This window comes from Dermochelys coriacea, chromosome 4 (assembly GCF_009764565.3).
Source record: "Dermochelys coriacea isolate rDerCor1 chromosome 4, rDerCor1.pri.v4, whole genome shotgun sequence".
Classification (NCBI taxonomy): domain Eukaryota; kingdom Metazoa; phylum Chordata; order Testudines; family Dermochelyidae; genus Dermochelys; species Dermochelys coriacea.
The window spans coordinates 39,293,715-39,437,893 of record NC_050071.1 but is presented as its reverse complement, the minus strand read 5'-3'; the positions used below and the strand labels follow the sequence as shown (position 1 = coordinate 39,437,893).

The following is a 144,179-nucleotide window of genomic DNA, read 5'->3' as shown; positions in this document are numbered from 1 at the left end:
CATTTGACCAGCTTGTATGTGTCTAAAGATGAACAACTCATACAAAATATCAAATCAGTTAAAGGATGGTGTTTTACAAGGTCATTGTAATCTGGTTGTCTAAAAAGCATGCCTCATAAAAGAGCTTTTCTGTGTGCTTCCATCTTGTTATACAAAAATGTTCAGATTACAGCAAAAAATAGGCCTTGCTAATGATAAAAGATTCAAATTAGTACCATGACTGAATGTTTTTTATTATTTCTGTTAATGATAAAAGGATAATTCCCAAATATTCTTCAAAACTTTTAACATTTTTTCCTCATTGCTCTTGAGAATAACGCCTTTGGAACTATGTTGCTGTGGTGTCTTTTGGTCTTTACAAGAGACCACACTGACATAGCTGGGTTCCACACAACTAAACTATTTAAAAGGATAGTACCCACTTCCAGTACACTACAGTTATCTTAGCAAAGTATACCCCCACACCTACACTTTCTACAAGAGTGCATGTTTTATTATGGGCCTAGTTTTGCAGCCTAATCCTGCGTGAATTGGGTGTTTAAAGAATGAAGAATCAGACGCGTATAGTGTCTAATTTTTTTTAACTGGGCTTAAAATTGATCTCTCCTTCAATCTGCCACCTGAATTGTGCATCTCTGAAAATTTGGTTTGGGAGTGTATTATCTTTGCATGAATCTTAAGTGGATATGAATCCTCCATGGTGCAGCACAGGCAGGGCACTATCAGGTCAAATCTGTTCACTAATTTTAGGGTTCTATTATACCTTCTAACTACAAAGAAATATTGGAGGCAGTATAAAGTCACAATGCCCAGGAGAGAGTTCGGGGGAGCTTGGAGCTCCCCAGAACATAGGGGGAACATATCCGCTGCTCAGTTCTTTGAGAAGGTGAAGCATGTGCCCTGCTTCCTTCCGGCCCTTTTGGGGTGGCTAGTGCTGATTTCCTCACAGACTCTTTGTATTCTGATGATCTCTAGAACTATAATGATTGCTAGGGCCTATATGGGGGGATGGCACCTCTCTAACTTCCCTCTGGCTCCTCACTCATGAAGAGGACAGCTGGCCCTTAAATTCTGTAGAAACAAACAAGTCTTTACATAATCTATCAATAAACATGTTTCCGAAACCTTTGTTGTTAAAAACATGTTTTTAAAGAGGAAAACCCCAGCAACAACAAATAAATGTACCCCCTACAATGTTTGCGACCTAGTATCTGCCTGCCTCCTTATCGACAAATTTATTTATATTGTACTCGACATTAGGGTATTTGAGTGCCTCAGGTTTATGCAAGAGAATCTGAAAATGTAATTGTGTAAAGCCCCTGAACTTACTAGTCTAATATTCTTTCCAATCACATCTCCATGCCATTATCATAAGCAGCCAATGTGTGACACCATGTGGAGAAAATACCAATAATTACACCACTTCTTTAATATTCATAAAAGGCTAGCGTGCCTATAGCGCTAATACAACCAAACATGGAGGCAGGGGGGAAATACGCTACCCCCAAACCTGGATCTTTATTCCGAGTCCTGTGTATACTGTGCAGACTGTGCTCCAGCTGGTGCCCACCAGGGCACAAATGGGCAAGTACGAAGCATCTCCTATCATGCGCTCCTGTGCCCATGCAAAAATCCACAGACTTCATCTGATATTAGCTGGCACTATTATGTTTTTGTTTGTTGTTTTTAAAGAGCATGTTCAATAGCACTTTTCCTGAATTGCACTTAGCAACCTTGGCCATAATCCTGCACCTGTCCTATTGACATAAGCAACTCCGACACAAAACTTAATTCCCCATTCATGCACACGTGACCCAAACCACGTCAACTCTGCCCTTAAATTTGTGTTACTGTTTTAGAGCACATTTAAGTCAATAGCAATTTTTCCTTTGACTTAAATGGCATTCGGATTTGGCATTTTTATAAATTTGGGGACAGGAATGTGTGTGTATATTGCTTATTTTGTAGTATTAAATTTGATTGCCATGATTCCCTCCCCCCAACTTTTGGTAGCTCTGGAATATAGGTAAGCATTTGACAATTAAAATTTTAAGTCTTTATTACTTATTAATTAATAATGTTGATTGCCAGATGAGTAGAACTTTAACCCGTTAGCTGGTGGTAATCCTTTTGTGAAGATTGTTCATAACTTTTGTTTCAAAGCCAAAATTCTAATAAACCCTACTGTATACAAGAGTGTGCAAAATCTACTGATGTCTGACTATTGGAGCTTAGAGAGTACTCTGTTTTAAAGTTCGAGGTTGCGAAAATTCATAAGGACATATTCCTACTTTTCAAAAAAGCTCCTTTTTGAGTACTTTGAATTGAAATGTTATTTTAAACTTCTGAAAATCTACCATATAGATACCGTAAGGGCATAAACCTATACCAATTATAGTTGTGTCTTAGCAACTTTTACCCCATGCTTCCCCAGAAAAGTTAAGATCAGCTGAGGTGCCTGAGCTGGAAATTCCCTGCTACAATCCGGAAGATGATCTGTGAGGGGCCCTCAGCTTCGAAATGTATTCTTGCCTTGGGCTGCTACAGCCTGGAGTTGTTAACTTTGGTCACAGGGAAAGACCATCTTCTTTCTCTACTTTTTGAGGGAGAGGACAGAGACTTAAACTTGCTGGTGAAATCAGGCTGATAGAGACAGTCCAGAATACAGTGTAATTATGTGTATTGATTACATACATTCTAGTTAACGCATTTATCCATCTCTGAATACCAGCTGGTGCATATGTATATCTTTACATGGCAGCACTCAGGATCGGTTTAATAATAGTAATTATTTGCTATTTCTCTTTGTCCCTTAAAAATTTCCTGTGACTTCAGTATGGCCATGATTTCACCCACTGGTTTTACAAATGTATCCTATACTTAAGCGTGCAGACCAAATCGTATACATGACAATTTGAAGGCGTACCCTGTAATGGGAAAACACATTTAAAAATCATGTGACTAACAAACATTTTTAAAGTGGTAATTTTTATTTAATTGGGATGGGCCAGATTTGATAACCTTGCACTGAGTAGAACCTTGCAGTTCCCTTACTTTGAATGCAAATACTTGAGGAATAAAGTAATAAGCATGAATAAGGATTTCAGAATCTGGCCTGAAATAACTGCTTTAGTTATGAAATCTTACTGAAAACAAAACCAACCTCCCAGATCCTTCTCCTAATCTATAATACACACAAAAATGTTCAGTGTAGAGTTAAGAATATTCAGATGTTCCAGAGTGAATCTTTTCACAAAATTCACTCAAGTTTGAAACAGAGGATAAATGCTGCAAATCCTCAAACCTGTACAATCAGCTCCAATGTGTTCCACCTTATGTACTAATTAGTTGTGCCATTGTGCTCCGCACAATGCCATCCACTTCACATAGTTTGTTCTTGAGGATATACAAAGCTAGTACAAAAAGTAAAATGAAGAACTGTGAATATTAAGAGAAAATCATGCTGTGAAATTAGTTGACTAAAACACCTATAACAGCCTAAAAAGAAAATGCCTTTGTGAAAAGCTTAAAAATTACAATAGGATCTTCTGAGACTGTTACATCCTTTTCTATATTATTATTTATCAGACTTGTTAGAGCTTTTTTAAAATTAGCTGTTAAAACTAACCCTGACACTGGGATTGCAATGAAAGGCATAGCAAAAACTTCAAATCAGTTTTGTTCAGTAATTGCTTGGGCAGGATACCGCGGTGACCAGAAGAATACTTTTATGATTGAGATGATTCATCTTGGAGTGCAGATCTAGTGTAAAAAATTAAAAACATAAATTAGTTGGATAGGAAAAAAGCAAACTGCATTTCCAATTATCTCGGTCAAGGCCAGTTATTGCAGAGAAGGCTCTGTTTATAGAAAGCATGTGGGAAGTAGAAAAGTGAAGGGTTTTAGTAAACCTTAAGGTTGCATAAATGAATTTGATAAAAATCGACATTTTCCTAGGAAGTTGTAATGTTTCAAAAAGCTACATTTTAAAAAAAACCCCAAACATGCAAAGTTCAATTTAAAGCAGTTTTTACATTTCAAATGTTACTAGATGTCCTATTTTGATCATGATAAAACAAATCAATTTCTCCTGGTATTTAGAACACACTGTTTAGCTCCCACCACACTTTAAAAAGCTGAAGAATAAAATGACTGCAGGGGAACATTAGAGTAAAGGAAAACATTCCTTCATATAACTTATGGTTCAGCTAATTAATATATACCAAGAAAGCAGGATTTTTGGAGACTATGCTTTACGAGTGTGAAGAGCAGAATGCACAGTGTAATCAGGTAAAGATGAGCAATGAATTCAAGGACAAAATAAAATACATTTTGAAATATTTGGATAATTTTGCAATGATCTCTCATTTTTAATTGCCTCTTTCTAAACAAAGCCCAGCCACAATAATGTCTAATACTGAACGAGAGGGAGGTTCTAATAATGCTTGCTTCCATCTAGAGTGGATTGTTTTAGAAACATTACACATAATTCCCAGTCATAAGTCTGCTTATTGTGTTAATACGAGGGCTGGTAAACTTTTTTCCCATTTAAACTCTTTAGTTGATGGTTTTTGACTTATTTATTTTTCCACAGAACATCTGCTGTCCACAGAAAAATTTAACTTTTTGTTGAAAAAATGAACACCTAATGAAAATGTTTGATTTGGAAATGCCACTGCGGTGCCCAATGGGAGTTGTAGTTTGTGTGTCTCATGACCATATATCATCTATGGACCAGGCTTCCCAGCCAGACTATATCTCTCATGATGCACTGTGGTGGCTCAGCAAGAGGTGAGATTGTAATGTTTCATCAAAGATGTTACCTGGCTAGGAAGCCTGGTCCATAGAGGAGAAAGGGGTAGGGTGGGGTGTGGCGGGGCCTTGAAGCACACAAACTACAGCTTGCCCAATGCTTTTCACTTTTTAAGGAGGTGGAAAGAATCCACCCCCAAACCAAAACAGATAGGGGAGAACAAAATGGATAGAAAGAGAAATTGTAAGAACTGCAATGCAAATCACATTAATTTGTATGACTCTACTGGGGCTAAGTGCTGTTACTGATAGGTAATAAATAATGGAGAGTGGCAGTACCATTAATTTCTTTTGCACTAACCTACCATTATCACCCAAACCTCCACCAGAAGTATATGAGTGTATTTCGGTCTTTTCTGCTTAGGCTACCAATAAGATAGTGATTCTGTGTTGTTGACTTCTGCCTCAGCTAAGAACTGGGCAAAGATTACCAACTGCACATTGGGCCAGGGCAGAAAGGTTTAAATGGTAGCACAAGCCTGGAAGAAGGACACTCTAGTTGGGAGGAAAATACAGGAAGGAAGCAAGCTTCAGCGCTGCACTTCCGAGAGAGATCAATCCTGGTTTTGAAGTAGAGAGGACCTCTGGGTAAGTTGACTTCCTCAGGTAGATATCCAACAAACAGCCAAGCCTATGAAGCAGTGTGTGTGCGCGCGCACACACGCGCATGTGTGCGTGTACATGTACGTACATGTACACCACTCTCTCACACACACTTTTCATTTCAGAAATGCTACAGGACTCTTAAATTAGCAACAGAAGTTTAAAACACCAAAGCTGAGATTTCCAAAGGACCCCATTGAATTTGGATATTAATCCCTTAGGGACCTTTGACAAATCCCATCTTAAAAGCTCTCTCTCTTCCTCTCCTCAAGCCACAAAAACTTATAAAAATATCCAGATTGAATTATTAGTGGCAGCTATGGAACTCAGAACTGTATTGAAAATGGAGATTGGCTTTGTCAGTAAACAGAACTTCCTTTGTCTCCTCAGCTGGCTTTCTGTCATGGTAATTAGATATGGTCCTTCTAGATCATAGCTAAGGCAGTAGGATATTTGGAAAAGTTTACACTGCTATTGCTGGTGCTTCAATTTTATAACTATTCTGTTAATCAATAGTGATCCAGAGCTGTCAACATACATTCATTTATATATATATAAGCTACGAGTTAGCTTTATAAATTAAAAAGGCAAAACAGGTACCTCCATAGACTTGAGCTTTCATAGCCAGCTCATAAATTATTTCCATTAAGGAATGAAAGACACTAGAGAAATAAATTCAAATACTTTACAACAATAAATGATAATTTATGGAGAGAATGACTCCACAAAATCATGATATGTGGGTTGTATTAAGTACTACATAGGTAATTAGGGTCCGTACTTAGCAGCTAGCTAAACAGGACAGGTGCTCAAAGTTTGGGGAAAAGGACAAAGAGTTTGACAATTTGCTAAGTCACCCTCACAGCTAACCAGAGGAAACCATCACACACACACAAAAGATCATGACAGTGACAGAAGAGACTTGACATTGGCAGTACTAGAAAGAAGTAAAATTATTATTATTGGAATATTAAATGAAATAAGTGTCATTTAAACAGTTATATTACAGCAGCTCCTAGTGGCCTCAACTCCCTTTAAATCAATTGTGTTGGGTCTCAGGCACTTTACAAACATATAATAAATAAACTATCACTGACCAAAAGAGCTTACTTGCTAAAATACATACGGATGAAGTGCCAGGTACATTCATTAACAATAAGCCAATAAGTATAGTGGCTATATATTATAATAAAATAATATAATAAATAAATAAAAATAAAATAATAAAATAATAATAATAATAGTGTTTTGCACTAAGATGCAAAATAAGGAGAATATGATTCACTTAACTGCATATTGTTAGTTATTATTTGTTTTGTGGTAGCACCCAGTAGCCGCAGTCATGGACTAGGGCCACTTAGTGCTAGGGACCATACAAACAATAGAACAAAAAGATGGTCCTTGTCCCACAGAACTTACAATCTAAATGCAGCCTTAGAATGTTTCTCTGAGGAAGGGAAGTATTTTTATACCTGTTTTACAGAGGGACACATCATGGCAAAAAGAATTTAAGTGAATTGCCCTATGTCACTGAGGACATTCTCACAAAGACTCCCATTGACTTCAATGGGCTTTGGATCAGACCCATAGCTATCCATTGGTGGAGCTGGGAACAGAAACATTGATTTCTGACTCACAATCACCTACTCTACCCTCTAGAAGAAAAGCATCCTTTAAAAAATTAAATTTACTACATCAAATTGTTGCATATTTAGGCCTGGATTTGTAAGGGAACGTAGGTGTTGCAACACCTAACTTTCAGGCACCCAGAAAATCACTGGAATCTACAAACTCCAGGTTAGGTGCCTAAGGCTCCAATGCTTAATTTGTGCCAGGGCTTGCCAGTGGTGAGTATGTTCTAAGCCCGACACTTGAGTGGGGCTGGAATGCTTCAGAACAGAGTTCCAGCATTTTTTATGAGCAACACAATAGCATACTGGTACTATTCACAGGGGCTCAATGAAGAGGGGGTGGGAGGAGAGCACAGGCAGAACAAGTGTAGTACTAGTGCTACACTAGTGTATAGTGACCTCCTTACCCTGTCTTTTGCTGCCAGTGATCAAGCTGACCCAGATCAGTATCAGCAGGGCTCTAATGGAGAAGTGAGATCCAGCAACCTTTTTAGAACTCAAAGCACCATCTAAGCCCCACCCCACTCAGTAAGTTAGGCACCTAAGTCTAGGCTGGAAGGAGGCACGTGACTCCACTTGTCTGCTTATGATCCGTAGTCAGAAACCCTCTCCTGGAGTCCAGTGGCTAAGACATTTCTTGTGATAATGATGGCAGCACGTACCCTATGCCACATAAAACAGCTAGGGAGGAGGACGACTCCCACTCTCTTATAACCTTTAGCTCAGTGGTTAGAGCACTCACACAGGATGTGGAGACTCCAGGTCAATTTCCCCTTCTGCCTGATGTGTAGAAGGGATTTGAAGAAGTTTTCCCCACCTCTCAGGTGAGTGCCCAAGCCTCTTCACTATAGAGTCAGTCTCACTCTTTCTCTGGCCCACTTAATATTTAATTTTTTAATACAAAGTGGAATGGCTTCAACAAGAGAGCCCACATCAGAATATCCCATAGTTCAGTGGTTAGGGCACTCACCTGAGAGGCGGGAAACTCTTGTTGAAATACCTTCTCCTCATCAGGCAGAGAAGTACCCAAACCACTGCACTAAAGGTTATGAAGGATGCCTCCTCCCTCCTCCTGGCCACACTCTGTGGAGTGAGACATGCTCTGAGCAAACCTACTGGAACGAGTCCTGCAGGATAGAGAGGCGGGGCAACTTCTATCTTCACCTGGTTTGATTATTGTGCTGGGGCTTAGGTGTAAGACAGTTGGCCTGAGGCACAAACATAGGTACCCAGAGGACTTTTACAGCAAAAAAAAATGTAGGTGCCAAGTGAATTTAGGCACCTATGTAGCTAGGCAGTAGCTAAGCAGGGTTTTTTTTGGGATAGCAATAGCCCTAAATCCCCTTTGTGGATCTGTGCCAGAATCACTCTCAATGTGCCCACTTAAATTTTCTCAAGAAAGGCTTAATTTTTATTTAAGCAAAAGAAAACAGATTTGATGGAGTTTAGCAAGCACTAAGCCAGTCTAACCACTTAGCAGCCAGCATTATTCTGTAATGCTTCCCTGCTCTATCTCCAGACAAAGCCATACTGAGACTAATAAAATAAAATGGATATGGCCGCAGACTATCAAAAGCTGCAATATATCATCTTACAGAGAAGTCATCCTTGGGATGATGATGAAAGACTCTTGCAGGTTAGGTTCATTGGACCCAAACTTCTTTGGTTATTTTCCCAACTGCTCTGTTCTTACCTGGAGGTTTTACTTTATAAACCAAATAAAAAGCAAACTTTACGGACACAGGCCTAAAGCCAGATTTTAGTCTTGGCTACACTGGTGTAAATTCAGAGTAAATCCACTGGTGTAAATACAAAGTAAATCCACACAGATATTCCAGATTTACAACAGAATAAATGAGATCAGAATCTAAACCTCTAATATTTCATCTGAAACTTACATTATTTAAAATGGATTATAACTGCAGTAGGGAAATCCACATCTGTCAGTATTTTAATGATTATGATTGACTATTTAGCATGTTTTATTCAGACAAACCCCAGAGCACTATACACAGTTCACAAACTGATTTATAAATTAAATGTATATACATAATGTATAACAATCATTTCACCTGTCACTCAAAAGCAGCTACCACTGAGATGAAACAAAACGGGACCAAGAACATTTCATAACCATTTATTATAGGAAGTGAAGGAGAAATACCAAATCCAGTTGAAACTGCATTAGGAATCTTAGGTAGGTAGAAGAATTACCCAAATGGAAACGTATCTAGGACATTAGTAGTAGCTTGTCATTCTAATCACTTAGCTCAAGGGACAGTCAAAGTGTAACCTAAAAAGCTTATGCCATGCATACTGATTTTCTTTTTCATGTATGTGAGATGATTATGAGTAGAACTGGTGAGGAAATTATATTTTTTCCCATAAAAATATCAACTGAAAGCATTTTGTTTTTTGTTGAAAATTTGCTTCAATTTTTGTTTTTGTTTTTTGTCAATCCACCCAAACATTGAAAAAAAGATTGTTCTTTTGGCATTTTAAGCCCCCCCATTTCAGTTTTCATGGTTTTATTCAAAACAACCCTTTTTGATGAAAATGGTAATTTTATGAAAATTTCCATTTAAACAAAAAACCTATATTCTATTGAAAAAATTATTCAGTGAGAAATTTTTGACCAGCTCTCAATAGGAGTCTCTTTTTAAGTACACTTTGAGGAACACTCAATCAGCTCTGAAAACATCCCTTTTCATGAAAAGGGAATGAAGTCTAAAATTCCTTTTTAGGAACACAAGCATAAGTGACTTGTTAGTTCTGTTATTTTCTATGTAACACCAATGTTCGTATTTTTTATAACTGGGTTTGTTCATATTTTGTTTTGTTATAAAAGAGAAAAGATACAGTATACCGTGTAATTATGATTCTTTTGATTAGTAAATAGATAAGTGCTGAATCAGAAAATAGGATAAAACTATAGATTTACGAGAAACAACAGATTCAGAGAAAAAAATTAGAGAATTATCCAGAAAATCTTCTGTATAAAGCAGGACTTCTCACTACACCATTCTCAGTAACATCTGACTTAACTTGTCCTGGAACAGCTGCAGATTACAATCTTCCAGGTTGTCCTCATGGCCTTGTCCCCTCTCTTCATGGGGAAGCAAGTCAATACATTTCCTTCATCCAATATCTCTGGATAAAATGGTCCAGTCCCCATAAATCTCTTTCATGGCATTTCCTAGTTCTACCAGCTCTCATTCTTCTAACAATGGCACTAAAGAGACTTCAACGAATCCCACCTTTTCCTTTAAAATGTAAAGCATACCGGAGCTGAGATGCCCCTGAGTATAAATTGCTCACTACATTCTGGGAAGTCTCAGCTCTAAGGAGCTTTACATTTTAAAGGAGGAGTTCATCAGGACTATCACAACATTTCCAGGTCTCTCTGCTGGAGACTGTGAAGTGGTGGCTGGCAGTATAGCTACCCAATACACTGCTTTTTAAGGGATTTTGGGGCTATTTGCTGCTCCCTTAATGAAGCAAGAAGTTGGAGTGAGTTAGTCTGATGCCTCCTGAGGAGTCTGAATGGATACTCCTGGATGACTCCAGAAGTTTCCCCATAGGAAGAACTTCCACAACTAATGAAAGTTGAGCTGGGGAATGGGGGTTGGGGCAGATTTTGGACCTCCCGATTTCCATCTGTACTGGAGGGAGATATTGCTGGGGAAGAGAGGGTTTCTTTTCTGAATTTTCCCAATCCTCTTTCTCTAATCTATTCTATCCTATTTGATGATCACTGCAGTATCACTGCAATCTAAATCATCTTAGAGTAGGTTTGCTTCTAGGAAGGGTTAAGATTCTGGGATTCTTGTTTTTTTCTGAATCAATTCACACACCTCCATCGCACCACATAATTACTCTTAGTGCTAACAGTTTTCTCAATCCCTTCTTTCTTTGCTTCAGGCTATTATTTCTTGTCTTCCGAGACTGACTTATTTCCTGCCTTCGTTTATTTATTATCTAGAATGCATTTATCTGTCACCACAGAGTCATCTCTTTTCTATGCCACAATATATAAGTATAATTCCCGCACACTCTCCTATGTCTTAAAAAGTAATTTGGGTGGATTTTCACAGGGATCCCTGACACAATGGCCACTCTTCCCAGCAAATTTCAAGTCCCTGCTTCAATACATGGGGACCTTAGAGCATCTTAAAATAAATGTCAGAATTTCTGTAAAAGGGCAAAACAACATTCCCCACCCCAGTTTCATTCCTGGATATGGTTGAGCTGTTTTGCTGAAATTTTCCAAAATAAAAAAATTCAACATGAGGCAGACATCCAACGTGGAAAATTTCAGATCAAATATTTGAAGTTGCAACTGAAAACAGGGGCTTATCATGGGAACTCTTAGGAAATCTTAATAATAGACCATGCTAGCAGGTTTCATCAACTTTAATATTTTCCTATTTTCAACCTAGCTTTCCCCAGTAAATAGTATCAATGAGTCACAATTTACCACTGTGTGGCTTGAAAGTCTATTCTGAGGCCTGGATGTCTATTCTGAGGCTGGTCTTAAGCAACCATCAAAACAGAGAATATGAGTGATGCAACATGACACTTTGAGATAGTTGGAGAACTCTGCCAGGAGAGTGTAAGGGTAGTCTTCAAGGACATTGATTCAATAGCATGCTGCACCATCCCCCGAGTCAATGGATTGGAAATACATTTCAAATGTTGCAGACCTAACTACAATGAATTCTTCATAGGGAAGCAGAACATATAAAATGAAAATACCTAGGTGGTTTTGTAATAAACTCTTGTGGAGATATGAAGCAGAAAGAACATTTTCTCTTATTTTAAGAGCAGATGATCTATTTTTAACATCCATGAATATGAAATGAGGACTTGAATGGCCTTTGCCCCCACTTTTGCTATTGGCAAAATACCAAAACCAAATAAACTTCAGGGCATGTTGCATTTGAACAGCAGGAACACTGTAGAGCTACTTCTTAGCTGCCACGTTTAAAGGACATATTGCTCCTTGATAATATTGAGCAGAGCACAGCAATTCAATGAGAAATTCCTGCTGTAAACATGTTGTGAAAACCCATCTAGATTATAAATTTCTTATGATTAATTGCAATCCAAGGGAGATAAAGCATTGTAGATTTAACAGTGGAATTATTTACTTAACAAAATTTCCTGTGTGTGTTTTGTGCATTTCACACTTAACTTTATATTTTATAGCAGGATACAGCAGTCAAATCAACACAAAAATCAGCAAAAGGGGCCAAGTTCTGTAGTCTTCAAATCAAACAAACCCCAAACCTTGCCAAGTTCATCATCTGAAGCAAGCTCACTACAGACCAGGAAACCCTAAGTCAAAATGGCACCAGACCCCGCCATAACAGATGGAAAACCTGCAGCCATATTTCCAGTGCTCTAATGATCAATACCCCCGACAACAAATTTTTCAAGACCAGTGAGTCTGACTCAGGCCTGTCACAACACATGGTATATCTCATCAAATGCCCCAACTAGACAGGGTAAAACTAGATAATCATTACGTTCTCAAATGAACTCACAGAGAAAAATGTTAAAAGACAAAACCACCACATCATCCATGGGCAAACACATTTCACAAAATGATCAGTCCATATTTGACCTCTTAGTCCTCATCCTCAAAGGAAACATGGAGAACACTTTCAAAAGACAAGCCTGAGAGCTTAAATTCATAACTGCTAGACACTAAAAAAAAATAAAATAAAAAAAAAACCAGAATCAATGGAGACAATGGTTTTCTGTCTCACTGTAACCCACTAACTCTCCTTTAATCCTATGACTGCTGAGATGTTTATTGTGCACTTCAGTTTGAATGGTTTCTTGCAACATTTGTTAACTCCTTATTCTTAACAATCTGTTCCAGCTTGTATCTACCTGTGACACTCTGATTACCTTTCCCAGCACAAGAAAGAGCTCTCTGGAGCATGAAAGCTTGTCTCTTTCACCAACAGAAGATGGCCCAATATCCACCTTGTCTCTCTCAAATCAATGGGAGTTTGGCTAGAGTAAAGATGGATTTGGCCCTATATGCCATTTAAGAACACCACATGGTATGTTAATTTTTTTTTTGGCAAGCTCGAAGTCCTTACTCAGGCCTAATGGATAAATAAAAATGAAAGAGGATTTCAGGACTGGCCTATTAAACCATGTTTGATTTTATCAGTAGTCGCCAGTAAAGGATCATCATCTATTGTGTCCTTTATATACATTCACAGGGATGTAGTCTACACTGCAAAACAAAACAATTCCTTGAGTCCATCCTTCTAGTCAAAAGAAGTGAAGAAGCAACTCCCAGTCTCCAGGGAAATCAAGGACTTGGGTATATATTTACATTGCAAATGGAGGTGTGTAGAGCTCATGTAGGTATACCCACTCTAGCTTTAATCTAGCTAGTGCGGCTAAAAATAGCAGTGAAGATGTGGTGGCACAGGCCTGCCCCGAACCCTGGGGTTTTGCTAAGCTGGGCTGGGGTCTGTGCTGCTGCATCACTACTACTATTTTTAGCTATGGTAGCTACAGAAAAGCAAGTGTGAGTATACCTACCCAAGATACACGCATGCTTCCAACTGAAGTGTAGACATACGCTTAGTCTTTGATTTCTCCTGGAGACAGAATTCTTCATACACGCTAGCTCACAACACTAGACTTCACTGACATTTGTTGGGAGAGGATGAATTTGCTGCTTCATTGCTGTTCATCTGGTTAGAAGGATGGACTCAAGAAATGTCTTTTGTCCACATGCAGGGCTTTATTTCCTCCTCTGCCTGGGGAAGCGAAACTCTCCTGATCTGGATCCATTCCTGGCTCTGCCGGAAAGAGAAACCAGGGATCCTTGCATATACCATGCTTTTGGAGGAAGAGACAAGACAACAAGCAGGGAGTTTTCTCCTCTTCAAATGTTTTGTGGATAAACTACTCAAGAGTTCGAAAGCTATTTGAAAAAGTTTATAAATCTTACAACGATTTTGAACTTTGTGAAGTTTACCCTCTTTATTGAGAGAAATTCACAAGGTAAAGCTACTAGCCTAGAGGATGATCAATATCCTGCCTCTGTCACCTGTGGGTGATATTACAAAAGAACTGTGATCTTTCTCTTTCTGATCTTTCTTGTAAAACTCTAATAATGTGAGGCACAGAAGTCTCAAATACTGTACAATTTATAAAGCAGTTCCAAGAAAGTAATAACTGAGGAAGTTCCAGACAGTAGGACTACAAGCCTAGGGGGATGTATAACCCTGATCACAGACATACATACACCCACTCTTTAGAGGCTAAATTCTGGAAATGGTGGTTTATAAGAAGTTTTACATTTCTGTAGGGGGTGCAACTTACATGTGAAGGGGTGGAAAGGAAAAAAAGTAGGAACAGTATCAAACAGGAAGGTGAAAGAAGAGAGAAGATAAAAGTGATTGGGGAGGAGGAAAAGGGTTGTTTGTTTTTATTTTACCTTTCTGCTAGCTGCTTTTCCTGTTACACTCACCCCTTCTGTACTCTTGCCATATGGTCATGCACGCACACACTTTACATGTAGAATTTACATCTCTGTTACCTCTGAATTTTGCTCCATGCCTCTGATTTCCCTTGTAAACCTAAAGTAGGATGCCATGTGAGAAGAAATATTAATAGGGTTACCACATAGCAACTGTGAAAAAAGCGAGATGGGGTGGGGATGGGGGGGCATAATAGGAGCCTATATAAGAAAAAGTCCACAAAAACGGGACTGTCCCTTTAAAAACGGGATGGATGGTCACCCAAAAATTAACAACAAACAATAGTTATTAACATTAAAAAACAGCACAGTTCTCACTATGTAGTTCTCATAGGGGAACTACAAAGATGTAAAAAGGATCCAGGGAAAATGTCAGACAAAGTCTGACTTTTGCATATTAATTGGGAGTATTTTTTTTTGACCATTTTGAGATTGTTGAAAGAAAGGAAGAAAAAAAAAACTGAACACAGTTGCTTTTCTGAAAGCCAAGTATCACCGGCTTTTCTAGCTCAATGAGATAGAAACAAGAAATACCTTGTGACTTAATGGTTAGACTGCCACTAAGAAACCAGCCAAATTCCAAAAGCAACATGAACCATAAGAACTTAACACTTTTCGCACAGATACTGCAATAGCTTTTGGGATAAATAATTCTTTCACTTATACAATGTTCACAGCTTTAGTACAAACATTAGTTAAGGGATCTTATGAAAGTTAGAATCTCTCTCTTGGTGTTAATTTCTTTGTCTTCCATATAATTTCAAGAGTGCAGGAATAAGTCAGGCATGCCAACAATCTAAGTTTATTGTGGACTTTAGTAAAATTTGTATTTTCATTTTTTTAGCATTGGTTAATAGAGAGCTGCTACTCACTGCTGCCATCTACTGGTTGAGAGAATTCTTCCTGGAGTCCTACATGAACAAAAATTCATAAGGAGATAAAGTTACTTCTACAGCTCCTTATTTTTAAAGGCACTCATCAGCTCAGAAAGGCTGCATTTTCGACTGAGTGCAGCTTTCCATTGTCTGTTGATCAGCAGAAGAGCAAATGAAGTTTAAAGACAGATGATAGTAAAGAAAATGATGACTTGCTGGTCACAGCAACAGTTTGGACAAAAGAAAAAGATTTGGTTGAATCTTCAGTTCACCATATAGTTGGGGCTTTACTTGTTCTAGCCCAGCAGTCTTCAAAACTTTGCTATACAAAGAATTACCATTGCTATCAATCAAAGAGAATACAGATTTGCAATTCCACAGTCAATGTTATGCTTTAGAAAAAAGAGATTATGTCCTTAAGGCTGTGTTCACCACAAAATGCTTGTGCCCTTTTATTCCACATAAAGCCAATGGTGTGTTTCAGCACTGGAACTTAACTGGAAAACAGAAATACTTCTCTGGAGCCCATTAGACCATGGGGAGTTAATTAAGATGAGCCTGTTAATGAGTCTCTCCTCTGCCTTTCACATTATTCAGGTGGGTTAAGAATGAGCTCTTCACTGCGGTAGAATTAAGATTATAATAATGGGCCAAACTCTGAAGTGGTTACCCTGGCAGTTTTCATGTACTGTCTCCTGGAGCTCAATTTTTATTGTTGTTGCTTGTTTCCAATATTTCGTTGACATATGAAATATAAAAGCAGTCAATAAGTCAGTCACTGTAGACTAAAGCTAGTCAGAAAATGTTTTTCCCCTCCCCCATGGAAAAATTGACTTTTTCGCAATATATCAAGAACTGAAACATTTTGATTTTAAAATGCTTCTGTGGTACCTCATGAGTATTGTAGCTTGGATGCCTTATGCTCCCATTTTCTTCTATAAAGGCCAGGCTCCCTCTTTGGACTATATTTCCCATGATGCTCCATGGGCCCCCACTCTTAAAGGGCTTGTCTTCACTATGGGGGTAAGTCGATCTAAGTTATGCTACTCCAGCTATGTGAATAACGTAGCTAGAGTCGATGTAGCTTAGGTTGACTTATCTGATTGTCTTCACAGTGCTGAGTTGATGGGTCAACTTCCCTTACTCTTCTTGGAGAGCTGGAGTACTGGGGCTGACCGGAGAGTGCTCTGCCATCGATTTAGCACAGTGGTTCTCAAACTAGGACTGCCACTTGTTCAGAGAAAACCCCCAGCAGGCCAGGCTGGTTTATTTACCTGCCGCGTCTGCAGGTTTGGCCAATCGTGGCCAGTGGGAGTCTCAGTTTGTCGCTCCAGGCCAATGGGGGCTGCAGGAAGGACAGCCAGCACATCCGTTGGCCCGCGCCATTTCTGCAGCCCCCATTTGCCTGGAGTGGCAAACCGTGGCCAGTGGGAGCTGCAGGACGAACCTGCGGACGCAGCAGGTAAACAAATCAGCCCGGCCCACAAGGGGCTTTCCCTGAACAAGCGGTGGCCCTAGTTTGAGAACCACTGGGTCAAGTGAAGACCCGCTAAATCAATCCCTGCTGCATTGATTGCAGCAGCGTCAATCTCCCGTAGTGGAGACCAGCCCAGGGAGTCAGTCCCTCATGGGATGGAGGTTGGCTGGGGAGCCTAGGCAATAGAGGAAAATTGGGATATCAGGCAACTGAACAACTACCTCTATTAGGCACCATGATGGGATTTCAGAATATTTGGGTTTTTGGCAAAAACATTTGGGTTTTTGGTTTTAGATTGTTATTTTAACCAAAAAAAAAATGAACATTTTGTAAGGAAAGCAAACTTTTTTTGTGAAACATTTCATTTAGTTAAAACCTCAGTTTTCTGTTGAAAAACAGTATAGATGTAATTTTTTTGACCAGTTCTAGTGTAGCCCAAGACACAGAAGTTTAAGATGAACTAGTGGCATCGGTTGGTTGAATTACATGACATGCATAGTCTCTTTCATACATATGAGTAAACAGCATAGCATAATATATAAAAAAAGCACTATGCTGTTTATTTATATGTATGAAAGAGTATACATTACACACACACACACACACACACACACACACACTTCAAGTCTCCATCCAGCAAACTTGTTTGTGACACTTTGTAACATTTACCATAATTAAACAAATCATAAAAACAAAGTGATCATTCAACTCATATTATATATAAAAAAAATGATGGATTCCAATGAGGAGGGGTAGTGAAGAGAGGGACGGGGAGAGAAAGCTAGTAAACATGTGGCCGAGAAGTGTGATAATCCCTTCAATTCCCCAAAAAAATCAAAAAGGTTTTGTGGTTTTCCTATAAAGTGCAAAGATTGATGAGAAAGGGGTGGGACAGCAAAGGTCTGATCTTTGGTAACCTAAGATGCACTTGTGAGATCCTTAAAAATGTAGATGGTTTACGAGCATAGACACCTATCAAGGTGAGGCACAAGGTGGTCTTGAATGTAGTACATGATTAAGAGTTTTTAAAAAGCAACAGTGCCAACGTGAAATCAATCTGCCACTTTGTAAATGGCCAGTATGAAGAACACCAGGCATGCATAATAAAATCATGGTTTCAAACCAATGAGCAAATGGGCTGGGGGTGACGGAGATGCCCAGATGAATGCCTTGCTAAGAATGAATTATAATATTTGAGCCTTGTTATCATGAGCGGCTGTATTGTTGTTCTGAAGATGCCACAGTTTAAAGAAGGGTATAGCTTCTGCAAACTGCACAACAGTAAAAATCTTTTCATACCATATTCTTCATGTGGTTTCCAATGGCATGGGTGGAGCCACAGGCAATGCCAAGATTGTTTCCTATTCACCACCTCAACTGTCTTAGCCTATTATTAAGACATTACAGAGAGATGTAGAGCATTCACAGTTGCTATTGAAATCATAACAATGATCTGTAACCATCAGCAAGACTTTTGATTTTTCACAGTTGAGGACTGAGGAGGTCTGACTTGAGCATTTCTCTACAGCAGGGATTATCCTCTCTCCATAGTGTGGACCACATATTAAGCAAAAGATTGTCTCCTGAAGCACTTGCCCTCCCATTTGCAGTTGTGAACTTATTAGCATCAGGATAGTATAACTTATGTATTTTTGGTGTCTTAAATGTGAAGAATATTTTCTCCTTTTTGAAATAAGTTAATTGCACTGTCTCTCCTTTTTTCTCTTCATTTCACTTCCGGGGATAACCGTTTGAGAATCTTGCTCTGAAGCAGAGATCAAACTTGCATGATCCCTGGACAATGGGATACATTACCATGCCGCTGATGTTTATGTCATGCAAATATTAAAGCATAACCAGGAGGGTAAGCCACACTTAGCTAAAGAAAATTGGCTGGTGGAACTTGCTATTCATTTTCTAGCCATTTTAGCAATAGTGGCATGCTGGCAGATTCAGTGTCCTCCTTTTTATGATACTCAAGATGCAATCCCACAACTGCAGACTTCCCCTTTAATGGGATTAGCATCTATTTACCACAATGAGCACATTACACTAGCCTTTTAGCCTTTGCAGAGATTAATATGTCATATTATGCAACCTGCCTGCACCTTCACTAGGTGAGCATTCCTGGGAGGAACATGCTGAGGTGCTAATAAAATTCTGACCACAGCATTTGAATATTCTTCCTCACCTTCACAAAGGATTACACTATTGCTGGGGACCTGACCGTCATTTGATTTGTTTTGTGGTAGTGTAGGCTTTCAATGCAGCTTTTCTAGCTGCTACTCAGCATGTTTTCAGAATGAAGATAGGGACCCTGAATTTGATACGTTTAATTCTTTTTCAGTGTGTGTAGAGACAGAGATTTTTTTTAGGAGAGTCCCAATTTTATTTATGGCTCCAATATTGCTTCCCATTTTTACTCACAGGGATCATGACTCACCAGCCTTGTTATGCATTCTCAAGGTCCTTTGTGAACTCTTCTCCTGTTATGATCTTTTAGATATAAATATATCCTAATAAATTATGTAAAAAGCTCCAGCTGAAAATCTTATTCATCCTTGGTTTAAAGGACGAAAAATCAAGGAACTCAAACATTTTCACCAGGTCAGGTGATGCAAAGCTGTGTTTTTGTGACAATAGAAACTGCCATCTCAGATGATATAGATTGGACAATTGCCCATCTAGTCCAGTGACCTGTTTTGGGCATTTGCCTGAAGTAGGAGAATGAGAGGAATGTAAAAACCTTCAGACAGTACCTAAAAAATTGGGAGAAAATTCCTCCTAATCCCAGCTAGCAATGCAGCAATAGTTTTGTATGTAAAATAATTGATGATCACATTAAATTTCAGAAACAGTGCACTCACCTCACATTGTTTTAAGTTCTTGGAGTGGAGGTGTTTGGCACAACTCTCAGTTCTAGAACCTCAGACTGGTCAAGTGCATTATTTCCGCCAGTCCTCACAAAGTGAAAATTTGGAGCCAGTATCCTACTCATGTATGAACAAAATTGGGATTACATACAAACTTGCATTTGTACTTTGCAGATATGAGTACCTGCTAAAAATTCTAACAAATACCTGTACCATTCAATTAAGCTAAGAGTTGCACCTGCACAACTGTTGGCATTTCACCCACAAAATCCATTGGCCTCAATGGGTTTTGCTGGTGCAACAGCAAACATTAGCACAAGCGCAGAAGGTAGAGCATTTAGAAAGGACTCAGGTGTTTGCACCTGTGAAATGCAGATGCACATTTATCTGGGACAATTTTGCATGACAAAGGAGAGGCAGAGGGTAAAAAACTGGTACAAAATAGCAAATAAAACAATATATTGCTGACTTGTCAAAGTGCTTGATGCCCCTTATCGTATTTCCAGATTTATCTTTTATGAAAGCCACAAGAAAATTCACCACCATCCAATATGCCTTTGCCGATTTTTAATTAGGAATTAGACACATCCAGAGTATTTGTTTTTCCAAAAGTAGAAGCTGGAGGTTTTTTCCTTGTTCTTTTATCTAGATTTCAAATGACAGAGCTGAATATAGACAAACTGACATCTTGAGTCACACAAACAAATGGGGCTATGTTCATGGACAATGACCCTTCAAAATGCTTAAAGTCTGTGCTCTGAAGTTACATTTTAGCTGGAAACTGTTTAGATTTGTAATACATTTCCATATTTATGCAACACTTAGTTCTATTCTCTCTCTATAATGAGAAAAGAATACTTTCCTATCCCAGACTTTAGTAATGTAGAGGTGCTTTTTAATGACTAGCATCAATGTAATTCCCTGCTGCCACAGTAGGAGATATCACTGAGCATCGCCAAACTTGGACTAATTTATAGGAAGGAATTTTGTTTGCAGTCAGATTGCTAAAATGAATTCTGGATTCAGAGATACTCCGTTTAAAAAAAATTCTTGACAATGTTAGAAGTTTTAAATTACATTTAAGGTATTTACCAGAAAAATCCAGTCATTCAAGAACAATGGAAAACAGCCTCATTTGTTTGTGTTGCAGTGAAATCAATGGCACTATATAGTTTTAGTATGCAATACTCCTCATAGCCTAGAAAATGACAATTGGCTATTATAGGGGAAAAGGTCAGTTTAGATAGATTTGTACAACTTCTATCTAGGATCATATATGACAATTTCTATAGAACCCACCATAACAAACCAACAAATGCAGAAAAGCATATAAACTCATATTATATAGTATAGGTCTAATTTTTAAGAAGAAAGGTTGAGGTTATTGTGCAAAATATGCATGGAGCTGTTACCACAATTGTGCAGGCAAGCCCACCTCCATAATTTGTTGTTTTCCTCATGTAACTGTGGTAATTTCTTTTAGCATGTGTGTGTGACAACTTTGTGAATAAATGATGGTTTAACTTTTTTAAATTTATCCATAAAAATACTCATAGTTTAGAAAATTATACCACACTTAAAAATTGCTATTTTTACTAGCATATGTTATTTTGGCTGATTTTCATAAAAGACTTTTTAATTAAAACTAAGAGTCAGTACACTATACATATGTTAGACCAATGGTTCTCAACCAGCGGCCCGGAGCCTCCTGGGGCAGCCATGAACAGGTTTCAGGGAGTCTACCAAGCCTGGGCTCATTAAGGTCCAGAACAGAAAGCCAAAGGCCCACCATGCGGGACTACACCCGGGGACCTGAGTCCCATCGTCCGGAACTGAAGCTGAAGCCTGAGGAACGTAGCTTCCTCATTCCCCCTGTGGTGTGGAGCCCAGAGCAACTGCCCTGCTTGCTACCCCCTAACACTGCCCCTGGATTTTATATGTAGAAAAGCAGTTATTGTGGCAGAGGTGGGCCATGGAATTTTTATTGCATGTGTGTGTGGGGGCGGGGCTCAGAAAGAAAAAGGTTGAGAACCTATGTGTTAGACAACCCATTTTGTTCCTGTTTTTCAAAGAGAATCCTTTCGTATAGTAATTTAGGGTTGATAAAATTCAATAAATAGATTAAGTTCATTCACTTCTACAGTAAATAGACATCTACAATATCACCTTGGCTTATGCGAAGATGAAAATAAATAGTTTTAGAACTCCCTTTTACCAAGCTGACAACCATCAAGCCTAAAGTCCTCTGTTTATTCAGAAAACAATTTGCTTAAAGAATAAGATATAGAACATAGGCTAAGTTTTCAAAAGCACCTAAGTGACATGAATCGAAGTTCCATTTTCAAGAGTCACTTTGGTACTTAGGCTTCTAAATTCCATTAGCTTCCAGTGAGACAAGCTCCTACTGGCCAAATTTTGAAGATATTTAGGCACTTAAAGATGTAGATCGGTATCTGGTGGGATTTTCAAAAGGGTCTATACAGGTTAGGTGTATAACTCCTATTGAAATCAATGAATCTTTAACTACCCAAATACCTTTGAGGTATTTGAAAATGTGGTCCTGAATGCATAAGTCACTCTTGAAAATAGAACTTAGGCCGCTAAGTCACTTTGGTGCTCCTGAAAATTTTAACCCGAATTATAGTGTCACATTTTACCAGACTCAAAAGTGGAGTACTTTGTATTTGTCCATATTGAATTTCATCCTATTTACTTCAGACCATTTCTCCAGTTTGTCCAGATCATTTTGAATTATAATCCTATCCTCCAAAGCACTTACAACCCCTCCCAGCTTGGGATCATCTGCAAACTTTATAAATGTACTCTCTATGACATTATCTAAATCACTGATGAAGATATTTAACAGAACAGGATCCAGAACTGATCCCTGTGGGACCCCCACTCATTATGCCTTTCCAGCATGACAGTGAACCACCGATAACTTCTCTCTGGGAATGATTTTCCAACGAGTTTTACACCCACCTTATAGTAGCTCCATCTAGGTTGCATTTCCCTAGTTTGTTTATGAGAAGGTCATACAAGACAGTATCAAAAACTTTACTAAAATCAAGATGTACCACATCTACAGCTTCCTCCCATCCACAAGGGTTGTAACTATGTCAAAGAAAGCTATCAGGTTAGTTTGACATGATTTGTTCTTGACAAATCCATGATGACTGTTACTTATCACTTTATCATCTTCTAGATGTTTGCAAATTGATTGTTTAATTATTTACTCCATTATCTTTCTGGGTACAGAAGTTAAGCTGATTGGTCTGCAATTCCCTGGGTTGTCCTTATTTCCCTTTTTATAAACGGGCACTATATTTGCCCTTTTCGTCTTCTGGAATCTCTCCCATCTTCCATGACTTTTCAAAGATAATTGCTAATGGCTCAGATATCTCCTCAGTCAGCTCCTTGAGTATTCTAGGATGCATTTCATCCTGGTGATTTGAAGACATCTTAATTGTCTAAGTAATTTTTGACTTGATTTTTTCCCTATTTTAGGCTCTGATCCTACCTCATTTTCACTATGATGTCTAATCGCCACCAATCTTCTTGGTGAAAACCAAAACAAAGAAGTTATTAAGCACCTCTGTCATTTCCACCTTTTCTGTTATTATTTCCCACCCGGCATTGAGTAATGGGCCTACCCTGTCTTTGGTCTTCCTCTTGCTTCTAATGTATTTGTAGAATGTTTTCTTGTTACCCTTTATGTCTCTAGCTAGTTTGATCTCATTGTGTGACTTGGCTTTTCTAATTTTCTCCCTACATTATTACTTGTTTATATTCATCTTTTTCAATTTGACCTTATTTTTTGACCTAGTTTCCATTTTTTGTAGGACTCTTGATTTTTAGATCATTGAAGATCTCCTGGTTAAGCCAGGATGGTCTCTTGCCATACTTCTTATCTTTCCTATGCAGTGTGATAGTTTGCTCTTGTGCCCTTAATAATGTCTCCTAAAAATGCCAACTGTCTTCAATTGTTTTTCCCTTTAGACTTGCTTCCCATGGGATCTTACCTACCAACTCCCTGACTTTGCTAAAGTCTGCCTTCTTGAAAACCATTGTCTTTATTTTGCTGTTCTCCCTCCTACCATTCCACTTTCAAAGTCTCAACCAATTCCTCCCTATTTGTCTAAATCAAATCTAAAACAGCCTCACCCCAGTAGCTTTCTCCACCTTCTGAAATAAAAAACCTGTCTCCAATACATTCCAAGAACTTGTTGGATAATCTGTGCCTTGCTGTGTTATCTTCCAGACAGATGTCTGGGTAGCTGAAGTCCCCCATCACCACCAAGTCCTGTGCTTTGGATGATTTTGTTAGTTTTAAAAAAGCCTCATCCACCTCTTTTTCCTGGTTAGGTGGTCTGTAGTAGACCCCTACCATGACATCACTCTTGTTTTTTACCCCTTTTATCCTTACCCAGAGACTTTCAACAGGTCTGTCTTCTATTTTCACCTCAACCTCAGTACAAGTGTTACATTTTTAATATATAAGGCAACCCTTCTCCCTGCCTGTCTTTCCTGAGCAAGCTGTACCCTTCCATACCAATATTCCAGTCATGCATATTATCCCACCAAGTCTCTGTGATGCACAGTTTTGTTTATTTACTAGCATTTTGAGGTCTTCCTGCTTATACAGGCATCTAAGATACTGATTTGATTCCCTGCCCCCAGTACTGTCTTGTCTCTCCCTTATCCCTGCTATAACAATCCATGCTCCCCCCAGACTCTGACCCCTAGCCCAGGTCTCTATGTTTTTGACTTAACTATGGTCTTTGGTCACCTGCCCCCTTCAAACTTAGTTTAAAGCCCTCCTCACTAGGTTAGCCAGTTTGTATCCAAATATGCTTTTCCCCTTCCTCAATAGGTGGACCCCATCTCTGATTAGTCGTCCTTCTTCTTGGAATAGCATCCAATGGTCAAGGAAACCGAAGCCCTCCTGGCGATACAATCCTCGCAAGCAGGCAGTCACCTCCAGGATGCATCTGTCTCTGCCTGATCTGCATCTGATATGCGTGGATGTTGGGAATCAGCAGGGTTTTGCAGTATATCCCCTTGCCATTCCATGTGGGTGAAGAAATTAGGGGAAGGGAAGGAAAGAAAAGGAGAATAAAGAAGAGAGCTATCCAATCGAAGCTATCTAATGTAAATCAACCTATCCTGAAAAATGATCCCTCACTCTCACAGATCTTGGGAGACAGACCAGTCTTTGCTTACAGACAGCTCCCCAATCTGAAGCAAATACTCTCCAGCAACCACACAACAAAAACACTAACCCAGGAACCTATCCTTGCAACAAAGCCCGATGCCAACTCTATCCACATATTTATTCAAGTGACACCATCATAGGACCTAATCACATTAGCCATGGCATCAGGGGCTCATTCACCTGCATATCTACCAATGTGATATATGCCATCATGTGCCAGCAATGCCACTCTGCCATGTACATTGGCCAAACCGGACAGTCTCTACGCAAAAGAATAAATGGACACAAATCTGACATCAGGAATCATAACATTCAAAAACTGGTAGGAGAACACTTCAACCTCTCTGGCCAAATCAGTAAAAGATTTAAAGGTAGCAATTCTGCAACAGAAAAGCTTCAAAAACAAAAAGAAAAGGAGTACTTGTGGCACCTTAGAGACTAACAAATTTATTAGAGCATAAGCTTTCGTGAGCTACAGCTCACTTCATAGGAAGCCGTAGCTCACGAAAGCTTATGCTCTAATAAATTTGTTAGTCTCTAAGGTGCCACAAGTACTCCTTTTCTTTTTGCGAATACAGACTAACGCGGCTGCTACTCTGAAACGCTTCAAAAACAGACTCCAAGGAGAAACTGCTGAGCTTGAATTAATATGCAAACTAGATACCATTAACTTGGGTTTGAATAGAGACTGGGAGTGGCTGGGTCGTCATTACACATATTGAATCTATTTCCCCAAGTTAAGTATCCTCACATCTTCTTGTCAACTGTCTGTAAATGGGCCGTCTTGATTATCACTACAAAAAAGTCCCCCCCCCCCCCGCTTATAATAGCTCTTCTTAACTAATTAGCCTCTTACAGTTGTATGGCAAATTCCACCTTCTCTGTATGTGTGTGTATATACACATCTTCTTACTATATGTTCTATTCTATGCATCCGATGAAGTGGGCTGTAGCCCATGAAAGCTTATGCTTTAATAAATTTGTTAGTCTCTAAGGAGCCTCAAGTACTCCTGGTTTTTGTTTTTTTTTGTTTTTTTCAGATACAGACTAATCTGGTTGCTACTCTGAAACTTTTTCTGCTTAGGCATTGGCATTTTGTGTTTCAATAATATTTATGACATAGCTACAGTATACTGTATAGTTACTGTATTTTAGCCTAATAGAATAAAGGGCTAACCATATTTTTTGTTAATTATAGTAGCTAGGGCTTTGTATTTTTAGCAATTCATTTCGCTTATTGAACAGCACTAATTTTCTGTACCCCAAAGACAAGTGCCGTAGCTAGAAGAGTCAAAATGCATTTTTAATGCAGCCAGTATTCCCCAGGGTACAGTTGTGATACTTTTTTATTTTTTTATATACAAAGAGATGTGCCTTCTGGGCATCAAGGTTTCAGGTTTAAATAAGACCAAACTGATTTTGTGGCTGCATCAAATGTATTTTTTTTTGTATGAGGTCTATGTTAAGTATTACTTTAATTAAATGTCAAACCCAGCTTGGCTCTGGAAACACACTATATCCTTGGTGTATGAGGAAAATCCGTCAACTCAGCTCTCCTCTTGTCAAATTGCCATCTGTCTTACAGTGATTAGATTAGGCTAAAGGTTCACTCTTTGGCAGGGTACCATATGAAATGAAATGACTCAGTACTATACAATTTGGGGTATCAAAATGTGACACTACAAATTTGTCTTCATAAGGCTGAGATTTATTTATTTAAGGATATTTTGGGAACTTTTCTTGCCAATTAATTAGAAACTTGAACTCCTGCTCAGAATTAGGACACAGGAGCTGGGGGTGAAATCATTCACAGCTGCAATTTCTCTGCACCCTACTTTTAGTGGCCCCATGATTTTGGTTGACTCAAATGATGTTTTGATTTAATCCAAATATACGTCACCACTTTCCGCTCTAGTGGATGGAGCAGGTTTCTGGAATAGACGTCTGAGTTCTGTCTAAAATACTGTTGATTTATTGTGTGGATTTGGGCAAGTCACTTAAAGAGAGGCACAGAATGGGTTACATTAATACCCCACATTTACATTAATACTCCACAGACCCCCATTCAGCAAGTACTTAAGCCCATGCCTAACTTTAAGTATATGAAGTACTCCTATTGAAGTTAATGGGGGAATTGGAGCCTTAATAATTAACACTGATAGCACGATTAGATGAAAGGCTCTGTATAATAAGTAATCATTAGGCCAAATCCTGTGAGAGATTTTCAATAAGGAATACAGCATTTGGTCAAATGTTATTAATTATAGTAATAGTATTAAATTTATCATTAGTAATATAACATCACAAATAAAGTAAAAGGAAAATCTATTTATACTTTTGTATCTTAAAAAAAAATCCAAATAGAAAACAAAGATTCGAATCAACCTCCACCAAGCCTTCTAGCAAGAAGCATCCCAATTTATAGAACCATTCTCAGTTGTTCAACCAGTTTCCTTTATACAAAGGAGTCATTCTTTGTATATAATATATTCTGGATGCTTTCAGTGGAAAAAGTAACTGATTCCTGTTGAAAATGCAAAGGAAACTTGCTAGACAACTAAGAAAATGGCACAAGTCCTTTAAACTGAGTATTACACACAGTTGGTAGGTATATATATTGTACACTCATAGACTAAATCTAATTAAGCTCCAAGCAGGGTTTTTCTTTGAAAGCTGAAAGTACACAGGATGAATATTTTACCTTTTGACCCAAATGTGGAAGAAACAAGGTACTAATAGGTCTCATTCTAAATATATTGGAAAATCCAAGATGTGAGGGGGGAGAGGGGGAGAGGAAGGAGAAAGAAAGAGCAGCAACTTTCATTTCCAGCTATATGGGAAGTCTGCATTGAAATGTTAATTTATTATAGAAATAGTTGATTATTAAAATTTAGAACTATATTTTTGAAGCTCCATCATGCAATAATCACTGCATATATTTTGCATGTGCAATTAACCAAGCCGTGCACAAAATCACACTAATAAAGGCATATGTACATAACAAGCAAACTATTTAACTGGTCCTCTGTGTAAAAATTTGCTGTGATTTTAAGCACAAATTCAGAAGATGCAAGCAAAATTACATTTATATACATCTAACTGATAACATTGTTTAAGCCATCACTAATCACTTTTTTTTTTGATTACCTGGAATCCATGATAAAGTGTGTAACTTTGTCAATTCTTTCAGATGAAAACAACCAAGAAGGAAAGTAATCACGTCTGTTAAAAAAAAAAAAAGCTTAATGACATTAATTATGATTTTTATGTCTAAGTACATAAAAGGAAAAGTGTGGAAAAATTCTTAGTGCTTTTCAGCCAGGAAAAGCTTTCTGGAAGAAGACATAGAGGATGTTGTTCCAAGTTACAGTTATTATAACTATTTTGAAGACTTTAAATCTCAGTTTCCATATTTATTTGTCTCCAGTCTACTCTGCATGGATTAACCATTAAGTAAAGCCTCATCTTTTATCTTTGTTGCTTTTCTGCATCACGTATAGCACACAACAAAATAATCAGAAAGCTAGTGATGGAGGAATTGCAAGATGTTCAAAATTTCAGTCTGGTTAAGAACCCAGAAGTAGGATGCTCAAGAACTGACAAATTTGGTTCTGCAATGTTGGGTTGGGAAATTCACAAGAACAGGCTTTCTAGTGAAGTTTTCAAGACTTTTGGTCAGGGTGAGCCCAGGAAATGCAGAAGTGTGCTGAAAAAGAATATAGATTATTATTGAGGGGGTAGGATAGAGTAGGAACAGTCAAAGCTTTTTAAAAATGTCCTTTTTGTGTGTGGAAAACAATAAATTCAGCCAAAACCAAAAAAAAAAAAACCTTTAATTTTCAATATTTAGTAGAAAGTCTACATTTTCCATTAAAATATTTATGAAATAGAAAAACCCATTTTCTCACCAGCTCTAATTATAAATTATTACTTTATTATTATTATTAGTGTGTGTGGGGGGGTGTATGTCTTTTTGGTTATTATTACCATTTTTTGCAATCACCACTTTGTAGATTTTTTTTAAAATGTACAGCAGAAGCAGGAAGCCTGTTAAACAACCAGTGGGGCCATTAGACAATCGAGGTGCTAAAGGAGCACTCAAGGATGATAAGGCCATTGTGGAGAAACTAAATGAATTCTTTGCATCAGTCTTCATGGCTGAGGATGTGAGGGCGATTCCCAAACCTGAACCATTCTTTTTAGGTGACATATCTGAGAAACTGTCTCTGAGTGAGGTATTATTAGAGGAGGTTTTGGAACAAATTGATAAATTAAATAGCAATAAATCATCAGGACCAGATGGTATTCACCCAAGAGTTCTGAAGGAACTCAAGTGTGAAATTGCAGAACTACTAACTGTAGTATGTAACCTTTAAATCATTTAAATCAGCTTCTGTACCAGATGACTGGAGGATAGCTAATGTGATGCCAATTTTTAAGAAGGGCTCCAGAGGTGATCCTGGCAATTACAGGCCTGTAAGCCTGACTGCAGTACCAGGCAAACTGGTTGAAACTATAATAAAGAACAATATTGTCAGACATATAGATGAACATAATCTGTTGAGGAAGAGTCAACAGGGTTTTTGTAAAGAGAACTCATGCCTTACAAATCTACTAGAATTATTTGAGGGGGTCAACAAGCATGTGGACCAAGGGGATCCAGTAGATATGGTATATACTTAGATTTTCAGAAAGCCTTTGACAAGGTCCCTCACGAAAGGCTCTTAAGCAAAGTAAGCTGCCACGGGATAAGCGGGAAGGTGCTCTCATGGATTGGTATCTGGTTAAAAGACAGGAAACAAAGGGTATGTATAAATGGTCAGTTTTCAGAACGGAGAGAGGTAAATAGTGGTGTCCCCTAGGGATCTGTTCTGGGACCAGTCCTAGTCAACATATTCATAAGTGATCTGGAAAAAGGGTAAACAGTGAGGTGGCAAAATTTGCAGATGATGCAAAATTACTAAAGATAGTTAAGACCCAGGCAGACTGCGAAGAGCTACAACGGGATCTCTCAAAACTGGGTGACTGGGCAACAAAATGGCAGATATAATTTAATGTTGATAAATGCAAAGTAGTGCACATTAGGAAACAGTGTGAACTATACATATAAAATGATGGGGTCTAAATTAGCTGTTACCACTCAAGAAAAAGATCTTGGAGTGTGGATAGTTCTCTGAAAACATCCACTCAATGTCAGCAGTAGTCAAAAAAGCGAAGAGAATGCTGGGAATAATTAAGAAAGGGATAGATAATAGAACAGAAAATCTCATGTTGCCTCTATATAAATCCATGGTACGTCCACATCTTGAATACTGTGTGCAGATGTGGTCACCCCATTTCAAAAAAAATGTATTGGAATTGGAAAAGGTTCAGAAAAGGGAAACAAAAATTATTAGGGATATGGAATGGCTTCCGTATGAGGAGAGATTAATAAGACTGACTTTTCAGCTTGGAAAAGAGATGGCTAAGGAGAGATATGATTGAGGTCTATACAATCATGACTGGTGTATATAAGGAAGTGTTGTTTACCACTTCTCATAACATAAGAACTAGGGGTCACCAAATGAAATTAATAGGCAGCAGGTTTAAAACAAATAAAAGGAAGTATTTCATCACACAACGCACAGTCAACCTGTGGAACTCCTTGCCAGAGGATGTTGTGAAGGCCAAGACCATAAGAGGGTTCAAAAAAGAACTAGATAAATTCATGGAGGATAGGTCCATCAATGGCTATTAGCCAGGATGGGCAGGAATGGTGTCCCTATCCTCTGTTTGCCAGAAGCTAGGAATGAGCAACAGGGGATGAATCACTTGGTAATTACCTGTTCTTTTCATTCCCTCTGGGCCTCCTGGCACTGGCCACTGTCGGAAGACGGGATACTGGGCTAGATGGACCTTTGGTTTGACCCAGTAGGATTGTTCTTATGTTCTTCTTCAAGAAGGAGCCTGAGGACCACAAAATCTAAGGACAGACAAATAGATAAAGTTGGGAAGGGGGACAACAAAAGGGACTCTCTATAAACAAAAAGAAAAGAAAATCCAATGAAGTGAGCTGTAGCTCACGAAGGCTTATGCTCAAATAAATTTGTTAGTCTCTAAGGTGCCACAAGTACTCCTTTTCTTTTTGTGAATACAGACTAACACGGCTGCTACTCTGAAACCTGTCTCTATAAACAAGTCAACAAGATTCACTATAGAAAGAAAAGGATAACTGGGGTTTTAAGAGGGACTTAATAGAAAAGAAGTCCTTTTAGATGAGTTCAGGGAGGTTGAACCGTGCCTAAAAGGCTTTCTGGAAGAAGGCATGGAGGATGTTGTTCCAAGGCTATTGTATGTATACGTGTTATCTGAATGTTATCTAACATCTAACAAAGTTATCTAACTTTAAAAAAGGGGTCCGTTTTGGTTCAGTTTGATTTTTTGGCAAAGACTCAGGGTGTTCTTTATTTTTTAATCTAGTTTGATCATCCTTACTGATCAGTCCACCTCTTGTGGGAAAGTGCTGTACGCTTTAGGTAAATAATTCTCATTTTAGAAATTAATTGGATTATGTAGGATACAGCAATACATTCCTTGAATGGGCGCTACCCTTAATAGATTCTTGAAATAACTGGATGTCATATAAATACACTTGAGTCAAGCTCTTTTGCACTTCGCTATAGATCTTTCTGCCACAGCCTATTAGATTTAACACATCTCTTTGATTCAACAGCTGTTTCTTCTTCCTATAAACAAGAAAGTAGGATGAAGGGGAGCTTCCTTTAATAATCTCATATCACAGATTGTGGCTCAGAGAAGGAAACTTTGAAGGGTTTAACATGAATAAGAGACACAGTGTCTCACTATTATGTGATGGGAGAATATGATAGAATCCATTGTTAGTCTCCTTCATATGTCCTCAGCTAATTAAGACCACTATAATTACTATGCATTCATTGTAATGAGAGGATTCATACATTTTATTACGTGTGGTATTAATATGTCATAGTAGCTTTTCATTTTTACATGCTATAGCATGGAGGATGAGCATGAACCTTCTTTGAAATCTTATTCTAAATACTTCATCCTAATTTGTACTTCTTACACATATAAACTCTGGTTAAGCTCTCAGTTGCACATGGCAGATCATGATTTATAATGATATAACATCAAAATATTTCCATAATTAGTTGCAGTTGATAAGACATCACCGGCTTTTTTGAGACCCTGATGCACTGTGTATAGCCCATCACCCAATTATAATAACATGTGTGAGGCTTTAAATTGAAAAAAAGTTTTGTACTAGTGATGTTACTGAAAAAATTTCAGGCTAGCTTAACTGGAAAAAGAAGGAGTTGTTTAAATGTAAATAACAGTCACAAATTATTTTCCCTGCAACAGATTCTGAAAAGAGGTTCAAATATATGCTGTCCTATATATACTGACTCATAGTCTATCCCTATGTCAATGTGGTACAAAAACAAGCATAAAAAGAAACGTGAAATAAAAAAAAAACAGGCTGTACAAGCCTTCTATGCTGCTGCTTGACAATGTTAATGCTAGTGCTCACAGGGGAATTGTAGAGCTAGTGGATATTGAGCATCTTGAATTAGGATAGAGTTAGATCACATTGGCATACCATATACCTTCTGCTTGTTGGAGGTGTACTTGTTTGATTTTCAATGGACCCCATACATCATGCTGTCCTGGAAGGTGGAGAGCTGTGCCACTGGTGCCAGAGGTGGATTTACGAAGAGGGCACAATGGACTAATGATCTGTATAGGACCCAATACTAGTTCATCTGAAGGTCTCTTCCAAAACAGCTGTGTTCTACACCACCTTTGCCTCCTATTTTCAAGTTAGCATCTTCTACTCCAATTCTCAGTTTCTCTTTCTTTCCCCTCACTCATTATCTCTCTCTCTGTCCCTTTATCCCTTTCACATACTGCAGCTGATGGGGGGGGGGGTGAGGTGCTGTTGTCTGACACATGATGGTAGCAACAGAGGAGCCCTCTTCTGTTCTAAACTGTATAAACCAGGGAGAGAGAGAGAGAGAGAGAGAGAGAGAGAGAGAGGTCAGCAACACTAAGCAGAGACTCCCCCTCACCCCAAGTGCAGCACAAGCTCGGAGGAGATTGGTTGCTGAAGACAGAGTCATGGCAACTGGAAGTAGGGTTTAATGGCATTCTACACCCAATAGTTACAATAAGTTCCAGCAGAGACTATTAACACAAACTTCCTCTTTGCACATATTCAGAACGTTCCCAGATATCACCTTTTAGGATGAAATTCCCCAGGAATTTCCATGAAAATCTCCCCCACTTGCTTGTGAATTCATTTGGAATAGTACTACTATAGGGATGAATTTCAGCCATTGTGTTACATCACTCATTTTAATGAAATGAATATTAATAAATTTAACTAGATATGATGTGATATGATGACAGTTATTACACACAACATGGGCATGGAGGAAAAGACATTTCTATATGTGTATTACAGTTAATTTGAGGTTTCAGAGTAGCAGCCATTAGTCTGTATTCTCAAAAAAGAAAAGGAGTACTTGTGGCACCTTAGAGATTAACAAATTTATTAGAGCATAAGCTTTCGTGAGCTACAGCTCACTTTATCGGATGGTTGATGATGGTTAATTTGAGTATGCTCTAACAAATTATATTTGCAAAGTATTTTGGTACCTGTTTTGATGCTGGTATCAGTGGTTGATGCATAGCACCTATTCTCCTTGGGAAACAGTTGACAGGTTCTGCTTAATTGGCTGCTTGAGACACACATCTCTTTCCCATGCCCTTCTGGAGGGGATGGGGGGTAGTTTCTGCCAGTAAAGTGACCAAGAAAAGAGAGAAGCTGACTACAGCTGCACAGTTCAATGTGCTTGGATGTCCTGCCAAGTTGATGAATGGATTGTCAGAAGTGATATTTGGGGAAAAATTGTTTTTGATTAATGTTATAAAAATATGAAAAGTACAGTGATGTAGCCGAATCGAAACCATTGTTATACAACAAAAGCAAGGGAGGAAAAGGGGATAAGCCTGCATTATACAAGTTGAAGAATATATGTAAATGACTAAGATTCAGGCCAGTAAATATGCCTTATTAACAGGCATTTCAAATTAACCTTGGACTTTGTTGACATACTAACTTCTTTTCTGGAAATACCAGGCCCAATAATGTACATCAGTCTGACAATCTGTCTTATTTCAGACAGTTTAAAATGTCGTTTTCTTGCATATTTATTTCAACTTGATTTGCTCAGCAGATCATGACCCAGTTGTATCTTTTCTTATATGTTTTTATTTACTCATACATAAACTTGCTTCTCCACTCCAAATTTAATTGGACAGCAATTGCGAACAAGTAAATATACCAGACCAGCTGTTTGTTCTTCTGGATGGGATAATGTATACTTTTATGATCATTACAGTAATAAATTCCCGATATCCGTCTATCTGAAGTGCAAACACTTATTTTAATGCTATTTTAAGGTTGAAAATTCCAAAGTTCAAGTTTCACTGTAATATTGAATCAGTTAAACAGCACAGCCTGGAAATGTTAGGATATATTAACATACATACAATAGAGACGTATAGAGAGTGTATAATTCTCAAATAATTTTCATGTTAAATATAGCCTCTTTGCAAATGTATTTGTTTTACAAATTAACAAAAAACTTTCAAAAAGTTGAGTTATCATCAAGTAATTGCAAACAAACAATCTGTTATTAATATTTGATACTTAATATTTGAAATTCAAGCTATTATTGTTAACTAAGTCTGGTCACAAAATCAGATGGTGACATACCTGTTTCTTGATTGGATTAATATAACTTGAACTACAACTTTTGCATCTCTGGCAGTTTAAGGAGAAGAAGTAGAAACAAACAAGATGAGGGATCTTTTTTTTTTTTTTTTTTTTTTTTAAAAAAGGGAACATTTTTAAGGCAGCATTTTTAGAAAAATTAAAATGCATCCGATGAAGTGAGCTGTAGCTCACGAAAGCTTATGCTCTAATAAATTTGTTAGTCTCAAAGGTGCCACAAGTACTCCTTTTCTTTTTGCGAATACAGACTAACACGGCTGCTACTATGAAACCTAGAAAAATTAAATCACTGTTGTCTGAATCCAGAGTTTAAAATTAAATGTTGTGTTATATCACTCACACAAAGTAATTTAGTGAGCAATTGTAGCTGTAAGGGGTATATGCAGATCCTCATCTGGCCAGTTTGATTGCTGCTTTCTCAAAATTCTGGTGATGAGTTGAGGAAATACGGTGCCCTGTTGAATTAATAAGCAGTGTCCCATTCCATATAAAATATAACAAGTGCATTTTTCATTTACTGGTCTGTAATTTTCAGTCACCAGCATAAGAGTTATTGATAGGATACTGTCAGCTCTGTGTATGACTGCTATAATGATCTCTGATCCAAAGTTCTGGCAAGGGGTTTTGAGAATCATGTTCCATCTTGTGACAAGAGAACGTCAACACTTGAGCATGTAAGCTTAACATATTTGCTTTCTGCAACCAGTTCAGTAAGTACAACTTGATCACTTTAATGTTTATGTTCACTTTCTGACAAGTAGTGAACACATCCAAAATAAGTTTATTTTTAAAACTTAAAGTAGGAAACCTATTAGTTTTAATTAGAACTTGGTGAAAATTCTCAGGGCGAAATCTTGGAAGCATAGAGTAGCCAGAATGGTCAGGCTGTGCACTGGGAATTAATCAATATTCTATGTTTTTCAAAAAAATTTGCTATAGGAGTTATTTTGGGGGAAGTTCTGTGGTCTGTGTTATACAGGGTGTCAGACTAGAGGATCACAGAGGTTCCTTCTGGCCTTGGAATCTATTAATTATACAGTTGCTATTACTGCTCACTCCCATGCAAACTGATAATGTTTGGCACATGTGGGTTATCATCCATTTGCAAGGGAACTATACATTGTATTATAATAGTGGGACTGTATTACTATAGTCACATTAGAGGGAATATAAATAGATTATTAAAGAGTTAATGGGAAGGAATTCCTCCAGTTGCTGCATCTAAAAATGCCATTTTTTCCATATTTGTTTTAATTAGGTCTGTTGTGTACCTATAACCTGACTGAATTCTCACTAAATATTTCTTATATCTTATTGGAACTGAAATTTGTATTATGTTAGGGCTACATTTTTTTTTAAAAATGCGGGACTAAATATAGTCCCCTAAAATTCATACTTATGGGTTTAAAAAGTAAGGAATAAAATGCATAAGCATGATCTAATAATACTGATGCCAGTATGATGCCAAGGTGAACTGTTCCACAGTTTTGAAAAATCAGGTAATGGATTTAGATGTATAACTATGTTTTTAGGAGCCTAACTTTAGGCAGCTATTTTTAATAATATTAGCCTGGTTCCTTTTCAACCTCCTAACAAGCTGCCCTGGACTCTTTCAGCCTTCATGAGGAAATGCAGCTATATTTAGCTTTCCTAGCATCCCAAATGACCTGATGAGGCTGATTTCGCTTTCTCCGGCTTCCAAAGGTCCCCAAGATACTGAAATCGCAACTAGAGGGTATCAGTACAGTGTAGCACATTATATCTATGCTCCCTTTCCTCCAACCAGGCCCTTTCAGCAGAGATAGCAAAGGAGCTGCTATGTGCCACTGAGTGATTCTCCTAGGGCAAGATAGGCTGTCTCTCTACAGCCAGTATCTTCCAGGGGCAAAGCAACTCCATCAGAAAGGACAACCTGGTCAATAGGCTTGAGAAACATTTGGCCAGTCATCTAATCAGTGGAAAACCTGTGTAACAGGAAGCTAGATGTACCAGCAGAATGTGCCATGCAATTATGATAATTTTTTTAAAAAAAGAAAAATTCAGCAAATTAATGTCAAATAGGAAGAACTGTTTCTAAACAGAGTGGTTTTCAAAATGTCCCATGAGGCACGAACAGTTCTTTAACAATAAAAGTGAAGAAATAAGGGAAATCCACAAACTTTGTGGATAACAGAATACAATTATTGGTTGATTTGCTCTGGTGGACTCCAGTCTTCTAAATCTTTTGTGATGTTATTAACTATAGTTCAAATTCTCTGAAAAGAACATTCTATGAATTATCTGGAAAGTCATCTGAGTCATAAAAAAATAAGATAATAATCCTTTTTCCTGTGGACCAATCTGTTTGCTGTGTGTTGCATAAAAAAGGATTCTATATGCATTTTATTTATTTTTTGTATTGGGGAAGAGGGGGATAAACCAGTTTTTTTTTCCTATTGAAAAGTCTTTCTTCCAGTCATAACTATATTCAAAATCTAGAGCAAGTAAGTAAATATTGAAGACTGAAATAAAATCCACAGGGAAAATGTAATACGGTTTCTATCACAAACAAGTTAAGATAGAAACCTTGATAATGAACTATTGTACTTACATTTTTACTTACTAAAAAAAACCCAACAACAACAATATTCATCATGAATCCAAGTCAAACTCGTTGATTCCCCTTATGGCTTGCATACGCATATGCATCTTCATTATAGAGATGTATAGATTCTTACAAGGTTGCAGTTGTAAAATTGAAGGTCCAATCTCAGATATCAGAGTGATGGGAATGTTTTAAATACTTTGACAAATTGTCTAGATGCAACATGCACATACATACGTGCACAATTCTGTATCTACATTTGTAAATGTAATCATAATTTTTTGTAAAAATGTGTACATGGAAGTACATCTCTGCTTTAGCAAAATATGGCTTCCATTTGCTTCAATAACTTCCATTTCCTTAAAATCTTACCTTTGTCAACCAATGACGACTTTTTTTTTGCTTGTATGTCAGTCATTTATCCTTTATCTCTTAAGCATAGTATCCGAGTACATCAATGAATTGATCCTCACAATAGCTCTCCGAGTAGAGAAGTATTTTACAGATGAAAAACTGGAGGTACTGAAAGATTATGCAACTTGCCCAGCTTCACACAGGAGCTTCAGTGGCAGAACTAGGAAGAGAATCCAAATCTCTTGGGTTCCAATTTGATAGCTTACCCACAAAACCATCTTTCTTTCATTGCTCTAAAATGTTGAAATGCCATTTTTATCCACTGCCATTAAATAAATATTTTCCTTTAACACTTCTACCAGATCGGGAGTCTCTCATCATAAAGTATAAGATGGGGCAGTTCTACAATTATACCCAGAAGAGCTTCTTTCTTGTTCAATGTTTAGACTAGTTTAGAGGCACACTGGAAAGTGTGTTCACGTGACCCACTTTAGTTACAACCTTTCAAGCAATGGACTGAGGATTAGATGCAAATCAAACAGTTTTCCATCGAATACGAGGTGCAAAAATAATAGGAAATCTTCCATTAGAATTAGCAACGTGATAAAGAGAGATTGTAATGGAATATGTACAGTCTAAACATTCTTACCCCAGTCCTCGTTATAGGTAAAGCTATAGCTTAACAGACATCATGTAAACTTGATATGTGATGTTTCATGGAATTTCTTTAGCTAGTTCTTTGTATAAAATTGTGCAAAATGATTTTCCGAGAAACACAGTTTTCTTGAATGACTGATAAAAATACAGAGTCTTGATTTCCTATTCTGCTGCAATCACATCTTAAGTAATTTCTAATTCACAAATATTTGAAAAATAAAAAAGTACTAAGAGAAAAATCAATTGTAGCTTTGCATATATTACAAAATAGTGACTAATATAATGACACCAATTTATACCAACTGAGGATCAGATCCAATACCTGCAAAGTGAGTAAAATATTAAAAAAAGAGTATTCCTTCACATTGCCGTTGTCCAACAAACCTATTTATTTTGTGACTATCTGTCCAGCTAATTCCTGCATGAAACACTGGGTAATGTAACATTTTGTTTTGCAAGTAATACTATGCAACGTAATAATGAGCTGAATATTTTTTATTTAGATACACTTATTGTATGTGGAGCTTATTACTACAAGTGTGCCGCACGATGATGTAACAAAAAACCTTGTTGAAGGTGGAAAGAGGCAGAGTTGAGGTCACTGTAGGCATAACTCTGAAATTCATGAGTGCAATTGAAATATTAATTTTGAAATTTCAATAAAAATGGTGGATTTTTGTTTATTCATGTTATTTGCATAACAGCCAGTACAAAGTGCCCTCTTTTGTAAATGATGTTGTCCGCTAGAGAAGACCTATATACAACTAAACCTAAAATTGTAACTTGCTGTAAGAAAGAAACTTCTTTTGACAGTATTACAGCTCAATTTTTCACCCACATTTTAGTATTAGAATGATGTTCAAAGTTGAACTGATGATTACCAAAATATAAAGTTATAGTGTCTATGTGCAAAAGAGAGACAGTTACCCATTTTTTAAATAAAGAAAATTGCCCTCTATGGTAGTTGAATGAATGTAAAGTTGGGTGTCTGGAGTGAATGATTTATGTTTCAATTTTTATACTAATGTTGCATTTCTAGATTTTTGAAAATTTTAAATTAGTTTAAGATGACATGTCCAATTGGTGCATGTAGCAATACCAGCTATCTGAAGCTGAACAAAACAAAGCAATTATATTGCATGAGTACCACTTTGAGGCTATTTTTTTTGCTTTCATTGACAGGAGGATGCTCTTGAACTGTTTTTTTCTAGTCACCAAATGTGGAGGAACTTTGTCAATTTGTATGTGTAGCTGTGGGTGTATGCATGACTGAGTAACTGTATGCCCATCTAGAGACCACATTTGAAACTGGTCCCAGAATCAGCCGTAAGTTAAATAATTTTTCTGTTTACAAGATCACACACGCATAACTATGTGTTGTTTAAATCCTGAGAAGTCATGTTAGTTTTACCTAAAAAAATTGTTTCATGTAATTATATCGTGAAGTCGGCTACTGCCGAACCACCTACAATTTTGGAATGCAGCCTCATAAATGTCATGAGAACTGCAGTATAAATATTAGCTTTGGTTTGAAAGTGAATTGATCCTCCCTGTACAAGCCATATGGCTGGAAAACAACTTACTATTTATTGGCATTGAGATTGGCAATCACCTGTTATTTTGAGACTGATAGTTAAAGTGGGAACATAACAGTCTAGCTGTATTTGTGAAGTTGAAGGAGAGAAGTTATATAGTGTGGTATATGGGGATTTAGGAGTAAATTAAGTTAAGAATAGGAATTAAATTAAGAATAGGAACATTTAGTCTGAAACCAGGAGAAACATCTTGGCAGTCATCTATATTCGGCTGTGGAATCACTTTAAGGATTGGTAAAAACACCTGTTTGCTCTTAAATTGTGCCTGGTCAAAGCACTAGGGTGCTGCAAGGGACAGTCCTGCCTCAGCAAGCTGGTAGACTGGATGATCTAATAGGGTTTTTTCCATCACTAATTTATATGATAATCTACCTCTGACCCAGCAGGAACACCTCCGTAAAAGATTTGTACTTTTAAATTTTTGTGACAGATGAGGTGACACATAGTAGTAGATAAACACTATATGGGAAGATTGTGATCCCACACACCTGAAAACAGCTACCCTTTTGGTCTTTTAACATATTCTCAAGCAATGTTGAAAATGGTGAAACACTGAAATAAGGATAAGAAGAGTGTAAAATAGCAAAACTTCATCTTAAATATTTTCTGTCAAAAATATGCATTTATGAAAATGAGATGCATTAGTGGAATTTTTATTCCAATTTTATCCCACAGTAGATAAATATAAAATCGTCTTGAGATATCAAATTTCTTCCTGGTAAAATTTCCACTAGCACCATGAGATCCTTGAGCATTTTGCTTAAGTAAATGTCCTCTTCACCTAGTTAAAACCCCAAATAATTACTCTTCCTCACTGGTCACTATTACTTTATTCAATTTCAGTTTTGATTTCACTATATTATATAATGGAAGATACAGAGGGAGATGAACAGTAAGGTTCAATTCCATTTTTTTCATACTCTATATACCAAAATACAAAATTCACCCACAAAAATAAATTTTATATGGAAAAAGAACTCTTTACTTCTATTTTCCCCAGGAAGAGTCTTGCTAGCAAAAGGAAGACGTGTCATCATCATCATCATCAATGATCAGAGAAAAAGGTCTCCACAAGACACACAGTCATGAAGCAGGGTAAGTAGCAGGAAGCACTCTCTCAAAATGTTTATATCTTAGATAAAAGAAGGATAAGCATATGGTTTTTTGGATGTTTTTCTGATGCTTTTGATATGGGCCCATAAATTAGTCTTAAAACAAAACCTCAGGCTTACTCTCATGAGCAAACCCACTGAGTTTAATAGGACTATTCAAATGAGTACAAGTACCTATGCACAATATGCATATGTGTTTTCAGCATCAAATTTTTAGAGAGCATCCACTTTTCATATTATTTTGAAAATATTACCTTCCCAACCTAAATGATTTAATCTGCAGGGTAAATTAAAGCTGTGATTGGCATAATTCTAACTATTTTAGGGTTGATTTTTTCATGCTGTGGAACAAAGAAGATGGGTACCTTTTGAAAATCTCAGCCTAAGGCAGGTACCCATCGAAAACCATCAATATTTGAGTGACATTTGGGGCTAGCTCCTGGACCTGCAGAAATCAACAGGAGTTTTAATGAGAACAAGATTAGACTCCTAATATTTTGAAAAATAAATACATTTTGCAATTACCTCAAAATTTGTAATTTTAAAATCCCAGCCTCTCTTTGATTTTTATATGCATTACAAAATATCAGACATAATATATACTCCAATAAAACATGTTCAGTGTATAGTTCATTTGAGTAATACCATTAGTATAATAAAAACACTATTATAGGGAGTATCTGTTGTTCCTTTAAAGCTATAACTTTTCCTATAAGTTTTAAGTCCACAGAGATAATGGTATGATAAGTTTATAAGCTACCAGAAACAAATTCCCAAGTACCTTTTATCTCTTTCAGAAGAGCAGAGATTAGAACAAGATTACACCAGTTTAGAAAATTTTATGGGGATAGTAAATGGTTAAATCTTCTGTTATAATGGGAGTAAAATCCAGTCCTAAAACAAAAGTTAGCAGAAAGTCTGTTGGGGCCAGATACTTTCCTTGCCCACAGTGATGGAATAGCTAGCATAATCTTTTGAGAAATATTCTCTAATGAAGTAGCTTCCTTTTTTGAAATCATACATCACTAGGAATCAGCAAGGCACAATGGTCATAGGATTTGCTTTCTTCACTACCATGCATATGGTTTCATATAAAATTTGGGAAATTTGTTAATGGTTTGATGGTCCACTGATACAAAAGGTTTTAATGTGTGGTTGTGTTTTTTTTAAAAATGCCCTACACTGTTCTGCTTTTCAACTGCCATAGAAGGATTTTGTTGGTTTTCTCCTCCTTTTGACATATCTTGTTTTTAGCTGAAGGATATGGCTTTTTTGAAGCTCTTCTGAGACTTGTGTATTTTGTAAAGAATTAACAGTACCTCAAGCATTTTAGAATTTCTGTATATGGAATCTCTGTGCTGATCAAACATCACAGTGTGATATTTAATGGACAAATAAGCAGTTGTCTTCTTTCAAGGCATTTGCACCATTGCCTGATGCTGGTTGAAAAGCTATTTTACTGAATGACTTCAGCTTGCATTACAAAAACCACATATCTGATGCTTAATAAATTCTTCTAAAGTGGTACCTTGTAAATAAGCCATTGCTTTAGTCTAATGAATTGGAGTGGACAACAATGAAGAGAGAGTAGGGAAGATAATTTCCAGCACAGAGAACAGCATGGTAGAACTGAGGAGATAACGGTGAAAGAAGTGGGCAAATGGGCAGAGAGGCTAGCACTGCTGGCAGAGCAGAAGGGCAGTTGAGGAGTTTAATACAGAAAAAGAGTCAAGGATAAGTAGGGCAGAGCAGAATTATGAAAGATCTTGAGGGAGAAAACAAGAAGCTTCTATCTGATGCAAAGAGGAACCAGTGAAGGGAATCAAAGACATATCCAGAACAGGAGGTCAGGAAGATGAGCTCAGCCCATGTGTTGTGTGGAATGGAGAGGCCACCGAGAAGGAAATTGCACTAATAAGAATGTAATCTTGGATGAGAGTTTTAGTTGTGTAGAACTAGAGAAAAAGGGGGTTTGAAATTTTGGGCTTGATTCTGCACTCCTTTGCCTTTTTCAATAAGCTCCTGTTTTTTTTTCCTGTGAAATGAAAAGGGTCTTCAAAATTATGGAAGGTACAGTGAAAACTGATCAGTCATTCCTTTTTACCTTGCCATATAATACATGAACAAAGAGGCATTAAATGAAATTAAAAGGCAATAAACTTATAAAAAGTAAAATGAAATATTTTTTCCACATAGCGAAAGTCAATGAGTAGTTTGCTGCTGAAGGAGGTCATTGACATAATTCTGTGGATGGATTTGAAAGTGGGCTAATCATTTTATGACTATTAATAATGCTTCGAGCTGTGTAAGTTAAAAAATGATAACAGCTTTCACATCTCATGCTTTATAATCTAAATCATTGACTATGGGAGTCAGGAAGGAATTTCCTTATCTCTGCCCATATTCAATGTTGTACGGTTGGTTAGGTATATTAAGTTCTTATTTTTCCTGCCTTCTTCTTCCGAAGTATCAGGTAATGGCCACTACTAAAGAAAGAACACAAGACTACATCGAAGGCTGGTATAAATGCATTACGACAATTTATATGTGCTCTAAGAAGAAAATAGAGGATAGTGTTGCCTAGGGAATGGGAAGTCTGCACTTCCTGTTATGGGGCTTAATCAGGGGACCTTATCTTCTTTATGCCATCAAGTCAACAATAAGCCTCAGCTGTTTCCACATAGACTTAATATACTTAATTTTAAGACAAGATAGGAATTACTTAAATACACAGATACTGAGTACCTCCAGAGTATTTAAAATATAGAAATAAAATTAGTGCGCAAAAATATTTGATTATAATTTTCCACTGGCAGTCTAGCCATGAGGGTAAAGTTGTTTTGCTCATAGTCTCTTGAGCCATATCTTTCTATTGTGCAGTAAAGATTTGCTGATTCATTTCCTTTTCCAACCCTAAATTCACATTGCCAATATAGCCTTGTAGAGAGAAGGAGGAAAGTGTACTTATGTTTATTTACAAAAGAACAGATTATCTTGTAATTTTCCTATATAGTTCTTTACTGAGGACAAATCTAGTTTAAACTATCCTATTCTTACGATTTTTATATAGTATTATATAATATGGGATATAGTATGGGATTTGATAGGGTCCCAGGGCTTTTGCAAACAAACATCATGAGAGTTTCTTCTTGCCTTTTGACAGGGACAGCTCTCATTTCCACCTGGAAGAGGAAGAGGTCTGACCAGAATAGGAAAATAATTGTTGCGTTTCTTATGCCCGCACCCAGACTGAGGATATTTCTGGCTGCATGTGCGGGTCTGGAGATTATCTGTAACAAACTTAAATCAAATAGGAGGTTTTGGGCTGTTTTAGCAAAGGCATTGTCTGTGTGAATTTTGAAGTCTGCTTAGACAGTGAGCTTTGTGAACTTTCATCTGCACAACAGATGGTGTCAAGAACAGCACCTCTTCAAGGAAGACTTTGGTGTCTGGAGGTTTATAGGTTAGCAGAATGCCCAAGTTAGTCATTCTCAGGACACATATTTGTGATTTTTTTCTCCCTGGAGAACCTTTTCCCACATTTAATCTCAGATGGGAGTAGAATGGCTATTCCATGTGCACAAAGCAGCCCTAAAGTCAATTGATCCAACAAATGGAACAGGATCCTGGGGTGCCCTAGGGTCACAATAACAGCATCTATATACCCCATCACTACTGTCAGCATAGTAGAGTGTCCCTTTGCCTCAGCATTCACTGGTTTCTGCAAAACTGTCTGGTGGCAGCCAGTGTTAATCATTGGACCTTTCAAGCTATTTTAATTTATCCCTGAGACCAGCCCAGTAGCTAAACAGGCTAGGAATGATAAGAGGTGCAAAAGCCACTCTTCCTTTGACTAGTGTCAAGCACTTTTCAGCTGATCACGATGATCTGGAGTTCAGATTTTATGAACTGCTGCCATTATGACTGCCTTAACTCTGGGACTGGTGGTTGTGTGCAAACCTCCTGAATGGATGCAATGAGAAAAACGGTAGGAGGTGATGAACTACTAGTTCATCTAGCAGAGTTTGTACTCCAGGGAAATAGGCTTGGCACCTAAGATTCCCCCCCTCCATTTTGCATAAATTCCTACTTTTATTAACCAAATATTGTGTGCACATTGTCCACAAACAGGACTGCTGTCAAGCAGACAAACTCTAAACTTTGAGATAAATGGTTAACAGTGCCCAAGGCTGGATTTGATGAATGGCCTTCATGCTTATTTCCCCCTCCCTCCCCAATCCTCTTATGGCAAGTCAGCCCATAAAGCTTTGCAGTCAGTCATTCTCAAGCTCAGGTTTCAGATAGCCATGCACATGTGATGGAGACCTCCTTGTTGTGCTACTAAAGGCACAAATAAATGTATCAGCTGAACCATAGCTTGACAAATTAATAGAATTGTGAAAAATATTCTCTTTGTTCTTGTGACTTGACAGATTTACATTTATGCACAGAGTAGTCTCTTCATACCTAGAGATGTCAGGGTTGTTTTCAGCCAATAGGCCTGATTACCTGAAGATAGCACCTCCCAGCCCTCACCTACAATGGGGCAAGAGAATCTAGAGATTACAATCAGAGATTCATAGAAGTCCTGCCAGGCACCAAAGAAAGCTGATGAGAGGATATGCTAAATTAATGCATTGTTCTTCAACTACAGTGGCCATACCCCTTTCCTGACACCCTCACCCACTCTTTCAGAGTGCATTGGCCACCCAGCAGACAGAGAGTTACATCTATTTCCCTGGCTGCAGTTTGTCCACTGGCTGACATTCAGTCTTGGATACTTCCACCAGGGTCTCTGATAGCTTCCTCCTTAGACCCTCTAAGCTTGCATGTAGCCCTCTAAGTTTTAAGTGCTCAGAGCTAAGACTCTCAATAGAAATTCCTTGCAGGTGAATAATTGGACTTTTAAGTACATCACAAGCAGGAAGCCTTCCAAATGGTCAGTCAGGCCATGGGATGATCAAGGTGGTAAAGGAGTATTCAAGGAAGACAAGGCCATTGTAGAGAAACTAAATGAATTTTTGCATCAGTCTTCACTCCTGAGGTATAGGGGAGGTCCCCATACCTGAGCCATTCTTTTTAGATGACAAATCTGATCAACTGTCCCAGACTGAGGTGACAGTAGGAGGTGGTTTTGGAACAAACTGATAAACAGTATAGTAATAAGTCACCAGAACCCGATGCTATTCACCCAAGAGTTCTGAAGGAACTCAAATATGAGATTGCAGAATTACTAACGGTGGTATACAACCTATCATTTAAATCAGCCTCTGTTACCAGATGACAGGAGAGTTGCTAATGAAACTACAATGATCAGACACACAGGTGAACACGATATATAGAGGAAGAGTCACCACAGCTTTTATAAAGAGAAATCATACCTTACCAATCAATTATAATTCTTTAAGGGAGTCAACAGGCATGTGGACAAGGGTGATCCAGTTGATAAAGAGTACTTGGATTTTCAGAAAGCCTTTGACAATGTCCCTCACTAAAGGCTTTTAAGCAAAATAAGCAGTCATTGGGTAATAGGGAAGGTCCTCTCATGGATCAGTGACTGGTTAAAAGATTGGAAACAAAGGAATAAATGGTCAGTTTTCAGAATGGAGAGAAGTACTGGAACCTGTGCTGTCCAACATATTCATAAGTAATCTTGAAAGGGACTGAACAGAGAGGTGACAACATTTGCAGACCATACAAAATTACTCAGGATACATCCAAAGCAGACTTGCATCCAAAGTAGGCTGTGAAGACTTATAAATGGATCTCTCAGAACTGGTGACTGGGCAACAAAATGGCAGATGAAATTCAACACTGATAACTGCAATGTAATGCATATTAGAAAAAATAATCCCAGTACTACATGCAAAATGACGTGGTATAAATTAGCTGGAGAAGGAGATCTTAGAGTCATTGTGGATAGTTCTCTGAAAACATCTGCCTAATGTGTGGCAGCAGTCAGAAAAGCTAATAGAACATTAGGAAGCATTAGGAAAGGGAAAGATAGATAATAAAACAGGAAATATAAGAATGCCACTATATACATCCATGATATGCTCACACTTTGAATACTGCTTGCCTCATCTTAAAAACACAAACAAAACAAACACCATTAGAATTGGAAAAAGATGCAGAAAGGGGCAACAAAATGATTAGGCTTACAGAACATACAGCTGCCATAGGAGGGAAGATTAAAAAGACTGGGACTGTTCAGTTTAGGAAAAAAAGAGACAAGTAAGGGGGGATATGATAGAGGTCACTAAAATCATGAATAGTTTTAAAGAAAGTGAATTGGGAAGTATTATTTACCCCTTTACATAACACAAGAACCAGGGGTCACCCAATGAAATTAATAGGCAGCAGGTTTAAAATAAACACAAGGAAGTATTTCTTCATGGAACATTGTCAACCTGGGGAAACTCATTCACTGCTGAACTCCACCTCAGTTTGCCCAGCAGCATTTGGCGGGGTTCTCTGAAGTATTGGCTTTACTTTGGAACTTGACAGGTTTCAGAGTAGCAGCCATGTTAGTCTGTATTCGCAAAAAGAAAAGGAGTACCCGTGGCACCTTAGAGACTAACAAATTTATTAGAGCATAAGCTTTCGTGAGCTACAGCTCACTTCATCGGATGCATTTGGTGGAAAAAGCAGAGGAGAGATTTATATACACACACACAGAGAACATGAAACAATGGGTTTATCATACACACTGTAAGGAGAGTGATCACTTAAGATAAGCCATCACCAACAGCAGGGGGGGGGGAAAGGAGGAAAACCTTTCATGGTGACAAGCAGGTAGGCTAATTCCAGCAGTTAACAAGAATATCAGAGGAACAGTGGGGGGTGGGGTGGGAGGGAGAAATACCATGGGGAAATAGTTTTACTTTGTGTAATGACTCATCCATTCCCAGTCTCTATTCAAGCCTAAGTTAATTGTATCCAGTTTGCAAATTAATTCCAATTCAGCAGTCTCTCCTTGGAGTCTGTTTTTGAAGCTTTTTTGTTGAAGGATAGCCACTCTTAGGTCTGTGATCGAGTGACCAGAGAGATTGAAGTGTTCTCCAACTGGTTTTTGAATGTTATAATTCTTGACGTCTGATTTGTGTCCATTCATTCTTTTACGTAGAGACTGTCCAGTTTGGCCAATGTACATGGCAGAGGGGCATTGCTGGCACATGATGGCATATATCACATTGGTAGATGCGCAGGTGAACGAGCCTCTGATAGTGTGGCTGATGTGATTAGGCCCTATGATGGTATCCCCTGAATAGATATGTGGACAGAGTTGGCAACAGGCTTTGTTGCAAGGATAGGTTCCTGGGTTAGTGGTTCTGTTGTGTGGTGTGTGGTTGCTGGGGAGTATTTGCTTCAGATTGGGGGGCTGTCTGTAAGCAAGGACTGGTCTGTCTCCCAAGATCTGCGAGAGCGATGGCTCGTCCTTCAGGATAGGTTGTAGATCCTTGATGATGCGTTGGAGAGGTTTTAGTTGGGGGCTGAAGGGGATGGCTAGTGGCGTTCTGTTGTTTTCTTTGTTGGGCCTGTCCTGTAGTAGGTGACTTCTGGGTACTCTTCTGGCTCTGTCAATCTGTTTCTTCACTTCAGCAGGTGGGTATTGTAGTTGTAGGAATGCATGATAGAGATCTTGTAGGTGTTTGTCTCTGTCTGAGGGGTTGGAGCAAATGCGGTTATATCGTAGCGCTTGGCTGTAGACAATGGATCGAGTGGTATGATCTGGATGAAAGCTAGAGGCATATAGGTAGGAATAGCGGTCAGTAGGTTTCCGATATAGGGTGGTGTTTATGTGACCATCGCTTATTAGCACCGTAGTGTCCAGGAAGTGGATCTCTTGTGTGGACTGGTCCAGGCTGAGGTTGATGGTGGGATGGAAATTGTTGAAATCATGGTGGAATTCCTCAAGAGCTTCTTTTCCATGGGTCCAGATGATGAAGATGTCATCAATGTAGCGCAAGTAGAGTAGGGGCATTAGGGGACGAGAGCTGAGGAAGCGTTGTTCTAAGTCAGCCATAAAAATGTTGGCATACTGTGGGGCCATGCGGGTACCCATCGCAGTGCCGCTGATTTGAAGGTATACATTGTCACCAAATGTGAAATAGTTATGGGTCAGGACAAAGTCACAAAGTTCTGCCACCAGGTTAGCCGTGACAGTATCGGGGATACTGTTCCTGACGGCTTGTAGTCCATCTTTGTGTGGAATGTTGGTGTAGAGGGCTTCTACATCCATAGTGGCTAGGATGGTGTTTTTAGGAAGATCACCAATGGACTGTAGTTTCCTCAGGAAATCGGTGGTGTCTCGAAGATAGCTGGGAGTGCTGGTAACGAAGGGCCTGAGGAGGGAGTCTACATAGCCAGACAATCCTGCTGTCAGGGTGCCAATGCCTGAGATGATGGGGCGTCCAGGATTTCCAGGTTTATGGATCTTGGGTAGCAGATAGAATACCCCAGGTCGGGGCTCCACGGTTGTGTGTGTGCGGATTTGTTCTTTTTGTTCTAACAAAAGCAGTATGTCCGTTGGTTTTTGTAGAATTGGCCAAACTCTGCTTTCACTGATGACAAAACTCGTAGTGACTTCAGTGTAGACAGAGTTAGGCCAATGCTAAATACTTTTGTAAATCCCTCCCCATACATACAAGTACCTCATATGAAGACACAATTATGTACTTTGGGTGCCTAAGAAACATCAGTTGTGCCTGTGTTTATTTGAATGAAGAAATTTCAATGCCCAGAAAGAGAGATTGATGTGAGGCTCAGTTCAAAATCAGGCTCACTGCTTCTCATTCAGTAACTGTGAGGTGTTCATGGACAGCATGTAATACATGCACACAATGTGAAATTAGTGTTTTCATGCAGGTTCCAGATTAAAAAAAGTAAGAGGTATAATGGCCCACAATACTTCCAAACCCCTCTGCAGTTATTACCTGATGAAAATCTCAGTTTTATCAAACGAACAAACCACATACACACACACACACGATAAATGAATATGCAAGTGAAACCATTGGCAATTGCCCACAAAATACAGGGTTGGACAGTCCAAATAAAATCTGGTGTTTGTCATCATTTTTCTTTGTATTTCATTAATTACACAAGAACAACAATCAACTACTGTGTTTTTTTAACTACCAGTAAAGTGATGATCTTTACATATGACAATAAGTGAATATATATTATTGTGTGAAAATAAACACTTGAATGACCCAAGGTATTTTTTCAAATGGATCCTTTGAAATAGCTAAATATTACCTCACATGTTAAAATAATATATGCATCACTGTCCCTCAGATGGCTTCTGGGCCTAATATTGCTATTCTGCTTGTGTCATTCTGCATGTTAATAGGATCTCATAAAATGATAATCACCCTTAAGGGATTAAACTCAAAAAGCTACCCTTTTCATGACAAGTCTAGTTCATAGACTAGGTTAAGCTAGTTTTGCCAGACTGTTAAAATCAGATGATACTTGCAAAGATATTACTTGAATTTAATGCCCTTTCAGTTTTCATCACTGGTAGTTCTTCAGGCTTCAGTAGTAAAAAAGAAAAAATTAAAATTAGAATTGGAAGTAGCTAAAACTGATGTTTTTAAAATTATAATATTAAAAAAAATCCAATTATGAACTAATCAAAGATAGACTAAACTGCCAAGCATTCTTAGGCAAATCCAGATAAATCTGAACATCAGGGAGATGAACTCAGGTTCTGTGAATTTATTCAGGTACCACTAGAAAGACACCTAAAAAGACAGGATTTAAATCCTACAGAATAGGAGCTGATTGAACTATACATTACAAATACTGGGCAAAATTTTCGGAAGTGCTTAAGGGAATAAGCTGTGTAACTTCCATTGACTTTGACACTGGGAGTTAAGAAGCTAGCTTGTTTAGGATGATTTTGAAAATCTCACCCTTAGCCACTTTTTCACCAATTAAAGTTGTGAAAGAAAAAAAACTGGATACATGTGAATGAATTACTTATGCCTAAGATTTCCTGTGAATTATTATGATGAATCATTTTTAACCCATTGGGTTGTGTTTTTTTTTCTTTTAAGGAGGAAGAGGAGAGGATGGTTTGGGGAATTGTTGATGTTGCATATTTGTTGTTTGAGCTATGTGATTGGTCAGAATAACGAACAAACTTTCATACACTATTTCAAAACAATACTAATTCAGACTTAAATTCAGGAACCTTTTGGGACCTGCTATCATTTTCAGAAGATACCTGGAAGTTATTGAAATATATGTGACATTATCTGAGCCAAGCAATCACAGCAAACTGAACTCAGTGCTCTTGTTTTCAAAAATATTATTTTGCTCTGCTGTGGATAATGAAGTGCCACAACTATTCAGAAGAAATTTTTCTCCCTCTGAAAAATGCAGATGCCGGTTGACTGAAAAAGGTCATGAATTCACATCAATTTTGGACAAAATGAAAAAGAAAAAAGTTCAGATATGTGAAAACAAATAAAATCGACATTATCTAAATGAAGCATTTTTATTTTTTGGGCTATATTCACAAGGGGATTTAGGCACCATTTGCAAAAGTGGTGCCCCCCACACTTATATCCAATAGAGCCCAGTAGTTAGGGCACTCACCTAGGACATGGAAGATCTGGGTTCAACTCCTCACTTTGGAGCAGGAATTTGAACCCAGATCTCTGCCTTCCCAGGTAAGTGCCCTAACCACTGTGCTATAGAATCACTCTCTTTTGTTGGCCCAATAACTACTCACATTCTTTGTATAGAGTGGAACAGCTTCAACAGGAGAAACTGAGAGTGACCCACCCCAGAATACCCTATAATCTGGTGGTTAGGTCATTCATCTAAGTCAAGGGAAACCTGACTTAGAGTCACTGCTCGAGAGGAAGAATTTAAACCGGGATCTGGTTCAACAAGAGGGGATGACCAGCACCTCCTCCTATTCAGGTAGTTTTCTGAATCTAGCCTTTCATTTCCTTTTAGTAAAAATACACTAAGTGAAATAAGAAAAGGAGTACTTGTGGCACCTTAGAGACTAACAAATTTATTAGAGCATAAGCTTTCGTGAGCTACAGCTCACTTCATCGGATGCATCCGATGAAGTGAGCTGTAGCTCACGAAAGCTTATGCTCTAATAAATTTGTTAGTCTCTAAGGTGCCACAAGTACTCCTTTTCTTTTTGCGAATACAGACTAACACGGCTGCTACTCTGAAAACTAAGTGAAATGTTTGCATCAGGTCAAACAAATTCAGTTTTGGTTTCACCTGAACAGCTATTTCCCTCCCAAGTTTTCAGAACTGCCAGCTAACTGCAATAAAATTAAATAATTTAAAAAAAAATCAGTTATTTACACAGCTGTAGGGTATATCTCAGGTGAAATTTATATGGCAAGGGTGGCCAAACCACAGCTCATGAGCCACACGCAGCTCTTTTACAGTTAAAGTGTGGCTCATGGTGCCCCTTCAACCCCCCCTCCTACCAAAACTGGGGCCGGGGGGGGGGGGAGCTTGGGGCTTCTGTCCTGTGGCGGGTTGGTAGGGTTAGAGGCTTCTGCCAGAGACAACTGATGCCTGCTGAGAGAGTGTGGAGGGGGGACAATTTAAAGGTTATGCCTGCCCCCGCCTCCCCCAACAGCTTGAGTCATGTCCCCACAGGTGCACCCTCCCTCTTACCTTCAGCGGCCCCTCCCTGCAGCTCCCAGGTGTTAGCTCCACAGGGAGAGGCAACAGCAAAAGCAGTGACTCTCCCTGCAGCTCCCAGCTCTTTGCTGTTGCCTCTCCCCATGGCTGCAGTCCCCAGATTGTGGGCTCCAGCAGTTGCCATGCAGGGAGGAGATCTGGGGGCACCCATGTGATTGAGTGGGGCTAGCAAACCCTGGCAAAAATCTGGGGTGGGAGGGAGACAGGGGCAGACATGACTCCACATGGTCGCCTCTGGCTTCTGTCCGGGGGACCGCTTAGGGCCCTGGCTCCTGAACATCTGAAGGTTGTCATATGTGGCTTGGAGGGTCAGAAAGCCTGGCCACCCATTATATGACATCTGTCACCCTTAGTCTATTCAAGAGAGAGTTACTGAGTCTCTCACTTTTCCCCAGCTATCCCTTAAATTCATCATATAGAACCAAAATCTAAATAACAAAAACATACTAAAACCAAGTCAACTCTAAGATCTCTTCCAAAGTAAATATCTTTGTGGATATTTCTACACTGAAGCTTGGTCAGTACACTCATGCTAGCCATGCACAAGCTAATGTGCTAAAATAGCAGTATGGATGTTGCAGTACAGGTGGAGGCTTAGGCTAGCCAGGCAAGCTTGGACCAGGGGGTTGGGTCACCTTTGTCTCGGGCAGTTAGCTTGAGTCACTGCCCATGGTGCAACACCCACACTGCTATTTTTATTGTGCTAACTTGAACTGCACTAGCACAAGTTTGTCTACCCCAGCCAGGAAGCAGACTCCAAGGGACAGTATAGGTATACCCGGTTTGGCTTACCTGTTTCTAATCTAGTTTCCTTCTGATGCTCAGGCAGAGTATACGTCATGCCTCCTCTTCGAGTAAAGGAGATTAAAGCTGCTTTATCTGAAAAGTCTGTAATGCGATTACTTAGGAAAACAGGTTGTTGTGATAAAGCAATAATTCCTTCTGAAATTGTGTTCAGTGGGTACAGACTATCAAATTCAAGAACATTCAGAAAAGCAGTTATTGTTAAGGACTATCTCTACAGTATTCATAGTTATTTAATTGGTACCTATAGCTATGTAAATGCTCATTTGCATGCATATGCTGTATTGTACAAATGAGCACCATGACCCAGTATATGCTAAAACTTGCAGTGAACTGCAGTCTACACTTGATGGCTGGATTAGCTACTGTTCATCACCTGCTATCTGATGTCTCTTTTATTTCCCACTCCTGCCCCTTTTTTAAAAAATTATTTAATACTCCCTTTTCTTGAATCATTGCAACATCCAATGTCTTTTTTTTTTAAAAAAAAAAAAGCAATCCTTTATAATACAATCTCATTCATAGTCTTTTTAGGCACCACACCAAGGTGCCACATACACTAGGGATTAGCCATGAGCTCAGCAAGAAGAAGAATTTCAAAGAAAGACTCTGTTCTTAACTAGAGCAGTGCAAATCCTGCACGTGTCAGTTTGTGATAAGTTTTATGAACAGGGGTTAGAGGCAAATGCAGTTCCTGGGGGAATCCCCTTTTCCTTCCACCCATGCATCCCTTTTCAACCCCAGACTCTTCTCCCAGACAAGCCCCAGGATTCTTCATGGTCCCTGAGGACTCCCACTTCCTGACCCTTACAAATAGATAACTCCATCTCCAAGTCTGTGCAGTGGATTGAGAATTTTATAGCTGGGCAAAAATCCTCTATCAATATTTAGGCAATGATTCAAACCCCCAAATTAGGATACTTATGAGTGGTTTGAAGTTAAATGCAAATGTTGCATGTGGTTTTTATTCCTAGGCAATACTAAAAAGGTTAACATAGGAACATGGGCTATAATGCAACCCAAGGGCTGCTCAGTATTTCTCAATGAAATGTTCAAGTTCTAAAAAGAAAAGGAGTACCCGTGGCACCTTAGAGACTAACAAATTTGTTAGAGCATAAGCTTTCGTGAGCTACAGCTCACTTCATCGGATGCATTTGGTGGAAAAAGCAGAGGAGAGATTTATACACACACACACACACACACACACACACACACACACACACACATTATAATTCTTGACGTGGAACCACACACCACACAACAGAACCACCAACCCAGGAACCTATCCTTGCAACAAAGCCCGTTGCCAACTCTGTCCACATATCTATTCAGGGGATACCATCATAGGGCCTAATCACATCAGCCACACTATCAGAGGCTCGTTCACCTGCGCATCTACCAATGTGATATATGCCATCATGTGCCAGCAATGCCCCTCTGCCATGTACATTGGCCAAACTGGACAGTCTCTACGTAAAAGAATGAATGGACACAAATCAGACGTCAAGAATTATAACATTCAAAAACCAGTTGGAGAACACTTCAATCTCTCTGGTCACTCGATCACAGACCTAAGAGTGGCTATCCTTCAACAAAAAAGCTTCAAAAACAGACTCCAAGGAGAGACTGCTGAATTGGAATTAATTTGCAAACTGGATACAATTAACTTAGGCTTGAATAGAGACTGGGAATGGATGAGTCATTACACAAAGTAAAACTATTTCCCCATGGTATTTCTCCCTCCCACCCCACCCCCCACTGTTCCTCTGATATTCTTGTTAACTGCTGGAATTAGCCTACCTTGCTTGTCACCATGAAAGGTTTTCCTCCTTTCCCCCCCCCCTGCTGCTGGTGATGGCTTATCTTAAGTGATCACTCTCCTTTACAGTGTGTATGATAAACCCATTGTTTCATGTTCTGTGTGTGTGTGTGTGTGTGTGTGTGTGTGTGTGTGTGCAAATCTCTCCTCTGCTTTTTCCACCAAATGCATCCGATGAAGTGAGCTGTAGCTCACGAAAGCTTATGCTCTAATAAATTTGTTAGTCTCTAAGGTGCCACGGGTACTCCTTTTCTTTTTGCGAATACAGACTAACATGGCTGCTACTCTGAAACCTGTCAAGTTCCAAAGTAAAGCCAATACTTCAGAGAACCCCGCCAAATGCTGCTGGGCAAACTGAGGTGGAGTTCAGCAGTGAAAGGGATAATGAATTTTCAAAAAAAAACATTTAGACACGGAGCTCTACTACATTAAAAAGGAGAGATTTCCCAATAAAGTAGCATAGTTACTGATAGAACAAAAGGCTGAACTTTGGAGCAGAGAGCAACCGAGAGTGGATCTGGAAAGAATTTAGGGGACATGCAGGTTTAATGAAGGAGGTGGTCAGACACCAGATAGAGCTTTGTAAAGCTCAAACATTTTAAAATCTATGGCCCACATTCAATGGACTTAAATAAGGGATGAATTTAGCCCAATCATTATTGAACTGGGACTTAATATAAATTGAATAGCGCAAGAGTGATATGATCTCATATTTTAGTTATACTTGGGAGTTCAGTTAATTCATTTTAGTTTCTTTAAGTGGATGCTGATCATTTTCAGGAGGCAGAGGTTAATAAATATTGTACCAATGAAATATGTGGAATACAAATGCATGGATGAATATTGCTGCATTGATTTGTACAAGAGGGTATATTAGGGTCTACTTTTTATAAAAAGGAGGAGGTTTGGATAAACCAGATCCAAACATTTGCCTTTAACTAGTTGTTGTCATTAAAAGGTTAATATTTGCACACAGTTACTACACACTGGTATCTGAGAGCCATTTTGAAATGAGGGGAAAGGATGTGTGCACAAACATCTCTAAAAGAGCAGCCAATAGGGGAATGCAAGTCAGGGGAAAAAAAACCAACAACACATGTGAGGCAGTGATATGGCTGAAGGGATGGGATCCCTATCTCAGTGAACTACTATATTCTCAAATTGGAAAGACCTAACTCAGGATAAAAGATGACCATCTGGAGGCAAAGTCTTGTAGAATCTCTCACTCGGTCCTCTTATCCTAGGAAGTCACTGCCAGGGGAAGGGTGCTGTTGAAGTGAAGTGGAAGTTCAGAACCACCTTTTCTGCGAGAGAGAGAGAGAGAGAGAGAGAATTGTGCAAGAATGGCTCTGCGATTGTCAGGGACTCCTCTCAACATCGGATTCTCCTACAAGTAGGTAGCACAGGGGAAGTCTATGTACAGTACATGTACTAAATTCCAAAATATTTTTATTATGAAACAACTGCACACATGGAAGAATGACATGACTTGACCATATTTCAAACAGCATGACAGCAGGTTGAATAGATCCTTTTCAGAATAAAAGGTGAGTAATACATTCCATGTACTGGGATAGTTGTTTATAACTACAGATGGAAGCAACAGAGGGATATTTCAGGATTTTTTTTTCTAATTGTATTAAGTCAAAGTTTGCCCAAAGTCTCAGCCTGGAGCATAAGGTCAGGAACACATCATTCTGCATGCCTTAATGAGTACACAACATATACTAAAAAGCAGGATGTGTGGGCTTCATGAAACAAAGGACATAGGATGGGAGGATCCCAAGGAAATAACTGGGCTGTGAATACTTGTAAAAATCCAGTTATAGAACACTTACAGATGTAAGCAGAGTCAGGATGAGCTCTACCCTGACACCTGGTGGTGAATTGTGGCAAGTTGTGGAAAAGAACTTCAGGGAATGATCTTGTTTGTATAGGCATACCCACCCCGCCTAGCATGAGCGGACAGAAGCCCAAATGGTCACTTTGGCTGCTGTGGGATCTCCAGTTTCTCTATTATTGGGGCAGGAAGAATAAAGTTTTGTTACCCTGTGTCATAAATATAAAGGGAAGGCTAACCACCTTTAAAACCCCTCCTGGCCAGAGGAAAAACCCTTTCATCTGTAAAGGGTTAAGAAGCTAGGATAACCTCGCTAGCACCTGACCAAGATGACCAATGAGGAGACAAGATACTTTCAAAGCTGGAGGGGGGAAAACCAAAGGGTTCTCTCTGTCTCTTTTGCTGGGACCAGAACAGGAATGCAGGTCAGAACTCCTGTTTAAAAATCAGTGAGCAATCTTGTTAGATAAGAGTTAGATTCTGTTTTGTTTAAATGGCTGATAAAATGAATTGTGTTGAATGGAATGGATATTCCTGTTTTTGTGTCTTTTTGTAACTTCAGGGTTTGCCGAGAGGGATTCTCTATGTTTTGAATCTGATTACCCTGTAAGGTATTAATCACCTCTGTAAAATCAGGATGGTACTTTTACTTCAGTTAAAATTCTTCTTCTAAGAACCTGATTGCTTTTTCATTGTTCTTAAGATCCAAGGGTTTGGGTCTGTGTTCACTTATGCAAATTGGTGAGGATTTTTAATCAAGCCTTCCCCAGGAAAGTGGGTGTAGGGCTTGGGGGGAAACATCCCCTTGGGGGGATGTTTCCAAGTGGGCTCTTTCCCTATTATATTTGTTAGACGCTTGATGGTGGCAGCAATAAAGCCCAGGGACAAAAGGTAAAAATAGTTTGTACCTTGGGGAAGTTTTAAACTAAGCTGGTAAAAATAAGCTTAGGGGGTTTTTCATGCAGGTCCCCACATCTATATCCTAGAGTTCAGAGTGGGGAAGGAACCTTGACACCTTGATTATGTGAATCAAGGACAGTGGAACTGTTTTATGATGGAGGGACTTGCCATCAACTAAGTAGCATTTGCTAGACAAGGGTTCCAAAATCCAGTGAATTAAGAAAAGCTGGAGACAGGCATTTGTACTTGGTGGCGTGGGGCCCTTCTGAGGGCCTGAAACACCAATTGTATTGTCTCCTCTCTCCACTGTGGAATATCAGAGCTAATTTTGATTCCATTAGGAGTCTAGTTACAAGCTGCTGAGCTGAATTCACGTTGGGCCAATGGTGCACCAGCACTGAGGCTCTCCCACTACAAGAACTCACTAAAGAGCAAAAATAACTAAGAGCTGAAATTGCTGAGTGCTGTGTTAAGTAGTGGGGGGCCCTGAAGCTATATTGCTGAGCAGCTGGCAGAGCAGAGCGGAGCAGTTTGCAGGATGGCTGGAGCGGCTTGTGGTGAAGGCTGCAGCAGAATTCCACAGAGAAGGTGGGGCAGTCGGCCTTGGACCACATAAGATGCCCCTTAACATCCCCATTTTCACCCAGGCTGGGGAGGTAAGACTCTGCAGATAAACTTTTGAACTCTGGGGCGGCACTGACCAGGGACAGAGACTTTTGGTTCTTGAGTCCAGCAACCCAAAGTCACCCAAAGGTAAAGGGCATGCCCCAATTTGCTGGGGTGGGTCTTTGCTCCTGGTTTGGCTTATGAATCCTAGTTGTGGCATTTTCCCAGTTTAATGCAGATGTTTACCTCATGTTGCTACATTGAGACTCTGTGCTTGCAAGAGGGGAAGTATTGCCTCTTTGAGGTGCTCAGGGGTGTGTGTAAGATTTTCCCAGTTCACTGGGTGGGGGCTTGAGCTGGTTTTGCATTGTGTTGTTGAGAGGGAACCCCATGTACTGAACCTGGTCCTTGCTGCTATCAACTCAACCTAGTAGAAGGATTACACATAAAAATCTTATCCACTCAAAACTTGTTCCATCTTCATAAAAAACCAAACCAAAAAAACCAAACCTCCTTTTCCTGAGGTCTTTATCCTCTCAGCCTACTCAGTTTATATATGAGAGGACTTTATTGCAGGGCTAGGGCTTATTGCAGGGCTCCACTGCTCCAGAGCTGCTCCATGCTCCAGCTCCATGTTCCGCTCCAAAGCCCTGCTTTATTGTCCACTGTTGTCAATCCAATATTTTTCATGAGTACATTTACTTCAAAAATATATATGAAAAAATTTAAGGGCCAGTATGCAGTCTTGAGATTCCCACATACCAGAATTACACTGTTGCAGAAAAGTTATCTGAGATTAGTAATTGAGATAGAATTCAAAGAAGAAAGACACAGGACAAGCTAAGATATTTAATCAACAGAGCATGAATGAGGTCAAAGCAGCTTAGTAGGCCAACTACTACAATAGCTCAAATTTTTTGTACTTCACTAGAATTCTCTAAGTTATAGCTATTACGTATGTGTTTGTGTACCCATTGGTCACATAAAATGCATTTTATTAAGCTTCCCCACATGTACGTTAATATCTTGTAAATGGGCTATTCATTATTTTAGAAAGAATTAGGCAGATGTGGGTGCTGTTTGACACGAGAAAGAGGAAAAACCTAATTTAACTGGTCAGAAAATTGCTTTGACTTTTAAATGCCACTGCAGCATAATGTATTTAGAATATTCCCTGATTGAATTGTGTAATCCCACCAATCATCAGTATAGAAGTATCTGGGCAGACATGCATAGAGCCCTGACAAGTACCCTTTTGGGAGGGGTGGAAGAGAGCTGGCCTCAGTAACAAGAGTGTTCTATGCAGCATGCAAGTGTTGTAAAGGGATTAATCCCCTTTGCTTCTGAGCAAGAAAAGCTGGGAGGCAAGTGTTCACTCTGAGCTATCCTTGATTCTGCCATTGACTCACTGCATGACAAGAGGCAAGTTGCTTAAGCCTATATTTTCAAATATGCCCCCCTAGTTTTGGGGGCCCACCTTGAAATACCTCTGTTTTTGGATCCTCAAAAATGCTGAGCACCCACAACTTGAGTTGAGTACAACAGGAGCTGCAGAAGCTCAGGACTAGAGCTAGATGGGAATTTTCTAAATCTTTTTCATTGCAAAAAGGCCAGCTCATCAAAACTAAAGCTACTTGTAGGAAAGGATATTTTTTGATGAATCTACTGATTTGGAAATTTTTTGAAAAATTTATCTCAACTCTAGTTTTCTGCTCTTCTTATGCATACACATTATACTTGTGGATGGAGTCTCTTTGGTGTATGTTATATCCCAGCTCAGGCCTTGTCTACACTACAAAGTTTTGTCCGCAATGGCTGCCTTTTACCAACAAAAAAGGGGAGGTATACACACTACAAGGCAGAGTTTTGCTGCCAAAAGCAGCTGTTTTGCCAACAAAATAAAACCACTTCAACGAGAGGCAAAAAGCCTTTTTGCTGCAAAGTTAAAGTGACAAAGCCTCAGTGTAGATGGTGCTGTTTGTCTATCAACAGAACTGGCTTCTGCCAGTATCCCACAATGCCTGCTGCTCTGCTCACCGGTTTGATCTCTGCTGCCCTGCAGGCATGTGCCCCTTCCCTTTCAGAGCTTCAGGAAGTAACTGACAGCTGAGCCTGCTGCTCCCTTTGGGGAACAAAGAGCAAATCACTGGAATGCTCCTGTTCTACCCTGCACTAGGAGCACAGCGGCAGGCACACTGCTGTGCTTTGTGCTGAGGAATGTCACAGAGCTCACACTGCTGCTCAGGATGCTGCTCCAGGCAGCAGAGGAGGTTGTAGGAGAATTCAGAGAGATTCAGAGAATCACAGAACCCAAGGCAGGCAGGCAGAGTGTGTTTCGCCAAGCAGAGCGAGGGGCTGATGTGGGAGATCCCCTGGCTCAGGATAGGTCAGCCAGCCTGCTGTTTGCCCCACCCCAGACACCACTCTCCTTTGTTTGCTACTTTGTCAACCTCCTGCTTACTAGTAAGCACTTCTGAGCTCCTGTGGGTAGTAGTACAATTTGCTACTGATACAAACCAGCAGTAGATTATTGTCCACCTGGAGCAAGGAGGAAATAGAGGAAAAATTGTGACTTAGAGGTCTTTCTCTGAGTGACCCCTTTTTAGGGCTTGGGGCTGGGCTTAAGGCATAATCAATCCCTTAGCAAGAGCTGGTCAGCAGTTTTCATTGGAAAATGCTCTTTTTAAAATATTTTTCCAAAGGAAAAAAAACTAATTTTGATGGAAAATTTCATTTCAATAAGCTCAAAATATTTTGTTTTTCATTCTCAGTTCTATTCTAAGGTATAATAGAATATCATACAAGTTAAAGTGACATTCAACAACAAAACATTTTAACTGTTCAAATAATTCCCTGAAAAAAATTGACAAATTGATACTTTCTGAAAAAAAAAAAAACCACAAAACAAAACCCCCCACCTTTTCAATTTTATAGAACAGTTTCTCTGGAAAATGCTGGACCAATCAGAGAATTTTCAACCAGCTCTACTCAGCATTGGAATACCTCCGCTCCCCATGAACTCAACAGTTAAACTCACCATGGGAAACAGAGTTAAGCCCATCTTGAGTCCAACTGAAAACAAAAAAAAAAAAACCTAGACCACACTGTAAAAGCCCAGTCATGCAAACGCTGACCTTGTTGGGCCTTGTGATGGAGTGTTCACCCCACACTTGCACTGAAGGGGACAGATGGGCCAATTAATCTACTACACTAAAAGATGGGACAATTAGGGTTGAGAGGAAAGTCCTGATTAGGGGAAGCTCACCTGTATGTGAACAGGAAGGATTTATAAAAAGACAGGAAGTTTGAAGAAGAGGAGCACAAGGGGATGGAGGGAAGTAGGCTAGAGTTACTCTCTGCGATGAGGGAGAGCCAGAAGGTAAGACTGATATCAGAAGTGGGAAACATGTATAGTGACCAATTCATGAAGAGGGTCCACCCAGAGTCACAGAGACTGGGAGAGACAGCAACAGCAGGACATGCAGCAAGCAGCAGAAGTGGAGCCTTGGATCTGGAAGGAGCTAATCCCCATAGTGGCCAGAAGAAAGTGCCCCCAGCTGTGAGTGAACCTTGTAACAGGCCTTAAATAAGGACTGCAGCATTTTGCCTTTATACATATTACAGTCATTACTCAATTTTAAAGAGGGTGAATTGTTCCTTCAGCTTTTACTTCAATCATAGTTTGCCAGAAAACTAAAATTAAAGAGTGGCAATTTTTTCAGTGCTAAGAGGAAATTTTACTGTTTAATTCAATACAGCCAGAATTAGGCCAATAATAAATGTTAAATTTCCACCCTAAAAACTATTTTAAAAATGTAACCATGTAGCAGAAAGGTATTTTCTAGAAATTCTTTCCATAAAGAAATTTTTTTTTAAAAATGACATACAAGTTTGTATTTGTCATTGTAGAACCACAAGCAATGGGTGAGATTTTTTTAAAAAAAGGCAGTTTCCATTGGCTATTAGATTTACTTCTTAGAAAAAGATTGTAACATAAGAGATTACATGCTGCATGTTAAATCTCAACCTAGAATTAGACTTTAGTAACAAGAGTACTCCTTGAAAGGGGTGCATAAATTGTAGCAGACTCTTTATTAGCAGAAAAAAATGAGGATTTTATTGTGAAATCAGTGGGAGTAATATCAGGCCCCAGACACAATATATGGGTCCTATTTCAGACAAACAGGTCTCCAGCCAAGAATGGCTGAATATTGGGTTTTTCCAGGATCTGTTATTTCCAGTCCTGGATCAGCAGGACAATCACTTGAGAGCAATTCACTCCCATTAGGAGGTTAGTGCCAATTCAAAGAGTAAAGGAATGGGGTACAACTACTCATATTTCAATACCTTTTCCCTGTTTTAAGCATTTCTCTTCTTTAGTATTATTAAATAGAATGAGGTTAAGCAAGTGTATACAAGTGACAAAATTGAGACTCAGCCCATCCCTCAGAAAAACCCTCCTAGTCAAAAACCTCTATTATACATTAACTAAACCAAAGATGCAGTTCATTCAGATTTATAGGGGCTAGAACTTCCTTTGCAGTGAAAGCTCAGAGCCAGAAAAAAGTGGACCAGATCCTATTCCCGTTGAAACTACTTTGGTCTGGAGGCACAATGGGCTATAATGTTTGGGGCTGCTCTAAATTGTAATGAATGCCAAACTAGATCATGAATTGCCCCAGGACTAGAGAGTGTACAAAAGGCATCAAAGCCACCCTTGCCCTCCAACCCTCACCTCTTGAAGGCCCTAAACCAAGAGCCACTTTGCCATAGGACCACAACCTCTTACTGGTGATTCAGCATTGAGCACGTTGACCACTTCCCTTCATACATCCATTTGATATTAGTATCAACTATAATCTTAGTTAGCTTAGTCTTTAGCATCACTCTTTCCCTCATCTTTATCTTCTTTAATACAGACTATTTTTTCATGTTTTAGATTTTTCCATCATAATAAAATTTTAAAGTGGTATTCCCAGTATGATCTTTTATATGTACTGTTAAGTGTACTATGTTCTATAGGGATATTGTATTACCATTACTGAAAATATAAACATTTAAAAAAAATGTGAAGTCACCAAGTGGTTGGTTATATTTGCCCCAATTATAATGCAGACAAACATTAACATATCATAAAGTATGACTCTATTGAGCATTAAAGTCACGTTGTTTACTTGTTTCTTCTGCCACAATCTTCATATCATTAAAAATAAGACTTTGGTTGCATGATGTTTCCATTGCTGCATTCCATAATTAGTAAACTATAATAATGTAAGTAGATTTATCCTTGAAAGCATTTCTCACAGACATGGAATTGAAGTTTGTATTGCACTTATGAAAAAAGCTTGGAGAAATCCCTTTTACTGACACAATTTCATCAACAAGCAAGTTTCCAAAAATCACAAGGTTGTATGAACAACAATGGTAAATGTTTTGAGATTGCCTGAATTGATGATGATGATTCTCTCCACCCCTCCCCCCCCCCCGGCCCTGGTTTGAAATCCATGCTACTGGTTTGAAATCCAACAATGTATGCTGTGAAGTTTTCAGGTTTAGAACAGATGAAATACTATTTATTGAATGTATTTTACAAAAAAAATTGCCATTGTTCAAATAACTTAGTTTCTACAGTAGCTGGTCAAATACCAAATCATTTATATGCCAGATAACAGCAAAATCCATCCAATAATTTGACAATTTTTTTTCTGGTATTTTGATCATGTGTCCAAGTAATACTGATTCACTACTATATAACAGTTTTACATTGGTCTAACTCCACTGATTTCAATGGATTTATACTAACAGACAAAGTTAGGCCCACTATAACTAGAAAATATAAAACTTTCCCCATATTGTAGATGTAATGTTTTAAGTATGCAGAACAAAAACAGCCTAGTCCTAACCTTGTCCTAGATAAGCTACAGACAGGCCCTTATGTTATTTACACTGTACTAGCATGTTTGTTAAAGCCTGTAGATACTAAAGCAATTTCAAAGGAGGAAGGAAAAATTATTAATTGTATGATCTAATGAAAGCCCAAGATAACTGATGACATTTTGGCAATGCAGAGACTGTTCCACATACTGTATTAAGAACAAAATCAAAAAGAAAAAAATAACGTGCCTTCAAAAAATTTTTAAATCGGTCTCAATTAGGTTAAAATTCCACTTGATGTGATTCTTTTTCTAAAATTTCTGATAGACTTTTTCATTTTACTAAGTTACTCAAGGATGTTGTGCTTTGCATGTGAATGTCTTCATATGATGAGCTGTCTGCATGAACTTAAATTTGATTTTACTAGGTTAATACTAGTAGCCTGTTTTGACAGCTTGGAAAAGTTTCAGTGTAAGAAAAAAAAAAAATGGAACACATTACACACTGATCAAATATACTGGGCTTCATTTTATGCCATCTTTCTAACAGCATCAATGGAATGGAAAGTAATTGTGAATATTTGTATTTAAGGTGTACAAACAGTGGGTGAGCAAAACAGTTTAAAAAACATTATAGAAAGCAATATTAAGGTGTAGTGAAGTGACGACTCACCGGCATAGCACCTCCCGCTGGTGATCCTGGGAACTAGCTCTATTCCAGCCCAGAGTGCCCTCAGCTGGCTAGTGGCTCACCTGCCACTGGCCCCATGTCCCTCATGGACCCCAGTGCCCTTTACGTTTGGGTTCTGCCCCCAGCAGTAACCCACAGTCTAGGTCTCCCCTCCCAGGGGAAACCCCAACCCTTTAAATTCCACCTTGCCTCAGTAGTTACTGCCAGTCATCATTTAGCCCCTTTTCACTAGGGCAGGCTGCAGTCTGTAAACCACTGATCACGGGCAAGGGGGTTAGACCAGCTGCCTCTACCTAACCCCAGGCTACACCTCTGGAGCCCCAGTACCTCTGTAAGCCTTGCACGAGGCCTGGGTAGTTGCCAGAGGAGCTGGGGAGCTCTAGCCTAGTCTTTCCCTGGAACTACTCTACCTCAGGTACCTTTTTCTCCCAGGCAGCCAGGTCCTTCTCTCTCTCCAGAGGTAGAGAGAGACTGCCTCAGCTCCTGGCTCACAGCCCTTTAACAGGGCCAGCTGTGGCCTGATTGGGGTGTGGCCCTAGCTGTGGCTGCTTTCCCATTCAGCCTAGCCTTTCACAGGAGTGGAGCAACTGCCCTGCTACACAGGAGTAATCAGGACCATTTTGGATTCATCAGTGCCTTTGTTTGATGACTTAATGAAGTGTAGTTGAGATACTGTCAAAATTATTAATGGATAGGTTGTTAATTACCTATTGAATGTACAGACTGGACCATGACAATACAGTAATTTCAGACTAATGAACCAGTTTTGAACAAACATACCACCACCACCTAGAGGCTTTGCTCCTTTCTAGAGCTGCATATATTTAAATTAGATCCACACCTGGTGTAAACTGGCACAGCTCCATTGAAATCAAATTGGCATAGCTCCATTACATCAGCTAAAGATCTGGCCCATTATTGTTTTCATGTCCTGTTTCCAGCAGAGACCATGACTGAAAGTAATAAAATCATACGAGGGAGCCTGTTTCCGTGAGATTTCAAACCAAACTTTGCAGACTTGGGAAAGTTGGATAGTGCTACGTTTCACACGTCAATAGTTTGAAAAATAGAGTTTAATTGTTACTTGACTTAACCTAACTTAAAATGCCAGGACTAAATGGTTGCTAAGCAGGAAATCATTGCGTAAGTTTGTCTAAATGCTTGCAGGGTACAAATCAAAACTGAATTTTGACTATTTGAATTTGCATAAATGATTCACATTTGTTAGCACACAGAATAAACATCAGATCGTGCATTTTAAGTGTTGTGACAGTAATTACTGGAAACATGCTTTATTAGTTGCTAATCAATTTGCTGGACATTTCATATGATCATGTTCTGAAACATGATATGGAGCAATGATCACCTTAGTCAGGTATTTGTTAATAGAACAAAGGCCACAGCAACAAGCATTGTGGGGAAAAAGAAAACATTAAGATATGAAAGCAGATGACTGTATGTATGTGTAACTTGTTAGTATCAATACCAACTCAAATAGCTCTTAAAGGAGAACTATCCTTGTATATTCATGGTATTTACATAAACCTTGTTTTCAGTTAACTAACTTAGTTCTGGAGAGAGAGAATATAGATATGTAGCATATTATATGGACCCACATCAGATTTAAAGATCAGATGGATGGATGGGTATAAAGTGCGAATACCCTATAGTGTAGAATCTAATGTGTGAAAATACCTGCTCCGCCTATTAGGGATTCTAGACTTATCTGATCATCTTCTCTACATGTCTCTCACTTCTTGCCCTCCCCCCACGCTACACTCCATCCTTCTTATCCCAGTTTCTTCTCACCGATATATCTTACACCTCCAAGTTCTGTTTGCAAAAATGTCTTTTTCTTGACGACAGACAGGATATTGTTGGTATCTCCCATTCAGGGAACCCAGAGGTTAAAGGAAGGAAGAGCACAGCTCCTACATCTCTGCTAAAACCAGAGGGGACCTCTCCATCTCACCCTGGCTACCATAATAAGCACTCCCCTACAGCCTTTCCCCACTGAGGATGGCTAATCGGCTGTGGATTAAGTGTACATAAATGACAACTCTCATTGACTTCTGGAGCAGGATAGGGGTGTGTGTGTGTGTGAGTTAAGATGGGAGAAGTTCAGATCTACTTTCTCCCACTCCAAATCTTGTGAATTCTTGGACTTCCATGTGTCAGATTGCACTTGTGATGCACCTTGTTCCCCTAGCATCAGCAAAACCCTGGATCTGAAAAATCGGACAACAATTGGTTGCTATAAAGGATATTACACTTTGAGACTCAGATCATTGTCAACAAAAGCAGGCTTGTTGAAGTCCTGGATTGGATATTTAGCCAAACATTTCCTAGCATTAACAATCAAGGCTCAGAACCAGTTCACTTATCCTCAGAAGTATCATATTGTAAATAAAATTAGAATTAATTTTGTAAAACTGATTTCTGTTTTTTACAAGGAATCCTGAAAGGCTCATGCAACCTTATTTGTCCAAAGCTGTGACAGTTCAGTAGACAAGCTAAATTAATGATTACATGACCACAGCATTGTAAATATAGAGCAGAAACTAAATATTATCTCTAGTTTAGTAACATGCAATTATCATCATCTATTATTTTATAGAATTCACAAGGAACTGACTGTGTCACAATCCTAAATTGGCCTAATGCGTTTACCAAGTCCAGTGTATAGATTAAGGAAAGAGATGCAAAGTGTCTTTTTAGTTCCAGAATTATTTTAATTACTTACTAGTTACAAAATTATCCCACTCTCTCTTTCCATCGGTCCAGCTGATCTGACGTACCTACATCCAACATGTAGGGCCTAATCCAAAGCCCACTGGACTCAGTAGGAGCTTTTCTAATGACTACAACAGACTTTGGATCAGGCCCATGCATTGGATTTTCCCATCGTTCAATCTCTTCTCCAAGTAATAACGGCAGCAGATATGACAAAAAATATCATACTGATTCCATCAGTTCCAACAGCCAGAGATATTCCTCTGGGATCTCTGGAGTAAATGACAGGTACATACTCATGGTCTCTCCTGTTCTCAATTCTCTGGCAGTTCCTGCCACTGTACCTTGCTTGGGATCAGGGGAGGGAATGAAAGAATAGTCTGGTCTAGTCTAATCCATTAAAAGCAGGGGCTCCATTCTTTCAGTTTCCTAAGTAGGCTTTTTATTGTCTTCTCACAGTATTTCTTTTCCTGGGAAATTGTTAATTTCTTTTTAGTTTCAATGGCAATAAAAAAAACAGTGATTACAGTTTATTAGTGCATATGCAAGACGAAATTTTTTTTTAAACCAGTCCCATTTGACACACTATGAAGTGGGAATATCAGTCAGGTCTAAAAAAGAGAAGGTGGTTTACCAACAACCTGATCTGAAATTTAAGTCAATGGAAAGGTGCCCATCAAATTTGATGTGCTTTGGATCAGGCCCCAATGAGTCATGTTTAGTGTTTAGGTAGGTATAAAGTAGAGAGAGAGAACAACTGAAGGTTAAATTCACCCATAGCATATTCTACAAAATGATCCAAAACAATGTAGATGTGAAATAATTGGAGTTTATCTCATTAAGGTCTCACTTTCAAAACTGATTAAAAGGGAGCTTGGCTATGAACCCTGTCAAATAGAGTGGCAACAAGCAGAAAACTATAATCAAAGGATAAGATCCAAATAGAAATGTTGGAGCTGGGGAAGGTGACAGGAGGACATCAGAGGACTTATCTTAGTTCTAGTCCCATTTAATATCTTTACTCTCTCTTCTATATCATTAATAAGCAGCATGCTAATGTAATCTGCAAATAATTAATTCAGAGGAGTTGGAAACATCAGTCAGGAAAGAATTTGTATGGAGGGAGATAGAAATACAGGAAGCAAATAAAATAGATTAATTTTGTAAAAATACAAACTAATGCAGCTGAGGAAAAATATATCCAAAACAGAGACAGTGAATGGAAGCAATAATTATTGAAAAACAATAATGCCAAGAGACTTAGAAGTTACATGAGTAGCACGCATTTACAGTATATGGCAGCAAATATGATCAATTCTGACTATTTAGGCTAACTGTAAAGAAATATCACATCACTAAGAAGGAAAGTAATAGTCCTTTTCCATAATAGTAATAGTAAGTAATAGTCCTTCTGATGTAGTACATAACAGCCATACGGGGTCAGACCAAAGGTCCACCTAGCCTAGTATGCTGTCTTCTGACAGTGGCCAATGCCAGGTGCCCCAGAGGGAATGAACAGGACAGATCATCATCAAGTGATGCATCCCATTGCCCATTCCCAGCTTCTGGCAAACTGAGGCTAGGGACACCATCCTTTCCCATCCTGGCTAATAGCATTCATGATGGACCTATCCTCCATGAATTTACCTGGAATATAGCATTTATTTCTGGATACCTTATTACCACAAAGACAATAAGAAGCTGGAGGTAGTTCAGAGAAGAACGGTGTTAGGATGTAGATATTCAGGCCTGTCTGTAAAGGCCTATACTCTAAGAATGTAGGTGTATTCTTATCACTTAGCTAGTTATAGAGGTATAAAAGAGTCACAGGTTTCCCAGAAATTCAGAGGTTTCCCCTTTTTGCAAGGAAGTTCCCAGCTACCTCAAGTCATTGCATTATGACAGGCAATACTCCTTTTGAGTGCCAGTGCCCTCTATTGGAGAGTATCAGAAATATTCATTCTGTGTCCTAGGCCCTATATTTTTGACCGCTAGCTGGGATATTCACTACTCAGGGAGAAGACAATAAAAAACACTTTCGCTTTTAGAGAAAGAGCGTATGAGTCCTATCCGCCACACCATGCATCATAATAACAAGGAAGTTCTCAAACATCATGGATTTGTTACAATTTGCTGAAAACTGTGGGCCTATTTTTCAAAGAGAGTTCATCCGTAAAGATCTTTTATATTGTAGGTGAGAACTGAGAGATTTTTCCAGTTTGAAAATCAATTAGCTATCACTGAAAGCTCCCATTATTGTTACAACACTGAAAATGAAACACATGTTCTTGGCTTTTAATCAAAATGCTTGATTAAAACTATTGCCTTTTTTGTGTGCATTACACTTATCCACATTGTAGAATGTATTCAGCTATTCTAAATTTGTAAATGTTGATAAAAAGGTATTATACAAATATTATAGATCACATGTATAGTCTAACTTCTTCAATGGTATCTTCACAGCATTAAACAATATTAATCAATAAATTTCTCAAGATAGCAGTACTCTACTACTTCTTCACATACAAATGATTAGGTATTCAATAAGATGAGCTGCTTCCTGCTGAGCTGCTCATTCCTTACCCCATTATAGGTTTGTCTCAATTTAGGTTAATCTCATAGCATTTTTTCTTAATGTTGTTGTAGAATTAATATTCTTCCATAAAATGTTTATTATCCAGCAATAAATCCTGCAATTATAGTGTCATGGATGATTCAGATTCAGTTATGAAGTAGAGAACTAAGTGGCAGCCTGAGCTCTGAGATTTTTTTGTTATGTCAAATATAAACTAAAGTTTCAATATTCACAAACATGGTTTTATGATTCACAAAACGAAACAAGGTTAAATGTGGGGGAGAGAGGAGGGGAGACAGTCACTGTTTTCTTCCATTTTGTTCCAAGCATCATCTTTCATTCCATTGCCACTATACCTCAAAGTACTCAGAAGTGTGGGAACGTCTGCTAAACCCTATCATGCTTTGACATCACATTCAGTCTTTGAAACATTACAGCATGGATTGAAATAGTTCCTTGTCAAAGTATTGTGTTCTATAAATATTCTACTGGGATTGGAACAGTTACTTTCCCCCCAAGAGCATTATCCTGTAAAGTGCTGATTGTTTCAAGTGGTGCTTTTGGGCTCTGAACTCACAATGACTCTGGGGAGTTGAGGGCATTCACCACTTTTCAGAAGCATTAAGCAACTTGCAGGCTTGGTTCCTAACTCTCTTTTTTTGAAAGTCTAATGAATAGGATCTTTCCCCCGGAATGTGGAGGAAATCTTTTTATCCAAGTTCTTATACATTATTTGTCACCATAGTAACCAAGTACCTCAAATATCAAGGAATTTATACTTTTCTTGTCAACTTGGGAGACCAACAATTGGAGAGTGTCTTCATGAAGATGATCCTATGCTTCCAATGGATTTTCAAGATCTGTGTTGATCTGTAGATCCATGGTATCTGGAGAGAAACTCCAGCTTCTCCCATGGGGAATAGGGCAGGTCAAATCCCTCCCCCACCCCCTCCATTCAAGAATCTGGAGGGCACTTTGCAAGAGGACCTTGTGGAGTTTGTCTCCCTTGGCCTGCTTCTGTGTATTTATTGTGGGAGAGAGTAACCTCCATGTAATACATACAGCTTTACCTAATGGTGTGTGTATTCCTCAGTGACATTTAATAAGTGGAATAGTTATTCACCGTTGGATGCACCTAAAGAGTCAGTTCTTTCTTTTCACACATAATGGGTGAACTTTAACAAAGTCAGAGAGTCAGCTTGCTTTGAATCATCTGTCCAAAACTTAATATTTCTAAACCTCTTTTCTGTAGAAGAAACTTCTACAAGTCTCACAAAGATAGGCAACACTGAAAATCTCAGGAAAGGCAAAGTCCAGGCAGTCTAGTAAGCTTACCGCAACACTAAATTACCTATAACAATTCCTTCCTTCTTCTTTCAGTCCTGATCCACTGAGAAGTGCAGAGACATTCTCCCACCCCTTCCCCCCCCAGCAAAAAAAAATGAAAAGAGGAAATTAAATGAGCTTTTCCAAGACTCGGGAAAAAAACTGGTTTAAGTTTTGGGTGCTGACTGGTTCCTTTCAGCATTATCCTGCCTGCCAATTCTTAATTTTGACTTTTAAAGCAGTTGTAGCAGGAGTTAGTTTAATCTTTTTTTTTCAGTGTTGTTTTTCTTAAGATAATTAGAGCTGGATCAGCTCCTCATGAAGAATAACCCTCTGGTAAGGTACACCCTCACTGAGGAGAGTGAAGCAGAAGAAAGGAGCTGCATTCAAAAATGTCGTTCAGTGGTTTAGCACATCCCCTATGCTGCTTAGATTGCTGAACACAAGAAGATTTTCAATCAACTTATCTAAGTTGCTGAAGGAGGAAAGATTAATAACTAAAGACCATTTCAGGCCATCATTTTCAAGCACAATTTCCTACTGAAATTATGCATCACAAAATCTGGAATCCTGTTTAAAAATCTATAGCACAAAATGGACATCAATCTCCAGAATGAAATCAAATGGTTATTGTGTTAGGTCTCTTTTTTGTGTCTAGATGTTTGAGCATTCTTGTATTATCTGTAATGTGAAATAACTTGTATCTATTCCATGTATAGCTCTTGTGTTACTGTTCAGGTCTGAGGCATTTTCCAATACAATACTCTGAAATCTGTGTGGAAAGAAACATGCTTTAGCATAAACCTATCCCATAAAGATTTAGCTATGCTCCTGGGCCATGACTTAATCTTTGGCTTTGCAGATACTGATTAATAGACTACTATTTTATTGCTACCACTCCTTCCCCGCTACAAACATTAAATGTGAAAATTTCCATTTGCCATTTTTTTCCAGGTCTCTCTAGTACTGAAGATACTCAGATTTTTAATTGTTCAGTCTCAAAGTAATGTGTCACCCAGTATTGATGTCATTCTTGCAGATATATTTCTCTGCATGTTACATAATATGCTGATTGCTTTCATAATAATGCTTCTGAAATCTGGAGTAAACTAAGGCGGACTGCTTGCCTTTCAAAGGGAAAATGATGAAAGGCTAGAGAAGAATTTTGCATTAGAGAGTTCCTTTTGTCTTCAGCTGGTACAGTGACCTCAATCTTTTTTTAAACAGGAGACACAAATCTGAAAAAGTATTTCTTGGTCTAGGAATGGACTATCTTTCAACAATTAATTAATGATCATATTATATAATGCCCTCAAAACTCCTTCCAATTATTATGACAATTCCTTGCTAGAGGCACTGAAAAAACATTTATAATGCAAGTAATCTAATTTAAAGATATCCGATTTACAAATTTCTGGATATCAAGAGCTGAAAGTTTATAATTACAAACCATCACCTAGATTTCTTTTTCACTCTCCCTACCATTAAGAGATTCTTCATAGTGAAAATATGAAATGCAGTGTCCATTTTATTCAAATTCTGTTAAAATTTATCCAGATTTGAATAAAATTGAATATGGCATGTCCACCGATCTTTAGATAGTGATGACGTTTTTTTGCTCATGTTATATTTCTCTTCAACTTGTTTAATGTGTTCTATGATCAGAGCTGGTTGAAACAATTTTGTACAATTCTCGGGACATATTAAGCAACAGTTGAGATAAGACTAAGTCAGAAAAGAGGGTTTGTAATGTTTATATTTATTGAGCTGTGTATAAAGGGTTATTTATTTATTTTGCCCACAGTGTTTGGTACACAAGGACTCAAAGCTAAAATAACCAGTTGTTTTAGGATGAGCGCTAACATTCAGAAGTTCAAGATTGGTTTCTATGTATAGATTCACAGGTTCAAAGGCCAAAATAATTCCTAAAGAAGATCTTTTAGAAAAATATCTAATACTGATTTTAAAATTGGCAGTGATGGAGAATCTACTATGACCCTTGGTAAATTGTTGAAATGGTTAATTACACTCACTTAAAAATCTATTCCCATTTCTCTGGTAGACTGAAGAGCCCATTTTCAAATATTTGTTTCCTACATAGATACTTGCAGACTGACCAAATCATGCCTTAACCTTCTCTTTGTTAAGATAGATTGAGTTCTCTAACTCTATTTATCATTATAAAGCATGTTTTCTAATCCTTGAATCATTCTTGTGGCTTTTCCTTTTTCAATTTATCAACATCTTTCTTGAATTGTTGACACCCGAACTGGGTATAGGATTCCAGCAGTAATTGTACCATGCCAAATACAGATCCAATAACCTTTCCCTTTCTATTTGAGATTCTTCTGTTTATGTATCAAAGGATTTTGTTAGCTCTTTTGGCCACAGCATCTCATCTTGGGATCTGTTGTTCAAGTCCATGTTCAACTCATTATCCACCACGACCCCAACTCTGTCAGAGTTAGTACTTCTCAGAACAGAATCCCACATCCTCCAAGTCTTTAGAACATCGGAGTCCCCCATCCTCTAAGTCTTTGTTCCTAGATGTACGTTTAGCTGTATTAAAAATGCATACAATTAATACATCAACTGATTTCAAAAAATAAACTGAAACTTTCCAATCACAGTCCTGGGGTATGTCTACACTTTGAGCTGGAGCTATGATTCCTAGACAGAGGAGACATACCTGCACTAGCTCCGATCAAACTAGTGCACTAAAAATAGTGTACTTGCATCATCATCAGACAGCTGCAGCGGCACAGGACCTAGCAAACATAGCTGTAAACAGAGGAGTTTGTATTGTGGTGCTTGTTTGGGGTTTGTTTTTGCTGTGGGGAGTGGTCTTTTTGGTGTGGCTTGTGTTTCCCAGATTAACAGGATTTAGGTGAGAAGGCTATGATGGATACGGAGGCAGCTGTGGGAGTGACTCCTGTAGTGGAAGACACAATGAGGATGACTGGATGTGGAAGCTGTGGTATGTACGTGATCCTGGAGGGGGGACCCGGCAAGAGTTTTTTCTGCATGAAATGCCATCTGATAGAGCTGATGGAGGAAAAGATCCGAGGTTTGGAGATGCAAGTAGAAAGTCTGGTTGAGTTTAGGAAGGGGTTTGAGCAGATGATGGAGCAAAGACATGAGGTATCTGAAGGGAAAAGCTCAGACTTACAGATGGAAGCAGGGCTGGGGAATTTTGAGGGGAGACTGGATGAGGAAAGTGGTCAGTGGAAACATGTGACTCAAAGAACCAGGCAGAGAAAAAGACGGGCTAGTGAAGGAGAAATAGAGCTTAGGAACAGGTTTGCAGAGTTGGAAAATGAAGAAGGGGCTCAGCAGGTAGTTGCTGAAGGTGGAAGGGCAAGGAAGAAGAGAAGAGAGGCGAGTCCTATTGGAAAAGGGGAAGAGTCAAGGGAGACTACACCAAATATGAGACCCAGGAGGATACAGGATGGGTTGAAGAGGATTATAAGGGAAAATAGGAATGGAAAGAACTTGCAGCCAGAGGGACCAGGGGAGAGACTGGAGAATAGCACCGTCACCAGGAAAAGGCAGGTCTATGTGATAGGGGACTCTTTATTGAGAAGAATAGACAGGCCTGTAACTAGAGCTGATCCAGAGACTAGAAGGGTGTGCTGTCTTCCGGGTGCTAAGATACGGGATGTAGACCTGAGGTTGAAAAGGATCCTAAAGGGAGCAGGAAAGAATCCCCTAATTATCCTTCATGTGGGAACAAACAATACGGCTAGATTCTCGCTGGGAAGTATTAAGGGAGACTATGCTAGGCTGGGGAAGACGCTTAAAGAAATCGAAGCTCAGGTGATCTTTAGTGGTATCCTGCCTGTCCCTAGAGAAGGACAACAAAGGTGTGACAAGATTATGACTGTCAATAGATGGCTTAGGCAGTGGTACTATAAGGACGGCTTTGGGATGTATGGCCTTGAATAGAGATTGGGAATGGATGAGTCATTACACAAAGTAAAACTATTTCCCCATGGTATTTCTCCCCCCCCCACCCCACCCCCCACTGTTCCTCTGATATTCTTGTTAACTGCTGGAATTAGCCTACCTTGCTTGTCACCATGAAAGGTTTTCCTCCTTTCCCACCCTGCTGCTGGTGATGGCTTATCTTAAGTGATCACTCTCCTTACAGTGTGTATGATAAACCCATTGTTTCATGTTCTCTGTGTGTGTGTATATAAATCTCTCCTCTGTTTTTTCCACCAAATGCATCCGATGAAGTGAGCTGTAGCTCACGAAAGTTTATGCTCTAATAAATTTGTTAGTCTCTAAGGTGCCACAAGTACTCCTTTTCTTTTTGCGAATACAGACTAACACGGCTGCTACTCTGATACTTACTGAAGGGCTCTTAAACACACTTCTACCATCTGTGAGATGTTGCTTTAGTGGTTTCATAAATGACAAACTTAATATTTTTATCCAAGTCCTCCCCATCCAACCGAAACATAAGATTTACTTAAGGGGCCATTTCAAATTAAAAGCTAATAATTGTCTGGTGAGAACACTAATATTATTTAAAAACATAGATGCTATTGATATGTGAGAAAATATTTACTGTTTACCTGTGTGAGAGTGAACTACCGTGAAAAGACTTCAGAGTAGCAGCCGTGTTAGTCTGTATTCGCAAAAGAAAAGGAGTCAAAAGGTGCCACAAGTACTCCTTTTCTTACCATGAAAACCTAATAGATAAATTTGCTACTTCAGTTCATTCCCCCTAGGCACAGTAGTCTGTCACAAAACAATTTCAACTATCCAGATATAACTTGTTATAATATAATAATGGGTCATTTAGGGTCAAAGCCTCTGCTTTGTAGAGATACTATTCTGTGTAAAGTGAGTATAAAGATAAAATGATGTATAACTTTCATTTTTAGAGTGTAGTTGTTGCAGTTAAAGACTGAAACAATTGGCATGTACCTCTGTACATTTAGTGGCTTTCCTTCAATAATAGCAATAATAATATACTAAAGTTTACAGCTTTTAATCCTTCTAACTACACTAAAGCAACAAAATAAAAAGTTGTTTGGGAGAGAGAGAGAGATGGAGTGATTTTGTACTGGAAAATTTCACAATGGAAAAAGTACACTGGAAATAAAAGGGTAGCAACTGAAAAAAAATCCTCACACTGTCTCAAAATGCCACCTGTGTGCCACAATATGAAAGGATGAAAAGCATATTTCTGCATCAAAAAGTGTGTACTGTCTAATAGCCAGACCTATTAATAATAAATTACTTATTGAGGGAGCAAGTTCTCAAGTGTAACAGGGTACGGTCCTGACCCTGCACAAGCTCTGTATGGATAGACCCATGTGCAACTCATTGCAGGATGGAGGCCCAAAATGGTCATTTTAATTGTTGGACTGCATTTGAGTTATTCCAGGGATAAATTTGACCCTAATTTTGAAATGTTTAAATTTTAAAAATAATCAAGAAGCTAACTACTTTTTTTTTTTTTTTTAAAAAAAGCAGTGGCAAGGATTCTGTAACTGCTGAATACATGCATCTCCCAGTGACTGGAATACCTCCATTTGTATTTATTAAGAACATATCCCATATTATGTATATAATCTTCTGTTACCGATACGCAGTTAGGCACTAAGTTGTAGCTGTGACCATGGATGACTACCTGTCACCATGTCCTGTCTCTTTTCTATAACAATTATAAGCTCAGTACTTCAAGATAATGTGTGTCTGGTGCCACGGGTGACATAGGGCCAGATTTTGCCACCTTTCTTACACTGAGCAGCATCTTACTCTGTGAGCAGTCTGTTTGAAATCACAAAGTAAGCATTGAATGAGATAACAAGCAGCATGGATAACAGAATCATCATCTGGCCCTCGCTGTTTATTCTATTAATCAATAGGTCAAGTTTGACAGATCGATACTCATCTTAAAATCACATTGCTATGCAAAATAGGAAATGAAGCTGGGGTTAAAGTTGTGAGCAAACATCAATGATTTGTGGGGAATGAAGAGGTGAGGGTACAACTTGCATATAGTAGAGTAGCTTTTAAAAATGTTTGAAATTGAGAAAATTTAAAGTGCAGGTTACACCTAAAAAAAAAAAACAAAAAACCAACAACCCCCCTCCCCCCCCACGATTGGAAAATGTAGAAAAGCAGAGCTAAGGGATCCCTAACTACCTTAAGTTATTCTGTGATGCACTAAGGGCCAGACTTTCAAATGTACTTATGCACCATAAAGTGCAGATAGTTGCCCAGTGGGATTTTTAAAAGCCCCAGATGCCTAAGTCCCACTAATTTCAATTGGAGTTAGGTATCTAAACATTTTAGAAAACACCACTAGACACCTATCTGTATCATTAAGCACCTAGATACATTTGAAAAGCTGACCCATAGTGCCTCCTGCAAGATGCTGAGTGCTCTCAACGGAACAATGAAGCCAGGAATTGAAGGTGCTCAGTACTTCAGAGATCAAGTCCACACTCTGCTCACTTGTGCCCGACCACAGAACACCCAAAGTTATGAGACATGTGTACACCTGCACAACATACATCAGTGGGAACCACATACACTGCACCAGCATTTAAAAAAAACAATAAATGATATATAAGCATTACAAAATGGTTATTTTTGCTAGGTTGTCATGCAAATCAAATTATTCCCCATTTCCAATATAAAAAAACCATTCTATTTCAAAAACAACAAGGAGTCTGGTGGCCTGATATTTAAAAATAGACATGTTGGAATCCTAATTATAATTGAATAATGCTGAAAAGGCAGAATCAGAATGACGGTTTAACTAGAATAAAAACACACAGTGCTACTTTTTAATAAATGACTGCAGATGCACCTCAAGTTGGCCTCATGATTGCCAAAGACAAAATGCTCACCTGGTTCGAAGTAGCTTGGCACTCAGCATCCACCACATCAGCATCTAATTGGAGCAAGATGCTCATCAAGGTATAGAACAACACTGAGATAATGACCCTATTCCTGATGCCTGTTATCTCCATCATGGTACTCACAGCCTCATGGTTATTAGTACAGCAGATGGCTGAGATTTTTGACACCTGTCCCGGCAGTTTTATTTTGCTACAGCTTGCAGAAATTCAGACACAAAAGCCATTTGTCAAAAACTAATTGACAAAAGCCAAGTTGGTGAAATTGCATTTGCTGAGAATACATTTATTCCTAATAATATCAGCATTGGGGTGAAGGGAATCTCTCTCTCTGCTACAGGTAAGCACTATTTCTCCCGTTTAGATATACTGAATGGTGGAACTGAGAAACATGCTCCCACATCAATAGCAGTTTACTATTTCAAATAAATAACTTACATGCTGTTGGTAGCATATCAGTTTACGTGACAGTAGTATTCATATGCTAGATTATCATTTGTAATGGCCACTCATATTTTCAGGCTGCTGCCTTTTTGATAGTTTTGTCTGTATGCAGCAAATATGCTGTTTAACTATTTTTACGCACAATATTAGGAACCACAAAAATGGCTCAATTTTGTAGCGTTTAGACAACATTTACAATCTCTTTGGAGGTTTCTATTTTAGGCAGCTCAGATTTGATTATGGGGTTTTAGCTAGAACAAATTTCTTTTAAAATAATTAAATCCATCCATTGAAATATTCAAAGTGTAATGATTCTTATTTATTCTTTCCTGATACTTCCTTTGGGGGTATCATCTTCATCATTATTCTGATTATTTTAAGGCTAAGCTGCACTAGCTGGTCTTGCAGTATTTATACTCTGCTTATTTCTGTGCCTAGAGTCAATTTAGCAGCCAGACTCATCTGTTATTCCATGTCCTTTCCTCCACTTTCCCCTCATTACTTCTATTATCTTGCCTCTAGTTAGCATGGCTAGCAAGATAGCCACTCCTGAACCTTATTCTGACAGTTAGGATCTCATCTACATTGTCTCTACCAGGATAGATTCTCATACACATTTATGATACTTACATAAATAATTTACATAAGTATCAGATGTTATCCAAACACATACACATAGATACCTTCATTTATTATGTGTATATAATCTGGTGGCACTGCCTTAATTAAGGTTACCCAACACTTCCAATTTTAAGACCCTGTCTTCAGTTGCTTATAACTTTGTCAAACGTTAACCATTGTCTCTTTCAGGCTGACTTTTTTGGGGAAAATTTCCCCCAAATGGTTTGGCTGTTTCCAGGATTGAGGCTGGGATCAAAACAGTTGATTTGTCCATGTTTTATTCTAGTGCCTTTTCTTTGAACAGCTTTAATACTCCCAATTACAAATTGGCAGAGGTTGTCCTTTGTATCAAGCATGTGACTTTTGCCATCCACATGCAAATCCACCCAAATTTGACCAAGTTATAAAACTTTGGAAAAATTTTAGTTTGCTCATGCTCAGTGGAGACAGGCTTTAAGAGCTAAATTCCCTAAAGACTTTGTCCACAAAGGGCATACTCAAGACTAGGAAATTCCCTGCAATTGTTTCTCTGGGTTGTGCTGGGTCTGAATCTGGGCACCTGAATTGGGAGTAGGAACACTATCTTCTGTGCTCGGAGTGACCTATCCGCTGGGCCCAGGCAGTTGTAGAGAAGGCTACTTGATTTAAATCATAGGAGAAAAGACCAGTGAGGTGGGGGTATGGGCTGTATGCTCTGAGGAGAAGCCTGCGAGGGAGAGGGAAACTGGGACTGGCATCCAAGGGTGGAGACTGGGAGCCAGTGGATGGGGGTAGGAGGGAGATAAAGATAAGACGAAGAGCAGGGGTAAGAACAGGACTGTCTGGACAAGGAGACTGGGACTGAGAATTAGTGAGGCAGGAAGTGAAGGGGAAGAGGAGATCAGAAGAGGACCCAGGGTACACAGGGAAACCTGGGACTTGCTAGACCAAGAGACTAAAACAAAGAGCTGGGGAATGTTAAGGAGGGAGATCAAGCCTAAAAGCCAGTGGGACAACGGGGTCTAGGGGAACAGAGAAGGCAGATTTATGAGGAGCTAGAAGAAGGGGGAATTAGGACTGGATTGGCAAAGAGTCAGGAGACAAGGAGCTGGGGAAGAACTGGGAATGGCTAGGCAAGGAGACTGGGACTGGGGTGAACTGTAGGATGAAGGTAGCATTTGCTGTGCAAGAACACTGAATTAGTATTAGAGTTCTGATGACCCATATGAGTGACAATATGATGCCAGATAATAGAATTTGGGGGGCTGGTGGTTTTTTCCAGTTTTCTTTTTTAAAAAGCCAAGAAGTTACATACAAAAACTACTTTAAAAGAACATTAAGGTTGCAAAGTCAAGCACTCAAATGTTATGTAATGCCAGAATAGAGATGGCCTGTGCAATCTTAATTTGACTGCCTGTGCCTTATCATATGATACCGTCTTTCTACATGATCACATACTATTTTTTCCAGTGCTAGAAGAAAGAATCTTTCTAGGATTCTTCACTATTGTTATGTGACAATGTAGCGCTATTATGGCAAAGTGCTGTTCCTTTTTGCTTTCTCTAAAATGCATTACAATCCTGAGAACAACGCATATATTCTCACTCTATTAAATGACTTCTCAACTAACTCTTCCAAAGTAGAATCCACCAAACATGTCTAATTTTAACAACTCCATCATTTTCAATAAGAAGGAAAGCTGTATTCTGTTTCTTCCAATTTTATATTCTCTCCATCCACCCATTCTTTAGAACCCGAATCAAAGAAAGTAATCCCAATAATGTTGAGTTCCATAAAATCAATTTACTGCACCAAATAATAGAGATGGTTAAATAATTCATTGTGAATAAACTATCCAACAAATATATACCTTTTTTGTTTGTGAATTTTTTCATTAATAGTTCCTGATTGCTATGACTATATTAGGTATTTGTATTTGCTTATAAAATACAAGTGTTGGGTGTGAACTATTTACATGTTTGTTATTCGTCTGATATGATTGGTCACCTGCAACACCTAATATTTCTGTTCCCATTAGATGATTGCATTTTTAAAATAGTGAATAATAGCAAAAAGCCCCATGCATTTCTGGCACAAATTTTCAGATAAATAAGCATTCATGCTAGAATTTGTAAAATGTTTGGGGTTTGTGACTGTCTTAATGAATAAACCACGGTCATCCAAATACACACGAACAATGAGTAACATGACTTCATGAATAACTTTGGCATGAACTTGCTATGTTTATTTGCAAAGCATACTGACAAATCACTTTATTATTTAATTACTGTCGAGTAAAGAGAAATATGGAAAATGTCATTCTCCACATATGTAGAATTCTAACATATTTCATACTGATAGCATCTTGCAAGTTGCAGTAACAACAGTTGATGATTGTGTATACCATGAGAAAAACAATACTCCAATTAAGAAAAAGAAACTCAATAAATGTTTCAACATTATCAGTCAAACTGGGTGGAAAAATCTTTTTCCCCCAGTAAAAAGTTTTCCAAAAATGCTTTTGTCAAGATTTTCCCTGGGGAAAAAAAATCAACTTTTTGGCAATAACAAAAAAATTTTCATAACCCAAAATACTTTGATTCTGAAATGCTCATGCAGAGCCTTATGAGAATTGGACTATATTTCTCACAATGCACCCTTGTCTCTCCTTGTGGTGAGAAGAGGTGGTGCATCACTGGAGTCCAATGGTGGCAACCATCATGGGAGATAAAGTACAGCTGGGGTGGTTGGCTCATAAGGCATCTGAACTACAACTTCCATGATGTAACACAACAGCATATCTGAATCAAAACATTTTGGTTTGGGGCTGATTTTTTCCCCCACTTTTCTATTTTGATGAGAACTGAAATTTTGCATGGAAAGCAGAACCTTGTGAAAAAATTAGTTTAGTCAAAAGTCAAAACTGGAAATACAGTTTCAATGGAAAATTTTTAATGACCCAGTCCTGGTCAAAACTAGGTATGTGAATACTGTTCACATACCTAATTTTGACCAGGACTGGGTCATTAAAAATTTTCCATTGAAACTGTATTTCCAGTTTTGACTTTTGACTAAACTAATTTTTTCACAATCATTCAACACTGCATGTGACTCATGAGAGCTTTTACAATAATCGAGGATATACATGTTGGTACATAGCACAAAGGACGTACTCTTTGATATATGGAAGATCTGTTAGATAAATAGAAATTGTTGACAGTCGGGCCAAATTCTCAGTCAATAGAGTTAGACTAATTCACACCAGCTGAACAGCATGTCCTGAATTGTCAATTTGTTCCTTACATGGGTGGTTTCAGATGGATGGACAGCTGAAAGAAACTACTGGTTTCTCAGCATTCATCCTCTGAACTTGAAGCAGTGAATATTCTGATTGGCTCTATGACCACACATTCCTTCATAATATACCGAATATCAGCTTTTGTGCTCTGTCTTTTTGATCAGCGAAAACTTGCCCTCAGTGTGCTTACTGGGGCCTGAAAATGCATACAGAAATTTAACACAGGCTTGGATATTTTGATGGTCAGGGATAAAAAAAAATTGAATCCTCCTTCCCAGTCTTTTATGAACTTTTTCTTTTTCTCCTGCCTATACTGTTATCTTTACCAATTACATAGTACTGTCCATCAATTTATTAAATCATTGAAACAATTTTCAAAAACTGTTTGAGTTCATTTTTAAATAAATTGGTTATCAAGTAATATTTTAAATCTCTGTCCATGATGGAATACACTATCAGTCAGCAAGATAGCATCCCCACAATTGGGGGAAAAAATTCTTTATATCTATCCAGGCCCATATATCATGGGTCTCTAATGCCTCGGTGCAGAACATCCATAAGAGCTGGTATTTCATTATCCACTGCTTTTTGAAGAGTTTAGCTTTTATCAATTTATAGAGTACAAATTTTGGATCTTAAAGTGCATTTTTACTCTGAAAAGTGACTCTAAAAATGGCACTCAACAATTATCATATCAAATATGCTCAGGTTACAAGTACTCCCTAAATGCCAGCTCTGCAAACTCAACCTGTTATCAGAAAGCTAAGCTGAGTTCTATCTTCACACACATCACCACAAGTAATTAAGGCTCTTCAGACCAAACTGGACCCTCTGATCCACCTTTGCAACTTCATTGATTTCAAATGTTCATGAACTTCAGTGTCAGTTGTGCAAATGCACTGCTTTCAGCAGTGTAGCTGATTGAACTGGATTGTTTGTTGAATTCCAGACAGAATGCTGCTTACACTCTATATTGGCTCAGCAGTACCAACAGGAGTGAAGAGCAGTAATAAAAATATTTTTTCATAAGCAGATCTAGCCAAATGAAGAGAAAAAAAGCAACAGATTTGTACTATCTGAAGTTCATTTAAACAGTCTCTTTTCAGAGCAGAACTGCACTTTTAAACTAGGTGTAATTGACCTTAAAACTAGTCCTTTAATACAACCTAACAGTTCTAGAATCTGTATGATCCAAGAACTATTAAATGCACAGTTATATTAGCATTCCATTGAGCACAAACTTTAGTTGGGATGATATAGAGTATCTAAATTAGACATGTACTTATTGACTAAAGACTCCTTTCCTTCATGCTTTGCTATGGCAGCTGGGCTATTCACAATTTCATAGATTCATAGATACTAAGGTCAGAAGGGACCATTCTGATCATCTAGTCTGACCTCCTGCACAGTGCAGGCCACAGAATCTCACCCACCCACTCCTATGAAAAACCTCACGTATTTCTGAGCTATTGAAGTCCTTAAATCACGGTTTAAAGACTTCAAGGAGCAGAGAAGCCTCCCTCAAGTCACCCATGCCCCAGAGGAAGGCGAAAAACCTCCAGAGCCTCTCCAATCTGCCCTGGAGGAAAATTCCTTCCCGACCCCAAATATGGCGATCAACTAAACCCTGAGCATATGGGCAAGATTCACCAGCCAGATACTACAGAAAATTCTTTCCTGGCTAACTAAGATCCCATCCATCTAATATCCCATCTCAGGGGATTAGTCTTATTTACCCTGAATATTTAAAGATCAATTACTTACCAAAATCCCATTATCCCATCATACCATCTCCTCCATAAACTTATCGAGTAGAATCTTAAAACCAGATAGATCTTTTGCCCCACTGCTTCCCTTGGAAGGCTATTCCAAAACTTCACTCCTCTGATGATAGAAACCTTCGTCTAATTTCAAGTCTAAACTTCCTGGTGGCCAGTTTATACCCATTTGTTCTTGTGTCCACATTGGTGCTGAGCTGAAATAATTCCTCTCCCTCTCCTGTAATTATCCCTCTGATATATTTATAGAGAGCAATCATATCTCTCCTCAACCTTCTTTTAGTTAGGCTAAACAAGCCAAGCTCCTTAAGTCTCCTTTCATAAGACAAATTTTCCATTCCTCGGATCATCCTAGTAGCCCTTCTCTGTACCTGCTCCAGTTTGAATTCATCCTTTTTAAACATGGGAGACCAAAACTGCACACAGTATCTAGGTGAGGTCTCACCAGTGCCTTGTATAACGGTACTAAAACCTCCTTATCCCTACTGGAAATGCCTCTCCTGATGCATCCCAAAACCGCATTAGCTTTTTTCACAGCCATATCACATTGGCAGCTCATAGTCATCCTATGATCAACCAATACTCCAAGGTCCTTCTCCTCTTCCGTTACTTCTAATTGATGCGTCCCCAACTTATAACTAAAATTCTTGTTATTAATCCCTAAATGCATAACCTTACACTTCTCACTATTAAATTTCATCCTATTACTATTACTCCAGTTTACAAGGTCATCCAGATCCTCCTGTATAATAACCCGATCCTTCTCTGAATTGGCAATACCTCCCAGCTTTGTATCATCTGCCAACTTTATTAGCACACTCCCACTTTTAGTGCCAAGGTAAGTAATAAAAAGATTAAATAAGATTGGTCCCAAAACCGATCCCTGAGGAACTCCACTGGTAACCTCCCTCCAACCTGACAGTTCTCCTTTCAGTAGGACCCATTGCAGTCTCCCCTTTAACCAATTCCTTATCCACCTTCTGATGTTCATATTGATCCCCATCTTCTCCAATTTAACTAATAATTCCCCATGTGGCACAGTATCAAATGCCTTACTGAAATCTAGGTAAATTAGATCCACTGCATTTCCTTTATCTAAAAAATCTGTTACTTTTTCAAAAAAGGAGATTAGGTTGGTTTGGCACGATCTATCTTTTGTAAAACCATGTTATATTTTGTCCCATTTACCATTGACTTCAATGTCCTTAACTAATTTCTCCTTCAACATTTTTTCAAGGACCTTGCATACTACAGATATCAAACTAACTGGCCTGTAGTTACCTGGATCACTTTTTTTTCCTTTCTTAAAAATAGGAACTATATTAGCAATTCTCCAATCATTCGGTACTACTCCTGAGTTTACAGATTCATTAAAAATTCTTGCTAATGGGCTTGCAATTTCAGGTGCCAATTCCTTTAATATTTTTGGATGAAGATTATCTGGGCCCCCCGATTTAGTCCCATTAAGCTGTTTCAGTTTCGCTTCTACCTCAGATATGGTAATATCTACCTCCATATCCTCATTCCCATTTGTCATGCTACCATTATCCCTAAGATCCTCTTTAGCCTTATTAAAGACTGAAAATGAAGTATTTGTTTAGATATTGGGCAATGCCTAGATTATCTTTAACCTCCACTCCATCCTCAGTGTTAAGCGGCCCCACTTCTTCTTTCTTAGTTTTCTTGTTATTGATATGGCTATAGAACCTTTTACTATTGGTTTTAATTCCCTTTGCAAGGTCCAACTGTACTCAACTTTTAGCCTGTCTCACTTTATCCCTACATGTTCTGACCTCAATTAGGTAGCTTTCCTTGCTGATCCCTCCCATCTTCCACTCCCTGTATGCTTTCTGCTTCTTCTTAATCACCTCTCTAAGATGCTTGCTCATCCAGCTTAAAGTAATCCCAGGCCTCCTCTACCTTTAGATCCATAAATTCTTCAGTCCAATCCACTTCCGTAACTAATTTCCTTAATTTTTGAAAGTCAGCCCTTTTGAAATCAAAAACCCTAGTTGCAGATTTATTTTTGTTAATCCTTCCATTTAGTTTGAACTGAATTAGCTCATGATCACTTGAGCCAAGATTGTCCCCTACAACCATTTCTTCTATGAGGTCCTCGCTACTCACCAAAATTACATCTAAAATGGCATCCCCTCTAGTTGGTTCAGCAACTACTTGATGAAAGAATCCATCAGCTATCGCATCTAGGAAAATCTGAGCCTGATTATTATTACTAGCACTGGTTCTCCAGTCTATATCTGGGAAGTTAGTCTCCCATGATCACGCAGTTTCCATTAGTATTTATTTTATTAAAAACATTAAAAAGGGCTCTATCCATATCCAGATTAGATCCCGGAGGTCTATAGCACATCCCAAGCACTATCATAGGAGAGGCTCTACTAGTTTTGTTCCCCAATGTAATTTTTGCCCAGAAGGACTCTGTCTTATCCATTGCATCGCTTCTTATTTCTTTACATTCTACCTCATCATTGATATACAATGCTACTCCACCCCCTTTACCTTTGTTTCTGTCTTTCCTAAAGAGCACATACCCTTCAATACCTGTAGTCCAGTCATGACTACTATTCCACCATGTTTCTGTTATCCCTATAATATCTGGTTTCACTTCCTGCACCAGTAGCTCTAGTTCCTCCATTTTGTTACCTAGGCTCCTCGCATTGGTGTACAAACATCTTAATTTTTGCTGTTTGGCCTCGCTCACATTTTGTACCCTATCAGGCACAGTCATTCTACAGCCAGTATAACCTATTGGACTAGTATCCACACTGCCCTCACTCCTTATATACATTCTCCTACCCACAGCTGTATTCTTTCTTAATTCGTCTTCTTCCCTCTCAATGCTAAAATCTGGCGTGGAGATTACCTGGACATCTCCCAACCAACTCCTCCTAATTCCTAGTTTAAAGCTCTCTTTATCAGTTGTGCCAGCCTCCATCCTAGAAGTCTATTTCCTTCCCTACTCAGATGAAGTCCATCCTGAGAGAACTGTCCTCTGTCCGTGAATGCCTCCCCGTGGCCATACATCCCAAAGCCCTCCTTATAGCACCACTGCCTAAGCCATCTGTTGACAGTCATAATCTTGTCACACCTTTGTTGCCCTTCTCTAGGAACAGGCAGGATCCCACTAAAGATCACCCGAGCCTCAATTTCCTTAAGCGTCTTCCCTAGCCTAGCATAGTCTCCCTTAATACTTTCCAGCGAGAATCTAGCCGTATCATTTGTTCCCACATGAAGGATAATTAGGGGATTCTTTCCAGTTCCCTTTAGGATCCTTTTCTACCTCAGGTCTACATCCCGTATCTTAGCACCCGGAAGACAGCACACCCTTCTAGTCTCTGGATCAGCTCTAGTTACAGGCCTGTCTATTCTTCTCAATAAAGAGTCCCCTATCACATAGGCTTGCCTTTTCCTGGTGACAGTGCTATTCTCCAGTCTCTCCCCTGGTCCCTCTGGCTGCAAGTTCTTTCCATTCCTATTTTCCCTTATAACCTTCTTCAACCCTGTATCCTCCTGGGGCTCATATTTGGTTTAGTCTCCCTTGACTCTTCCGCTTTTCCTATAGGACTAGCCTCTCTTTTCTTCTTCCTTATCCTTCCACCTTCAACATGTACCTGCTGCCCCCCTTCTTCATTTTCCAACTCTGCAAACCTGTTCCTAAGCTCTATTTCTCCTTCACTAGCCCATCTTTTCCTCTGCCTGGTTCTTTTAGTCACATGCTTCCACTGACCACTTTCCTCACCCAGTCTCCCCTCAAAATTCCCCAGCCCTGCTTCCATCTGTGAGTCTGAGCTTTTCTCTTCAGATACCTCATGTCTTTGCTCCATCATCTGCTCAAACCCCTTCCTAAACTCAACGAGACTTTCCACCTGCATCTCCAAACCCGGATCTTTTCCTCCATCAGCTCCATCAGACGGCATTTCATGCAGAAAAAACTCTTGCCAGGTCCCCCCTCCAGGATCATGTATATACCACAGCTTCCACATCCAGTCATCCTCAAAGTGTCTTTCACTACAGGAGTCACTCCTACAGCTGCCTCTGTATTTGTCATCGCCTTCCCACCTAAATCCTGTTAATCTGGGAAACACAAGTCACACCAAAAAGACCATCCCCCCCTCCCCCAGCAAAAGCAAACACCAAACAAATACAATACAAACTCCCACTCAAACTCCCCTGTTTGCTAGCTCCTGTGCCACTGCCTGACTGGCTGGCTACCTTTATATGCCCTCTAGTCAGAAGCCGCACCCCCTAATCAGGGCTCAGCTGCTCTCCCAGCACAAAGCCCCTACACACACACACACATATACAAATACTAAAAATGCAAAACCAAGTACAACTACCTTCTCCTCCAACAGAACTCCCACTCAAACTCCCCTGTTTACAGCTCTGTTTGCTAGCTCCTGTGCCACTGCAGCTGTCTGATTAAATTTGGTTATTTAGTTGTTATTGCTTATGAGCCATCTATTGGAATGGGCTTTCATGTGCTCTGTAGTCTGGGATGATAATCTCCTCGCCCCTATGTTCCTTTACCTGAAAGTGCTAATTTAGTTCACTAAGAACTGTGAAAAATGCACAGAACTGGAATGTTATGTGGCTATTTTCATTGTCCTGAATGTAGAGGATACTATTACAAAATATTTTTAATGCACCAAGTAAATAATTAGTAATAATTATACTAGTATGATAAAATAAGAAGTAATTTGTACCTGGTATAGGAAAAAAATATTTTCCTCACCTTATTAGCTGTAGCAAGACATAGCTATCAAACGAATCCATTTTGAAAAATGTATCAACTAGTTGTGATATGTGAACAGAATGCTATATAGGAATGCTGGAGAAGGCCAAAGATAATTCATGTAAAAGGAGCCTTCTCACTGTCTGAACTGGACGCTCATCATGGTAGTCCCACCCTCGCCTTCATTTGGCAACCTTTAAAAAGTATAAAAATCTGATTTGTACTTAGTTTTTATTTTCTGTTCTCAGTTCTTTGTATATTATCAAAATGAATTTATTTTACCAGTGGTGAAACAAGACAACTGATTTGATGTATAAGAACAAAAGTCAGCAAAATATTGGGAAGGGCGTAGAAGATCATGCAGCATTTACTTCTGACAAGAAGAATGACTTTAATGTCCCTAAGACACCCTCCTCACATTTCTTTCTACAGAGGCCCATTAATCAATGTGAGTCACTTATGTGGCAATAGTTGTCATCCCTTCTGGTTGTTATATTGCTGTAGAGAGGATCTAACACCACTTCATCCAGAATTGACAACTTGAGCTGAACTCAGAACACATTTTCTATGTCAGTTACCAGAAGCTGAATGATTGAGATCTATCTACTGCATGGGTACTTCTTTCTCTTTAGGTTGGGTTAACTATTTACAATAAGCTGTTTTGTGTTTATGTAGCCCCCTTTACTCTTTGCAAGATGGATATGATTTTTTAGAAATGTGTTTAGTGTTCTAAATTCTTCTTACAAATATCTCATAGAAAAATGCCCATAGATTGTACATGAATGAACCATTTACTGTAACTATTCCTTCCACTGTTCAGTATTCACACTTGGAGTTGTTAAGTTCCCTAAGTCACATCTATTTAGGTATTTATATGGCTCCACTCCCATTTGCATAGTGTTTGAGCACATCACAAACAAGTGGATTTATTCCCATACCACCTCCATTTTACAATTGGGAAACTGAGGCTGAGAAAGTTCAGTGACTTGTCAAGGTTACACAGGAAGGCAGTGACATAGCCTGCAATGAAACCTAGGTCTGCTGAGTGCCAGTCCAGTGCCTGAACATAAGATCAGCTGCCCTCTTATGGTATTATTTCTGTTTTCTGACTGAATGACCTAAATTTAGTAAACAAGGGGACAATCTGAACCATGCTGTGACCAAATACGCCCCTATATTCACACCCTACACACAATTGTAATAACCTTTTTACAAAAATATACCTTGAGGTATCATTTGGAAACTAATTACTTGCTGCTCAATAATATAATGGTGAAATATATGTAGCAACGTTATCTGTAAAGTTATGAATTCCCCTTGTATGATGTTGGTAGCACATATTCAAAACCACGTAGCTCCAGTTAGGCAGGGCTGGTTAAGCAAGTTAATCTTAAACAAAGGACTGTGTGTGTACCTCAATTTGTTTATAAATAGTAAACAAGGTCATTGAGACAGCAAGAGGGAGATAAGGACTGCATTTCAGTATACACAGGGGAGAAGAAAGAGCATGGGGCCACCTTTACCCTCAGACTCAATGGCACCTTCTTTTGCCACTTCAAAGGCAGACTGGACTATAAAAGTGAGGGGCAAAACCACCACTGTTGGACTTTAAGGGCAGATCCTGACTTGAGAATTTGATCAGCTATGTTCTGGGAACATGTGGTAAGAATTTTACCTTGAACCAAGTCTAGTTTGTTAAGTTTTAGCACTAGAAAGCATTTTCTTTATTTATCTTGTAACCATTTCTGATTCTAATGCCTTGTACACACTTAAAATCTCTTTGAGGTTAAATAAACTTATTTTATTCTTCAATCAAAACTAATCCATTGCTGTGTTCAATTGGAATTACCAAACAATTCAGTTTAAAATTGCAAACTGTTGTACACTGACCTCTTACAGGAGCAATGGAACTCTAATATCTGACCTATCCATGATAGGCAGGACAGCACAGAGCACATATTTTTGGAAAATTTGGGACTGGAAGTGTGTTCGGGTCACCCTGCAAGTAGTAAACAGATGCTTAGTATGCAACCTGCATGAGGGCAGGCTGTTTGTGAGTAGCTCAGGTGGGATCTACAGCAGCAAAACGTTGTGAGGCACCCAAATTTGCAGGGCAGGTGGTAACTCACTAGTCTGGATTGCACCCCCAAATGTGATACAGGCAAAGATTCAGATTTTTTTTCATCTGAACTCACTCTTTGCTTTATGAAGCTGAGGAGGGAGTATCCTTCTCATTTCATTAATAGTTCTTCCTTAAGGGCTGGCACTGAATTCTTATGTGTTTGTGCAGCGCCTAGAACAATGGGGCTCTGATTCTGACTATGGCACTACCATGCAGACGCCCTAAAAACATGGAATAATTTTGGAGCAGTTCTTCATGCTATTCTCTAAACTCTGTCCTCAGATGACATCACGTTACTTAGCCCTGCACTTACATAAGGGGGCAAGACCGTGAAAATTGATTTTTTTTTTTTCCTGATGAAAGAGTAGGTGAACAATGCAGCGATGCTGAACATGGGTCATATTTAAAACACATACCCATATAAAGACAGTATTTAAAATACAATAAGAGGAAATAGTTTGGCATATCTAATAATTGAAATTTTCTACAGCACTGCCCTTAGTAATCCTGGCATCCCAGACAAGTCTGATTAACATTTACTTATTTTAAAACCCTAGTTATTTACATTCAGAATGCACACTGCCTTGCTCCAGCAAAAGACACCTGCCTGTTCACCATGCATTATTCGATGCATGCTACTGAATCCTTCTAATCTTTTCTCTAATTAGCCATAGGAGTTTTTAAAGAGGTCTCTTTAGTATTTCATCTGTGTGGATGTGCAATGGACACTGAAGGTAAACTTCCCCTTTCTGATCTTCACACAGACCAGTGGCAGAAACAGAGAGAATTACAAACAAATGAGGGGGAAAAGGACAAATCAAATATAGACACTTTTTCTGCTTGCTGATAGAGGGTGGGCTGGCACAAAAAATGCTCTGGGACCAGGCCTGAAAGAATACATCTGATAGATATCTTGGGAATGTTCCAACTTGAAGGGCATGGCTACACTTGCAGATGTAGAGCACTTTGAATTAAACCAGCCTTCGTAGAGTGCAGTAGGGACAGGGCTGCAGTCTTTCCACACTGACAAGCGCGCTGGCATGGCCACATTAGCAGCTCTTGCAATGGCCACAGAGAGCAGTGCATTGTGGTAGCTATCCCAGCATGCAAGTGGCTGCAACATGCTTTTCAAATGCGGGGGTGGGTGGGGTGGAGTGTGGCAGGGATTGTGTTGGGTGTATGTGGGGGGGGAGAGAGTGGGTTTTTGGGGGGCTGAGAGCATGTCAGCATGCTGTCTTGTAAGTTCAGACAGCAGCAGACCCCTCTTCCTCTCCCTCCCTGCCTCTCTCACAGCATTCCACAGTAATGGTTGCTTTGTCTCGGAGCAGATAAGCATGCCAGATGTCAGAAACGGAGCTTTCAAAGGGCATATCTGTATTCCGACAGCGAGTTCATGACAATGAGAGAAGTCAAGGCCACTTGACTTAAGGGGATTATGGGACTTTCTGAAGGCTGATCAGAGCACAGTAACGCAACACCTCGTTCACACTGACGCCCGGGTGTTTCAGCCAAGACGCAACAAGCGTTAATCTTCTCGCTGAGGTGGAGTACCAGGAGCGCTCTACGTGCCTTGCCAGTGTGGACAGGTAGTGAGCTAGGGTGCCCAGGGCTGATTTAATGCACTCTAACTCGCAAGTGTAGCCAAGCCCTGAGTTACACTGAAACCAGTCTTTAATTTGGATCACAGTCAGGCCCACTTTTATTGATTAGTTGTGCAAACTGTTTGCAAGTAAACCTAACTCCTATTGGCTCTCAAACACCTGTCCATGGAGCCTGGTGTCCTGGTGATTGACAGAATTAAGCATTTTGAAAACTAAGTTCTCTGTTAGGAAAAGAAATGTTTCATGAAGGGATATTTGTCTTATGAAGTGATGTGCACATGACAAATTTGCAGGCTACTGCTGTATTAAATAGGAGTGTGTGTAGAAGAGGAAACTGACTGATAATGTTCACGTTTTTTGAAAATGAGGTCACATATTTAGCTCCCTAAATAAGGATTCAAAAATAAAAGATTTTTAAAAATAGGAGCCCTGAAGTTAGTCCATTATTTAAGCACCTAAGGTTTGGATTGTCAAATGCACCTACACTGAGGATTAGAGCTGGGTGAGAGCAGCCCTTGAAGCGAGGTGGCCTAGGAGTCTCAAAACCCTGCATAGCACAGCTATAGATGAATGAAATTGACATGTTTCTTTACAGTTTCACCACTACTACATAGATGACAAGATCATGTCAATTTCACTCAGCAGCTGCTCCTCTCAGGGACCATATTTTGTTTCATAAGCCCCATGTGTCAGTGTTTAAATTATTTCAAAATTTCTGGTTCATGAGAAACTGAAAAAAACTGGTTTTGGTCTGAACTGGACCAAGTCCAAATTTCAAATATTGAAATGTCCTGCAAACCAGAAATCCCAAGTTTCAGTCAGAGTGCATAATATTCCAAATGATCTTTGGGCACTAGTGTGCTCTCTATAGGAATGCTGCAGCCAGCAGAAATTAATCTGTACTAAATTACATCATGGGCCATTTTGTACCTGTTAACCCCAAGACCACAGGGCAGAAAGGTGGCTTAAAGACATCACATGACAGGATTTTGTTGCCATGCTTTGAAATTTTATTTTTGATTTTAGGTTACAGTTCCATTTTTCTCATGCATGTTTTGGTTATGTAAAAAAGCTAGGCTACAGAAAATATTAGAAAAAAGCTAAGTAAAGATGTGTGTGTTTGTTTTAAGAAAGAGAGTTTAGAATATGTCACTTTTTGGGCACATTCCTCTGCTAATCAGAGGTTCTGCCAAATGGAGCTTCTACCAGATGCAACTTGAAAGAAGCAGTATGTTAAATTCACAAAGGATGTAAATGGAGGTACAAGTTATATGGTAGCAACTGTGTAAATCTGTGTAACACACAAGGTAACGGAGAGAAGGACAGGGTTGTAGCCTAAAGTCAGCCAACTGCAAGAGACTATAAGTAGGAGGATGGGCACCTTCTCTTATATTCTCCTATTGGTTCCTTTTCTTGCTACGGCTCTATGCTTTTACTCCCTCAACATGTAAATGGACTCACCTGGCATTCAGTTACACAAACCTTCTGAGCTATAGTCCTCTCTCATTTGCACCACTGTAAATGTGGGGTAACTCTTAGACTTGGCTGTTGCTTTGGTTTAACACTGGTGTGACTAAGTAGAAGTTGGTCCAATCTCTTAATGGTTATTTCAGGGTATTAGTTCCAAACCTGGTGTAAGGGGAAACAATTTCATTGACTTTAATGGACTTGCACTTAATGTTACCAAGTCTGAATTTGTCTCTTAAGTCTTCTCCCAAGTAAACTATACTACCAACAAACTGCATGTCCTAGAGCAAAATACACATACCACTACTTGGGTACCTATCTCCCATGGTTTGTGAGGCTTAATTTATTTTAGAAAGTGCTTTGATATCTCTGGCTATAAGTGCTTATTAAAAATTAACATGCAGCTGCTTACCCTACAGAAATGTCCTATATCATAGGGTAAATATCAACAATGCTTCATTAACAAGACCTTTACCCTGGGACTTGGCAAATAGTTCGATCACTGAATTTAAACATGATTCATAATTTATAAATGTGTTTGTTTCTGTTTAAGAAACACAAACTTCCCCCTGCCCTCGCTCTATGTGGAGAACATTTGGATTAGCTCATCAAACAGTGCTTCTTGCAGACATATTTCATTTGGATCACATCAAGTTATGATAATGACTTTTAAGGATAGAAAAATACCCTTATTTGCAATGCCTTTAATGAAAAAAATTGTGGGCAATGAGCTTAGGGAGGAATTGGCAAAGTGCCCCCCAGTCTTCATTAACCTTTAGAAATTGGGTGACAAGGGTTTAATGGCACTTGAGGAAAAACGTTAATCTACTTATTCTGGCTCAGTACAGAATACTGAAAACTGCCTCCTTCTAGCATATTCGAATTGTTTCTTGCTAACGTTTGAGACTGCCTATTAACGCATCTCCACTTTATTTTTAAATAATTCTGGATATTTGTATTAATTTTAGGGAACAAGGTTTCAGTTTCTTTTAAATTTATCTACAGCCTCATGATGGGCCTTCCAACCCACAACTTGGAATTCTCTACATGAACCTCTAAACACTGTAATCTGAGGTATTTAAAAGCTGAATTATAATCATTAGTTCATTAGTGTACTTGCTTTGGCAACATCTCTGCTTTATGTGGGTTTGGCTTGGCAGAAGTATGCTCTTGCATTGTTATTGTACAGTGTTTATGGAACATTGATAGACGTTTTGCTGGCCAATAACAAGATGCTTATTTAAATGAAATGTTAAAGTCTCAGTGAGTCACTGCCTAACTAAATATTACATATCACATGGAATAGCTTGTATAGGTGTCTGAAACAAAAACTCTCAATAAATTGACGTGCATAGCCGGAGGTGAAAGTAAGCTGGTATAGCCCAGAGCCCTTTAAATCCCCACCTGAGCCCTGCTGCCTGAATCCGGGGTACTGGTGGTGGGGCTCTGGCGGGGATTTAAAGGGCCCAGGGCCTTTAAATCCCCACTGGAGCCCTGCTGCCGAAGCCCTGGGGTAGCGGCGGTGGGGCTCCAGAATGGATTTAAAGGGCTGGGGTGGTAGTGGCGGCTGGAGCCCTGGGGCCCTTTAAATCCTCAATGGAGCCCGGCTGCCACTACCTCAGGGCTCCGGCAGCAGGGCTCAGAGGGGGATTTAAAGGGCTCGGGGCTCTCCTACCACAGCAGAGCCCCAGGCCCTTTAAAGCTCTGTCAGAGCCCAAAGCCCCGGGATAGCATGACAGCTGGGAGCTCCCAGGGCTCCTCAATGATTTAAAGGGCCCGGGGCTCTGGTGTGATAATGGCAGCTGGAGCCCTGGGCCCTTTAAATCACCCCCAAGCCCCGGGGTTCCCAGCTGCCTCTGCAGCTGGTAGCTCGGGGGTGATTTAAAGGGCCCCGGGCTCCCAACCGTCACTATCACAGCTGGAGCCCTGGCCCTTTAAATCAAGATTTAAAGGGCCTGGGGATTTAAAGCCCTGCCTCTTCCAGTTAAGGTCACGCCTCTTCTGGTTGAGGCCACGCCCCCTGCTCAGGACTCCGGCGTACTGGTAAGTCCTCTAACTTACTTTCACCCCTGTGCATAGCAAAAGTCATCTATCTGCAATTGTGAAAAAAGGGCTATTTTTACGTAGTGAGTGTTGCGAATAGAAGATGGAGCAGCCCAGAGTGTACTCTTATTTATGTGGCTTCTTCCTTTCCTCTAAAATGTAGTATCTGGCCCAAGAGTTCCATCTGATACATTTTAAGTAAGTATAATTTTCAAGTGAGTTATGAAAAAGCCCTTTTCTAAGCTTACTGGATCCCTCGGTGGTGCTGAACCATTACTGAAGAGCCAGAAGATGCTCACCAAAAATTCTATCTACATTTGGAAACCTGCTTTGGGAACACTTGTTACACAATGCAGTTTCCTTCAGTTGCAAGGTCTCTTTCCGGAACACTACACATGCTCAGTGCCCATATATTTAAGCAGTTTCCTTCCCATAACCAGAGATATTACTATAGCTCTATTATCTACTTTCATTTGAAATCAGCTGTTGATCATAGATTTAGAGGTTGCAATTAAATTCTGTCCTGCTTCCAGTGGTGTTGGAACTAGGGGCATTGGAGGTGCTCACGTAGCCCCTGGCTTGAAGTAGTAATAACAAACACCAAATACGTGGTTTCCATGAGAAGCACCCCCACTCTAAAAACTGTTCCAGCATCCCTGCCTGCTTCGCTGTCCCTTTCTGCTGTTTTGGAATGGGTTAGTAGGTCTGTCACTTAGACAATAAGATAAATAATAATGATTGTAGTTGAAGGTCATCCCACCCTCACAGCAACATCTACTAAAAAGCTGACCAATATCTGTTGGACAGAAACCATAAATTCTCTATGGGAAAATAACTGAACCACCAAGCAGAGGAACACAAATATAAAATACATTGCCATTAATTCCTTTTTCCCATTTCCAAAGTTCACAATCTGCTGGGAGAGCTTTGTTAGAATGATGTATGTATTTAATTTAATCCAAATAGGCAATACAACAAGCTCCAAAATGTTAAGCATACTATACCTATTATAAGCCCACAAATTAGTTGTGATCCACAGTATGACCTCACACTTTCCAGATGATGGGGAGTTTCTATTACTCTACAGTTTATTATTTTCTGTCCCTGTATCATCTTAATTCACACGGAGCTACATATGTCTTCATTATGGCACAGGAAGAATAGAGCACCTTGCTTCTCTATCTTGTTGGCAGTTTCATCAGCTCTCCCCTCCCCCACCCAAATAATGTGCGCTTCCAGACAGGCAGAAATTGGAGATCAATGTGGGAAATAACAAGGCTCTATTACTGCTGTAAAACTTTTCTTCTCAAGTCCTTGAGTTGCTTTTTCCTCTTGAGCTGCTAGATTTGTTGTGTGAAGAGATATTTATGGATATCATTATTGTACTCTTATAATTGGATAAACTGAGAAGATATAATCCATTAAACTCCCAGGACACACTGCTAAAAGCACTAACATTTTACAGCTTCTCCTGCTACAGATACCTATACCAGTCTCATAGCTAGAAGCAAACAAAGGTCCAGATTCTGCCCTCTCTGTTATGTAGAGTAGTGACTTTTTCTACAAGCAGTCCTACTACAATTAGTGGGACTACCCATGGCATAAGGCACTGCACAGTGGACACAAAAGTGGCAGAAGCTGGCTCTAAAATAGTGTCTAGGCAGCCAGAATCAGTGTGTAATAAGTAGAGCTGAGTAAACAATGGATTGTTTCATTTACTGACCACGTTTACTTCCGTTTTGTTTTGGGTCCAATCAAAATTTTTTCCAAAATTTTTGGAGACTCAAGCAAGTTACAAGTGGGGTCAAAATTAAATTTTTTGTTTTGACCTGAGTTGAGTTTTTTATTTTCATTTCGGCATTTTAACAAAAGCAAAGGAGGACTAGAGTTACAAAATTCCTGTGTACATGTATGCGTGTCTGCATGCGGGATGGGGAGGGGTTAGGATACTCTCCTGGGATATAGGAGTGGCAATTCATAGTCATTCACAATGACAATCAATAGCCACCGGGTGGGGCGGGGAAGAGAGAATGTATCTATAGACTGGCTGTTAGGGTATTCACTTAGGATGGAGAAACCCAAGTTCAAGTCCCTGCACCAGTGACTAATTATTAATACAAAGTGCAACAGCTTCAACAGAAGAGATTGAGAAAGACTCACACCAGAATATCCCATAGCCCACTGACAGGAGCACTCTCCTGCAATATAGGAGATCCAAGTTTAAATGACTTCTCCACATACTTCAAGCAGAAGGGGAAACTGATCTGATGTCTCCAACATCCCAGGACAGTATCCTAATCGCTTGTGGTCATCCTTCCTCTCTGGCATTTTGTGAATCTTTTCCTTCTTTGTATTTGTTAAAATGCCAGAAATCAATATAACCAGATTTTTAAAAGGTATTTAGGAATCTAACTCCTAAATTTAAATTTAAATCTTGCCCCTAAAACCTTACAATACTAAAACAAACTCTCATATTTGATATTTTAGCTTTGCTGGCATTTAACAGATGAGCCACCTGTGGAGAATAAAAAGCCACATCTCAGTGAAATGGAGGCAAGAAGAGGCAGTGAAATCCTCATAAGCAATAAATTATTATGGAATCCCGTATGACATCTATCACCAACCTCAATGGGTGCAAGAGAAAGCACAAAATGGTTATTCCTTTTTCAGATTATCTGTAGTACTAAACAGACGGTTAGTCTCCACTAGATTTTTTTTATATTAAAAGCCAGCCAAGATCTATAACCTGTAAAAGCAATTTTCAGAAAAAACAGAAGTTCTGAGATGTGAGTAATTAGATATTTATGGACAAAGCCATGGACAAACACCCATAGTTATTTAATCACTGGAAAACTGATAACTTAGAAACCATTGATATCATAAAACTGTAAAGAAATGTCAAAACCTTACAATTTGAACTATTAAAAAGATTTAAACTAATGAGCAACATTTTCTTTTTTCCCCAGAGACCTGCTAATTATTCATTTCACTAAATACCATAAATATGCAGCTGTGTTTCCATAAACAGAAACACACAGGTTTTCTGTAACCACCTATTAAGTCTCTGATACTGCTGTTTGACACTTGCAGGCTCTGCTTCCTTTAGATTGTAACACATTTGGTCAATCTAATTCTGTACATTACTTGACAAGTTGATCTACATCAGGTGTGCTCCTGCTCTTGTGAACGCATCACAGAATTCATAGATTTTTAAAGTCAAAAGGGACTACTGTGATCATAGAATCATAGGCCTGGAAGTGACCTCGTGAGGTCATATAGTCTAATCCCCTGCACTTATTGCAGGACTAAATATTATCTAGACCATCCCGACAGGTCTTTGTCTAACCTGCTCTTTAAAATCTCCAATGATGGAGATTCCACAGCCTCCCTAGGCAATTTATTCTAGTACTTAACCACCATGACAGTTAGGAAGTTTTTCCTAATGTCCTGCCTAAACCTCCCTTGCTGCAATTGATGCCCATTACTTCTTGTGTTATCCTCAGTGGTGAAGAAGAAGAATTTCTCTCCCTCCTCCTTGGAGCAATCTTTTATGTACTTGAAAGTACATCCTCTAGTCTGTCCTCCTGTATTACACAGGCCATAAGCCTTCCCTGAATTAATTCCTTTAGGAAAGAATCCAATCCTGATTTAAAAGTTGCCAGTGATGGAGAATCCACCACAACCCATAGTAAATTATTTCAATGGTTAATTACCCTCATTGTTAAAAACATATGTTCTATTTGCAGTCTGATTTTCTCTAACTTCAGCTTTCAGTCACTGAATCTTGTTATGCTTTTCTCTAATGTGATCCAGTCACCCCCTTTAACCTTCTCTTTGTTAAACTAAATTGAACGAGCACCTTGAGTCTATCGCTATAAGGCATGTTTTCTAATTTTTTAATAACTCTTATGGCTCTTCTCTAAATCCTCTCTTTTATCAGCATCCTTCATGAGTTCAGGATGACAGAACTAACACAGTACTCCAGTAGCAGTCACATAATGCCAAACACAGAGCTAATATAACATCTCTACTTCTACTCAATGATACCCTGATCATATCTCCAAGGATCACACTGGCTCTTTTGGTCACAGCTTCACACTGGGAGCTCACATTCAGCTAATTATCCATCATGGTCCCTAAGTCTTTTTCAGAGTCAATGACAGATTCCCCCTTCTTGTAAGTATGGCTTGCATTCTTTGCTCCTGGATGTATACATGTACACTTGGTCAAATTAAAATACATATTGTTTGCTTGCGCCCAGCTTACCAAGCGATCCAGAACACTCTGTATCAGTGACCTGCCCTCTTCATTAATTTATCACTCTCCCAATCTTTATGAAACTTTTTGTGTGATGATTTTGTTTTCTTCCATGTCATTGATCAAAATGTTAAATAATAGAGCCCAAAACCAACTCCTTCTGGGACCCCATTACAAACACACCCACTCAATGATGTTTCCCCATTTACAGTTATATGTTGAACCATAGGGTTAGACGGAACCACAAGAGTCATCTTCTCTAACCCCTTGCCAAGATACAGGATTTGTTGTGTCTAAACCAGTGGTCTAAACCATCCAAGACAGATGAGACTCACCATTTAGCCAATTTTCCACCCATTTACTTTGTGCCATGTTAGTTTAGTATCATTTAGTTTTTTAATTAAAATGTTGTGCAGGGTCAATTCAAATGCCTTACAGAAGTCTAAGTATATTACATCAACACTATTATCATTGTCAACCAAACTTGTAATCTCATCAAAAATATATCAACTTAGTTTGACAGGATCTATTTTCCATAAATCCACTGCTTTCCAGGATCCATCTCCCATTCCGTAAATATGGCTTGCATTCTTTGTTCCTATGACATTGCCTTTGAAACACCTTTCATTTGAATGAGCCCAGTTTATCAAGCAAGGCATATCACATATTCCTTTGGCAGCCACAAATGCTCAGGAAACTTATGCTTTCCTTTATCCTACTCTGGCACACTCAGTCAGCTGGTGTGAGACCAGGTGTAAAGGACATATTGTTCTATTATAGTGACCATCAACAAAAAGAACAGCATTTGGCAATAGGAAATGCCAGAGGTATCTGATACACATGCTTATTCCCTTCACTTATAATAGGAAATAATTGTATTAATTGTTGGTAAATAATAGGAAGCACTAACACAACTAAATTTATATATTATAGCTCATTCCCAATTTAGCTATCAAGGTAAAGCAGGTGCTTGCTTTGTATAGATATTTTAGGGTTCCTACCTGGTGCAGAAGACATTACTGTCTCAGAGGGCAGGCTCCTCACAGATGGAATTACAGTACTGTGCAATTTGCCCCCCTACTGAGACTAACCTACCATGTGTGAGATCCTGTATCATAATACAAATTTAAGAACATATATAGCGGGAAAAGATCTATTAGGTTACCTTTTTCCATCCCCTGCCAATAAAGGATTAGTAAAAATTTGGATGGTCTTGGCCAAAAAAGGAACTTTGCTCTGCATTTTCCTTCTTGAGCTGACAAAGGTAGGGCACAGGCAGAAGGGTCAAACATCTACCCAGTCAGTGAATTAATGCGCCATATGCAAATTTCACAAAGTCTAACTTTTAATCTTAAAAAAAAGAAAAAATAGTGGGTTCTATGCTTTTGGCATAACGCTGTTTCTGTTGGTAAAATTTCTGTGGATATCAATGAAAGCAAAATTATTGGAAAATCTCATCCTAAATGCCTAATCCTCGTACTGATAATCTTCTAAACATGAACTGAGTGTAACCAGTGCAGCACAGCTTCTTGAATCTGCAGACAGCCTGAAATAACTACAAAAAGAAAAGGAGTACTTGTGGCACCTTAGAGACTAACAAATTTATTTGAGCATAAGCTTTCGTGAGCTACAGCTCACTTCATCGGAGGCATTTGGCATCAATTTATTTGAACTGAACATCTTTTCAAGAGATATATTCACAATGAAATACCTTTGTTCCACATGACTATTCACAGACTAAGTAAAGATACAGTGGATAGGGTACAATGGGTTTCTAGACATCAGTGTGACTTTGGATTTCTAACATCTTTCATTCAAAGATCTCAAAAAATATTTTAGAAATATTTATTTTAATATATTTTATATCTGTGAAAGATATGAAGGTATATACAGTGAACATTTCACCCACCACTGAAACATAGCTATATCAAAGCATAGTATAAAATAACAAATATACAGATCTTGTATTGTTTAAAATTTTGCTTGCTTAAGGGATATGTTGTTCCTTGTTTTCAGGTTAAATCAATACTGCTGGACAGAGGCATTATACCTGCAAGTTGACTAGGCAGCAGATTTCTGGGTGTGGCAGAGGAGGATGGTGGGGCTTCCCGGGGGCTCCAAGAAGCAGAAAGCAGACCCCAATTGGGGAAGCACTGCCAGTCCCTCCCCAGCTGCTTCCTGCCATGGCTAAGATATCTGCTATGGCTCAGGACTGCTCCTGGTGGCACCTAAATGGGCTGGGGCTTTGGCTAAAATTGCAGTGAACTTCCACTCCATGCCTAGGCCCCCTGGGCCCTGCTGCCTAGGAAGCCCCTGCCTCCTCTTCAAATCCTCCGTGTCCAGGCTCTGGAGGCACTGCCACCACATGGACTATGAACCCAACACTGAAAAACTCATCTGGAAATGTGTGGAGGTTGTGAGGTGGGATGGGGCAGTGGTGCAGAAGGCCAGATATGGAGTGCAGGATGGGATGCAGAGTGTGGGGGGCCTGTCAGGGGGAGGGCTGAGGTACAGAAGGCCAGATATGGAGTGCAGGATGGGATGCAGAGTGTGGGGGGCCTGTCAGGGGGAGGGCTGAGGTACAGAGACCTTGCACTGTTCAATGGGAAGGAGCTCATCCCCCACCATGAAAAGAGAGGGAAATTATCAGTGGCTTGGGTTGCTTTGTGTGAGGCAAGGGGTCTGCCCTGCCCATTAACTAGGGCCCTATGAGATGGACTGTGTCCCTGCCAGTACTCGGGTTTTGGAGTGTTCCCATCCTATGGAATCTGTCACTGGGGTCCAGTGGCTTTTGTGGCTCCAAGCCGGGATCTGCTCAGTCAGCTTGTGACCCAGGTGGATGAGGTTCAAAGATGGGTAATGGCAGCAACAGGGGAGATGCTGGATCCTGCAGCAAAGTCTAAGGGGGTAGGAGATAGGCAGCATACCAAGGTTTTAGTTAGGGCAGCAGACTGTCTTGAGTGTCCTTTGCTACTGGGAATATATTTCCCAATTGCTAATGCTTTTAAAAAAATGTTTCCCTTTAGCAGAAAAAAGTTGAATAGTCTGTGAATAATTACTTTTATTAGCATTTATTTGAAATATATCCTTGTGGAGACAACTAAGCATAACAGCAGATTAAAATACATTAGGATGAGTTGACCTGGGCTTGGAAAATGAGGTCACTAACCTCTTATCTATCATCCACATGGCACTATTACTTCTTTCTGTAACAGTTATGAATTCTGGAGTAGTGATAGAGAACTGCCATCACAGCTTGTAGCATTCGTAGAGCATGTCCTCTTCTTGTGATCCAGCTATGCTTATGGATCTAAAGGACCCCTGTAGATTGCTATTGCAGCAGTAACACATACAGCAAGTAATGTGGCAATTATGAGATTTGACCGATACAGAGCTGTGATTATAGTGCTTTGATATGTAATTTACCCCAGGCTTGGCCAGCAAGGAAAACTAAAGAATGGACTGCCTTCCTACTGTTCCGTTTCAGACCTTGACTCCTACTTGAGAAGGCTCTCTCAAATGTAAATAAGTTATGACATTCAGGAGGATGCTCAGCACCCATTTTCCAGGTAAAAGGCATAGTGCAACTATTTTTCACGGTGTATAGTATAGTCTTCTCACCAATTTCTTCCCCCCGTTTCTTGTGCACATAAAAGATACCCTCATTCTGACAGAAGGTAGCAGAGGATAACATTACTGGCCATTATTTATTATCAGTGAATAGAATGTAAGAATCATCATACAAAAGGCATTGGTAGAAATAGAGTTTATTAAATCTTGCATTATTTCATAATTAAGATCACTAAGGGCAAAAAACCTCCCAAACCCCCCCCCCCAAAACTGATACCAGGTGCCAATTTTCTTAAAGAATCCATTTTAAAAGTAATTTTAACTCCTTAACCAGTTAATTTATTAATTACTTGTAAATTCTCAGTAAATCAATTCTATTCTCAGAGAGTAAGTTCAAAAATTTTGGGGAGGTTACACTATCTTTCATACATAAAAAACAAAATCCATTAAGTTCAAAACTCAACTCAAAACTAACTATGGAGTTGCAACTAATGCCTCCAGAAATACCCCTAACTTGAAAACATGAGATACATGGACATCTGCCAATAAAAACAAAGTGAACATTACTGTTATATAGAAATCTTTTTTTAATTATACCATTTTGAATTATTTCAAGAGTCAACTGTATAGATACCCTCTTATAATTTGTACTACACTAGAGGACCGAATCAGAATTGGACACCATTGTACTGGCTGCTGTATGTTTAGTTCTTGCTTTGCTAACAGAATAGCAGTGGCTCAGTCAGCACCCAGTTAAATTGATACCTTCTTGATTGGGATGATTACCAGAGAACAGACTCACTACAGTTTGTTCCAATTACTCTACAAAAATTGATAGGTGGCACAGCTAGTAAAATGGCAAATGGTGTAGTGTTGTCGACAAACCATTTCACAATAATTTATAAGTATGAATGATTGTTTCCTGGCATAAAGTTTCAATGCAATATTTTGCTCAGTTTAGCCATCTTCCTTTCTCTGTTGTTTCTACTAAAAATTTCAAAGCTGCCTCACCATATTTTTGAATGTGTTAAAATTTTTATACAATACTTGTAATCATTTTTTTTTCTCCCAGAACAATGAGCATGGTCATTTAATATATTGTTTAACTGGCATCTTTCTTTTCTACCAGGATGTGCAAAGAGGATCTTATTGTACTATACACAGGTTAGAATTAAAAGTACTTATTATCCTTTTGATAAAGTTTACCCTTATAAATACCTCTATTTTACAGTAACAGAGTGTAACTGCATAAGTTTTAGATTTTTTTTCATACACAAAGACCAACTATACATCTTCAGCCACAATAATGTATTTTATATTAAGAAAATGAAAAAAGAACAAATAAAAATATGGTCTCAATTTGGCCCTGATTCAACTCCCACTAAAAATCAGTGGAATTCTTTCCATTAACTGTGTAAATATTCTTGTAGCTTACTGAAACTACAGTTTTCAGAGTAGCAGCCGTGTTAGTCTGTATTTGCAAAAAGAAAAGGAGTACTTGTGGCACCTTAGAGACTAACAAATTTATTAGAGCATAAGCTTTCGTGAGCTACAGCTCACTTCATGCATCCGATGAAGTGAGCTGTAGCTCACGAAAACTTATGCTCGAATAAATTTGTTAGTCTCTAAGGTGCCACAAGTACTCCTTTTCTTTTTGAAACTACAGTGTTACACAGAACCTCTACTAATGTATGAAGCCTTTCTTCATGGGAAGTACACTCTAATTAAAGATTACTTTTATCTAGGTTCCCTGATTTCTTTTAAATCACTTCATTCTAACTGGGGCATGTGAATTGTAGTGTATCTATCCTCACCTTAAGTGTTGTTCTCAAAACTATATACAAGTAGTTATAAATCTGTATTATACATATGATCTGTTTTGTTCTAAAAGTGTGTTTGGTGTCTTTATGTCAGGCAATTATTGTTGATTTAGCTTCTGATCATCTTATTCACTGATCTGGTTTTCATAATATGAAGCACTGCTTATATTTTTTTTATATGAAGATAAGAATTTGGAACACAAATGTAGGTGTCTCTTTCCTGTGGCTGAATGATTTTCTGAGAAGATTCCCCTTGAGGTAATGTAGGAGATTTCTCATCATTTTTTTTGCTTCAGATTAAATACTGTTTGCATGTTGACACAATACCTGCTCTCAAGTAAGATATTACTTATCCATTTGAAAATGTGGATGAAGTACTGCAGTTCACTTATCATATGGTCTTTTTCTTTAATGAAGTATGCTTCAATGCAAGCATAGTTTAATTCTAGTGATCTGATTTACATCTGCAATACCCATCTCAGAAACAGTCCAACATAAGAAGATAAAGAGATGTTAAGGCAAAGTTACCAACCCTTAGAACCTTTCTTCTGAAGATGTTCTATTGTTGTTACTAAGATGAAATTTCAACATGAGGATTTTTAGATGTAGAATTTAAGTCTGTAACCTGGGTCCTTTTTTCATTTTTTTTTAAAAAGGATCCCTTAGATTTCACTCAATGTACAACAGGACAAATAAAAGTTTATTTCCCCAGGATCCAATACTATCATTTAAATTCTTTTCAGAAAGATCATTCTCTTAACAAGGCCCCTGGCAGTTTTTTCCTGACACAGTGGTATGTTAATCTTTGGTACTGTTTGTAACAAACGGCTATTTTCTCTCTCTCTCTCTTTTTTTTTTCCCTTGGGGACGGTGATTATGGACTTTAACAGTCCAGAATTTAAAACTGCCTCTCTGATACATATACCACTAAAATAAATGAATTCACTTATTAACAAACAACATTTCACTCCAATTCAAATTCAGTGTCAGAAAACGTGATCCCAGAAATATTGTTAAATTCAATGAAGTAAAAACACCATTCACTTTACTCTTTTGTGCCACGTTTATCATTTTATAAAAGAAGCAGAGTGATGTCTAGAGGTTAAAGCAAACAGCCATTAGTCAGGAGAACAAGGTTCTGTTCTCTCCTATTACTTGCTGTATATAATTGGGATAAAATACAACATGATTTTACAAAAGGTAGATTGTTCCAGACTAACCTGATCTCTTTCTTTGAGAAGAACTGTTTTTATGGAAAAAGGAAATGCAGAAGATCAAGTTGCAATGGGGGAGGTTTAGATTGGATATTAGGAAAAACTTTTTCACTAAGAGGGTGGTGAAACACTGGAATGCGTTACCTAGGGAGGTGGTAGAATCTCCTTCCTTAGAGGTTTTTAAGGTCAGGCTTGACAAAGCCCTGGCTAGGATGATTTAACTGGGACTTGGTCCTGCTTTGAGCAGGGGGTTGGACTAGATGACCTTCTGGGGTCCCTTCCAACCCTGATATTCTATGATTCTATGATTCTATGATTCTAATGTATGTGGATTTCAATAAGATATTTGGTATGGTTTCACATGGGAAATTATTAAATTGGAGATGATAAGGATTAGTAGGAGGATTGACGGGTGGATCTACAATGGGACATACTGAAAAGTGAACTGTTAGGCTGGAGGGAGGTTACTAGGGGACCTTGGCACAAAAAGTGGAAATGTGCTAATAAAATTTGACAAAAAGTTGGGAAGTATTGCCAATATTGATGAGGAATGGAATGTCATAGAAGATGATTTGGAGGACCTTGAAAATTTGAGTAATAGAAATAGGATGAAATTTAATAGTGCAAAGTGCAAGGTCATGCACTTAGGGACTAACAATAAGAATTTTTGCTATAGGCTTGGGACATATCAGTTGGAAGTGACAGAGGAGGAGAAAGAGCTGGGTGTATGGGTCAATCACAGGACTACAATGAGCTGCCACTGTCATGCAGCCATTAAAAAGGAATGCAATCTTGCGATGCATAAGGCAAAGTATTTCCAGTAAAGAGAGGGAAGTGCTATTGCCATTATACAAGACACTTGTGAGAACACATCTGGAATACTGTGTCCAATTCTGGTCTCCATGTTTAAGAAAGATGAATTCGAACTGGAACAGGTGCAGAGAAGGGCTTAGGGTGATCAGAGGAATGGAAAACCTATTTTATGAGAGGAGACTCAAAGATCTTGCCTTGTTTAGCCTAACAAAACGAAGGCTGAGGGGAGATATGATTGCTCTCTATAAATACACCAGAGGGAGGGAGAGGAGTTATTTAAGTTAACCACCAGTGTTGACAAAAGAACAAATGGATATAAAACTGGCCACCAATAATTTATGCTTGAAATTAGATGAAGATTGCTGACCATCAGAGGAGTGAAGTTCTGGAACTCCCTTTCAATGGGAGCAGTGGGGGCAAAAAAACTAATTTGTTTTAAGACTGAAAATGATAAGTTTATGGAGGGGATGGTATGATGAGATGGCCATATACCATTGTAGGCAATCTGCACCTGCTATTAGAGAATATCCCCAACAGCAGGAGGGCTAGATGGGGAGGGCTAGAGGGGGAGGGCTCTGAGTTACTACAGAAAATTCTCTCTCAGTTGTCTGGTTGGTGGGTCTTGCTGACATACTCAGGGTCTAAGTGATCACCATATTTGGTGTAAGGAAAGAATTTTTCCCAGGTCAGATTGGCAGAGACCTTGCAGAGGTTTCACCTTCCTATGGAGCATGGGTCAGTTGCTGGTTTAAACTAGAGTAAATGTTTTGTTAACTCAAAAAAAAATCTGACTCTTACTTGCTAAACTTCACTTCCCAAACTCACCCCCCAAAAAATACCCCACCACGTTTTGCTTGGACCCCAGACTACACTCTTTTTTCCTTCCTATTTTTTTTGGAATTGCCAGTGAGCCAAAAAAAATCCATTATTTACTCACATCTATTTCTAATGGAATCTGAATGTTCTGAGACCCAATCTGGCATGCAAGACTCAGCCCCTATAGTACAATACATTGCTCTCCAACTGAGATAGCAGTCCTTCTATGGGCGAGACATCAATGAAAGATATTTATTAACACTTTAGCTAATTCATGCTTTAAGTTATATAGCTTAGCAAAGTATTAAAATAAATCAGGAGGTTTATAGGGGTGAAGCTGATGCTGTAATATTCCTGACCTGAAATTTATGCTTCATATTGGTTTAGACTTCTCATCTTTAAAAAAAGATAAGATTGTGCCTTATTTCCAGTTGCGACGTGTATTTGCTGTGGCAGTATTATAGCATGCAATTTAGAGAAAAATCTAGAAAAATTGTTAATATGGGAAATAAAGACAAAACATTCACAACTTTAGCATGTACTAATAGTCTCTGTGATTTAACAATTTGTCCCCAAATGAATCAAAGAAAATTAGTATTAATCATTTTAGGGTGTTTGGCATCAATTTAAAGTAAAACAAACTGTAGGTCATGACTAGATTTTTCAGGTTATACTAGCAAATTAGGTCATATTATGGATTATGACTAGAATTACGAAAGACAGAGGCTTCTAAAACTATTCATGCAATATCTCTCTTCTGCAGCATGCTATACACCTTAAATTTGGCTAGCAAACCTCACCATCTTTTTCATGCTCCTTTTTCATTTTCTGTTTAAAAATCTTTTAGGCATAGACTAACAGAAAAGAACATACTCTGGCTAGTCAAGTGTAAAGTATAATTAGGCAGGCCAAAAAAGAATTTGAAGAGCAATTAGCAAAAGACAAAAACTAACTGCAATTTTTTTTTTTAAAAGATCAGGAGCAGGAAGCCTCCCAAAAAAACCCATTGGACCATTGGATAATGGAGGTGCTAAAAGAACACTCAAGGAAGACAAGGCCATTGTGAAGAAGCTAAATGAATTCTTTTCATTGATCTTTCCTGCAAAGCATGAGAGGGACATTCCCACAATTGAACCATTCATTATCTTTAGGTGAGAAATCTGAGCAACTGTTTCAGACAAGTGTCAGTACAAGAGGTTTTGGAACAAATTGATGAGTTAAACAGTAATAAGTCATCAGGACTAGATGGTGTTTCTGAAGAAACTCAAATATGAAATTGCAGAACTACTAACTGTGGAATATAACCTATTGCTTAAATAAGCCTCTGTACCAGATGACTGGAGGGTAGCTAATGTAACATGTAAAAAGGCTCCAGAGGTGATCCTGGCAATTACAGGCTGGAAAGTCTAACTATAGTAAAGAAAAGAACTATTAGATGCATAGATGGTTATGATTTGTTGGGGAAGAGTCAACACAGCTTTTGTAAAAGGTAATCATGCCTCATCAATTTAATTAGAATTTTCTGAAGGGGTCAACAAACGTGGACTAGGGTGATCCAGTGGATATAGTGTACCTGGACTTTCAGAAAGCCTTTGACAAGGCCCCTCACAAAACCAAGCACTCACAGGATTAGAGGGAAGACACTTTCATGGATCAGTAACTGGTTAAAAGATAGGAAGCAAAGGGTAGGAATAAATGGTCAGTTTTCACAGTGGGGAGAAGTAAATAGCAGGATACTCAAGGATCTGGGACCAGTGATGTTCAACGTATTCATAAATGATCTGGATCACCCAAATGACAATTAATAGGCATCAGGTTTTAAACAAACATAAGGAAGTATTTCTTTACATGATGCATGATGACTATGGAACTCATTGCCAGGGGATGCTGTAAAGGCCAAAAGTATAACTGGGTTGAAAAAAGAATGAGAAAAGTTAATGAAGGATAAGTTCATCAATGGCTGTTAGCCAAGTTGGTCAGGGATGCAACAGCATGCTCTGAGTGTCCCTTAAACGTCTGACTGCCAGAAGCTGGGACTAGACGACCAGGGACGGATCACATTATAAATTGCCTTGTTCTGTTCACTTACTCTGAAGCATCTGGCACCAACCACTGTTGGAAAACAGAGTACTGGTCTAGATGGACAGTTGGTCTGACCCAGTGTTGCCATTCTTATGAATGATGGACCAGTGGAATGGTGTTTGGATATTAGAAAAAGGGAGTCTGTGCGACACAGTACTGAGCATTCTGGTCCTGATTCTGTAAAGCACTTAAGGACATCATGTTTAACTTTAAGAATGTGTGTAATCCCTCTCTGGTCATGAAGATCCCTTGCTTTGCAGAGAATGTCAAACTCTAACTGTATTAACATTCACCTCACTGGCTACTTCTTGTATTTATTGGACTGTGCCTATTAGTACCTTTAGGTTCTGATCTTACAACTGCATTGGTGTGGTTGTATGTTTAGTATGTACGTTACTACTGTGAAGCATGCAGGCATCTTCAAGTTGGAGCAAACTGGGGATGATTTATGATTTTGAATTAAAATAATGATGTTCAGTTTCCAAAATTTCAACACAAAATTGGGTCAAATTTGATAGTTTCACCTGAATGAACTGTAACACTGAGTTTGTCTGAACCTTCAACTCAGCTCTTAAATTAGAAGGAAAACCTGTGTGTGTTATAAACAAAACATTTCACAATCACTGAAAAACCTCAGTTTAACAAAGCTCTAGCACAGACCTTCCCCTGCTTCCATATTTCTGAAGCGGTTTTTAAAAAATAATTCTCTAATATGTAACAGGTGCACCAGCATAAATGGAGGATGGATTTATGATGGGCAATGAACCGTCATCAAATCCCTTTACACCAACATTTTCAATTCTTCATATGTTAATTGGAGTGTGGCATCTTTATAGCCAACCAGTCTGCCAAGCCAGATGGCACACTCTTCACAGTGCTCCAGATTTCAGTAATCCTGAGCACAACCTTTGAAGGTGACTGGCCTCCTTGCTCTTCATTGATGAGCTCAACATTTGTACAGTGCAATCTTGGAGAAAGTAACCAAGCTTCAGTTAAAATGGACTTGGGTTAATCAGGCTTGTACTACACACCTGTGATGCTGTTGGCCGAACAATGAGAAATGATCAGAGTTAGAATTGTTCTTGAACCCTATTCACTTTTGTATTTTTCAGTATTTCTCCCTTCCTTTACAATGAATTCAGTCTGTTTGCTCCTTCACGATTGTTTTGTTAGCAACTGTAACACACATTTGCCATCTTTTCAATTGGTGATATAGAAATACAGAGCTACAGAGAAATTCACACTGATATTTGAAGTCACACAGGTGTGCCTAACTCCAGGCGCCTTTTAAAAAAAGCATTTTCCAAAGTCTTGAAAATAGTTGTCTGTCTGTGCTTTACAGCATAGCCCAAGTTCCAGCCATTCCATCACCCCTCCATGAGGGAGAAATGAGAAACATCAAGAGCCACTGAAAACTGAACTTTCACAGTGGATCAGCACAACATTACTCAGAACAGATGTTCTCGTAATTGTGATACATTGGAAAAAATATCAGAGCATTCAATGGCCTCTAACTCTCACAGCCATTTTTATGGCACTCTAATGCTAGTCATAGCTCTTAACCACCTTGAGCTTTTAGTTTTGGATTACCCAGTGCACCTCTCCCAAGAAATCAGAAAGATTCAAAGAGGGACTGGACTTTTATATGGATGAAAAGAATATCCGGAGTTCTATAACAGCTACTCAAAAAGTTTTTAAAGGGATATAAAATCTCATGTTTCTGGGATCAAGAAGAGACTCCCCTCTAGGCCAACATCATAGGCTTCCTTTAAAAGCATCTGATGCTGGCCATTGTTGGACATAGTATACTGGACGAGGCAGACCACAGATCTGATCCTATATGGCAATTACCATGTTTCTCTCATTTTATTTTTTTCTCTGCCACTTATAAAAAGTCATGTGAAATATATTCATGTTTAAAAGTAAAACATTTCACTGCTGTAAGTGAATCTAGAAAATGGTGAGGTTCAACAATGGTCTTCTATCTGGTATATGAAAATACTTGAATCGTGCAGGCTAATACATTAAAAATGAAACAGTAAACTTTGGTACTTACTTTTGAACTTGGGAAACAATCAGATCCTCACTCTGGTACTCAAAGCTCTATCACCAGGGCTTTATCCTCAGGGTACATTCGATGAAAAAACATAAGCAAGTGAAGAGCTATTAAACGTAAGAGATGATGCAACACTAAAACAGCATATTGGCACCTAAGTGTATCCGTCCCTCCCCTTACCCACAGGTTTAATGGTCCTCTGATCTGCACCAGGTGAAGGAGACTTGAACAACACTGAAACAAAATGTGGTCAGGGCATATGGACTCCAACACAAGCTTTCCCAACAACCCTTCACCTCAGCTGTGGTAGAGGTCAAGAGATGCTTTTTCTCTTGAATGAGAATCATTTAATCAAACTATACAGCTGCCTCCACACTAGCCCAGAACTCAGGTCTTCTCAAAGTAAGGAAACTATCAACTTACTTCCTGGAGAAAATCACCCACATCTGTGATGTCTTTGCCAGTATGCGGCATGGATGAGTATTACAACACCTCTTCACTGAACAAAACCCTTTCACATAGCAAGAATCTTGAGAAACAAAGAAATCCAAATCATCATCCATGATTCAGATTCATACTCTTTATGGCTAGTGAAACACACACCTGCTGACTGATGGTCAGCTTCATCTTTGACCAAGGAAACTTACCCTTCACCCTTAAGTATGCAACAGCACATAACAGTCTGACCAATTTTCAAGAAACTATTTCTTGACCCAACAGACCTCACAAGCTACCTTTCACCAGGTGGCTAATTCCCTCTTTAAGAACAATGGGGAAAAGAGAAAGAAACTAGCTTGGTGAAAGACCATCTCCAAATACACTTATTCACCACGAATATTCTGACCATCTCCATTCTGGTTTCAGCCAGTTAATGGAACAGAAACAGTGAAAGTGGCATTGATGTATGTACTTCTCTTGTCCATACATGGAGAAGGACATCCACATATACATCTGATGGAAGTATAGCACATCACAGACCATGGTTACATACTGTCCCATTTCAGAAAAGTAGTAGGGGTTAATGGAAAAAGTGCTGAAATGGTTCCAATCTTTTCTTTTGCAATGTCCCTTCATGCCCAGACCTTGCAATACTGAAGACAGGGGGCAGAAAATGAGACCCACAGAGCACTGATGGGTAGCTTTCCTCTACCGCCACAATATCTACGTGTGGAGTCTCACAAGGCTCAAGCCTCTCCTTTACAACAATTACATAGAGCTGTTTCTTATGCCATATTCCACTACAACAGTTCTGTTATAGTTATTCTTTAAAATTCACATGAAAAAATACTAGAAATATACAAAAACAGAGTGATTTATTATAAATCACTATAATGGGTAAAGTGAGACCAGTGTTGGCCCAGTGACAATTCTAATGATATAGAAGTGCTGTTTAATTCTCAGTGGCTAATGGCAGGGAAGAGTGAGCTTTAATTGGCATGGGAAGATTACTCAGATTAGTACTATACACAGTTCCTGGTTGATTTGCACTACACACTTCAGAGCTATAGCTTGCCATTGATTTTCTTCAAGATTCCCATTTATTTCAATGTGAGTTTTGGAAAGGAAGCATAGCAGGGCATGTTTTTATTTTGAACTGTGTATAACGGTGCCAGTGCTGACTTTTGTTTTACACACACACACACACACACACACACACACACACACACACTGAGCAATTAAGGAAATGTTGTCAGTAGCATTACAGTTCAGTGGAGGAAAAAGAACTAGGACTATAAAACTGAAGACACTGGGCAGTATCCCATGCTATTACACTAGGTCACAATTCACATGATGGACAGATGATCGAATGCACTACCAAATGAAGGATGGATGATCAACAACTGCAAGTGAATTTGGTCAGACACTGCAGTGCTCACAGAATGTATTAGGGATTCCTCTAATTAGACAAGGAAGGAGAGGATGCACTGCCTATTGTTTTCAAAATAGACTAGAATATACAATGCAACATGTCTGCTAGGTTGAGAATAGAACTTCTGCCAGCCGCATCTGGAATGCAGTAACAAAACCAATAATGTTTGTAAAACAGTTGAAAAATTATTTCTGGAACTCTTACTCTAAATATTAATATTTTTACAGCTTCTTATCTTAGTGAGCAGAACAAAGCTAGTTTCTCATGACTGACAGGTCAGGTCCTGTTTCCTAAGTTGCAAAAACAGTGGGGAAAAACAAATGTTGGACAGATAAACACAGCTAAGATAGTGAAGATAGTCCAAACAGTTGCACATATAGTTTCATTCCAGCATGAGTTAGGAAAAACCTCAATTTTTATTTGCTTGTAAACACAAAGTTCATTTCTTTTACTAGATTCTTAAATGTTTTCTTGTTCTCTTGATCTGTGTCAAGATTCCTTCAACCCAACGTTCCACACTACCCCCAAACCATTCATGTTTTATAATGTGAGTGCAATAGAAAGTATCTCAGGTGGTGAGTCAGACTGGCAGTTCAATAGCATCCTTGAGTTCTCCTTATAGAGCTGCCACTGTTTTTTGTTTTCCCTTCCTCTTCAGGCTTAACAAGCACCTTAATGTTCTCATCACTTCCCTTTTAACTTTCAGAAGAGTTAAAATTTTTCATCCGGAAGATAATTAGGATGGAATGTTTCTAGTATGCAAAACCTTGCCAATAGGTATGCTGCTGTAAGTACTTCAGCATTTAAAATATTTAAAATATGAAAAACCTGAAAAGTTACAGAAAAGCCTTTCAATATCCCCAATTATTTTACACTGCTTAAACATCCTTGTGGCAATTAAATGTGGTTCCATGCTGATGTCTGCATCACCTAGAGAACCACTTCCCGTCTCTTTCCAAGGCTGCAGAACAAATGCAGTAGAAAACCGAAATAAGGGCTTGTCTACGCTACAGAACCTTCAGTAGAATACCTATGCCTGTAAAGCCTCCTAACTCTTTCTGTCAGCACTGCTAAACCACCTCCCTAGCAACATTTTCTAAACTGATGGAAGCATTCTTCTGTCAGCATAGCTGCATCTATGCTGGGGATGTTGCCGGCATAGCTATATTGGCTGGGGGAATGATTTCTCTCCCCACCCTTCTAGTCAGCATAGCTATGCCTTCATAACTTTGTAGAGCATTTGTACAGCAGTCTAAGCCTGAGTGCCCCATCATCCTTCCTATTTTGAGAAATGCAATGATTTCCCTCTCCTGGTATTTTGTCCATAATACCAAGTACCATCATAGCTGGTGAAAATCTCTGAGATTTTAAGAAAAACAAATTATCACACCTTCATGAACCTCACATGGATACCTCAAAGTTCAGTTTGAATTTCAGACTTTGGCTTAGATTCAGGTTCTCTCTTACCAAAGTTAGTTTGTATGTCCTAAATCCTCTGTGCACTTCACAGAGTGCAGTACCTCCTTAGTATGTGATAAGAGGGAGTCTTCTTCAGTCCTCCATTATTGTACATCAGATACATATTCTTTCTTTTTCTCTGTTTCACCAAGCCAAACAAATAATTTCAGCTCATGATTGGTCTATGATCATTTTATGAGTCTTTAATTTGTTCTTTTTAAGAAGATTTCCATGGAATAGTTTTGGTGTCTAATTCTTATTGTGTATTGGTCACATGAACAATTCTGTACTGGTTAGTGTGAGAACCAAAGACTAGTTAGGAGGAGCTCATCAGGCTGTAGGTGGACTGGCTTGCAAGCCACATTGCTATTTTAAGAAGTCTGACTGTCTTTTTATAAATTTTATTAAAATTACTTAACAATAAAATCAAGACATATAACCAAAGCTAAGCTGCTATTAAAAATATTTAACCTAAGGTAAACCAATACAGCTATCAAATCAATGTAAGAAATCAATAAATTACTCTCAATATTGGATTAGAGTTAAATCAAATACTAAAAATAGCCAATCTTCAAAACTTCTAAAGAGGATTTTAAGGAAGTGATTATCCATTTGCCATAAATCCCAACTACATATTTCTCCCACTTAATCAAATCTATATTTTGAATGGTTAAATCTTTTAAGTGTCTAAACCACAACCTCCGAACCCTAGATTTCCATTCTTATGTGGTGGGTAACTCTTTCTTCTTCATCCTTCATCCCTTCCCACTTCTTCCCCTCCTCCCCCCAGCTCACAGCAATTATAGTTCAGACTTTTGCAGAACTATCTTGATAAAAAGTAGTTTGACAACTCTTATTTACCAGAAGTTACAGGTGACAACCTCAAGTCTTTCCAGACTTTTAAACACAAAACACGTATTACACTCTGCGTAATTTTAGGAAAAAAATATTTAGGGCTGTTTACTTGGGGAACTTTTCTGTCAGGCCCCTTACTCACCTGGATTTTATGAAAGTGCTTACACACACAAATAGGCACACAGCCAGACTCTCATTTGCATATGATCAAAAAAAAAGAAAAAAGATAAATAGGCTGGGATGTCACCCACTGTGAAGGTTCTTTCCCCACTCTGAACTCTAGGTACAGATTTGGGGACCTGTATGAAAGACCCCCCAAGCTTTTTCTTACCAGCTTAGGTTAAAACTTCCTCAAGGTACAAACTTTGCCTTGTCCTTGAACCCTATGTGGCCACCACCAAGCGTGTTAAACAAAGAACAGGGAAAGAGCCCACTTGGAGACGTCTTCTCCCAAAATATCCCCCCAAGCCCTACACCCCCTTTCCTGGTGAAGGCTTGATAAAAATCCTCACCAATTTGTACAGGTGAACACAGACTCAAACCCTTGGATCTTAAGAACAGTGAAAAAGCAATCAGGTTCTTAAAAGAAGAATTTTAATTAAAGAAAAGGTAAAAGAATCATCTCTGTAAAATCAGGATGGTAAATACCTTACAGGGTAATCAGATTGAAAACACAGAGAATCCCTAAGGCAAAACCTTAAGTTACAAAAAGACACAAAAACAGGAATATACATTCCATTCAGCACAGCCTATTTTACCAGCCATTAAACAAAAGGAAATCTAACACATTTCTAGCTAGATTACATACTAACTTTTTACAGGAGTTCTGAGTCTGCATTCCTGATCTGTTCCCGGCAAAAGCATCACACAGACAGATCTTTTGTTCCCCCCCCCCACTCCAGCTTTGAAAGTATCTTGTCTCCTCATTGGTCATTTTGGTCAGGTGCCAGCGAGGTTATCCTAGCTTCTTAACCCTTTACAGGTGAAAGGGTTTTGCCTCTGGCTAGGAGGGATTTAAAGGTGGTTACCCTTCCCTTTATATTTATGACACCCACCCTATATAAACATGAGACAAAAATAGTTATTCTTCCCTTTTGTGGGTTGTTGACTCAAAAGGCTAGACCTCTCACCCTTACCCTAGATTCTTATGGCTTGCAAATGTCACTTACTCTGACTTGTGGAGTCTTCCTTCAAGCTCTTGGAACAAATCAAATATGATGCCTACCTTAGAGCCATGCAACCTGGTCCAATCAGGATTGAATTAGGTCATTTTGAGTTAGTCTTAATCTGTAAAAGTTTTCGCAAAAAGAAAAGGAGTACTTGTGGCACCTTAGAGACTAACAAATTTATTAGAGCATAAGCTTTCGTGAGCTACAGCTCACTTCATCGGAATGCATCCGATGAAGTGAGCTGTAGCTCACGAAAGCTTATGCTCTAATAAATTTGTTAGTCTCTAAGGTGCCACAAGTACTCCTTTTCTTTTTGCGAATACAGACTAACACGGCTGCTACTCTGAAACCTGTAAAAGTTTTGTATACCTCAGAGATTAAGTTTGTGACTCCCCCAAAGTATCAAAATTCTGGACATGTTAGACCACTTTTGCAGAAGCTAGCATGGTCTTATCTACGTGAAAGAGTCTTGAGATGACATTTTGTCACCAATTTACAGAAAGTTCAATTAAAAATATGAAATTAGCTAATTGCTAGGGTTCTTTTTCCATAATCAGTTATGCAACATTAATCCATCTGCAACATTAAAAATGAATAGGAATTTATGACCCAGGCCATTTTTCTTCTTGCAAAAAAAGACAATTTGCAGTAATTCTTCTATTTTTGAACTGGGCTTTAAGACAAACAACTTATCTTCTGGAAACTTCATCTTGAAAAAGAAAACAATATTTTAAGGCATGAAGATGAAATCCATTTGATACACAAAATTTTACAAGTTTTTAATAAAGGTCTGTATTTCCATAAATACTTTCACACTAATATTTTGACTGGACAATTAGATTAAAAAACATACATACATTGATTTCAAATCCCCCCCCAATCACAGGCAGTTTTATGAACATAAACACCACATCACACATAAAAATTTGCATGTTTTGCTTTCAAGATTCATTATATTTTCTGCTAAATTTATCCCAAAGTATTTTGGTTTCAGCAGAGCTGGAAGAAATAATTGTTCCCTCTAGATAGGTCTATGCTGCATTTTGTATTACTCTTTCCTCAGGCACAGTCCTTTTAATCCAGGAATATCTGGTTTTGGAACTTGTGAATTCAAGTCTTATCTGGTTTTACACTTCCAAGTATCCACAAGGAAAATGCATTGCTTAATTGGTCTTATAGGTCACAACTGCTCAGAAGAAAAGTTAGCATTATTAAAGCTTGTTTTCAGAGGGTTAAGAATCACCTTGAATACTGTCTAGGCATTTAAGTGGAAGAAACTCAGTCTTTCCCATCCCACCGCTTAAATCTCACCAAAGCACTGAATTGTGGGATAAAGTCACAGTACCGATTTAATGAAGTAGTTTTTAGAGTGTGCGTCAATTCCTATAATCATTTCCCCCTAAACATTTGATTCACTGTCCATAATTATTCTTGATGTCAATTGGTACAATCAGTGTGACTAATATCATTCCTTATTATGTTGCTTCAATAAAAGCTTTGATGTGATCTTGCATAAGTTATGGTGAACCACAAATTTTCTTTGACATTTATTACAAAAAGTGCACACTGCTTCAAAATCATGAAAGTCAGCTTGATTCTTTCTTCATGAGACAAAAAACCCTCACAAACCGATTTAGCTCGTTATGTTTCCCCCTCCCTCTCACACCCTCCAAAAAGCTTCTGCCAAAATTGAAATATGTTGGACTTTTTGAATGTAGTGCTTAGAAGTCTACAGTGTTTAGAACATAGTAAATACTATATTGATGATTAGTGATGCACCCCAGCATTTAGCTTACTGAATTCATTATATACAAACACACTGAAGCAGAAAAGAGGATTATTTTAGAGATCAAAAATGCCTGATGATATTCCCTTCAAACTCTATTCGTTATTCGCTGGCATCAGTGCACAGACATTTACTCCAAAATACATGCTGGAATTATTGCCTTCAGGGATAATATCCAAAGTAAATGCAAGACATACAAAATCTGGATTCAGCAAGTGTGCTGTTGGTGTGGTTCCTTAGATTTATTAGTCCTACCTTAAACTGGCGACTCGGAGGCTTTTTTAAAAACTGTTCACCATTACGATTGTATAAGAAATATCCATGAAACCAAGAGAAACTTTCAGGAGAGTACAAACATTTTAAATGAGGCCACTCTTCTTACCCAGACGTCTCAAATCACTATTCACACAACAGTATGGGTACCTATTTCAAAATAATCACTACTGTAGTCCTTTGTCAAATATAGATTGGCTGGGGTATTTACACAATAATAGTAAGACACACTGAGACCAGAGTGATAGTATGATATAAAGAAACTAGATAGCTTACTTAATTAAAAAGAAAAAGAGGCTGTTTTATACAACAAATTCATTAAGTATTATTGAAAGTGAGCAACATGCTTAATGGAAGGGACCCTGTATCATTGGGAGTCACCAGATGGTATAGGACAGGTAGTATTACAAGCTCTTTTTAATAAAGTTTAATTAAAGATTTTAGAGAAATACTTATGCTAATTGTGATGTAGTTCTTTGTGGAAACTAAGCATTTCACCAGTAAAGCTTGGTCTTCAGCACACACAAAATCTGTCTGCAATCATTCTGTCTGCAATATTGCATAAATTATGAAAACCACTATTCATATTTCTCTTTAGCCAAAGCCCCACATCTCTGAGAAATGAGAAAATAAAGATTGCCAGGCAGACAACTTGTGTGTCTAACAAATAAGTAGTGCAAATACTATGCACTAGGTTAAAACTCTCCTGAAATCTCAAATGTGTTGTAAACAGCTTGCAGTGGTCATTTTTTCTGACTCTTGGAGTGTGGGGTGGGAAATCAGGAAAGGAGAATGCATCAACTGCTAATCTTAAATCCCTTCTCATTGCCACTACAAAATGTTCCCTCTGCCACCCCAAGTTTTTTACTACGTGCACAGTGAGACAACCTCTGCTGTGTAAGTATTGTCCAGGGATTGTGGGATGAAGGACAATGAATTCAAATGTATGACTGTTAACTAAAACAAAGACAGATGCCAAGCCTACTATCAAAGTGAAGTTTGGGAAGACCTCACTTACAAGTCAGTCACAGCACACGACTAAGCAAACTTCACACATCACAAAATAATACCCAGATTTTGGACCTGATTAAGGTAAAGCTTCCCTCCTTTCATGACCATCAGCTCTTTTGACAAAAATGACATGTCATTTTAGCTTAAAAACAAAAATGCTTTCAAATTAATGATTGTATGACAAAGTGGATTGTTAAACGGTCCTCCAAGTAATGCTATTTGACCATTAATTGTGTAAATATGGAAGAGAAACATTCAGATTCACATTTCCCATTTTAACAAGTGCTAGCCTGTCATAGATGTCAATAATGTATGCACGGAGACATCAGACAGTAAACACAGGAATACTGTAGCTCTAACAAAGGCCATTTCCCCATAGTATCCGCAAACAATCCACATTTACATTACCTTGTTTGAGATAGCCTGAATGTAAGCTTTTATGCTCTGTCTGTCAAAGTTGCCTACAAATCTCCTAGAAAAGGGACTTGAACCTCAGTAATCTCCATCTCTCTTTGCTTACACAATATGCAGCTTGCTTTCTGTGCATGAGTAACAATTTTTTTCACACTATTCTTTAAGCCAAATATCGTGCTCATTACAGGAAATGGTCTGTTGTGCACAATATGTTTATAAATATATTTCAGTACAGCTGCTAGTCACATTAGTAAATCTTCATCTCAGTGTAACAAAAGAGACAAGAACAAACAGGCTGTGCATCAGAACTTTGTATTTAAACAATAAGGTAATTAACCATTGGAACAATTTATCATAGAATCATAGAACTGGAAGGGACCCTCAGAGGTCAGCTAGTCCAGTCCCCTCCCTCAAGGCAGGACTAAGTATTATCTAGACCAGTTATTCTCAAACTAGGGCCACCGGTTGTTCAAAGAAAGCCCCTGGCGGCCTGGGCCTGTTTGTTTACCTGCTGCATCTGCAGGTTCGGCGGATCGCGACTCCCACTGGCTGTGGTTCACTGCTCCAGGCCAATGGGGGGCTGCAGGAAGTGGCACAAACCTGCGGACAGGGCAGGTAAACAAACCAGCCTGGTTTGCCCAGGGTTTTCCCTGAACAAGTGGCGGCCCTAGTTTGAGAACCACTGATCTAGACCATCCCTGGCAGGTGTTTCTCCAACCTGCTCTTAAACATCCCCAATGATAGAAATTCCACAACCTCCCTAGGCAATTTATTCCAGTGCTTCACCACTCTGATAGTCAGGAAGTTTTTCCTAATGTACAACTGAAACCTCCCTGGTTGCAATTTAAGCCCATTGCTTCTTGTCCTATCCTCAGAGGTTAAGAAGAACAATTCTTCTCCCTCTTTCTTGTAACAACCTTTTATGTACTTGAAAATGGTTATCATGTCCCCTCTCAGTCTTCTCTTTTTCAGACTAAACAAACCCAAGTTTTTCAATCTTCCCTCATAGGTCATGTTTTCTAGACCTTTAATCATTTTTGTTGCTCTTCTCTGGACTTTCTCCAATTTGTCCTCATCTTTCCTGAAATGTGGTGCCTAGAACTGGACACAATACTCCAGCTGAGGCCTAATCAGCCCGGAGCAGAGCAGAAGAATTACTTCTCGTGTCTTGCTTACAACACTCCTGCTAATACGTCCCAGAATGATGTTTGCTTTTTTTGTAACAGTGTTACACTGTTGACTCAAATTTAGCTTGTAATCCACTATGACCCCCAGATCCCTTTCCGCAGTACTTCTTCCTAGGCAGTTATTTCCAATTTTGTAGGTATGTAACTGATTGTTCCTTGCTAAAGTGGAGTACTTTGTGTTTGTCCTTATTGATTTTCATCCTGTTTACTTCAGACCATTTCTCCAGTTTGTCCAGATCATTTTGAATTATAATCCTATCCTCCAAAGCACTTGCAACCCCTCCCGGCTTGGTATCATCCACAAATTTTATAAGTGTATTCTCTATGCCATTATCTAAATAATTGATGAAGATATTGAACAGAACTTGACCAAGAATCGATCCCTGTGGGACCCCACTCGTTATGCCCTTCCAGCATGACTGTGAATCACTGATAACTACTCTCTAGGAATGATTTTCTAACCAGTTATGCACCTACCTTATAATAGCTCCATCTAGGTTGCATTTCCCTAGTTTGTTTATGAGAAGGTCATGCGAGATAGTATCAAAAGCCTTACTAAACTTAAGATATACCACATCTACCGCTTCCCCCCATCCACAAGGCTTGTTACCCTGTCAAAGAAAGCTATCAGATTGGTTTTACATGATTTGTTCTTGACAAATCCATGCTGTTACTTATCACCTCATTATCTCTAGGTGTTTGCAAATCGATTTTTTAATTATTAGCTCTATTTTTCTGGGATAGAAGTTAAGCTGCCTGGTCTATAATTCCCCAGGTTGTTCTTATTTCCCCTTTTATAGATGGGCACTATATTTGCATTTTCCCGTCTTCCATGACTTTTCAAAGATAATTGCTAATGGCTCAGATATCTTCTCAGTCCTTGAGTATTCTAGGATGCATTTCATCAGACCCTGGTGATTTGAAGACATCTTAATTGTCTAAGTAATTTTTGACTTGTTTTTTCCCTATTTTAGGCTCTGATCCTACCTCATTCTCACTGGCATTCACTATGTTAGACGTCTAATCACCACCAATCTTCTTGGTGAAAACCGAAAAAAAGAAGTCATTAAGCACCTCTGCCATTTCCACATTTTCTCTTATTATCTTTTCCCCTTCGTCAAGTAATGGGCCTACTCTGTCCTTGGTCTTCCTCTTGTTTTTATTGTATTTGTAGAAAGTTTACTTGTTGTCCCTAGCTAGTTTGATCTCGTTTTGTGCCTTTGCCTTTCTAATTTTGTCTCTACATACTTGTGTTATTTGTTTATATCATCCTTTGTAATTGGACAGAGTTTCCACTTTTTGTAGGACTCTTTTTTGAGTTTTAGATCATTGAAGATCTCCTGGTTAAGCCAGGGTGGTCTCTTGACCACCAAGAGTATACCAAGAGTTGGTAGATTTGCCATCAGAGGAAATTTTAAAATCAAGATTGAATGTTTTTCTAAAAGATATGCTCTCATTCAAACAGAAATGAATTCAGGGAAGTCCTATGGCCTGTGTTATATAGTATGTCACATTAATCCATTCTGACTTTATAAACTATGCAGCAGAATGCTATATAGAATAATGCAGCAGAAGATGTTCTATGAACATCCCTACATAAGTCATTTCTTATTCACTAAACTCAAACAATATGGTGTGGTCCAGTGTTTAGAACACATGCCAGACCCAAGAGACCTGGCTCTGCCACTGACATGCTGTGTACCAGCTTGCTTGGATAAGTCACAACCTTTCTGTAAAATGGGAATTATTAATTATCTAATTTATAAACATGCTGTGACACTTAAAAAGGTAATGTTTGTAAAGTACGTTGAGATCCTTAGGTGAAAGATGGTATACAAGTTCAACACAATATCAGTAGTCAAGTCACTTGTCATCAATAATGGTCCTTGTAGCCTGAAACCCTGCTTTGGCTGGCATCACTGAAACCTGGCTGTATGATATGGTAGGCATACTATTGGCCTACCTTGTTCTCCTTCCTTCCCTGCCTCCCAATATTCTGGTTCCATTGGGTGGGAGGGTTAGTACTCTAAGTGATGTGTAACAACTAGTCATCTGGTCAGCTGGAGAGGAGGGCTTGCCTGTCCTGAGGGGTGTCCATAGAGAAAAATCAAGGTGGTGAGGGGAGAATGTACAGCAGGAAAAAGGATGGGGCTGTCAGTAATGCTGTTGAAGAGTTTGTGGTAAGTATTATATATTGTAGTAACTAAGCACTTAGGGCCTTATCCAAGTCCCATTGAAGTCACTGAAAATATTTGCTTTTATTTCAATGGGTTTTGGGTCAGGACCTCAGAGATCAACAAGAAGGGCCCTCTCCAGGCTGGAGGGAAGAGCGAAAGCAGCAATGTATCTCATTTTCAGATTACTTTTTCATGGAAGAACCCCTAGAAAGCTTAAAGATTTGAATCCTCAAGCATATTGAACTCCTCTTAAGCATCTTTTTGCAGGAGAATTTAAAGTGACTAGAAAAGTTAAGTGTATTTGGGTGTGGGTGTAAGGGAAGGGATAGCTGGGGCAGCATGTAAACATAAAAGCAAAACAGATCTAGGAACTATTTGATCCAGCGCCATAAAAACAAAAATGACTGTGGACTGCTCCTTGGGAAATTACATAGGCTAAAAATGAGTAGTCTTAAAATAAAAGCAAAATAAAAGCGCTTCCAGAATAAAAGCCTACCATTCAAGACAAGAACTGTATGCTCTTTCTCCCTTGCTTTCCAATTTTCTCCAAAATCAGTGTCACAAGGTTAACATTTAGTGTTAGTAAACCTTGTAACAATCTGTTTGGATAAGCACCAAGAATTAACAGACAAACACGATGTTCATTTGGAGATTCAAATTTCCAAACTCAAGTCTCCAAGCAATTCTATTTGACTCCATTCTATATACGTTCTTCTACTCATTGCCAGAGCACCTTCCAGTAGTGCACAAAGCAATGTGACCAATATCTGTTATGTGTGTGTTTAACAATGAGGTAATGACATTATTGTCACCCCTCAGGTGCTTCTCTATCCCCAACCACAACAAACTCTGAGATCTCTCTGCTGAACAATACTTTGGAAACTAAACAGTTATATTAATTTTTTCTTTAGCACCTTAATACCTGAACACCAAGAATCATACTGCAATATTTACTATATTTAGAATATAGTTCACAATGAAGTATTTATACCCTACTAATATACAGATTTTTTTTTATTATAATAAATGGCACATGGTTTTCTGAAAGGTGTGTTTACAACCGGCAGTCTGTGTCCTGGCACACACTGCCACAAACAGGGAAAGGAAAGAACATGATAAAATGATGAAGAAGGCTTTTTGTAAAGTTCTCTCTAAACTTTATTTCTTTATGTTCTCTTTTGAAGTTTTGCCTGAATAAGGACAGCAGAATTTGGCCCATAAAAATATTACAGTTGCTATGCTGGATAAGACATTTTGTCTAAATAGTCCAATAACTTATTGTTTTATATGGCATTCCATGCTTAATTTGGAACTGAACTAGAGTCTCAAACACAACTTGCAGGTAAAAAATAAAACTTTTTTTTGAAAGTGAAAGACAATATTGTTTCTGACATTCCATATTTTTTTTAAGTTAGACTGTTAAGATGCCTTGTAATCCCACAGAGAACCCTAATATACACAGCAATGCCATTATCTGCTGATTCAAGAGAAGATTAAAAAAACAACAACGGCAACAAGAAAACTGACACTCATAATGAATGTAGCAGATTCCACAATACAGTAGCTGGGGGAATAATTCTTTCCTAACACTTAGGTTCTATCATTTTACAATCTACAGAATGAGACAATTCATTTTATACTTTTGGTTTTCTCTTGAATAGCTAACATTATTAATGGCTATAAAGTTAACTAGGTATTTTTTATAATTCAGCTATAGTACTTCTGAGGCAATTAATCCTTAAATTTGAGTAGGTACTGTGTAAGGAAGAGCTTCCTTTTGATTGATTAAATTTTTCCACCCTTTACTGTTAAATTTGTAGCTCTTTCCTCCTCCCTCACCCCCATATAAAACAATACCTTACATTTATATAGTGCCTTTTATCCTGAAGGATACCAAAATACTTTTCCTGTGCTTAAGTGTACTCCTTGAGTAGTCCTACTATAGTTATAGGAGCCAATGGGAGTACTGTGCATGCAAGGAATACAGAATTATGCCTAAAAGTGTTTGAAATTGGTACATTAACCAATGCATGTCTTAAGTGGTTAATACTTTTCCCGGTGTAAGAGCATATTTTCTCTACCATTTTCTAAGGGCTTAAGAAGGGAGATTAAGGATATGTCTACCTATCAGAAAAAGATCCACAGCAGTGAGTCTCAGTGACTGGGTCCACTCATTTGGACTCATGTTACAGGGCTAAAAATAGCAGCATAGACATTCCAGCTCAGGTTTTAGCTAGGTTCGAAACAGTGTTTCTCAACTTTTTTTGATACCAGGGACTAGCTTGCTGCCTTCCTAAACTGTGTCAGGGAGATCTCAAGGGTTGGCCACTGAGAAACACTGCTCTGTACCACTGAAAGTTTAGACAATACAGTGCTCTGATGGGCAAGAAAAATAAAATTAGTTATATTTGAGTGCCATTTTAGTTACCCTCCTGTAACCTCTCCAATACATTTTCATATATGCAATACATTTTCACTCATTAATGAAGAATTCATTGGAGAATCGCAGAATATTTAAACAGTGCACATTTTAAATCTCCCCCCCCCCCGCCTGGTATACTTTATTCATAATGCAGCAGATAGTTTTTAGTCCACCTAGCTTTATGTTGATTTCCATTCCTATTTAAAATAATTGAGAGAAATATTGCCAAATGGTATACATTAAACTTTAAATATTTTATATGCAACTTTCCTTTCCTCTACTAACTGTATATTTCTATCAAAGTAATAAAGTTTGGCAAATCTGTTCTTTAGTGGGTATTGGATCACATCCATAAAGTCAATGGGAGGCTTTCCACTGACTTCAATGGGCCATTGTTTAGACTATATATAAGTTCATATTGCTTGTTGCTCACAGTTCTATTACTTTGTCAATATTTGGTTGTTTATTTTACTTGGATAAGAGGACAGATAAAATTACAATAATTCTTCTTTCTGTTTTTAGGAGCAAATAGTTAGGAAATTTTCAAAATTCCTATCGACTTCCATAGAGATTTCCTTATGGTAAGGTACAGGATTTGAGCCAGACGGTGGAATTTTGGCTTTATTGAAGTCAAAGAATTTATTGCCATTGACTTCAGTGCGGCCAGAATTTCACCTGTAGTATTTTGGGTCATTATTGTACAATGCTACAGTAGGTAATGGAAATTTATTGGTCAAAACAGCAAACACATGTGGGCTTATATGTATGTAAAGGAAACCTAAATATATTTTCAACTGAATATAATTATCTTTAATAGGGAAAATGGACAACCCACCTCTTTGTACCTGCTGACATTCAGATCAAAATTGATCTCCCATTTGTTTCTGCTAATTGTGACAATGAAAAACACTCATACTGGCAAATTACACAAAGAATGTTTCTTTTTATTAAAAGAGAATTGTCACTTTTACACTATACACATTTTAAATGCATCTCAGTCGTGACTGGTCAATGCCTGCCACTTATTTCATTACACTCAAACTAGACTGGTGACATGCTCTCTTGGAGTAATATTTCTTCAGTGTTTTGTGTGTATTACTATGCTTGTATTAAGGGGCCACCTTTTTAGGGTTTTTGTTATTTTTTAAAATCCTTTTGGGGACAGGACTTAGGGAACAACATTTTTTGATTTATGGAAGGCAGTTGACCAGTCTATATCAATGAACAGGAGAGATATTTTCCCTCATCTTTTGCATCAAGGGACATAAAAATATGCCACCTAAATAAATAATAGCTTTGATGTCCAATAAAGTTCCAAAGATTTTTTTGTTTTTGGAGGTGTCAGTGAACAATCAGATAACTATTAAATATAACTAATGCCTTTAATTATTAACAGTGAGAGCTAGATCGATAGTCTGCCATTTTTAATAGCCTATGTACTGCAGTTAATTTCTAAAAAGAGCTGCGATTCAAACAGTCCAATTCATGGTGAGAAGCAAATGAGTCATCTTTACTATCTAAGCAGATAGCCAATGATTCATCTTTGACATCAATTCACCATAACTTATTAGTTGTTTACAAAGAATTGAGTGTTGAATATCAATATAACACATAAAAGACATGACTAATATAGAGAAGTGCGGGGAAGCAGGGTAGAAATTAGGAGACCATTCATGCAGTCTTTAATTTGCTAATGGATGTGAATAGATGAGTCCTTATTAAGCAACCACCTTTTTCATGTTGTCCTTTTCTATTCTAAGTCATGTCAGCATATGTGTACAAAGTGTGTGAACAACATCTCGTTTATAGGAAAAGTGAAATGCCTCACACACAATTAATTTACTGCCCTCTCAGTAAAGTTAACTTATGGTGAGGCAATAATTCTACTACCGGATAGATTAATTACAATGACTATTAGCATAATGAGTCTCAACATTAGCTAAGTCAATCATTAACTAACACATAGAGTGCTTCCGCCGACGTGCACGAGCTGAAATTGTGGAAAAGCAGCATCGCTTGTCCCATAACCTCAGCCATGCAGAACACAATGCCATCCACAGCCTCAGAAACAACTCTGACATCATAATCAAAAAGGCTGACAAAGGAGGTGCTGTCGTCATCAAAGCCCATTGCCAACTCTGTCCACATATCTATTCAGGGGACACCATCATAGGGCCTAATCACATCAGCCACACTATCAGAGGCTCGTTCACCTGCGCATCTACCAATGTGATATATGCCATCATGTGCCAGCAATGCCCCTCTGCCATGTACATTGGCCAAACTGGACAGTCTCTACATAAAAGAATGAATGGACACAAATCAGAAGTCAAGAATTATAACGTTCAAAAACCAGTTGGAGAACACTTCAATCTCTCTGGTCACTCGATTACAGACCTAAGCGTGGCTATCTTTCAACAAAAAAGCTTCAAAAACAGACTCCAACGAGAGACTGCTGAATTTGAAGTGAGCTGTAGCTCACGAAAGCGTATGCTCTAATAAATTTGTTAGTCTCTAAGGTACCACAAGTACTCCTTTTCTTTTTGCGAATACAGACTAACACGGTTGCTACTCTGAAACCTGTCATTAACTAAGTTGTACATTTATAGAAGTGACCAAAAATCTGCATATCTTCCCTTAAAGACCAAATTTATTCATTCATATAGTAAACAAGAAGAGAAAGGCATTGCTATGGAAGAGAAAAAACAAACCAACCTGCCTTTTATAAGTGTTATGACTAGAGGATACACTAATTGTCTTGGTGGGAAAAGATTGCTGTTTTTGTGAGTCTGTGGTTGTAATTGCAGCTCTACTATGTGTGTTGGGAATGATAACTATGGTGGTAACAGCTCTTTTCTCAGTGTAGTAGGTCACATCAGTTGTCTTCAGAAGACACGGAAAAATACTCAGATGGCAGATTTCAATTGCTGCTGCACTAGCTGGACCAGTCTGGCAATGTGTTGACAGTGCAGCATTAATGTTGGAGCCAAGAGACAGGGACAGAGTACATACTTTCCCTCTAAACAATCAACACAAAAAGTCTTCTTGGGCAGCATAACTTAGTCATTCATATAGAGAAGAAAAGAAGACAGCAGGAGAGACTGAAAAAAATAGATTCATCATGTTTTAAGTATTCAGTCACTCAACTCTGGAATATGAAATATGGTCTCTTCACAGTTTAAGTGGTTACTACACATGGATGCATTGTTATCTTTACCTGCTGTACTCTCAGAATGCACGAGTACTTTCTCTACCTGTGTTCCCATCTTTTCTTCTACGTAAAATAAAGAATCCTTTTCAAACAGAAAGAACTTTAAGGAGGTGGGGGGCAGAATAGAGAGAATGTGCCAAAATATTAAGAAGAAACATGTAATTTTTGCTTTATTAAGCAGATTTTTCTTCAGACTCTGAACTACCTACTTTCTTGAAACCATACCACCTTGTACTTTCATCTCATCAGTTCTTACAATGTAAGCAGTTAGGCTTTATCAGCCTGTGGATGAGAAATCACAAAGGAAAGAAAACTAGGTGCTTTAATGACAGGTTTCAGAGTAGCAGCCGTGTTAGTCTGTATTCGCAAAAAGAAAAGGAGTACTTGTGGCACCTTAGAGACTAACAAATTTATTAGAGCATAAGCTTTCGTGAGCTACAGCTCAATGCATCCGATGAAGTGAGCTGTAGCTCACGAAAGCTTATGCTCTAATAAATTTGTTAGTCTCTAAGGTGCCACAAGTACTCCTTTTCTAGGTGCTTTAAGAAGTGGTGTTAGGTTGTCCAGCAGATGGCACTCTTCCTTCGAGTTATTATTTAAACCTAAAAAGAAAAGGAGTACTTGTGGCACCTTAGAGACTAAATTTGTTAGTCTCTAAGGTGCCACAGGTACTCCTTTTCTTTTTGCGCATACAGACTAACACGGCTGCTACTCTGAAACCTATTTAAACCTATGCTCTTAGTCTGGTGTCTGAAGCATTTGTATTGCACATGATGCCATCTTTAAGAGGAGTGTCACAAGAGCAAATGTGCACTTTGCTTTTGTGCTTCAAAATGCCCATGTTTAATTTGTTTATTTTTTCAAATAGATTAGATGAAAAATTGTCTCACCTTGGGACCCAGGCCTTTGGACAGATAGAATGATTCAAATGCTCTGCCAGCAAAGAAGCTCCCTTTGCTTTATTGTTTATGATTATCAAATTGGCTGAAGAAAGATATAAAGTAGTGAAATTAGAGCTCAACTAGGAAGTATTCATATTTTATAATCTCCATGGATTGACTAATCACTGGATAAATATTCATGCACATAACTACATGATCAACAAAAGTTAAATCTAGAGACATTTAGACTGTAGTTTTTCCTGTTTTCTGTTTATTTTGGGCAAATATCAAAAACTTTAGCTTTGTTGTTAACCTAAACTTTAGTAATTGTGACAGCAAATTTAACTCTGATAGATTAGCTCCAATTAAACATTCTAATAAGAAATTAGACCCACATCACCTATTTTTCATATCTATCTATAGCTTTATACCAGTTGAGGATCAGAGCCATAGAACTGAACCCTTATTTGAAAAATGAATAAACTTCAAGGTCTCTGCCTGAAAGCTGTTAATTCAGCATCTGCCTTCTGCAAATCAAATTGTAGATTGCTTCTCCACAGCTGACACAGATACTCTAGGCCTGATTTCAGATCAGAACTAACTTCAAGTGAGAGGGAGAGCTTGAGGACAGTACATGTCAGTCTAAAGATGAATGCTGCAGCAAATGATGAGCAGGAGTGAGAATAGAAAGTATAAAGACACCTTAGCTGTAGTAATTACTAACATTCATGATATAACTGAATGGTAACTAATTAGATATTTTTAAATGCTCTATTTAAAAAGGAGATTTTGCATTTACATCATCCCACTACTCCTGCACTGTACTTTAGTAGTGATACATAACTATACAAACCGAATACAAGGCACTTGAAAAATAGCAATACACTAAATTGCCCTTATTGTAGCGTTCAAAGTAGTCTACAGAGAACCCAAAGCAAATACCCTTGAAACCTGATGCAAACATCCTTGAAGTGTGGTGGGATTGTAGCGGGTGCTGAATACTGGAAATCAACTTCAATCTAAATGATACAAGTATGGTCTATTTCAATAAAGGACTGAACCAGCACCTGGAATAATTAAAAAAACAAACAAACCTGGAAGTGGGGAGGTAAAGAGTAGCTTCTGGACCCTGATTCATATTTTGCAGCTCAAGCCCATGTCTACCATTTAGAGTAAAACATACCAACCAATAGATAATTGGCAGTTAATCTTTTCTGCTCCCACAGCATAATGGAACATTTATGTAGTAACCTTCAATTATGCAATATTAATCAGAAAACCATTTTATGCTTCCTGCAAAAACTAAAAGCATTTTAGCTATCTTTGGGCCTAATGGTAATTCTTATTGCCATTTGGAGAAACCAGCTGAAGCTACAGTACCATTAAGTGCCTTATTTCACAGACAAGTGGTTGTCCTAGACAATTAAGCACCTGCACTACATATCCTGTTGAGAGTCACTTCTTTGCCAAATGCATCTTTCACTGAGCAAACAACATGGTGAGAAATGAAAAACAGAAGACTTTTTCTGCTTGGTTTCAGAGTAGCAGCCGTGTTAGTCTGTATTCGCAAAAAGAAAAGGAGTACTTGTGGCACCTTAGAGACTAACAAATTTATTAGAGCATAAGCTTTCGTGAGCTACAGCTCACTTCATCGGAGGCATTTGGTGGCCAAATGCCTCCGATGAAGTGAGCTGTAGCTCACGAAAGCTTATGCTCTAATAAATTTGTTAGTCTCTAAGGTGCCACAAGTACTCCTTTTCTTTTTTCTGCTTGGAAACTGTTTCCAATCCTGTATTTTGTTCTTAATGACTTTTGATTTCACAACAGATTTTCACTTCTTACTACTGTGAATGAAATATTGACAGCTGTCTCACATGCCAGTTCTCTCTTCTATATACTGGTACAAATTACTTTTCATTTTTTAATCTACAGTAGAGTTGACCGCAGTTCAGTTAAAAATGCACCATGAAGGGAAAGAGAAGGGTTGGGAGATATAAAAGGTAACACCAGACATGAAATCAGGCAAATAGCAACCCAGAATACTTTTTTATGGGTAGAAAGGTTAGCCACAGGAGTTTCCTACACAAACTGTGTGAATCATAGAATAATTGCTCAGGAGTTCCAGAGGCTATCAGTGTAAAGACTATCTAATGCTATAGGCACCACCTCAGTCAAAGAGCTGCTAGTCATATGATCATAATGAGCCCTTCTGTCCTTAAAGATTAACGACCAGGGGATTAACTATTTCTAGACTATGGTATGATAGGACAGGAGGAGGCTACATCTTTTAAGAATTAGGGAGAAGCAATGGCCCTGTCTGGAACTCTGGAAGAATACATGAGAGCATATGGGAGAGGGTTGGTAAGTGGCCAACCTTGGCACTTTGCACTGGATCTCAGTTAAATGGTGCTGCCCCAAGAACAAACCAGAGAACTAATTTTGACTCAAAGCCTCAACTCAATCTCTGACAGGTTTCAGAGTAGCAGCCGTGTTAGTCTGTATTCGCAAAAAGAAAAGGAGGACTTTGTGGCACCTTAGCGACTAACAAATTTATTTGAGCATAAGTTTTCGTGAGCTACAGCTCACTTCATTGGATGCATTCAGTGGAAAATACAGTGGGGAGATTTATATACACAGAGAACATGAAACAATGGGTGTTACCATACACACTGTAATGAGAGTGATCAGGTAAGATGAGCTATTACCAGCAGAAGAGCGGGGGTGGGGAAATCCTTTTGTAGTGATAATCAAGGTGGGCCACTTCCAGCAGTTGAAAAGAACGTCTGAGGAACGGGGGGGGGGGAAGACAATAAACATGGGGAAATAGTTTTTCTTTGTGTAATGACCCATCTACTCCCAGTCTTTATTCAAGCCTAAGTTAATTGTATCCAGTTTGCAAATTGATTTCAATTCAGCAGTCTTTCGTTGGAGTCTGTTTTTGAAGTTTTTTTGTTGAAGAATTGCAACTTGTAGGTCTGTTATCGAGTGACCAAAGAGACTGAAGTGTTCGCCGACTGGTTTTTGAATGTTATAATTCTTGACGTCTGATTTGTGTCTATTTATTCTTTCATGTAGAGACTGTCCAGTTTGGCCAATGTACATGGCAGAGGGGCATTGCTGGCATATGATGGCATATATCACATTGTTAGACGTGCAGGTGAACCAGACCACATGGAAACTGGTGGATAAAATGTTTGTACATGCGTATAGAAGGGTATACTCACCACTGGAATACCCCCTTCTGGCAGGGTGTTGCATAGCAGGCTATGTCCTCTGTAATAGACCTTGTGACCATTGCTCCAGGCCTGTTGAAGTCTGTTTCTTCTCTCAACTTAGCCCTCTGGCCAGATCGTGATTAATCTCCACCTCTTCTGGAGTAACCAAAAGTACAACTAAAGTCCCAAAAACATCCCAACAACCTCTTATCTATTCTTCAGCCCGGCCTTAAGGCTCCAACTTCAGCAGTCCTTACACTGGATTTGCACATATCTTCCTTGGGTCTGGTTGTGGAACCCAGGCCCATCTTCTACACTGGATTCTGACCCTGGGACCCTATCTTAAGTAGGTAGGCCTGTTTCTTCAGATGCACTGATGTTTTCCCGTGCCATTTCCATCTGAGTCCCTTATGCTGATTCCCTGCAGCCTGTGCTTAACACAGTTTCTCCTCTGGTTTCCAGGCCTCTGGTTTCTCCCTTAGGTTCTCCCACTTCCTTCTTTCTCTTCTGGGATGCTGACCCTTCAGAACTTCCTCTCTGTGCCTTACCCCCTTTCCAGGGCCCAACACAGGGATTAATTCCATCCCGGTGACCTTCATCCATCTACTTTTCCAGAGAGCAGGAACTCCCTCTCTCCTGGGTTTGTGTATCCACCTTGCAGCTTCCAGTTCTTTCATGAAGACAACCAAGCTCCCCCAGCCGGGCCTAACAACAAATCAAGGTTGACACACCCTCTAGGTGCAGCAAGGTGGGCTAACTGAGTACTCAGACTCCGGTTAACCCCCTTTGTTCACCTGTATGGGAGGTAGATTTTCCATCAGATTTTCCATGAAACTGAGTTAAAATTATTTTGACCGAATCTTTTTAAAATTTAAATCAGACCTATTATAAATGAGATTCTGATAGAGGCTAATCATGTGTAAATTTTTAATTTCTAGGTGAGCAGGTGCAGGAAGGCAACAAAAATCATTAACAACCAGCTGCTCCCTTACTAAGATTGTAAATGTCTTAGAGCAAAGTTTTACAGCAGTCTTATTACGACTTCCACCCCTGCCAAGATTGGGTGCCACAATGAGCAAAATGACAGAGCTTTAATTATTATTCCTATTTTCCATGCCTGAACTCAGGCAAAATTCCCCTTGATTTTCATGACTTATTGGGAGTTTTGCCTAAGTTGTGTAGGACTCAGTTCTGGCTCTATGCACATAGGTCCCTCTCCCAGTTAAGGAAAGCACTTAAGGACATGCTTTAGTCTCATTGACTTCACAGCACGTGCTACATGGATGGAACATTTATTAAAATTAGATAAGGTCCCTAGTCATGAAGTTCACATCCAGAATCAGATCCATATGAAAATATTTCTAAAATCTGGGGGTCTTGGCTCACTTCAGTCCAACAGACAGGTGTGAGTGGTGAACTTTGGATTTGAATCTGCAATTATTCAACATTCAGGGAAGATTCAGATTTGATGTACGGTTCAATCCCATCTATAGATAAAGTGTCTCTAAGATTTCCTTTTCTGGGCCCAGCAAACAAAAATATATTTAGATGATGTTCCATTTCATTTTGTTTTTACTCTTTTTTTAAACTCAGGTTTATAAATTAGTTTAAACATAGTTTAACATAGAAGACTACTTCCCTAATTATAATGACCTTTCCTGTTCTTTCAGAAAAAATTCTGTCAAACACATTTCATGTGATTAGCTTCATTATCTTTTCATTTAAATCATCTTCAATGAGACACCATTTAATTAGGTTTGTTGTGCAGGTACTGACAGTTACACTTCTGTATTCATTCCATGCACTTTTATTTGACTAACATAATAAATCTTATTCATGCCAATGGTACCATCTATTACAAAATAATAAAGCATCATCCAGTTAAATTCAGCTTTCAGAATGTTATAAGGGATTTTTGTTTCACATGATTATAAAACCCTTTATTGACAAACATTTTGGGTTGTTTGGCCATCCCAGTCATAAACAAAGATTTACTTGTCAGCATATGTTATAAATGCTACCTGCCAGGAAGTTATATTGTCATCTTCTTAGGGCATAAATACAATTTGGCTTTGTTACAAGCTGCCTTTTTTTGTTATGAGTTTTAACAGCCACAAGAAAGAATAAAAATTGCTACAAGAAAGAACTTGTTAAATCTGTAGGTAAACATGTATGTCTGGGCATAACACCAATATTGTCAAAATACAAATCACATATCCAAAAGCAGAAGAGAACTTAAGAAATAATTTTATCAATGATTCTTAAGGGGATCACTACAATAACATCTGTTCTTCCTTCCTCTTTTCACAGCTTCTTAGAGATGAAGTTTGAAAATGCTTTCCTTTACATATGCATCTACTGTAAATTAACTTAAGTATGAAGGTCAGTATTAATTAGCATCAGTCACTAACAATCGATATCAATTTAGCTACAACTATGTTAATTAGAGATGGAGTAGACCTTTACGCTGAGTAGCAATCTATATTATTGGATCAAAGAAAATCTGAACCTCAGGTTCTGTCACAGATAGGGAAAGCACAGAAGGTTAAATACAGAATTTATCTAATCTATATCATTATCATCATCCATGCCTAGTCTACTAAGGACTGTTGCAGCAGTCAAAGTAACCACAGTTGATGGTATTGCACCAGGCATCGTGTAGTGAAGTTCCCAGATCCAGTTCACTCCTGCGAATCCACAAATCTCCTGGGGGGCCCTGTAGGCATTGCCAGGTAGGGTCAGGGTGTCAAAGGAGACTTTGAGAGCATGGTATGCTCGGGTGTTTTTGTCCACCCTGGTGACGTACAATGCCACTTTTGTATATGATTGACTGAAGGAACGTCAATTCTCTGGGAGATTATGACATTTTGCCCAAAATCAAACCACTGTATACTCAGCATTGGCATGGATAGTGCATATGGAATGTCTCTAGCTCTCCAACTCTGCCTGTAAGATGGTCCAGGTTTCTGACATGTAAAGCCATACAGCTAGTACACAGATTTGACAGATCCTGAACTTTGCCTCAACTCAAAGACTTTTTTGCATCCATTAGCAAGACATAGACTTCATGCACGAGGCAGTAAGACCTGTTTGTTGAAGAACATCTTGATTGCTGTGACAGTTTGAACTCTGGATGCAGCCTATGTAGATGAACTTGTCAACATTGACTTCACCTGCACTGGGATTCTGGTGGCCCAGCTGGGAGATTCTGGAACTTAGTCTAATTTATAGCATTCGTTCAAATCAGTGGGTGGCATTATGTTGATGGATATCACTGAAAGAAATATTCATGAGTTATATTGTGTGTCAGCTAATTCTGATTGGTGCTTCATTTTAGAGTAGTTCAATAGCATAAGGGATGCCTTTGACTGAAAAGCAGGCTGTACTGGGGGAAGGTTCTCAAGCAGTACATGTTGCAACTGAAACTGGAACTATACTTAACCGGGAGATAGACTAGGGAATAATTAGATCATTGGGACTAACATATGCATGTGGTAAACACAAAGGAAATCTCATATTTTCAAAGTTCCATGATGTAGAAAGGAAGGCCATGTGCTTAAGGCATTGGATTGGGACACAGACCCCTGGGTTCAGTTCCCAATCATGCCACATAATTCCCTGTGTGAGCTTGGGTTAAATCATTTAGTTTGTGTGCTTCATTTCCTAATCTGCAAAATGGGGATATTGTCTCTTTCCTACCCCTATAGGTGTTGAGAGTGTAAATTCATTAAAGTTTTGAGGTGCTTAAATACTATGGAGATAAGGGTCACAAAAATAGGACAAATTAATATTAATACTTGCTACATGAAAAATATTTTAATGTACTGGTATTTTAATTACATATCCACCACATGCTAAACACTTTCTATATATTACCTCCACTAGTTCCTTAACTCTGTGGCCTATATAACTTATACAACTCAATTTTGTGGGACCAGCATTCACAAGGTCATGTCCCTACAGGCCAATATTATGCAACAGGTTTGAAGGCAATTTTTAAAGAGGGAATAGATTGGAAGAAGAGAGTTTTAGATTGTTAGGGCAGCTCAAACAGCAGAGCAAACCAGCAACATCTAAGTGTAGGAAGTCACAGAAACAAGAACAGAAAAGAAGGCAGTTGAGTAAATGAATGAAGTCGCAGAAAGGTGAAGTTTTGACTACGTATGTCAGCATTTCAATTTTTCTTTTTATTATAGCTAAAAGTGTCAATAGCTTTTTATTATAGCTAAATACTGAAAGAGTCAATGAAGCAAACATTCACTAGTTCATACTAGGGAAATGCATTTAAAATATAAAATACAATATTTCAAAACATATTCTTAATTTTAGTACGATTACGTATTTTGTATAGCTCATGATATGGATCAGTTGTGAGGGAACTACTATATCACAATGCACAGAAAAGAACCGATTGTAAACCCAAGCACAACTAATCCTTTCATTTTATTCCCCTCTTGCATAGAAATAACTTGCTAGCAACATGAGCATGTATATTTAAGGTTTCAGACAAAAATATTTTACTGCATAACTGTTTTGGGCCACGGTGCTCGAAGCACCACAGGCCTGGCAGAAGTACTCTGAGAAAAACGAGGCTTACACACAGCTGTGAGTTATTGGCTTTATTGAAGGTTAGTGACCCACCCACAACAGGAACTCCAAGCGTTGCAGTCACGGAGGCGGGGAACCCAGCACACTGGAGCTTTCTTGAGTGACGCTAAGGACCATGATGATGCAGTGCGGAGGAAAAACCACACACAGCACTGGGAGACTAGGCCACGACCGCAAAGGCAGCAAAACTATAAGCCAATAAGGCCAATAAGTAGGCCTTGAACAAGATGGGCAGCTCAACCCTGTAACGTGAAGAGCCAGGACCAAAGCCAGATGTCCCGTTGCTGTTGGCGGATCCCTATCGCCAACTGACGGAGTCGTTGTAAATCGGTCTCAATGGAGGGCCCAACGTCCGTCACATTAAAGCAGCACATACCAGCAAACTCCTGGCACGGATGGCCATGTCGGAGTAACAAATAATCAATAGCTAGCCTATTTTGCAGCATTCCCTGGCGTACCTCACCTAACTCGTGTGAAAGAAGTGAGAGGACTGTAGAGGTCAGGTTGATGGCTTTCGTGACAGCACACGCAAGGTGTTCCATCTCATGATAATTATGTACCACCAACCCAGGAATGCCAATCAACAAAAAAGCAAGGGCCAGAGCTTCGGCCTCGGAAAATAATGTCACGTCGACTTTACAGGTGGAGTCAAGAGGGATGATGTCTCTCCGGCGGCAGGCAGAAGCTTGTGAAGGATGAGGAAAAATGAGGGGGGCCACACGGCCAGGGGCGCAGGGGCCCCCTGAACTATTGGCTGGAATGAAAGAATAAGGAGTCCTGCCACATAAGAGAAACCATCCTGTGGGCAATTTCATATGCCCGTATGCAAATGAAACCTCAGTGCTTTCATTACAGATTAACTCCACATTGGTGTGATTTGCCCCAATGTGCCTGGCATTTACAAAAAACATACAAAAGGAGGCAACAGTTACATTGGCCAGACAAAATTAATACATAGACATGTCTAGATTATATTGGGCGGGACCCAAATCCATATATGTAATAGTCTTATCAATTGTCTTCAGTAAGGAATAGTGCTGGACGAGGATCAGGTGCAGACAACGATGAAACAGGTTTCCATCACAGTACCCACGGCATACGTACGCGGTTAGCAAAACGATGTCGCATTAACAGCACTTTGGGCTAACACCAATCTGGCATTCACGGAGGAGGTGGCAGCTCCTTCAGTGGTGAGGCTCATAAGGAGCGCCGTGACAAGCGGGAGAGTGAGACCATGCGAGGATAGTCTTCCCCCTCCGGGTATGCCCATCCTTCCCCAGCGGTAAGGACTACGGCGGCTTGCAATTCCCGCTGTGGTACTGTCCACCACACGTTAGCCAATATGTGACACTCAGTCTTGCTCGGGTCGCTGGTTTCTAGGCCTGCGGGAGATAAAGGAAACAGGTTACACAGGGCCTCCCCTCGCTCCCATTGCAGTGGCTCTGTTGCAGCGCTGGGTGCAAGAAAGGGCGCCCAAAGAGTGGTCCAAATTTAACCAATATGGGGGATAAAATCGTAAGCCTGAAATCAATGGTGTGATAAAAAAAATAAGCATGGTGGCTCACATTGGAGCTATGACTGGGCGGACCAGGGATTCACCTCCTGTCTGGGCTGCAGGACATAAGGGTGTGGTGCGTAAAAGGTATTTACGCCTTGCGTGGGGTTGATCACACCCGGTGCCTGTATGAGACTCACCCATAGGTGGGCATGTATGGCAGGGGGAAAGACCAGATGCTGGAAGGGCGTCTGGCCACCCAATGAACAATTGTTGAGTAGCCAGACAGCCTGCTCCAGCACCCCAGACCACCCGCGGAGCGTATGGGTGGGGGTGAGGTGATCCTTCAAGAGCCTGTTCAGGCGCTCAATAAGGCCACTCACAGTAGGCGTATACCGAAGATGGTAGTGCCAGTTCACTGCCATGTCTGCGGCCCAAGTGCGTATGACCTGGGTCATAAAGTGGATTCCCTGGTCGCTCTGTAGAATTCGTGGAGTTCCATAGCGGGAGCACAGTTGCTGTAGCGCAGCCAATGTAGTAGCTGCGGCCGTGGTGGCGCTGGGATATACAAACAGCAAGCCAGTATATGTATCCACAACCATAAAGGCATACTGCCAGCGCCGCTCTTGAGGCAAGGGGCCAATATAGTCCACTTGCCAATCCTGACAGGGACCTGCAGCCTGAGCAATTCTGCCGGTTGGTCCCGGGAGGGCAATGGGCGCAAACCGGGAGCAAACCGGACAACTGGCACGAACCGTCTGACAGGCTGCCAAGGGCAGGCAGGCGCCTTCGCGGAAGGCCGTGATTTGCGTTGCTCGGGCTCCTTGGTGGCCTCCTTCCACATGGTACTGTTCCGCCAGCTGCAGGACCTCCCCCCGCACCATGGCATCGGCCGTTGCATTCCAGTGGGCCTTGGAGGTTTTAGCCTTTGTGTGGGCATCTACATGTCACACGGCCAGAGAGGCCTGCCGGGCATAGCGCAGGAGCTGCTGCCAGAGCGCCGCTCCCCACAGGGGTCGGCCTGCAAATTCCCAACCCTTCACCTCCCACGCAGTTATCCAGGTCCGGAGGCCCTTGTAGAATACCCAGCTGTCTGTATAAAGATAAACCCGTGGAGGGGTGCCCTCAATTGCTAGGGTGGCGGCTGGCAATTCAGACCATTGGCTGGAGCTGGCCATTCCCCAAGCCATTGCCAGACATCTGCATAGGGGGCATAGGCTATGGCCCGCCATTGCCTGGCTCCCTGCGCTGTATAGGAGGCTGACCCATCCATGAACCATGCATGTTCTTGCTCCTATGTGGACAGTTGGTCCACCAAGGGGGCCTCCTCTATTGGAGAGGTGGGCACGGGGTCTTCCACCGGGGGCAGCTCCTCCGTGAGGAGGGCACATGCTCGAACGTGACAGCCCCCAGTAACAGGGCATGTGGGGTAGAAAGGGAGGGCCGGCCCAGCAGCATGCACTGTTGCAGGTAATGCTTCCACTTAAAGTGGGTTGCACTCTGTGCAACCCCTGTCTGCGTTTGGGCCAATTCTGCCCATACCCAGTACCCCAGGGGCATGGGCATGCCCACGATGACCGGGGTGGGGCCCGTTACGTGCTCAGTATCCTGCAACGCCAAGACCACCAACAGGATCTGCTTTTCCAAGGGGGTGTATCTGGGTTCAGCTCCCTTCAACGTACGGGATCAGAAGCCGATCGGTTCCTTTTGCTGGGCCCCTACCTGCTGCCATAGCCCCCAAGAGGCCACGTCTGCCACCGTGGTGACCTTGAGCTCAAAGGAGACCCCAGGCTGTGGAGTGTGAAGCCGAGCATGAGTGAGCAGGGCCTTTTTACACAGGTCAAAGGCAGTTTGATGGCTCCACTGCCATTGCCAGGGTGCCGCCTTTCGTACTAAGGCCTGCAAAGGCCGCATAAGGAAGGCTAGATGAGGAATGAAGGCATGCCAGAACCCAAGTAGACTGAGGAAAGCATGCAACTCTTTCTTTGTCTGGGGTGGAGGATAACCCTGCACCGTTTGTTGCACCTTCTGAGGAATTTGCTGATCTGGTCCCACCCACATAATACCTAGATAGACTATCGTCTGAGTGAGACCCTGAATTTTCTGTGGATTCAGAGTCCATCCGCGCGCCTCCAAGCCAGTAACGACTATGTGTAACGCATCTGCCACCAGTTCACGGGAGGGGCCGGATACCATCATGTCGTCAATGTAATGGTAACAACGGGTCATGTCCAGCAGCCGTATTCGGGCAAGGTCAGCACTCATCAACTGGTGGCAAATAGCTGGGGAGTGCTTCCAGCCCGGTGGCAGAACACAAACTATATTGGTGGGCCTGCCACGAAAAGGCAAACTGCTCCTGTCTCTTAGGTGTGATGGCGATAGAAAAGAAGGCATTCGCGAGGTCAATTACGGCATGCCAGCGCAAGGCAGCTGCCACGATCTGCTCGATCAGGGTCACCATATCCGGCATGACTGCTGTCAGTGGAGGGGTGACCCTGTTCAACTTGCGATAGTCTACCGTCATACGCCAAGTCCCATCCGGTTTCTGCACTGGCC

At 39.2% G+C, this 144,179-nt stretch overlaps 2 long non-coding RNA genes across 2 annotated transcripts; one reads left to right on the top strand and one right to left on the bottom strand.

The window, feature by feature from the left end:
- Positions 1-68,120: 68,120 nt before the first annotated feature.
- LOC122459989 lies at positions 68,121-133,496 on the bottom strand. Its single transcript, XR_006280993.1, has 4 exons — positions 133,400-133,496; positions 114,015-114,120; positions 113,592-113,657; positions 68,121-68,545 (listed from the first exon to the last, which is right to left on the bottom strand). It is a non-coding gene; the product is annotated as an uncharacterized LOC122459989 (long non-coding RNA).
- LOC122459990 lies at positions 79,100-99,748 on the top strand. Its single transcript, XR_006280994.1, has 3 exons — positions 79,100-79,197; positions 95,926-95,994; positions 99,451-99,748. It is a non-coding gene; the product is annotated as an uncharacterized LOC122459990 (long non-coding RNA).
- Positions 133,497-144,179: the final 10,683 nt, after the last annotated feature.